This window comes from Salmo trutta, chromosome 32, assembly GCF_901001165.1.
Source record: "Salmo trutta chromosome 32, fSalTru1.1, whole genome shotgun sequence".
Taxonomy (NCBI): Eukaryota; Metazoa; Chordata; class Actinopteri; order Salmoniformes; family Salmonidae; genus Salmo; species Salmo trutta.
This window is the reverse complement of record NC_042988.1, coordinates 11,763,625-11,907,803: the sequence shown is the minus strand read 5'-3', so window position 1 is coordinate 11,907,803 and position 144,179 is coordinate 11,763,625. Positions and strand designations below refer to the sequence as shown.

At 44.0% G+C, this 144,179-nt stretch overlaps 5 protein-coding genes across 6 annotated transcripts; 4 read left to right on the top strand and 1 right to left on the bottom strand.

The window, feature by feature from the left end:
• Positions 1-19,431: 19,431 nt before the first annotated feature.
• LOC115170608 (reprimo-like protein) lies at positions 19,432-20,965 on the bottom strand. Its single transcript, XM_029726864.1, has 2 exons — positions 20,930-20,965; positions 19,432-20,727 (listed from the first exon to the last, which is right to left on the bottom strand). The coding sequence occupies exon 2, from the start codon at positions 20,613-20,615 to the stop codon at positions 20,286-20,288; it is 330 nt and encodes a 109-aa protein (XP_029582724.1). The 5' UTR covers positions 20,616-20,727; positions 20,930-20,965; the 3' UTR covers positions 19,432-20,285.
• A 6,178-nt stretch (positions 20,966-27,143) lies between these two features.
• Positions 27,144-43,590, top strand: LOC115171083 (integrin beta-3). The gene is made up of 15 exons (XM_029727582.1): positions 27,144-27,390; positions 28,510-28,595; positions 28,928-29,132; positions 29,280-29,532; positions 29,747-29,909; positions 30,086-30,247; positions 30,340-30,435; positions 30,532-30,621; positions 31,362-31,496; positions 31,633-32,062; positions 39,054-39,276; positions 39,455-39,555; positions 41,754-41,870; positions 42,231-42,397; positions 42,539-43,590. The coding sequence occupies exons 1-15, from the start codon at positions 27,324-27,326 to the stop codon at positions 42,605-42,607; spliced, it is 2,364 nt and encodes a 787-aa protein (XP_029583442.1). The 5' UTR covers positions 27,144-27,323; the 3' UTR covers positions 42,608-43,590.
• Positions 43,591-46,086: 2,496 nt separating this feature from the next.
• Positions 46,087-50,315, top strand: mettl2a (methyltransferase 2A, methylcytidine). The gene is made up of 9 exons (XM_029727581.1): positions 46,087-46,278; positions 46,804-46,892; positions 47,818-48,092; positions 48,315-48,364; positions 48,564-48,624; positions 48,707-48,846; positions 48,989-49,095; positions 49,266-49,331; positions 49,679-50,315. Exons 1-9 carry the CDS (start codon positions 46,124-46,126, stop codon positions 49,840-49,842), a joined length of 1,107 nt encoding a protein of 368 aa, XP_029583441.1. The 5' UTR covers positions 46,087-46,123; the 3' UTR covers positions 49,843-50,315.
• A 118-nt stretch (positions 50,316-50,433) lies between these two features.
• Positions 50,434-65,140, top strand: LOC115171081 (serine/threonine-protein kinase tousled-like 2). Its single transcript, XM_029727580.1, has 21 exons — positions 50,434-51,085; positions 52,151-52,233; positions 54,156-54,227; positions 54,340-54,409; positions 54,537-54,580; positions 54,666-54,767; positions 54,948-55,049; positions 55,189-55,281; positions 55,489-55,599; positions 55,723-55,859; positions 56,018-56,170; positions 57,473-57,539; positions 57,648-57,745; positions 57,828-57,909; positions 61,062-61,153; positions 61,263-61,352; positions 61,725-61,894; positions 64,165-64,303; positions 64,404-64,515; positions 64,652-64,759; positions 64,967-65,140. Exons 2-21 carry the CDS (start codon positions 52,153-52,155, stop codon positions 65,138-65,140), a joined length of 2,097 nt encoding a protein of 698 aa, XP_029583440.1. The 5' UTR covers positions 50,434-51,085; positions 52,151-52,152.
• Positions 65,141-68,753: 3,613 nt separating this feature from the next.
• On the top strand, positions 68,754-104,343 carry LOC115171080 (C-type mannose receptor 2). 2 transcript variants are annotated; one of them, XM_029727579.1, is made up of 29 exons: positions 68,754-69,056; positions 75,258-75,692; positions 78,387-78,560; positions 78,716-78,880; positions 79,182-79,295; positions 81,082-81,225; positions 81,746-81,937; positions 82,822-82,976; positions 83,144-83,248; positions 85,028-85,143; positions 85,274-85,422; positions 85,757-85,977; positions 87,357-87,502; positions 88,031-88,127; positions 90,021-90,150; positions 94,469-94,501; positions 94,612-94,778; positions 95,153-95,321; positions 95,422-95,564; positions 95,813-95,927; positions 96,214-96,380; positions 96,602-96,710; positions 96,930-97,168; positions 97,403-97,568; positions 97,765-97,914; positions 102,067-102,186; positions 102,481-102,660; positions 102,829-102,852; positions 103,015-104,343. In XM_029727579.1, exons 1-29 carry the CDS (start codon positions 68,939-68,941, stop codon positions 103,233-103,235), a joined length of 4,464 nt encoding a protein of 1,487 aa, XP_029583439.1. In that variant the 5' UTR covers positions 68,754-68,938; the 3' UTR covers positions 103,236-104,343. The 2 variants fall into 2 exon arrangements, with proteins under 2 accessions (XP_029583439.1, XP_029583438.1); XM_029727578.1 differs by having other exon boundaries at positions 97,762-97,914.
• Positions 104,344-144,179: the final 39,836 nt, after the last annotated feature.

Genomic DNA, 144,179 nt, shown 5'->3' with positions numbered 1-144,179 from the left:
ATAACAAAAATGTATGTTTACAGTTAGGATAGATATGTCCTATTTTGGAACATACACTCAATCAATCTCTTCTTCTCAGTCTTCATCTCTATCTCTCGCTCTCTCTCTCTCCCTCTTTATCGCACTTGCTTGGTTTCACACACGCACAAACACACGCACGCACGCACGCACACACACACACACCCACACACACACTAACACATCTCTTCATAATTCTTTAAAACACTAAATCACCCAACTAGGGATGAAGAGAGAGAGAGCCTCAGAGAGAGAGAGAGAGAGAGAGAGAGAGACTAAGTAAATGTTATTCTTTCTTTGTAGGTCCCGTATCTGACATATACCTTTTGAAAGAGAGAGAGAGGGAAGGATGGAGGGAGGGAGATAAGGCCATGAATGCATGTCTGTCCTCCCTTTTTCTTGTCAGTACCCTGAGGAGAAATGTTGAATGACAGGCACACACAGACAGACAGACACACACACACATACACATACACACACACTCTGTGTGGTAGCAGGCAGCATGTGTGTGGTCTACCCCACCACCGACTGCTTCTAATTAACACGTCTCTGTACACACACTCAGCTCGTGAATACTGCATTACCCAGTTAGTAACAGACTCCAATCTCATTTAGTCTTTGAGGGAGCTTGGGAGTTGGGGAACGTTTCCTCCCACTGTTTACCCAACATCCCTGGTGTGGTTACGCAAGCTCAATACAGGTGATTTTCAGTGGAAATCAATGGTACAATACCCAGAGTCCTCCTGGGATAGAGGGGTCAGTGAGAGACACTTTCATTGTCTCAGGCAATTCTAAGCTCTCCAGAACCCATTCTTGTTTGTTTAATGTTTTTTTACGGCAGGCACAGAAATTGAGTCCCATTAATACTGAAAAATACCTGCCTCTGTCTGCAGTGAATGTAGCAGAGCTGTCATGCCCGTCCTTATGCTACTCTCATCCAGAAGGGACACTTAAAGAAATGTTATGTAGTACATTTTTTTGTCATTACTGATCTCAGAACTGCTCATGAGTTGCTTTAGGTGCTAATGGATTGGGGGGATACCTTATGGAAAGAACCCCCCCCAAGACTGTTGTGATTCATTTTACTGAAAGAAAGATTCCAGTCCGTATGTAAACACATAAATCCCCCCTATAACCCAGGGGTGTCAAACTCATTTTGCCCCAGGGGCCGCATTCAGTCTTCAATGAGGTCCAGGGACCGCACAAAAAATGTGTTATTTCAACATTTGCAAAAAAATCATCCTCTATCCGTATTCCCTGTCTAGCTTTAATTCCGGTGATTATTAGCACGCTAGACACAGTCAAGAAACTGTATAAATGTAGGTCCATTATAATTTCTACACAGTTTTACTCTCACTATCACAGGATGCCAGGCGGTGAAACACCGCTTCCCATTCATTTCAATGGAAGGAAAGCTGTGAGAAGCAGAGAGGGCGGGGGAGCTTTGGGTGGTGTGAAGGTGGTGTGGGAGGTGGTGAAAAATATCAACTTTTCTCAACTTTATGCAAATCACCAGCGGCGACCGCTGGGTGATGACCAATCATATCGAGTGGTTCCCATGACGAATTTAATGCTCTGCGACACAATGCTGGAGACTTTCTTCAGCAAAAATGGCTGACAAAAATACAAAAATACTAAGTGATTATAACGTCATAATGAATCATGCAAAAAATGTACAGTTGACAGGAATATGTTAGTTAATGTAGAAACAAACGATTATGCATATTTATTTCTCATAAAGTTAATTTACGAAAATCGTGATTTAGCAAGCTAGCTGACTAGCTAACATTAGCCAGCTAGCTGGCTAGCTTTATGGGTGTTGTGACATGAGTATGAAATTGTAATTCTGGTTGTTTAATGTTTTAGGGACTCCTGAAACAACCAGCAAACCAGGTTGTCGTCTTGTGAAACAGTGGATGTAAAGAATCTAGCTAGCTAAAGCATTTAATGTATAATTTTGTAAGCTTGCCTTGCTGATATTTGCCATACAATGCAGATAGATGAAATAACATAGCTAGCTATGTTCTTGTCACGTCCTGACCAGTAAAGGGGTTATTTGTTATTGTAGTTTGGTCAGGACGTGGCAGGGGGTGTTTGTTTAGAGTGTTTCGGGGTTTGTTGGGCTATGTTCTTATGTAAGAGGGGTGTTTGTTTTATGTGTTTCGGGGTTTGTGGTTAATGCTCTATGTTAGTATATTTCTATGTTTGTTCTAGTCTTTCTATTTCTATGTTTAGTTAATGGGGTTGACCTTCAATTGGAAGCATCTGCTCCTCGTTGCTTCTAATTGAAGGTCCTATTTAAAAGGGGTGTTTTTCTGTGGGATTTTGTGGGTAGTTGTTTCATGTATAGCTGTATGCCTTACAGAACTGTTTGTCGTCGTTGGTTTTTGTATACCTGTGTTTTGTTTTGTTTTTTCCTTCTTTTCTGCCAATAAAAAAGAAGATGAGTATACACATTCCCGCTGCACCTTGGTCCAATCCTTACGACAACCGTGACAGTTCTTGCTTATTGTGCAGTGGAGGATAAAAATACCTCTATGCCTATGGATGTGTAGCGAGCTATCTAGCCGATCTGTGTATCAACCCAAACGTTTGGTATACATATTAGTTCAGAGCCTAGCTATGAACCTCAGCTATCATAGCCAGTTGTATCAACTCCAAAACAGTCTTAATGACATTAATGAAGCCTATGGATTGAGTAGAATATAATATAACTTTGTGCCAAGAATGCAAGTCATATATACATGTAGTTATTACCATACACGAGATCCCCCATATTGTAGCCTGTACATTTAATATATTCACTGATCATGTACTCTACCTTGGCAAATAAAGGTGCAGTTCAGTTATGAATGCCTTTGAGATTATTTTTCAGTCATATCCAATACCAGGAGTATCAAATTCCAGTCTTAGAATGATGCTGTGTCTGCATGTATGTATTACAATTATACACTTCAACAGTGTTTACCAATCCTGGTCCTGGGACATCAATGGTTACACATTGTAACTAATAGACTAGAAACAGGATTTAACTAGTTAAAGGCTGATTTGTAATTCATATATACAGAAATAGAATTTAAAAAGAGTACACTACACTTCCTATGCATCATGTAAATACTCTAAAACCAGTTCATCTCAATATCTAATGCCCTTCATCTGCATTGATCTGATAAACACAGGATAGGTGTAGTATTTCATCAAATGAGAGACTTAATTTCAACCAGTAGAGAATGTGAAATGCTTTATTGAAAGAAGTTCATTATCCAAATGTTATAAATACATGCATTATAAATATTATAATTGTAATATTAAAAATACAAGTTCAATCTGTACTTCAATGCACATCTATTGTGCATTATAAAAACAGAGGAAGAAAGAGGAGGTGGCGAGAAAGGTGTAAAAGACAGAAAGGGAAAGAGGTAAGAACTTAGGAGCAGGGAAGGCAGCATATGATTAATGAATCACAGTGCTACCCACATATTCTCTCAGTTCATCATAATTACATAATAGTGTCTTTATTCGGCCCGAAGGTTATCTTAAAAGCGGGTGGCAATGATGGGACTGGGGGTTGGCATCCTCTCTCACATCAAACATACCTGCAGACGAGAGACAGATGGAGAGAGAGAGAGAGAGAGATAGCATGTTTAAGCCTTGTGTTTTTATTTTTTATTCTAATATTGTTAGTCATCATAATAATCAGGAGGTGAAATGCAAAACTGACCTTGGATCATTAACTCTGGGACTAGTGCATTTCTATAAAGTATTTCAGTGTAAAGCACCTCTTTACTAATACATCCTGTTGACCTGACCAAGTGACCTCTCACCTCTGATCATGCTGTGCCCTCTATGTAGCCAGTTCAGATGTGGGAGGGGTTCACCGACACAGCTGATATAAGCTAAAGGATTTAGGGAGAAGAGGAGAGAGGGAGGAAGTGAAGGAGAGAGACTATTATTGAGAAAATAAGGTAGTTTAAGAGACAGTGTTCAACAGGAATCTGTGTGTGTGGCCTCACCTGGTGTCTACACCACAGTAAGTGGCTGCAAAGTACTTTATACTGAAAAACATGAACAGACACACAAGGACAAACAATATAGCGTAGGTATAGAAATAATGAAGTGTCTTACTATTCTCCATGGTTGGCCCTCTTGCCTATTCTTTGAAGATGGAAGGAGCTACAGTTATACACCTGAGCCTACTTACTGCACAACACAATCCATCAATCAGATTGATACATAAGTGTGTAGGTGTGGGTTATAGGGTGTCTAATTGTCCTACATTTTTTCAATATGGGTGATTTAGAATAGCTTGTTTTGTATTTGTACAGACATCACACCCTTACCTAAACAGTGCCCTCACCTAGGAAGTAGAAATCAAAGGGAAAGATTGACAAATCAATTGTAAATTTCGGTGTTCCTCAAGGTTCCATTCTAGGACCACTATTGTTTTCACTATATATTTTACCTCTTGGGGATGTCATTCGAAAACATAATGTTAAATTTCACTGCTATGCGGACGACACACAGCTGTACATTTCAATGAAACATGGTGAAGCCCCAAAATTGCCCTCGCTAGAAGCCTGTGTTTCAGACATAAGGAAGTGGATGGCTGCAAATTTTCTACTTTTAAACTCGGACAAAACAGAGATGCTTGTCCTAGGTCCCAAGAAACAAAGAGATCTTCTGTTGAATCTGACAATTAATCTGGATGGTTGTACAGTCGTCTCAAATAAAACTGTGAAGGACCTCGGCGTTACTCTGGACCCTGATCTCTCTTTTGAAGAACATATCAAGACTGCTTCAAGGACAGCTTTTTTCCATCTACGTAACATTGCAAAAATCAGAAACTTTCTGTCCAAAAATGACGCAGAAAAATTAATTCATGCTTTTGTTACTTCTAGGCTCGACTACTGCAATGCTCTACTTTCCGGCTACCCGGATAAAGCACTAAACAAACTTCAGTTAGTGCTAAATACGGCTGCTAGAATCCTGACTAGAACCAAAAAATTTGATCATATTACTCCAGTGCTAGCCTCCCTACACTGGCTTCCTGTTAAGGCAAGGGCTGATTTCAAGGTTTTACTGCTAACCTACAAAGCATTACATGGGCTTGCTCCTACCTATCTTTCCGATTTGGTCCTGCCGTACATACCTACACGTACGCTACGGTCACAAGACGCAGGCCTCCTAATTGTCCCTAGAATTTCTAAGCAAACGGCTGGAGGTAGGGCTTTCTCCTATAGAGCTCCATTTTTATGGAATGGTCTGCCTACCCATGTGAGAGACGCAGACTCAGTCTCAACCTTTAAGTCTTTACTGAAGACTTATCTCTTCAGTAGGTCCTATGATTAAGTATAGTCTGGCCCAGGAGTGTGAAGGTGAACGGAAAGGCTGGAGCAACGAACCGCCCTTGCTGTCTCTGCCTTGTCGGTTCCCCTCTTCCCACTGGGATTCTCTGCCTCTAACCCTTTTACAGGGGCTGAGTCACTGACTTACTGGTGTTCTTCCATGCCGTCCATGGGAGGGGTGCGTCACTTGAGTAGGTTGAGCCACTGACGTGGTCTTCCTGTCTGGGTTGGCGCCCCCCCCTTGGGTTGTGCCGTGGCGGAGATCTTTGTGGGCTATACTCGGCCTTGTCTTCGGACGGTAAATTGGTGGTTGTAGATATCCCTCTAGTGGTGTGGGGGCTGTGCTTTGGCAAAGTGGGTGGGGTTATATCCTGTCTGTTTGGCCCTGTCCGGGGGTATCATCGGATGGGGCCACAGTGTCTTCTGATCCCTCCTGTCTCAGCCTCCAGTATTTATGCTGCAGTAGTTTATGTGTCGGGGGGCTAGGGTCAGTCTGTTACATCTGGAGTATTCTCTTGTCTTATCCGGTGTCCTGTGTGAATGTAAATATGCTCTCTCTAATTCTCTCTTTCTCTCTTTCTTTCTTTCTCTCGGAGGACCTGAGCCCTAGGACCATGCCTCAGGACTACCTGGCATGATGACTCCTTGCTGTCCCCAGTCCACCTGGCCATGCTGCTGCTCCAGTTTCAACTGTTCTGCCTGCGGCTACGGAACCCTGACCTGTTCACCGGACGTGCTTGTTGCACCCTCGACAACTACTATGATTATTATTATTTGACCATGCTGGTCATTTACGAACATTTTAACATCTTGACCATGTTCTGTTATAATATCCACCCGGCACAGCCAGAAGAGGACTGGCCACCCCTCATAGCCTGGTTCCTCTCTAGGTTTCTTCCTAGGTTTTTGGCCTTTCTCAGGAGTTTTTCCTAGGGAGTTTTTCCCAGCCACCGTGCTTCTTTCACATGCATTGCTTGCTGTTTGGGGTTTTAGGCTGGGTTTCTGTACAGCACTTTGAGATTTCAGCTGATGTACGAAGGGCTATATAAATAAATTTGATTTGATTTGATTTGATTTGAAAGAAACTGGGAATTGAATAACTGCAGTTGATAGCTAAGTAAATGGAAGAATACTCTTATTGCAATCTGAATAGCTCTTAAAAGAGCCTTTGGTTGTGCACAGTGTAGTCTATGGTGTTTCCAGGGAACAGCACCCTCTTCAAAGAAGTAGGAGATGAAGATCTCTCCCGCACATGGATTGCCTTGCTGCGTTGATGGACCCCATCACTGAAACATCCTGCAGAGCAGCAGACTTTTCCTCTGGCACATGGCAGCGAGCTGCAGATCCCCTCCTGGTCCTCGTGTCCATCCTCATGAAGTTATGCATGACACAAGTAGCCTTCACACACCTGAAATCCTCCAGGAGGCAGTCCCAGATGGCCCTGGTCACCCAACCTTGCAGTAACCTACATGTTAACTGTAGGCAATCGTTTTGAAGGAATCTCCAGGTATCTGTAGGAATATGGAAGACAATGAAATTATTAGACTTTTACATCACCAGGTCATTGTGGATTATTAAAGTATAATATCCCTGATAATAAATCAGGATGTAAGATGACGCCGGAGAAGAAGGCAGATAGTTAATGTGCCCCCAACTGATTGCTTGTTTATTTACGTTGTTTGTCATTCATTTTTGTACTTATTTTGTGCATAATGTTGCCGCTACCATCTTTTATGATCGAAAATAACTTCTGGACATCAGGACTGCGATCCCTCATCACGGACTGGCAGAATCCTTTTTTTCCTTTAATGAGTCTGAAGAGGCTGACGCGAACGGTATACTGCTTTCTCGAGAACAGGCCCAGATCCCTGTGATTTGCGTGAAGAGGAGGGGGAGAAAAAGGGGCCTGAGGGCAGGCTGCCTTCTGAGAATTCGTAGGCGATCAAATAAACCCCCACTTCCTTCCATTCTGCTGGAAAATGTGCAATAAAATAGATGACCTATGCGGAAGATTAAACTACCAACGGGACATTCAAAACTGTAATATCTTATGCTTCACGGAGACGTGGCTGAACGACGATACTATCAACATACAGCTGGCTGGTTATACACTGCATCGGCACGATAGAACAGTGGCATTTGGTAAGACAAGGGGCGGCGGACTATGTATTTTTGTAAATAACAGCTGGTGCAGCTGGTGCACGAGGAAGTCTCAAGCTATTGCTCGCCTGAGGTAGAGTATCTCATGATAAACTGTAGACCACACTACCTACCTAGAGAGTATTCATCTGTATTTTTCGTAGCTGTTTACATACCACCACAGTCAGGGGCTGGCACTAAGACAGCATTGAATGAGCTGTATTCCTCCATAAGCAAACAAGAAAACACTCACCCAGAGGCGGCGCTGCTAGTAGCCGGGGACTTTAACGCAGGGAAACTTAAATCCGTTTTACCAAATTTCTATCAGCATGTTAAATGTGCAACCAGAGGAAAAAAACTCTGGACCACCTTTACGCCACACACAGAGACGCATACAAAGCTCTCCCTCACCCTCCATTTGGCAAATCTGACCATAACTCTATCCTCCTGATACCTGCTTAAGAGCTAAAATTAAAGCAGGAAGCACCAGTGACTAGATCAATAAAAAAGTGGTCAGATGAAACAAATGCTAAGCTACTGGACTGTTTTGCTAGTGCAGACTGGAATATGTTCCGGGATTCTTTCGATGGCATTTAGGAGTACACCACATCAGTCACTGGCTTCATCAATAAGTGCATCGATGACGGCGTCCCCACAGTGACATACCCCAACCAGAAGCCATGGATTACAGGCAACATCCGCACTGAGCTAAAGGCTAGAGCTGCCGCTTTCAAGGAGTGGGACTCTAACCCGGAAGCTTATAAGAAATCCCGCTATGCCCTACGGCGAACCATCAAACAGGCAAAGTGTCAATACAGGACTAAGATCGAATCATACTACACCGTCTCTGACGCTCATCAGATGTGTCAGGGCTTGCAAACCATTACAGACTACAAAGGGAAACACATTTTAGAGCTACCCAGTGACACGAGCCTACCAGATGAGCTAAACTACTTCTATGCTCGCTTCAAGGCAAGTAACACTAAAACATGCATGAGAGCACCAACTGTTCTGGAAGACTGTGTGATCACGCTCTCCACAGCCGATGTGAGTAAGACCTTTAAACAGGTCAACATTCACAAGGCCGCAGGGCCAGACGGATTACTAGCATGTGTACTGCGAGCATTCGCTGACCAACTGGCAAGTGTTTTCACTGACATTTTCAACCTCTCCCTGTCCGAGTCTGTAATACCAACATGTTTTAAGCAGACCACCATAGTGCCTGTGCCCAAGAACACTAAGGTAATCTGTCTAAACGACCCGTAGCACTCACGTCTGTACCCATGAAGTGCTTTGAAATGCTGGTCATGGCTCACATCAACACCATTATCCCAGAAACCCTAGACCCACTCCAATTTGCATACCGCCCCAACAGATCAACAGATGATGCACTCCACAACACTGCCCTTTCCCACCTGTTCAAAAGGAACACCTATGTGAGAATGCTATTTATTGACTACAGCTCAGCATTCAACACCATAGTGCCCTCAAAGCTCATCAATAAGCTAAGGACCCTGGGACTAAACACCTCCCTCTGCAACTGGATCCTGGACTTCCTACGGGCCACCGCCAGGTGGTAAGGGTAGGTAACAACACATCTGCTACGCTGATCCTCAACACAGGGGCCCCTCAGGGGTGCGTGCTCAGTCCCCTCCTGTACTCCCTGTTTACTCATGACTGCACGGCCAGGCACGACTCCAGCACCATCATTACGTTTGGCGATGACACAACAGTGGTAGGCCTGATCACCAACAATGACGAGACAGCCTATAGGGAGGAGGTCAGAGACCTGGCTGTGTGGTGCTAGGACAACAACCTCTCCCTCAACGCAATCAAGACTAAGGAGATGATTGTGGACTACAGGAAAAAGAGGACCAAGCACGCCCCCATTCTCATCAACGGGGCTGCAGTGGAGCAGGTTGAGAGCTTCAAGTTCCTTGGTGTCCACATCACCAACAAACTAACATGGTCCAAACACACCAAGACAGTTGTGAAGAGGGCACGATAAAACCTATTCCCCCTCAGGAAACTGAAAAGATTTGGCATGGGTCCTCAGATCCTCAAAAGGTTCTACAGCTGCACCATCGAGAGCATCCTGATGGGTTGCATCACTGCCTGGTTTGGCAACTGCTCCGCCTCTGACCGCAAGGCACTACAGAGGGCAGTGTGTACGGCCCAGTACATCACCGCAGCCAAGCTTCCTGCCATCAAGGACCTCTATACCAGGCGGTGTCAGAGGAACGCTCTAAAAATTGTCATAGACTCCAGCCACCCTAGTCATAGACTGTTCTCTCTGCTACCACATGGCAAGCGGTACCGGAGCGCCAAGTCTAGGTTCTAGAGGCTTCTAAACAGCTTCTACCCCCAAGCCATAAGACTCTTGAACACCTAATCAAATGGCTACCCAGACTATTTGCATTGCCCCCTCTCCCTATTTACACCGCTGCTACTCTCTGTTGTTATCATCTATGCATAGTCACTTTAATAGCTCTACCTATATGTACATATTACCTCAACTAACCGTTGCCCCCGCACATTGACTCTGTACAGGTACCCCTCTGTATATAGTCTCGCTAATGTTATTTTACTGCTGCTCTTTAATTACTTGTTACTTTAATTTCTTATTATGATTGCCTCGCCTGGTTCACCCACTACTTCTCCGATAGAGTTCAGTGTGTCAAATCGGAGGGCCTGTTGTCCGGGCCTCTGGCAGTCTCTATGGGGGTGCCACAGGGTTCAATTCTTGGGCCGACTCTTTCCTCTGTATACATCAATGATGTCGCTCTTGCTGCTGGTGAGTCTCTGATCCACCTCTACGCAGACGACAACATTCTGTATACTTCTGGCCCTTCTTTGGACACTGTGTTGTTAACTACCCTCCAGACGAGCTTCAGTGCCATACAACTCTCCTTCCGTGGCCTCCAACTGCTCTTAAATACAAGTAAAACTAAATGCATGCTCTTCAACCGATAACTGCCTGCACCTGCCCGCCCGTTCAGCATCACTACTCTGAACGGTTCTGACTTAGAATATGTGGACAACTACAAATACCTAGGTGTCTGGTTAGACTGTAAACTCTCCTTCCAGACTCACATCAAACATCTCCAATCCAAAGTTAAATCTAGAATTGGCTTCCTATTTCGCAACAAAGCATCTTTCACTCATGCTGCCAAACATACCCTCGTAAAACTGACCATCCTACCGATCCTCGACTTCGGCAATGTAACTTACAAAATAGCCTCCAATACCCTACTCAATAAATTGGATGCAGTCTATCACAGTGCCATCCGTTTTGTCACCAAAGCTCCATATACTACCCACCACTGCGACCTGTACGCTCTCGTTGGCTGGCCCTCGCTTCATACTCGTCGCCAAACCCACTGGCTCCAGGTCATCTACAAGACCCTGCTAGGTAAAGTTCCCCCTTATCTCAGCTCGCTGGTCACCATAGCAGCACGCGCTCCAGCAGGTATATCTCTCTGGTCACCCCCAAAGCCAATTCCTCCTTCGGCCGCCTCTCCTTCCAGTTCTCTGCTGCCAATGATTGGAACGAACTACAAAAATCTCTAAAACTGGAAACACTTATCTCCCTCACTAGCTTTAAGCACCAGCTGTCAGAGCAGCTCACAGATTACTGCACCTGTACATAGCCCATCTATAATTTAGCCCAAACAACTACCTCCTCCCCTACTGTATTTATTTATTTATTTTGCTCCTTTGCACCCCATTATTTCTACTTCTACTTTGCACTTTCTTCCACTGCAAATCTACCATTCCAGTGTTTTACTTGCTATATTGTATTTACTTCGCCACCATGGCCTTTTTTGCCTTTACCTCCCTTATCTCACCTCATTTGCTCACTTTGTATATAGACTTATTTTTCTACTATATTATTGACTGTATGTTTGTTTTACTCCATGTGTAACTCTGTGTTGTATGTGTCAAACTGCTTGCTTTATCTTGGCCAGGTCACAATTGTAAATGAGAACTTGTTCTCAACTTGCCTACCTGGTTAAATAAAGGTGAAATAAAAATAAATAAATACAAATTCTTATCCGTACTTTTTTTAACTGCATTGTTGGTTAGGGGCTCGTTAGTAAGCATTTCACTGTATATCTACACCTGTTGTATTCGGTGCATGTGACTAATAAAATTTGATTTGATTTGATAACATTGGATTGATAGATGCATGGGCACACATATGTGCATGTATATCATGTGACAATAACAGGATCATATCAAGGATAGCATCACAAATGAATACATAAATACCACTTGAAGCTTGATGATGAGTTGATAATTTCTATCAGCTGTGCAGTGGTAAGGCAAAAACAAAAATGTGCACCAATTTGAGTCCCCAGGACCAGGACTGAGAATCACTGCTCTTCAATGGGACCTCTTCATATGTAAACAGGCTTCATAGCTCTCTTTATCTGAGGACAGAAAACCTCACAAGAAACAGACCTCATTATAGTCAAATTACACCACACTGAATATTATGTTACTATTATCTCCGTCCTCACTTCTAGGGACAGGAACTACACAAAAGTTCCTGCCCTATCCAGAATAGCCTACTCTCTCACTTTGACAGTTGGGGCTGCTATCCTTTCACCTTCCTCCATGGCTGTTAGCTAGCTACCTACAAATGCATTTGGAGTTTGTTTTTTACAGAGATAAAGACATAAAGATAGCTACATAATATGAAGGTAGGTAACTGGTGATATTTAATTCACTTAGCTAGCTATCTGTACAGTATGTGAAGTTGGCTAGATAGCTAGCTAGCCAACTAGCTAGCTAATTTAGCAGCTCATTTGAGTTAGCCTGCACTATAGCCAATTAGCTAATAATACATCATTTTTTTTACAAAATTTCAAAATGTATTTATTTACTTGAATAGGTTCTCCCAGCCATGTGGACAATTGGAAACAGGGCAGCAAGTTTGTTTGTCACCATAGCCTTTAAGAGGATATTACTATTGAACTATCTACCCATTTAATAACCAGACCTTCATACAAACTTGCTATGCTGAATTCTTGACGCATAATCGAACGTGCTGCTATATACTGCCTATGCTGCCAGCACGCCCACAAGCAAGTCACAATGGACGGCCTAAGCGGCACGCGGCAATTTACCGCTATCTAGTGTACATGCACCGTTAGTCATTTTAAGTAACTCTAACCACCCGCGGGCCAGATTGGACCCCCTCCGGCCCGCGCACCGTATGTTTCACACCCGCGCTATAACCCTTTTAGCTTGTTAGTGTGTTTGTGCATCTGTTTATTTCTATCCTGCAGCATAGGGCTGACCTGGACATGCTCCTCAGCTAAATACAGAAACAGAGATAAAAGATGGGTCAATACAGTCTCTGATTGCCCATTCCTCTTCATGGGAATTTGATTTGGCCACACTGCCAAAGGGCTGCCTCTGCAGACAACGAGCGCCGCAGTAATATAATGCTCAGTCTCAAGCGTTCATATGGTTAAAGTATCATTAGATCTATTCATTTCAGAATCCTATATGTTTGGTGAATGAAGTCAAGAGGTCTGAATGTCAATATATGAGAGGGATTCATAGACATAGTCTGCCCATTATTCCGTTTTTTATAACGATGTTGAACTTCACTACAGGCGTCAATATCACCAATTACTTCATAAGAATCTTATTTTAGAGGACCTGTATTCCACGTCGGTTTAGGTGTAATAGTGGAGACGAATGGCAAACTGAAGGCTGAGTTAGCTGGCTGAATATCCATAATAATTCCTTTCATATCTTGTGGTTTGAAGTCTCTTCAAATCCACCTAAAGCATCTGTCTCATCAGTTGTTACCTGGTACACCTGGTGTATGCTGCTAAATGATATCAGTCTTCTACCTTTGTGATGGAGAGAAGAACAGCAGATGGAAAGCTGAGGAAGAAAGAAGCAGAACAGAGGATGGTGAGGAGGAGGAAAGAGGAGAACAGCAGGACATGCTGACAGCTAAGTAGCTTCAGGACTGTGCAGGTACATGCCCTTCACCCTGGAGCTGAAGAATCCACATCGCTCACATCTAACAGCATGCCATTATACTGCACATACAATTAACTATAATCACCAGTGACTTGCATTCAGTAGGCCAAACCTTCACCTCTCTCTGTACTATAGTAAGAATATTTATGTTCGTGAAAATATGACACAATGGAAGAGTACAGGTGTTAGTTTATTGACTGTTTTATTGGCTGAATATGTATTTGGCGTGTGGGTGTTTCTCAAGAGGAAGATGGCGAAATGGCTACCAGCCTCACAATATGGCTACCAGCCTCACAAAATGGCTAAATAGGAATGCATCTCCATCTATCTGAGAAGAATCGGAAAGGGGGATGCAGGGGGGGAGAGATAGAAGAGGGGTTTTACTATTCCATGTCGCTATTGCCTAGTGTCACTGCCTCTGCTGTTCTCTACAGCACGTCCCATTAGAAATGACTTGAATTGGGCTGAGAAAGGCCACTTCAATTCTAGTGAGCCTGGTACCGGCACAGAAAATGTGTTTATTGTGGATTGCTCTCCCCCAAGACACGAGGAGAATAGCTACTTGTTTTTGTAAAAGGTTGGCATCATCTCACCCTGGCAAATTTGTATTTTGGATATTTCTTAAATTCTCAAAACCATTCCCAGACAGAACATATTAGGCAACACTAGAAACCAATGTAATATGTGAACGTTTCATTCCAGACAAAGTTTCTATGCTGGTAAATCATTTAATGGATTATTCCACTAAGTGTTAAATACCAACCGTGGCTTAATCACCGTTATTTCTGTCATGTTTCCAGTCCTAGTGTAGTGTTCATTATATCCACTGCTGTTTCTGTTGTAAAAGGTCACCCCTGACGTTGCCTGACAAGCTAATAGAGCTCTATGGAGCGCACCGAGCAGTGTACCAGAGCAATAAAGGGCCACATTCTCCACAAAGGGGAAGGGTTAACGTCCGTCAGTCTAGCACTGAATGACTGCATGAGAAACAGCTCCTGCAACAGTACTGTGCACTTACTGTGTGTTCACACAGCAGAGCGATCCAATGGTCTTGATGCCTCTCAATCTTCCCCGTCAACCGTTTTGAAACAATCATCCCTATCTCTCCCACACCAGTCCTCGCCATATCATTTGCATTTCAATTTATCCTTGTCACATAATCAATCAATCCTTCAAAGTGGAATTTGCATAATTAAGCATGCCATTCCTTTTAATCTTTCATCTTCGTTAAGGGACTTCAGATATGACAGTTCCAATTAGGCCCCATTGTTTCCATGATCCATCAGTGAGTGTTGTAGCTAACCGTTTTCCTTCTTTCACATCTAAGAGGGTTTTCCTGTTATTGTCATCTTCCCTGCTGTAACTAGTGGTTCATGATAGATGTTGTTTTTCCTCTGACACAACAGTGTGCTGGACTCTCTCCCGCCCTCTCTCCTTCTCCTCCATCCCTTCCTCGCCCCCTCACCCCCTCCGCCTCCCTCCCTTCCTCCCTCACCCAGGCAGTCTGGGGTCTCATGTAATTTAGTTTTTCCCACGACACAACAGTGTGCTGGACTCTCTTCCTCCCCCTCTCTCTCGCTCTCTTCCATCCCTCCCTCAACCCCTCCCTCCCTCCCTACCTCCCTCACCCAGGCAGTCTGGGGTCTCATGTAATGAGTTGAGAAGTGAACCGCCTTTTCTTCTAAATATTGAGCAGCACGTTGTTCTCTCTCAATCAGCATTCACCTGCAGATCATGACTGTATCTCAGAACACAACAGTGTGTTTGTTCTCCAGATCACAGAGTAGCTTTGAAGTGGCACATGCCTTATAATGTGCCTTATAAGCAGTAGTTAGCCCAATGATCAAATAATGGTCCTATCTACATCAAAGGGCTTCAAGTTTCATGGGCTTCAAATCTAAGTACAAGGGTTTTGTGGTCTCCATGTCAACGGGCCCACATTCTCAGAACATTGTGGAGTGTTATTTTTTTCACTTCTTTTGATTAAATGGATTTCAATCTGAGGGGATGTGGATGCCTCAGTGGACGAGGAGCTAGTGTGTGTGTGTGCATGTGCGTGTGCGTGTGCGTGCATGTGCGTGTGCGTGTGCGTGTGTGTGCGTGTGCGTGTGCGTGTGTGTGTGTGTGTGTGTGTGCGTGTGTGTGGATGTACTCATCCGCCTCTTAGAGACTCAGCTCTCCTGACAAGTGATAAAATAATCATGAGAACATTTGTTGCTTCTGAGTAGGGAGTCAGAGAGGGAGAGGGAGTGACAAGAGTAGAGGGGTAGGGGAAAGCAGAGAGGAGAGCAGAGATAGGAATATATGGGTGAGGGAAAGAGAGGCAGAGAAAGAGAGGAAGATGGGGGATAGATTTTGACGTAGACTCTACTCGATATGATTTCCTTGAAATGCAAAGAAACTTCAAGGAAGACGGGGAAAGTGGTGAAAAGGATGATGGGTCAAAAATGTTGGTGATGAACAGAGTGCGGTCTGCTTTAAGAGACGTAATTCACAGGCTGTGGGTGACAGCAGGTAGAGATGGAGAGAGGAAGGGAGAAAAAGAGAAAGGGAAGGATAGATGTCTGAAGGTGCTTTTAGCTGTTTCTTGGCTGTACAATGCCCAGAGATGTCAACTATAGGGAGACTGCATTCAGCTACAAACGCTCTATCTTTCTCTATCTCTCTCTCTCTCTCGCTCTCTCGCTCTCTATCTCTGTGTGTCTTTCCTCTCTCTCTCTCCTCTCTCTCTCTCTCCTCTCTGCCCCAGAATTGTTTAGATCCTGAGGGAAAGAGATTAATGTGGATGTCTTGAGGACAGACAGTGTGCCTGGACCAAAGCCCTTAGGGTCCAGTAGATAGATGCCCCAGAGGTGTGAGGAGGTGTAGAGGGGTGAAAAGGTTCCTAATTGCGGTCAACTGGTGCGGTCAGTCAATTGCAGGATTTGACTAGAGACAAGTGGTCAGATCCTGTGAACCCAATATGCTGTGAGTTCAGTCCTATGCGTTTTAACTGAGGCTGGGCTTTCATCTCAAGGTAGACAGTGTAAATGGTTTTATTATTAGGTTTACACGCCCTTACTCAGTGTACTGGATAAAAGTGTTGAAGTTTATCTTGTAGACCTTGGACCGGGAGTATATGGTTGTGTGTGTGTGTGTGTGTGTGTGTGTGTGTCAACCAAAGAGTCTCATGGACTGGAGTCTGCATTTTTTATTTCTTTTCTTTTTATTTCACCTTTATTTAACCAGGTAGGCAAGTTGAGAACAAGTTGTCATTTACAACTGCTACCTGGCCAAGATAAAGCAAAGCAGTTCGACACATACAACAACAGACTTACACATGGAGTAAAACAAACATAGTGAATAATAGAGAAGACTTAGCGCCTTGCTGAGTGCTAAGAGTATTTGAGCAGACTTGCAGGCATACCTCAGTCTGACTCTGAAGTCTGAACCATAGCCAGAAGTGTGTTGAATTCCCAATGTGTTATCATTATGCTTTCAACCATCTAAAAGCACAACCAAATTCCAATGGGAAAACAATATCCGATGTTTGGTTTAGTTGTCATCTAAATGTGTTACTTTCAATCCGTTTTAAAAGCAGTGCCACGGACTTAGTCTGGCTTTAATTTCATTTCATGATTTCATGTCTCCATCTCAACCAAAAATCTAAGTTAAAAAAGAGGACTAAATCAAATCAAACTTTAAATGGACTTTATATAAAGTTTGATTTGATTTAGTCCTATTCTTTTACTTAGATTTTTGGTTGAGATGGAGACATGAATCCAACATATCAATTATAAATGTTTAGACAAACTGGAATTAAAGCCCAAGTGGAATTAAAGCCAGACTTAGCCCTTGTGCAAACAGCGCTTTATCACCGCACCTAACAAAAACACTTCACTTTCTCATTGGAAGAGCGGAGATAGAGTGCCGCCTGAAACGATTAGGTGCGCCTCGTCGGACTTTTGATAATAGTTCGGCAGCCTCTGCCGCTCTTTCGGCGCGGTGCGGGTGTTTCATGTGGCGCACCAGAGCAGTTCTTCCACTGTCGGGAGACATGGCAATGCGTGTTAACACATGTTAATTGCATGCAAATAAAGGTTGCTTCGCTACCACACCCACAACGGAAGCACAGTCATGGTCTCATACATGGTCTTGTATGAAACCAATCCGTACGTCAAGCACTAGCGGTTCTGAGGGGGGCCAGTGCCCCTGTGACAACAATTTTGGACCCCTTGTGGCCCCCTTAAATGTGGAGTATGAAATCATTTTTACATAACTAATTTTTGCTATCGTTCTGTTTTTACACCCGTTAGACAGTGGCAACAATGATGATTATGAACATGGTCTTTTGCCTGCTAATGCCTACAATACAGTGAAGAAAACGATATGACAACAATAACGTCTAATGTAACTGGCCCCTCTAACAGTACAACTGGCCCCAGCTTGGCCCCCCCAGTTGAAATGGTCTAGAACCGCCACTGACGTCAAGCAAAGCTCTTAACCGTGCCAGCCCGCTCATAATTTCTATTCACTTCAACTCGCCATAAATTCGGCGTCTGAATTGTGCATAACTATGCAAGCTGAAAATACCTCTCCTTCAAATGTTTATATCTGGTTGCGTTGACAACCAAACACAATTCAATATCCAGTTTGTCTACAAATGAATAATTGGTATGTTGGATTCACATCTCCATCTCAACCAAAAATCAAAGTTAAAGAATAAGACTAAATCTAATCTAATCAAACTTTTTGAATGCACTTTAAATAAAGTTTGGTTTTATTTAGTTATATGCTTTAACTTAAATGTTTGGTTGAGATGAAGATGAGAATCCACTTGAAGATTACATTGAAATCAATTCAAACTTGAAACCATAGGCCTTTACTGTATATATTGTCTATTTTTAGTTGAACCATGGGTAGTTGTTGATGACTTCGCAAATGCTATATAGGCCTAAATAGTATAATATTGATGATATGACTTATAATGTATTGTAACATTTTATTTGCTCTGTTTAAACCTACCCTTTAGAATGACTTCGATAGGAACAGGGGATATATTTAGTTATTTAGAGATCTATCGATAATCAATCATTCACGCGTTAGACCATTGGTAGTGGTCAGTGACAAATATCAAAGCCATCATAGCTAGGGTAAATCTCTGGATGGGAGACCAGTAGGAGTTGCTGCCCAGCCTATATGTATTTTTTCTGATAGTGTATATAACATTGAAGATCTGACATTGTTTCAAAGGTACAAATGCAACATATTTTATACAAAGTTTGTATATGTTTAACATTGGTTACAATTATGACATAATCCTGTGGATGAAATTCCATTCTCAAAACAAGTTAACGTTGATTACTTTTTCAAATACAATGTATTTTGCACGTAGATCCACGTCACAATAAATCGACAATTTACATTGAAACAACGTTGATTGAACCAGTTTCTGCCCAGTGGGGTATGTCTCTACTCAACCTAGACTTGATTTGACTGCATGGATTTTATAGAGAGAAGGCATCTGTGAAACATACCCTCTGTGGATTATCTCCACTTTATCGTCAGATAAGAAATTCACAAATTCATTTTTATAACAGTCAAGGCATGAGTGCACTACATGTAATAGTCTTGAGTAATCGTTCACCTGTGCATTAAAACGGACCAGTCTTACAGCCAATTCAAATCTATGCATTTGAACAATATTAGATTTTACACAGTTATTTATGTACGTAATTGTGTGCAAATGGAGGAAAAGTTTAGACTTGTGTCTAAAAACCATTTCCTTATAATATATTATTATAATTATAATAGACTAATAACATTATTATTGTTATCATTACCATCGTTGTTATTATTACTGTCATTACGTTATTATTATTATTATTGTTGCTGTTATTGTTATTCCTATTACAGTACAGTTTAATAACATGCACAAGGTCCTCGATCACATTTAAATGTAACTCATTTGTTTAATATATACTGCTTATTTATGCTGCTTTGTGCGATAGGCCTATGCCATACATGAATAAATCTAATCTACTGCAACATGTAGCCTGTAACATGTACAATAGATATCAATGAAGAGATACGACAACGTCACGTTTATTCGTAGCATGCTGCACTTTTCATTCAAGTTTCATCTTGGTACAAAAATCATGCAGCATCAGGTGCTTTCAAAAAAGTGCAAAAACAGTAGGTCCAAATACCACCTTGTACTGTAGGCTACAGACCAAGCCTCGTGCATGCTGAACTGGACATTGAAACACTCGTTGAAGCAGTAATGGGGTTAGTTATTAAACATGCAAGATCACAGCACCTTGAGTGTTTGCCAGACATGCTACTAAGAAACGGGACCAAGAAAAATATATTTTCAGAGAATTCCCACGTCCAAAATGTATAGCCTACTGTCAGAACGGAAATGGAAAAAAACATACAATATGCATGCGTAAAGTTGTTAAACAATCATGGAAATATCGACTTTTGCAAATATAATTTGAGGTAACAACGTGTAAACATTTTTATCACAAGAGTCCATTACTTTTTTCAAGTTGACAGTCAAAAACAAAACAATATCCAACAGCCTATGCGTAAACAACGATGCATTCCTGGTTCTCCTTAAACGTTTGATATGAGGAATTGGCCGCGCTTGACCGCAATTGCAGTCTATATTGGCAAACATATTTCGTAAGGAATTCAAGCGCATTGCATATCATCGTGCCGCCCCAAAGACAGCGTGTTGAGGCTATGGGTCCGTGGCGCGCGGCTACACAACATTCTCCATCCCGGCGCCATAGACTAGCTGAGTCCTATCATCACCGGCGCCTCTACGTCTTTGGAAGGTCTCCGGTCCTTCACCATAAAGTTAATCATACTCTCCGATTTGATCATGAGGTTGCAGCCGAGGAAAAAGATGCCAAACATGACGGTGAGCGACAGTACGCACAGGACCGCGATCTGTACGACGCGACTGATAAAGAGTTTCCGCTCGTCTGGAGGTAGCGCCAGCGAACCGCCGTCACTGGTTGCCACGTCCGTCCCGTTGCAGCAGTTCACCAGAGTACCGGCGAGGACTTGGCTCCTGTTGAATAGTGCGCCCTGGGCTTGGTCGAAGAAGGAGCCGTTCATGTCTCCGTGGATGTCAGTCTGACAGCGCTATGGCAGCTATGGGCGCACGCGGTTCCACAGACACACACTCACGGCTAAACCCTGTCTCGCAGTTGCACTTTGCGTCATGTGACTGTGAAAACAAACCAGAGTAAAAATCAAATGACAAATATATAATCTTCTTTTAAATTCGGTAATAGCAGCACTACCAAAAGCTGATATGTCGGTGCGTATCAGCGGAGAGAAACTATCACAACCCTAACCAGATGCCGTATTAAGCATCATACTTGCAAGTCAAAGTAATAAACTGAACACAACTTCTACGTAGCTCAAACCTCTTAAGCGGGTCCCTTTGGACATCTCGAAGGAGGTGTACGTCTGTATGTAAGACTGCCCTGCATGCGCACCTGTGCCCGCGTGTGTGTGCCCGCGTGTGTGTCTCTCGTGCATTTTAAAGGGCTGATGAGTTTCTGGTGGACCACATCGCTCTCGGTGAGGGGAGGAGGGTGGGTGGGTGAGGACAGTTGACAATTTAACGATTTATGCAGCCCTCATCGACTGTCAGTGACAGCCAGGGGCGGTTCTGGGGGGGGGGGGGGGGGGGGGGGGCATGTGGGGCCAGTGCCCCTGTGACAACAATTTTGGACCCCCTTGTGGCCCCCCTAAATGTGGAGTATGAAATAATTTTTACATAACTAATTTTTGCTATCATTATTTTTTTTTACATCGTTATTAGACAGAGGCAACGCGGAACACTAATGATTATGAACATGGTCTTTTGCCTGCTAATGCCTGCAATGCAGTGAAGAAAACGATATGACAACAATAACGTCTAATGTAACTGGCCCCTCTAACAGTACAACTGGCCCCAGCTTGGCCCCCCCAGTTGAAATTGTCTAGAACCGCCACTGGTGACAGCAGGCATATAGGGTGTTATTATTAGAATATGTAATCAATGGCATAAGGATTGGTATTGGTCTGTCACCACCAACACTGAAGAACTCCCATGAGATGATTTCTGATGGATGGAGAGTATGACAATTCTTTACAACCTTAATGATGGGAGATATGTGTATCAATCTCTACAACACTTTGCTCAAGCTGCATTTCTCCCTGAAGTGCCACCGTTCTAATATTCACTGCATAATAAAACAGGAGGCATTCAAACAAAGGAGGGATCTGAAAATAACCTGATGTACTGTACAGTTAAGTTCTGCACTCATCCTCCAAATGCCACCGTGACAGTACAACCTTAAGCACAGTCAGAGAGAGACACATTCAGAGACAGACTTCTTGAAATTGAGAGATGGAGAAATGTAATCAAGTTGATCAATCTGGGCAAACTTTTCAGCGGAGAAGTCTATTTCCATTCCTCCTCTCTCTCCATACTTTGTGTGTGTGGACGCCAGAGCTATTTTCGCTGAGATTAACAGCCTCTCTCTGTTTTATTAGCATGCCTTATTCAAATATCAGTTTCTCTCTCAAGTGCAGAGTCAAGCTAGTTCAGCTGCCGAGGAGGCAACTCCCTCGACAAACATTAAGATCTCTGCAGTATCGTCAACGAGATGCAGGTTTAGATGCTCTGACAAACGGAAAGCAACCATAATCACCATCAACTACATGCAGATTGAAGATTGGGTATGAGAGCTTATTGTCTTTGCACCCTATGAAGTCAACCTTACCAACCATGCCTTTGTATTGAAAAACTTACATGCGCCCAAGTGATAGGCTATAGGATTGGCTATACACATTCTAGTCACTGAAAGAGTCTCCAAGGCTCATATTATGCATATTGTCAATGGTTTGTAAGGACTTTTTCCCTTCCCAGTTTGGCTTTTGGTGTTGAGCTTGTGTCAAGATAGAGGACCTCACAAGGAGCCTTAAGAGGCAAATTGTATCCAACTGTTCTTATTCTTCTTCTCGTGATGATCACCTGCTACAGTAATATTATTCTCCTGCTTCCATTACCATCTGTTATCTTTAGTACCATCAAGCCCTCTTTAATGGCCAAACGGGGGACTGTATTCTCATAGGTCATTATCTCTGGCATCCACAATGACTTTGAGGGTAGAGAACATTGACTTGGAACAGCAGTGATATCATCCTGAGTAGTAAACAGTATTTCTCATCATAGACCAGACCACTGCTATTATTCCCATAGAACCTCCACGGTTCAGTATTTATTATGTTTGAACAGGAGTATTATAATAACCTTACAGTCATTTATGCTTGTCCTGTCCCTGGGAATTGTAAAGGAGGCTATTATATGAAGAAGCAATGACACCGAAGTTATGGTGAGCAGGTGTAGGCTATGATGATGCTTTCAAAATACTCCCTCAGATAATGTGAGAGAATATGTAAGCCCCCCCCCCAGACCTAATATTGAGTTTATCCTCTAAACAAAGCCTGTGAAAACCAATTTAGGATGCTCACGTTATGTCTGGCTATAAGCGGCTTTAGGCTGCGAACTGAGAAGCGTGTGGACAAACAACGATTAGCTCTTTACACAAATATATTTAATTACACTTCTAGGGGGTCAATTACAGTTGATTTATCACTGTATAATAACTGGAGATCAAACAAAGTGTTTTGTGTCCACCAAGCTGGAATAATCCTATTAGCTCTTCTCATTTGGATCAGCGACTTGTAAATGACAACAGTTGGCGGTATCATCAACTAATGCCGTGTAGATGTCATTCTGTTCATTCATTTAATAGTGTGTTGTAATTATAGAAACAGACATGGATTTAAATGTCGATTCCTTTGTAAATACAGCCTGCCTCCCCGTTAACGATAAAGCACACAGTCGTCTATTTATGAAACATTAAACTGCAGCCCACGCAAAGTCAAATACGGTTGCAGCAGAAAGTACAGCCAGGGACTTTAATTCCTGAATCAAAGTGAAGAGGAAGTTCTTGAATGAAAATTCTGTTACTTTCAAACATTTCGATATGAAACTGCTCACAAAGACTTGTTCACAACATTTCCGCAGACTTTGAAGTCAATGAATTATATTTTTCGGACATTTGCTGCATACAACCTGTTGGTAAAACTGAGGCTCATATGTGGAATGCTGAAGTTATATTTTCTGAGAAGCAGCACGTTCTGTTTGGTCAATTATCTGCATCATTAGTGACACTAGATGCAACACAGAACTCAACACAGGTCACAGGTGGCATGAGCTCATTATTATTTCATATCATGACACACAGCATGTAGGCCTGTGTATAAAGATATAAATAGATATGGGAAGTACATATAGACATGTATGTGTGTCTCAGACGTGTTCCTTAGCAACAGTAGCCCTGTGAGCGTAGTGATGGATGGTTGGTAAAGTTATTTTGGTTGAGAAAAGGAGGGAGGGAAGAAGAGAGGGAGAGAGAGATGGGGTGCCTGGAAGAAGGAGAAGGGAAAACGCTTCCACTTAGCACGGGGGAATTGGCAGCCTAGCAACACAAACTAAGTGAAGACATCCCTTAGCAACAGGGAGGGGTTTAGCCCATACCTTCCACCTCCCCACTCCACCTCCCCACTCCACCTCCACCCATGTCTTTAGAGGCCTTCACACAGGGCATGGCAGCACCTGAACACAGCAGAGTATAAGTCCCCACCCTCCATACACTCCCACATCCCCCACCCCAAACCCTTCATCTCCACATCCCTTCTCCAGAGGTGCAGCTGGGGGCAGACTTCTTAGGATGTTGATCCAGTTCAATTAGTCTAATAGATTACCTACAGCCAAGTTTTCATTAGATGAACAAAGTGTGTGTGTGTGTGTGCGACGGGCTTGTGTGTGAGTGAGTGTGAGTGGGGGTCTAGATTAAATGAGAGAGAGAGGGGATTAACCAACAGGAAACACCGATAAACAGAGAGAAGGTTAGGGAGTATTGAAGAGAGAAACAGAAAAACAGAGAGAGAGAGAGAGAGAGAAACAGAGAGAGAAACAGAGAGAGAAACAGAGAGAGAAACAGAGAGAGAAACAGAGAGAAACAGAGAGAAACAGAGAGAGAGAAAGGCCATGTCTGGGGTTGTGGGCACTGTCACCTGTGGGACAGTTAATCACATAGAGCTAAATGTAGTCATTAGTTCCCTCCTGACAGAGACTCCAGGTACACAGCAGCAGAGTGTTTCTGACCGCTCCGCTCAACAACCCCTTAACGGGCTGCATCCATTAGTGATTCAACTTGTTTCAGGGAGATAATGGCTTCATTGCCTTCATTTGTTGTAGCGTTGTCCTGTGTGTGTGTGTTTGTGTGTGTGTGTGTGTGTGTGTGTGTGTGTGTGTGTGTGTGTGTGTGTGTGTGTGTGTGTGTGTGTGTGTGTGTGTGTGTGTGTGTGTGTGCGTGCGTGCGTGCGCATCCATTTGTTTGAATGAGTGTATCTGTTTGTGTGTTTGAGGGCAGTGAATTTGAATTGCTTGGCCTTAATTGAATTAACTTGCTTTTTCTGCCTCCTATCTCCAGGGACAATGTCTCCCACACTTCCCTCATTGAAGAATCTCCTGGCCTAAACATTTTGGCAGATCTACACATCTCTCATTAAACTTTCTAACTTGATTCCTCTCCTTCTTTCGCCCCCTCTTTCTCTCGCCCCCTCTCTCCCTCCCTCTCTCTCTTTGTCTCCATCTTTCTATGTTACACAGCAGGCTATGAAACAACCCCATTGTGCCAAAGAGTGGATGTGCTTTTAAAAAGAGTCTGAGGAAGAAAAATGCTCACCCTCTCTTTATCTCTATATCCCTTTCTCCCCTCCGTTAAATGCCAGTTAAGAGACTTTCTTTCTCTATGTGTTCTCATTTGAGTTGCTCTTTTACCTAGGGACACCTGTTGAGGAGAGGAGCAGTGCTCTCCGAGCCAGAGAGGCAGGGGGCCAGCGGGTCAGGAGGTACAGCGTCACAACACAAACAACATGTCCGCCATGAGAAGAGCTAGGGCACATCGCAGAAGGTAAACCCCGCTGATATATAGACTACCTGAGTTCAAACAAATCCCAGGTGGATCCTCTCTTACGTGATGAGGTGGTCTTCATTATGTCCAGACCCAGTGAAAAGGAAAGGGGTGACGTGGTGGCGGCTGGTTATCCAAACACTGATATTGGCAGAGTGATTGCATTCTCAGACTCAGTGAAAAGCTTGACCAGTGTTCTGTGGAGCGGAGACAGAGGTCAAGACCAATCTCCTGCCCCCCCCCCCCCAACCCCCCTCCTCCCAATGGTCCGGCTCACTGTTTTAATTGGGTGCCATCTGACCCCCTCTTTAGCTCTTTACCCAGCACAATGTGAGCCATGGAGCATTATCCCCCACACATAGCCAGGAGCAATCAGCGCCTAATGCAAGCACACTGCCTGCCTTCCTAGGTATTACAGCTTATCTATTTCTCTTTTTCTATCACCCCACCTCTCCGCAATTCCAGAACACTGGCTAGTGGCAGTAGCTTAGCAACCAGCGAGACAGAGAGAATAACGGGTATAGAGGGAGAGGGACAGTGATTCAATAAATGGACAAGCTTAGAGGCAGAGAGAGAGAGAGAGAGAGAGAGAGAGAGAGAGAGAGAGACAGGCATTGTCTGGATCCCACTTCCGCCCCCCCAAGTCAATTTCTACAGGGGTGGCGGTGATGGTGACAGGTAGGCAGCAGTGGCGGCGGGGCTGGAGACAGCCAGGGCATTGATCTAATCTTGTTTTTATCCCCCTCCTGCAATTTTAGAGGTACACAATTTCTCTCATGCTCCATCACTCCATAATGGACAGGCCTGGGAGGGCCACTAGGCAGGTCAGATTCAGATAAAGGAAGAATGGATCAAACAGGACTACTGCATCCTTCTCTAAAGAAGAGATGGGAGAGAATGGATGTAAATAGTCCAGCCTACATGCTCACATAAACAACAAGCAAACTATGCTCAAAGCCCTGTAAACCCTCTTGTGAAGAACAGCACAAACCTCCTCATATCTCCTCAGATAATACGATATACAAGATCAAGTATGAATACATCAGTTTAATTAGGATTATAATCAGATAATTCTAAACTCGTACCACAGTCATCTGGTTGAAAATGAATATCAGTTTCAACCGCTAGGGGGCTTTCAAGCACATGTCACTGATTTGGAAACTTTCTCGCCTTTGTTACGTGGGTTGCTTGTAACTATCAATGAACGGACATGCCGTTTGCTGAAAACTTAACAAAGACGTAAACAACAACAAAGACTTTTCTCTGCATTGTTATAACAATGTATTGTTTTTGACAATACGTTTTTATTTCTATACATTTTCTATTTCTTGTGTCTTCTATTTGTATTCATACATTTGTTTAGTTTATATATAAATGTATTCATTTATTTATGTTTTTGGGGTGGCGGGGATATTGTCGAATAGATTTCAAAAGATTAGCAGGCAATTTGAATGTCTTGAATCACACAGATGCTTGCTACCATTACAGCGACAGACACATCTGTGCCATTGACATGTGGAGAATAGGCCAACGGCATATTCTTAAATATAATGCATATCCATACTCTAGTCTATATATTATGTCGTACAGTTACGTTTCTATAAAGTAGCTTAAACGTGTATGTCAGAGCCGCTCTGAATCATAATCAACATTGCATTTTGCAAGAATGAGGAAAAGCATTCTAATTGGTGGTCCACTGGTTTGAGAGCAGGCTACTGATACTACTACAGAGGTGGAGCAGGCAGAGAAAGTCAAGCAGTCAGTCCTAACCGGTCTCTCCAACATGGGAACTTTTTTTGACCGCCTATGGATATTTTCGGGTTTATTATTAGCTTCTTCTGAAGTTCTTGGTAAGTATTTTACGTTTCCTCCGCCATTCTATAAGACATTTTCTATTCTAGGGTGCGTATGCCGACTGAATATTAATTATACCTATGTTGTATCGTGTGTTTTTAATAAGTAATACGTCTTAAGTTCCAGAAAAACTCCCAAAACTATAGTTTTTGAGGATTTCATTTGTTAAAACAATAAACTGTATGGCACTGTATTGCGCTACTTGGAACGGAACATTGGGCATGTTGAGTCCTTAAAAGGGAGCGCTAATTCGCGAGACGTTGTGCCAGAGTGCGCTCATATTTGTACAGGCCACACCTTTGCGTTTCACATAGTATTTGTTTTGGCCTCCTGTTTTTATAGAAACAGTGCTAAATAGACAAGCAATCACTTCAACATGCACAATAGCGAATAGCCTAATAATAACAATAAAAGAAAGGATTTCTAACACATAATTAAACCTCAATACATCTAATAGACAAAGCGTATACATCTCATTGAAAAAAATGATATGTGATAGCATTTTCTATTCATATGACTGCAATCAGGTTTTAACCAACTGTTGCAAGACATAATGTGTAACATCCGCGACTTACTGACCAGCGTCAACATTACACGTTTTAGAGTCATACAGTGATGTAAATTCCTGCAGTGTGCGTCTCTTCCTCTAGCATCGAATTGCCTGCAATAACAGCTGTTTTACAGAACAATGTGCGTGACAGAACAGGCTTGGGTAACAAGCAGTATGGTGTAACAGACGAGGAGAAGAAGTAGAGCCTGGGGCAGAGAGGAAGCAGAGGAGGAGAGACCAGCAGAAAGAGAAAAGAGAGTGTGTGGTAGAGAAACGGAACCGTCTGTGGCCCAACTAAGTACTAAAGTAGTGAGAAAAGAAGAAGAAGTGTAGTTTAAATGCAGAGTCAGTGTGGAGAAACGGTCATGAGACACAATTACTTGGCAAGACTGCAAGTGGAATAACATTGTCAGAAACACTCAAAGCTAATAAAGAATCAATCTAAAAGTGTCCATACAGCAAATAGCCTATATGATTCCTTTCAAGTGTCCATATACGGCTTATTTGATTCCCACTACTGGACCTCCTACCTATTCACTCATGTTTATGTTGGTGTGTACTTCAGGCTCAAACATCTGCACATCTCGAGGGGTGAGCACCTGCAGACAGTGTTTGGCTGTCCACCCTAGCTGTGCTTGGTGCTTTAAGGAAGTGAGTATATCCTCTGGGGGACTATGTACAAAAAGTGCTGTCATTTCTAAACTGTTCACTCTTATATGGGTGAAAATACCCTCAAATTAAAGCTGACCTGCTGCACTTTAACATCATAGTCATTGCATCATTTCAAATCCATAGTTCTGGAGTACAGAGCCAAAACAACAACAAAAAACGTGTCACTGTCCAAATACTGTATTCATCTACTGAGCTCCCCTTCCATTGTACTGCATTTAGATGCTCTTTTTAAATTGATCACTGTTTCCTTTACTGGTTGTCTCATTGGAAAGTGTTACTCTTACCAGTGTGTGTTGTTTTCCTGGGTTCAGGAGTTTGGCCAAGGGGGGTCCAGTGTGTCCCGTTGTGATCTGAAGCAGAACCTGTTGGATGGGGGGTGTACGGAGGAGGGGCTAGAGTTCCCCTTCAGTACCCTCAGTGTGCAGAAAGACACGCCCCTCAGTGACAAGGCATCGGGAGCGGCTGACGACGTCACCCAGATCAGACCCCAGAAACTCCGCCTCACTCTGAGACCAGGTACTCTAACACAGCATAGGCGTACACACAAACACCCATATACTGTACACCGGGTTCACAACTCGTCTAAAGCTCATTGAACAGAGGAATTGTTACATACTCTCTCTCTCTCTCTCTCTCTCTCTCTCTCTCTCTCTCTCTCTTCAGATGATGCCAGGCGTTTCACAGTGACAGTGAAGCAGGTGGAGGACTATCCAGTTGACCTGTACTATCTGATGGACCTCTCCTACTCCATGAAGGACGACTTGGCCCGCCTGCGCTCCCTGGGCAACCAGCTGGCTGCAGCCATGGGCCGCACCACCAGCAACCTGCGTATGGGCTTTGGGGCCTTTGTGGACAAGCCCCTGTCCCCATATATGTACACCTACCCTGAGGAAGCCGTCAGTAACCCTTGCTATGGGTGAGTGGGGGGTGGAGGGGACAGAGAGGTGGAGGAGGAGGAGGAGGAGGAGAAGGAAGGAGAGGAGGAGGAGATTTTGCAGAGGGGAAGATTTGAAAAGGTTGATATTCTGTGTTGAAGCTCAAATCCTCTCAGGATTTGGCTTCGTTAATAGCTGTCAAATTGTGTCTAACAGCGATGTATTTCTCTCTCCACCTTGGGGTGTGATGTGTAGGATCCAGACGCGGTGCCTGCCTCAGTTTGGCTACAAGCACGTGCTGTCTCTGACCAAGCAGGTGGAGCGCTTCACCGAGGAGGTGGCGAAGCAGCAGGTGTCTCGTAACAGAGACTCTCCAGAGGGAGGCTTCGACGCGGTCATACAGGCGGTGGTGTGCAAGGTGATACACACACACGCATGTACGCACACACCTAGAGACATACAGGCACACACACACACGCACGCGCACACGCACACACACACAATCAGTGGTTTCGAAACAGCACACAAACTTGAATACATACCGTTTCTCTCCTCTCCTCTTCTTTCCCTCTCTCTCCCTCCGTCTGTCACTAGGACAAGATAGGCTGGCGTGCGGATGCCTCCCACCTGTTGGTGTTCACTACCGATGCTACGACACACATAGCCCTGGACGGCCGGCTTGCTGGTCTAGTGCAGCCCAATGATGGACAGTGTCACATCAACAGAGACAACAACTATGACAAGTCGTCAAGCCTGGTGAGTGGTGTGTGTCAGGGAGTTTGTGTTTGAGTTCTATTCTTCTGTTATCACAAGAGAAACGTTACGATAACGATGGTCTCCTCCTTCAGGACTACCCCTCTCTGGCTCTGATCACAGAGAAGATGTCCGAGAACAACATCAACCTCATTTTCGCTGTGACCAACAATGTGGTGCCCCTCTACCAGGTGAGTACACATGACTGTTATCAGGGTCACCGTGGTTTCTAGGTGGAGGGATATGGTACATTACCTCCTATGTCCCCTTGGACCCTCTTTCCTCAGAACTACAGCCAGCTCATTCCCGGCACCACAGTTGGAACGCTGTCGGATGACTCTGGGAATGTGATCCAACTCATCCTGGATGCTTACGAGGTAAGAGACAGCCGTATATATGAGAGTTGGGTTTTGATTTCTATCATGCCCAGTCATGCCCACTTTACCATTAACATGAGTTGGTAACACCTAGGGAGAATTGTCTTGCACTGAGAAACAGCTGCGCCGAGTGCACTCTATCCAATCATAGCAGCAGAATCAACATACAGCCCGGCCATTTACGGACAACAGAACTACCCATTAACATGCAGCGCCTCGGACATGTTTACACATGAGACAACAAAACATAGACATCGTAGCCAATGTTATGTTGAAAGAATGACACTTATGTTGAAAGAACAGGAGCTAACGTTAACATCATGAACACAACTGTCATAAAAAAAATACTGAAACTCTAGAAAGTAAGAAATGCTTTGAGCTTGTCATGCTGCGTCACGCGGTTGCTAAGTCATTCGTCTCGCACATTGGCTGTTTGAGATATTTCAAGAGGAACACACAACATTAGCGAACATACAGCTCCCACTTCAAACTCTCATTGCTTCTAGCATTTCTTAATGAGGACGTGGAAAAGCGAGGCTAAAGGAGTGAGTTCAGCTCCCCTTTCATTCTCAAACAGTCTATTTGACTTCCCACGAGCCCATGTGTGACCGATAGAACACTGTATATACACACTGTTTCCATTTCCACAGAGACTAAGAGTAGAGGTTTTCTGAATCGTTTATGTTTTCTGATTGAGTTCATTCTGACCTCTGCCCATTGACCCCTGACCTGTGGAGTAGAGGATCCGTTCCAAGGTGGAGCTGGAGTTGCTGGGTGTTCCAGAGGAGCTGGCTCTGTCCTTCAACGCCACCTGCCTCAACGGAGAGCTCATCCAGGGACTCAAGTCCTGCTCCGGACTTAAGATCGGAGACACGGTCAGTACCTGTACCACTCACCATCTGGATGATAAATCCCTGCCCTGGTATCAGATCTTAGGTATATAAATAATGCTCTGTTCTTACAGCACAGTTCAAATGTAACCTGCTGTATCACACACACCTTTCCCCCCAGGTGTCGTTCAGTGTGGAGGCCAGGTTACGCGGCTGCCCTAAGGAGAAGAACCGTACCTTCACCATTAAACCTGTGGGCTTCAAAGACGCCCTGGAGGTTACGGTCCACTTCGCCTGCGGGTGTGACTGTGAGGCCACAGCCCAGCCCGAAAGTCCTCTCTGTAACCAGGGAAATGGGACTTACGAGTGTGGTGTGTGCCAGTGTCACCCGGGGCGCCTGGGAGACCGCTGTGAATGTGCTGACGGGGACTACAGGCCCTCAGACCAGGGCAACTGCAGCCCCAAAGCTGAGGACCCCATCTGCAGTGGGAGAGGCAACTGTGTGTGTGGCCAGTGCTCCTGCCACACTAGTGGCTTTGGAAAGGTGTGGGGCAAGTACTGCGAGTGTGACGACTTCAACTGCCTTCGCTTCAAAGGAGAGATCTGCTCAGGTGAGTGGATAGATACACTGTTGTGTCTGTCAAGGAGACAGCCATGTTGGTTTCTTTTACTACATGTTATTTTCTGCTGAGTTTTGAAGCTTTACTCATCTACACAAGTCGACAAGTTGTTTTTGTAACATTTCTTCTCTCTGTTTGTTTTAGGGTTAGGGGTTTTGGCAGGCTTATGGTTTTAGCAGGAAAAATGAGATTTCCATTTCCTTACAACATGTCCGCAATGCCTCCGTTGACCCTTATCCAGACCAGTGGCGGTTCTAGACCATTTCAACTGGGGGGGGCCAAGCTGGGGCCAGTTGTACTGTTAGAGGGGCCAGTTACATTAGACGTTATTGTTGCCATATCGTTTTCTTCACTGCATTGCAGGCATTAGCAGGCAAAAGACCATGTTCATAATCATTAGTGTTCCGCGTTGCCACTGTCTAATAACGGATGTAAAAAAAAAGAACGATAGCAAAAATTAGTTTTGTAAAAATTATTTCATACTCCACATTTAGGGGGGCCACAAGGGGGTCCAAAATTGTTGTCACAGGGGCACTGGCCCCCCCTGCCCCCCCCCCCCCCCCCCCCCCCAGAACCGCCCCTGATCCAGACCTCTCTCTCTCTTTACTGTTAAGGATGGGACCCTTTTTTCAATTGTAGCCTAAAATGACATACCCAAATCTAACTGCCTGTAGCTCAGGACCTGAAGCAAGGATATGCATATTCTTGATACCATTTGAAAGGAAACACTTTGAAGTTTGTGGAAATGTGAAAGGAATGTCAGAGAATATAAACATTAGATCTGGTAAAAGATAATACAAATAAAAAACAACATCTTTTCCATCAACTTCACAAGAAGTTATTCAGATTATTCAAATCAAAACCACGTCTTCTTCCATGATCCTTTTAGCGGAGTAAACAAGCTCACAGAGCTCACTGACTCCATCAATCTTCTAACCACTCTTGGGAATGAAGTATGAGATGTCATCACTGATCATCTCTCCCTACTGCATGCCTGCACAGCACGCACGTTGCTCAATCAAAGTAACAACATTTTAATAGGTCCTGTCATTGGATAATTCAATGTTGCTGCATAGCAGATGAGTCATGGTGCTGTTGCTACATTTATATATGTGTTGGCTATAACTCTGTGCTTTAACCACAACCGTTCCCTTAGGGATGGACTGAGCTTTATTAGACAACCAGGACTTTCCTTATGGCAACAGAGGTTAAAGTCCGATTGGCCAGTCGCTGTTGTACTCACTGAAAGAATGAGATGCACTGGATACCTGTAGAGAAGTTATATCTGTATCTTCTTGATGTTTCCAGGGAAAGAGCTACGTAGTCTATTATAGTCTCTTTACTGAAAATACACTGTTTGATTCCCTCCATAAGACATCCTTTGTTGTCAAATAGATGGTTCCCATTAGTTCCCAGTGTAGCCCTGAGTCTGTCGTCCTAGGAATGAGGATGTTCCCATGGTCAACCGCTTCAATTGTTCTGTTTGTTTTCACGTTGTCCAGACTTTTCCTCATCCCTCTCTCCCCTCACCCAGCCGTAGCATGCCTCCACATGGATTTAGACGGGAAGGCAGGGGGGTGGGGTCTGAGTCGCGTGAGACAGCATCTCTTAACCCAAACAGTCTGGTCCTTTGGAAAGGCATCATAGAAAGGGCCCCTGGGCTGAACAAGAGTGGTATCATGTGCACCGGAATTGTATTTATTGATTCAATGTATGTAAGGCAACCAGCTGCAATAGGACTGTGAGTTTGCTCAACAAAATAGCATTCAAGTTGATTCAATGTACAATTGTAAGGCAACCAATTGCAATAGGATTGGGCGTTTGCTCAATAGTTGGGCATATACCTGAACCAACATACATTCTATTCTACCTTATTTGCATATTTCCCAGTGTAAAATGAAACTCTTCATGACAGTATATTACATACAGTGCCAGTCACAAGTTTGAACACCTACTCATTCAAGGGTTTTTCTTTATTTTGACTATTTTCTACATTGTAGAATAATCGTGAAGACATCAAAACTATGAAATAACACATATGGAATTATAAAGTAACCAAAAAAGTGTTAAACAAATCAAAATATAATTTATATTTGAGATTCTTCAAAGAAGCCACCCTTTGCCTTGATGACAGCTTTGCACAATCTTGGCATTCTCTCAACCAGCTTCACCTGGAATGCTTTTCCAACAGTCTTGAAGGAGTTCCCACATATGCTGAGCACTTGTTGGCTGCTTTTCCTTCACTCTGCCATCCAAATCATCCCAAACCATCTCAATTGGGTTGAGGTCGGGTGATTGTGGAGGCCAGGTCATCTGATGCAGCACTCCATCACTCTCCTTCTTGGTCAAATAGACCTTACAAATCCTGGAGGTGTGTTGGGTCATTGTCAATAACAAATGATAGTTCCACTAAGCGCAAACCAGATGGGATGAGGTATCACTGCAGAATACTGTGGTAGCCAGGCTGGTTAAGTGTGCTTTGAACTCTAAATAAATCACAGACAGTCACCAGCAAAGCACCCCCCACACCCCCACATCCTCCTCCATGCTTCACGGTGGGAACCACACATGCGGAGATCATCCGTTCACCTACTCTGCGTCTCACAAAGACACGGCGGTTGGAATAAAAAATCTCACATTTTGACTCATCAGACCAAAGGACAGATTTCCACCGGTCTAATGTCCATTGCTCGTGTTTATTGGCCCAAGCAAGTCTCTTCTTATTATTGATGTCCTTTAGTAGTGGTTTCTTTGCAGCAATTCGACCACGAAGGCCTGAATCACGCAGTCTCCTCTGAACAGTTGATGTTGATATGTGTCTGTTACTTGAGCTCTGTGAAGCATTTATTTGGACTGCAATTTCTGAGGCTGGTAACACTAATGAACTTATTCTCTGCAGCAGATGTAACTCTGGGTCTTCCTTTCCTGTGGCTGTCCTCATGAGAGCCAGTTTCATCATAGCGCTTGATGGGTTTTGCGACTGCACTTGAAGAAACTTTCAAAGTTCTTGAAATGTTCCGTATTGACTGACCTTCATGTCCTAAAGTAATGATGGACTGTCATTTCTCTTTTCTTATTTGAGCTGTTCTTGCCATAATATGGACTTGGTCTTTTACCAAATAGGGCTATCTTCTGTATACCACCCCTACCTTGTCACAACACAACTGATTGGCTCAAACTCATGGTTGAGAGAATGCCAAGTGTGTGCAAAGCTGTCCTCATGTCAAAGGGGTGGCTACTTTGAAGAATCTCAAATATAATTTTGATTTGTTTAACACTTTTTTGGTTACTACATGATTCCATATCTGTTATTTCATAGTTTTGATGTCTTCGCTATTATTCTACAACGTAGTAAATAGTAAAATAAAGAAAAACCCTTGAATGAGTAGGTGTGTCCAAACTTTTGAGTGGTACTGTATATCATCAGGTCTTTCTTTTGGGGGCAGTGTTCTGAAACGGCTGGTTTACAGGCCACATCATGCCTGCAAGTCACATTATGATGTATAATTCCTATTGGAATCCACCCAGAGTTAGGATATCCAACAATTAGAATTTTTAATAAACTGCAACCTGCATTGACAATGACTGACAGGATAGAGAACATGAGTTATTGAGACTACCTAAATCATAAACTGCAACAGCCATTACAGTAACGGGTGCAAAAAGTCCAACTATTACCAGATTGGATTAGGTTTGAAAAATGTTTCTTTTTTATGTTTGTGTAGCATAAGATTAATCAACCAATCAATGTACATGCAAAAACACAGGTATTGAAACAAACAATGCTGAAAATCAACCTGCAATAGAGCATGCTGGGAAATATGATAATGATGGGTGTAGTTTTGAGCAAACATATTTGTGATTTTCCTCCAAAGGCCAACATGAATTTGTAATTCGTCTCAACAAGTTCATGTACATTCAGCTCAATGTGAGCAAAGTCTGTCGAATGAACAAACCGTCCCACATTAGCTAAATTTATTTTCCTTCAATTCATAGAATAATGCTGATTAAGTAATTGGTTAAGTTGGCTTTTTTACGGTGTGTGCTATGTGTGAAATGCTATGTATGGTGGTTAGGGTGAAGTCAGGACTTGGGAATGGGACATATTTGGTTAAAACAGTCATTTATGTCTTAACTCAACATTAGCTATGTTTTTGTCAGTGGAAAATATGTTGTTTGTGGGATTGTGGTCTTAGTCATTGAGATCTACTCTTTTATGAAGTGTCTAGGGTTGGAATGAATAACACAGAAATGCAACAGTCCAGAACTCCATATTTAGTGAGTAGAGCCGGTGGAGCACGCTGAAGGAGACTCAACTTTGTCAGCCTGTGTCTCTGGAGTCTTGTTGGCATGATGTCATTACTGTGTGAAGAACAGTAAAGTATCAGAGTCCCTGGGCTCCAGCTCAATCTGGGTCTCCCCCAAGGCCCATCCCATCCCGTCCTCCTAACCCCAGGCCCTCCCACATCCCCCGATGGTGTGTATTTCTCCCTCTGCTATGGAGCTAGGGCAGTGGAGCAGGAGTCAGCAAGCACATCCACAGGGCACACAAACAGGCAAGAGAGAACATGAAAGTTAGCATTCCTCTGGCACTCTACCCTCTCTCTTCCTATCCTTCTCTCCTCTCTATCTCCCTCTTTTAAAGTTCATCTCCATCACCAATACTCCCACTCATCTCCTCTCTCTTTTTTTTCTTATTCTCTCATCGCTGTGTTTACAGTTCTCTCTCTCTCTCTCTTTCACTCTATGTCTATGACTCCCTCAACCTCTTTGCTCTCATGCTCTCTGTCCTCCCTCCTGGACTCCATGTTTATGTGTCTCTGTAGTTCATGTTTACGACTTGATAAATTGGAGGATTAGAGTGCCGTCTCAGACCGAGGCAGATTATTTAGATATGCATGCCAAATGGCACCCTGTTCCCTATATAGTGCACTACCAGGGCCCATAGGGCTCATGTCAAAAGTAGTGCACTATGTAGGGAATAGGGTGCCATTTGGGATGTATGCATAGAAACTCCTTCTCATTTCTCTGACTCGACCATACAACAAGTGCAGTAGAGAGAACAAGGCACAAGCATGAACTCACTGTACGGATGAGGTAGAGTATAAGGAACATTTGCCAAACACAAGAACGTTATTAAGAGAGGAAAACCAGGACTTTCTTTACTATGTACTGATTGTGTCAACAGCATTCAGTTGAGTTCGTGCTCTGTTTGTGGGATACACACTGTAAAACATTAACCAGCTCAACTCAGACAGCTTATGTGCCTGCAAGACAGTAAAGCAACCTTTTATAACTATAGCTGCCTCTTTCATTACAAACACACACACACACACACACACACACACACACACACACACACACTTATCTCATAGTGATGACAGAGTCAGATAGGGCGTGGGAACTGGGGAATTCAGCTGAAGGAGGTGGTTTCACCTGAAAACAACCATTCCCATGTCTCTGAGGGCCTGTTTTTACAGTTTACAGACCTCTGTTCAGTTTCCATCGGTCACTCTAACCCAGTTGAGCTCTGAGACAGTGACTCACTTTGTCTCTGCTCTTCGTCATTCATTGCCCAGCCCTGTTGCATTAACCTTCATCCTGTGAGAAACAGCCAGTTGCTCTAGTATGTCTGTCTGAGGGCAATCAAACAATAATTTCACAACTTTGCTGGCTGGGCTGAGAAATATTGTGGAGGATTCAGGGAGTGGTCATTACAGCCAGGGATTGTCCCAGTGTTGGGAAGGGAAGAGTGAGATGGATGACCAGTTTGCTTCCTGTCATTGTCTGCACTGTCTGGTCATGAATTGATGACTTCATGTTTTGGAAATTATTATTCAATTATTACTCACACATATGCCTGCCTGCCCATGCTCTCAATACACTCATTAATACAGAGACAAACACATGCAGAATTGCTGATAATTATACTGAACAAAAATAGAAGCACAACATGCAACAATTTCAAAGATTTTACTGAGTTACAGTTCATATGAGGAAATCAGTCAATTGAAATGAATTTATTAGGCCCTAATCTATGGATTTCACATGACTGGGAATACAGATATGCATCTGTTGGTCACAGATAACTTTAAAAAAAATGGGCCTCACAATGGGTCTCAGGATCTCATCACGTTATTTCTGTGCATTAAAATTGGCATTGATAAAATGCAATTGTGTTCGTTGTCAGTAGTTTATGCCTGCCCATAACATAATCCCATCGCCACCATGGGGCAGTCTGTTCACAACGTTGACATCAGCAAACCGCTCATCCACACAACGTCATACACGTAGTCTGCGGCTGGACGTACTGCCAAATTCTCTAAAACGGCATTGGAGATGGCTTATGGTAGAGAAATGAACTTTAAATTCCGGCAACAGCTCTGGTGGACATTCCTGTCGTAAGCATTCCAATTGCACGCTCCCTCAAAACTTGAAATACCCGTGGCATTGTGTTGTGTGAAAAACTGCACATTTTAGAGTGGCCTTTTATTGTCCCGAGCACAAGGTGCACCTGTCTAATCATCATGCTGTTTAATCAGCTTCTTGATATGCCACACCTGTCAGGTGGATTGATTATCTTGGCAATGGAGAAATGCTCACTTACAGGGATGTTAACAAATTTGGGCACAACATTTGAGAGAAATAAGCTTTGTGTGCGTATGGAACATTTCTGGGATCTTTTATTTCAGCTCATGAAACATGAGACTAACACTTTACATGTTGTGTTTATATTGTTGTTCAGTATAGGTATGATCTGGCAAAAACACACGCACAAACCACTCACCTACACATTGCTTTGAAATTCAAAACATTCCAGGCCAGCGTTGTAATTGCACTCATGGGTTTGTCCAGTACTGATAACGTGATGTATAAGAGAAATATTAACCTAATGTACAAAAGATACATTATTAGTGTCTCTAAGTTAGACATAAAATGTCCATAAAAAATGGCCCATTCTCACTCTTTGTGTCTCTGCCAGGCCATGGGAAATGTGACTGTGGCTTCTGCAAGTGTGGCTCTGACTGGACGGGGGAGAACTGTAACTGTTCCACCCGGACAGACACCTGCATGTCCAGTATGGGCCTGCTGTGCAGCGGCCGGGGCCAGTGTGTGTGTGGGGCCTGTGAGTGCACCCAGCCAGGGGCCTACGGGGCCACTTGTGAGAGGTGTCCAACCTGCCCTGATGCCTGCAGCATCAAGAAGTGAGTAAATACTGTACAGGGGGCAGTATAACTGCCTACACACAGATACTGTATGAGTACATGTGATAGGGGTGATGATGAAATGGTGATGCAATAAGGAAGAGGAGGAAAAGGAGGATGATTATGATGAAGAGGTTGGTGGTGATGATGATGTATTAACATTGTGTTGTATCTGCAGGGAATGTGTTGAATGTAAGCACTTTAAGAGAGGCCGTCTCTTTGAGGAGAAAAGCTGTGCCCGAATCTGCAGGGATGAAATTCAGAAGGTGGAAGAACTAGGTAAGAACTATTACACAATGCTCCCTTATTGTGTGTTCAACATGCTCTCCACGCAACAGATTGCATTATTTATAGTGCTTGATGTTCTCACATATTCCATCATATGAGCGGCAGGTAGCCAAGCGGGTAAGAGCACTGGGCCAGTACCTGAAAGGTTGCTGGTTTGAATCACTGAGCTGACTATGTGAAATATTTGTCAATGTCCCCTTGAGCAGGGTACTTAACGCTAATTGCTCCTTTAAGTAGTTTAAAGCATGTTATATATGTGTTTTATTTAACTAGGCAAGTCAGTTAAAAAATGTATACCTCCACGAGTCTGGTTCATCCTTTGGAGCAATTTTCAAATGCCTGAAGGTACCACGTTCATCTGTACAAACAATAGTATGCAAGTTTAAACACCAAGGGACCTCGCAGCCGTCATACTGCTCAGGAAGGAGACGCGTTCTGTCTCCTAGAGATGAACGTACTTTGGTGCGAAAAGTGCAAATCAATCCCAGAACAACAGCAAAGGACCTTGTGAAGATGCTGGAGGAAACAGGTGCAAAAGTATCTATATCCACAGTAAAACGAGTCCTATATTGACATAACCTGAAAGGCCGCTCAGCAAGGAAGAAGCCACTGCTCCAAAACTGCCATAAAAAAGTCAGACAACGGTTTGCAACTGCACATGGGGACAAAGATCGTACTTTTGGAGAAATGTCCTCTGGTCTGATGAAACAAAAATAGAACTATTTGGCCATAATGACCATTGTTATGTTTGGAGGAAAAAGCGGGAGGCTTGCAAGCCGAAGAACACCATCCCAACCGTGAAGCACGGGGGTGGCAGCATCATGTTGTGGGGGTGATTTGCTGCAGGAGGGACTGGTGTACTTCACAAAATAGATGGCATCATGAGAAAGGATATTTTGTGGATATATTGAAGCAACATCTCAAGACATCAGTCAGGAAGTTAAAGCTTGGTCGCAAATGGATCTTCCAAATGGACAATTACCCCAAGCATACTTCCAAAGTTGTGGAAAAATGGCTTAAGGACAAAAATGTCAAGGTATTGGAGTGGCCACAAAGCCCTGACCTCAATCCTATAGAAAATATGTGGGCAGAACGGAAAAAGCGTGTGCGAGCAAGGAGGCCTACAAACCTGACTCAGTTACACCAGCTCTGTCAGGAGGAATGGGCCAAACTTCACCCAACTTATTGTGGGAAGGTTGTGAAAGACTACGTGAAACATTTTAATCGATTTAAACAATTTAAAGGCAATGCTACCAAATACTAATTGAGTGTATGTAAACTTCTGACCCACTGGGAATGAGATGAAAGAAATAAAAGCTGAAATTAATCATTCTCTCTGCTATTATTCTGACATTTCACATTCTTAAAATAAAGTGGTGATCCTAACTGACCTAAGACATGAAATGTTTACTAGGATTATATGTCAGGAATTGTGAAAAACTGAGGTTAAATGTATTTGGCTAAGGTGTATGTAAACTTCCGACTTCAACTGTAGCTCCAGACTACAGGTTTGTGATATGAAGTCAAAACTGTGTGCTAACAACCCACATTGAGGCCCCAATTTCTCTACCTTATCAGAGCTTGTTCTTCCTGAGGAAACGCTGCAGTTTCAGGGTGGATATGACGCTGATGATCATTCATTGAGTCCATTTTAACATTCAATATGATCTGCTGGTCATCTTAACCTAAAGAGTCAGAACATACTGGGTAACATTGTAAAACCAGGTAGCAGGATCATTGGTATGAACTTACAGTATCTGACCTTTCTCACCAGTAACAGACATGAATCATACGCCAGGAGCCACCCATTCTGAGAGACTCCTAGCATCCCACGTTTGATGCATTTTTGTATACTTCCCCTAGAATGCAGATACAGGCCTCCTATGTTTAGAACGAATAGCTCAAAACTCTCCTTCATCCCAGCTGCTGTTAGCTTTCTCAAAATGCGGTAGGACTGTACTGTTTCGGTACGGACTGGTTTATTCATGTCTGGTTCCTTATCCACTAATTCCTGTGAACACTACTGTTTGTATTGAATTTGTTCGTCTGTATATTTAATGTTATGTGTCCATAGATTTTACTACGTGCTGCAAAATAAATATTATTAACCTCCAGCTCCTCATCTTGTTTCTCTCTCTCCTTATCGTCCACTTGGATCTAACCCCCTATAACCATCTCTTTCATCCCAGTCTTCTATGAGAAGAATGCTGTGAACTGCACCTATAAGGATGAGAATGACTGTGTACAGCACTTCCAGTACTATGAGGATGCCAGTGGAAAGTCCATCCTATATGTCATGGAGCCTGGTGAGTGTGTCCATCGGTGTGTGAATGGGTCTGAGTTCTGTGCTCATATGTACAGCATATGATGTGTTTGACAGGGTCTGGATGAGAGTGAATTCCTTTAGTATTCTACAGAATAATTACGTGTGTAGAAATACTGTGCATTACTACTGACGCCTGGGAGCTGTAGGAGGAGTCGATTTTTCTCCCTTACTGCGAATAGTGTGTTCCTGGGTTCCACGTCAGTCTTAACTGTGTGGCTGGCAGGCACCACTAGAGTAGAGCAGGTACAGAGAGGGCAGACTGGTTCTCTAAAGCTCATAATAGCACTCCATCTCTTTTCCCCGCTCAATCCTCTCTTCTGTTTTCTCCTCTCTCTTTCAGACTGCCCTAAAGGGCCTGATATCCTGGTGGTTCTCATGGCGGTGGCGGGGGCCATCTTGTTTCTGGGTCTGGCTGGCCTGCTTATCTGGAAGCTGCTGGTCACCGTTCATGACCGCCGAGAGTTCGCCAAGTTTGAGGAGGAGAGGGCTAAGGCCAAATGGGATACGGTGAGTGCGACTATGCTTTTAAGACAAAGCTGCCATCTGATGGAGAAAATATGAATGGCGAGAATGTTTATCTGTGTCAAGATGACACGTGTCTGATTGGATGTTTGATATATTTGTCCTCTATTTGTTTCAATTTTTCAGGCTAACAACCCCTTGTACAAAGGAGCCACCACCACTTTCACCAATGTGACCTACCGTGGGAATTCTTGAGGGACTCTTGACCAATCACAATCAGCAAAACTCAGGGGTCTATGAGAGATGCAATGTAGTGACACAGAGGGGGTTAGTGAGGTGGAACCTCTCCACTGTCATGTGATAAAGTGTGCTGACTCTACTGTCAATGAAATACGTTTGTTGACATTGTAGTGTAGTGATGGTATTGTACATATCATGTAAAAACCAAAGCATTAAAACTGCATTATCCAACATTTCGATGTCAGTCCAAATTATGGCAAGGCCTCCAGGACCCCTATTTCACCCACGAAGTTTGACGTCATTCCCGTAATAAGGCCTAGTACAGTTCAGAGACCCCAAACCTACCTTTGGAGAGAAAGATTGTTATGCTCTGTTATTGTTTCCAATTTGGTGCATGAAATTGCACTGCACACACCACAGCACACTTGCCCACAGGCCTCTTTCACAAACAACCTGGCTGCAGTATGTTATTATGGATCCCAGCTGCTTGCTACTACTGCCACGGTTTACTTGTATTATGACACTGAACTCAGGTATTCACACTGTATTACAAAAAAGTCAAGTCCAATACCTGTAATAAACAGCCACATGGGATATCATGAGTGAATTATGTTTTAGTTAATGGTGCTGGTGCCCAATGTATGTTGTATGTTAATGGTCACTAATGAACAGCTATGGCAATCTGCTCTAGCATGTGTACAGTACAGTATGCGTTTGTGCTTTGGTATCAAACTTGGGAGTGATGGACATCAATTAACTGTTTGTAGCCAAGTTTGCCAGTTGTTAGAATGTGGCTACACAAACAGAAGTTTGTGGTCCCTTTTATAAATCACATTTTTTAAATAAAATAAAGCATTTCTGGGACATTGGTTGTTCTGTCATTTGCTTTATTGCATAAAATATGTAAATGTTACATTTAATGTGTTTTGGGAATGAGTGGCTTTTGGTTAGTTGATTGGTTTTACTATGTAGATTAAAAAAAAAATAGAAATCACTCATCCATTTTTCTGTCTTTCTTTTTAGCAATTTCACTCTGCTAAAAAACATTTTAGAAAACATTATCTGCTTTTGTGTTTTCCTTTTATATATATAACATTATGTTTGTAATTGAATGAGTATCAATAACACATCGTTCAAACCAGTACAAACCCGATTTGCCATGGCGAAAGATACGGAGATTTATGCGCATGTGCAGGATATATATTTTTTACCGAGATGCTGTCAACTCCGCTGCTGCTCAGTGCTCCGTTGCCGCTTCACCCACCCGTAACATGAGCATCTCGTCATTATATACAGATTTCTGGTTTCAGCCACTTGCGAATTAAAAAGTTAAATTGGCAGGTGCACGGTGCACTGCTAAAATGCTCGCTAACCCCTAAAGTACATTGGTGTTTTGCCAAAAGTATATAATTACCCCTGTCTAAATAAAATAATTCTAAAAACTTTACTTTACTTTACTTTAGAGCTTACTTAGCTATAGGGGACCATTAGCTTCTTTCTTTTTTTAAACAGTTGTGTATTGTTTCAAATCACAAGTGCATAGGCCTATGCCTATTTGGGAAGCCAGCAATTTGGGCAGTGCATGTGGCAATAGGCCTAGCTGATTATTGAGTTGTAGCTGTTAGTAAAAAGCATTTAAAATGTGTGGAGATAATGTGTCTCGACTATAATTTAAAATGTTGAGACAAGAAGATGGGGAGTGCATGCTCTCTCCAGAATGTGCTCCAATGTCACCTGCCAATTCTTGCACATTCATTGTTTCATTGTGTGAATTGCTTGCCCTTTATTTATTTTGATACATTCCCCATTACATATGTAACCAGCAGGCCTAGTAAATGTACAGGCAATCCCCATCATTTAGTTACATCTCGGGTTGTTTTGCTCGAGGATTCCCACAAGTCTCACAATACTTGTCTGAAGGTAGCCCAGACACTTTAAAACCAACTTTGTTTAGATTTTTTTCACGATCTGTTTTTCCATGTATGAATCTGTTATTCAATGTTTCAACGGGCCAATAGCAATAGCAGGTCAATTCCAATGTTTCATCAAATCATTTTTTGATACCTAAAGGGGTCCTAAAATTCTAAATCAAAAAGCTGAATTATCCTTGGTATGACCATCTTAATAAAACAATTCCATATGTTAGCTTAGTAGAGTGACATCCCAAGGATTTCCAGAGGGGCAGGTGCAAAGTCTTATTTTTCTTCTAAAGGATTTGGTTGGCGGATCGCATCCAACTTTTAGGTGCATACACCACCACCTACTGTACTGGTGTGTGAGGCCATTCACAGCCTACCTACGTTTGATAAAGTAATACAACATTTTGAAAAAGGAAAATTACCCTGCCAACTATTAGCCCTCTATAAAAAAACACTATTTAACCCTGTCTAATCCTACTCCTGATCAACGGTCTGAGAAAACAGAACACTACCACTCAACACCACCTCTAACACCACATTCCTTCGTCTCATGCCCTCCTACACACTTCTCACATCTAGGAATCTCCCCTCCTACACACTGCTGCAACATCTCCATAAACTTGACAACTAAAACACTGTAGTATTTTCGGGAACATATTCTCTAACAGGATACCTTACACTTCCTAACTTGACCTTGTCGGGCAAAGACTCTCAGCAGGACAGACAATGTCTTCTCCATTTTCCCACGCTCTCCACCGGGTCTCCGTCGCACCAAACGGCGGGTGTCACAGACACCGTGAATCTTCTATTTCAACTGATCCTTCTGATCCTCCTCAACACAATGCCATCCCTGGTATCACTCCTTTCAACTCCATCCTGCTCCAGAGAGCAAAGCAAGTCACATTTCTTGTCCCTAACTCCCTCTGGACTGAAGAAACACAATGCATCATCACTATTCCACTCAGAGTTACTTTCAACAGTACCCAACCTCTTCTCCATCCAACCTGACACCACATATGGATTAGCCAAAATGCAAGGATCGATTCCCTTCACAAATCTCTGTCCCACTGGGTCAGAATCATCCTATTTATCTTCGGGACGCTAGGTGGTCCTCACCGCAGGTACTACATCCATAAACTCGTCAGGTTCCATCTCTGAGCTACTAGGGGACGTATCCCTCTTTTTGCACTTGGCACCAACCTCCCTCACCACACCACACCACTGCCCTCTACACTCAGCTTCTTCTCGGTGGTTATCACTGCACTTGCCACCACAATGAATTCACCCTCAATCTCTTCACGTTCACTTTCCTTCTCTAGCTCTTCCAAAAGTTCTGTGCAATCCTCAAATCCATATTCTCTCAAAACATAATCCCCTTTTTTTTCCCTTGCGCGCCATCTTCTTTCATCCTACCGCCATTCATCCCCACGCGGAGATCTCATCAGCAGCCACGTTCTCGATCATAATGCCAAATGTAGGGCTATGGCGCGCTCAACTGGTGTAACCGAGTACTCACAGGCAACGCTGATTTACTGACTGGTGGGACATCTCGTTGACAATGTAGTCTTTGTTTCAACTTCTCTGGACATTCCTTCCGGTGCGTCAATTCATCATGGCGGCGCCAGTTACTCTGGGAGGGATAGTGGAGAAAAACATCACTGAAACGGGACAAATATTACCAGAATCCACATCTGGAGAACTGAAAAGATCTCAGTTTGGAACCCGTTTCCTGACAGACCCACGTCAAGTTTTTCAACATAACGCATGGTTCGTATTTTAGCATGCACACTACTGGTGGTAGTACACACACATCGATAGCCCTTGATCGTGATTCTCAGTTCCATTACATTACACAAGAGTCATTGGATGAAGGTGTCTTCTGTACATGGGTGTTTTGTTAAGAGCCCCAAGGCTTGGTCTGAACATTAACATGCATCGCTTGCTGTACGGCTTTGGAGGCATAAAAACATTATATTTAATCTCAGCGAGAAATCATAAAACATGGTAAATTGATACACACCTTTTGTATATAGGGTTATGGCTCCCACACGGCCATATTTCCATGTTACAGCGCTTGTTTACGGGAAACAGATTATTAGCTATCTGCGTCTTCAATCACCTGTGTGTAAATTTGCTTTTCAACAGAGCATGTAAGGTCCTTGGACTGTAAGGAGTAACTTTAGGCTCCGTCTATTATTGGGCTAACATATGGACAGAACATAACAGAACTAGGCATGGGTAGCATGTCTTCCTCTTGGTTTCTAGTGGTGTTGGTGTCCCATTCACTTTCAGGGACAATGTGGAGTGGACAGAGGAGCAAGAGGCTGCTGCCAAGAAGAAGGTCCAAGAAAACAGTCAGCCCCTCCCTCAAGAGAAGCAAGGTTGGTTCTGAACCAGAATCTGGGCTTACAGGAGACGTCGTCCTTTAAGCCCAGAAGCATCAATTTAACTTGCCATTCACCAGATTTTCAAGCTTAATAATGTCAAAATACATTTAGTACTTCCAAAAAAGGTCTAAATAAAAAGTTACATGCAACTGAAAAAATCTACCTCATTACTGCCATCAGAGATCTGTATATAATGTCTCGACTGACTGATCCACAAATCATCTTACGTCATAAGTAACGCCTCATTATTATTTGAAGATTAGTCAGTCAGTCACAATTTACCCATGACACATGGCAGTTTTAATCCTCCTGCCCGAAAGCATAGTGCCAACTGTAAAGTTTGGTGGAGGAGGAATATTGGTCTGGGCTGTTTCTCATGGTTCAGGCTAGGCCCCTTAATTCTATTGAAGGGAAATCTTAACGCTACAGCATACAATTACATTCTAGATGATTCTGTGCTTCAAACTTTGTGGCAACAGTTTGGGGAAGGCCTTTCCTGTTTCAGCATGATAATGCCCCTGTGCACAAAGTGAGGTCCATACAGAAATGGTTTGTCAGAATCGGTGTGGAAGAACTTGACTAGCCTGCACAGACCTCAACCCTATCGAACACCTGTGGAATGAATTGGAACGCTGACTGCGAGCCAGGCCAAATCGCCCGACCTCACTAATGCTCTTGTGGCTGAATTGAAGCAAGTCCCCACAGCAATGTTCCAACATCTTGTGGAAAGCCTTCCCAGAAGAGTGGAGGCTGTTATAGCAGCAAAGGGGGGGAACAATTCCATATTAATGCCCATGATTTTGGAATAAGATGTTCGACGAGCAGGTGTCCACATACTTTTGGTCATGTAGTGTAAGTACCAGAACAAGATATAGTATATGTAGTAGTCAATTTGCATCTTTTCCACTCATTTGAACAGAGGACTTTGACTGCAGGGCGAACGAGTACTGGAATGAATTCTACACCATCCATGAGAATCGCTTCTTCAAAGACCGCCACTGGCTCTTCACAGAGTTCCCTGAGCTGGCCCCACAGTGTCGCCTCAACCAGGACTCCTGTATTGGGGACCATAGAGCTGAGGACAGTGAATCACATGGTCTCGAACAGAGTCAGGGCCAAAGCAGTGAAGTCACCCCTCTGGCCCCTGTAGATGGTGACTTCCCTGGATCCAGTGCCATGTTTCGCATACTGGAGGTGAGGAATATTGTATCATAGTATGACTGCAGTATATGTTAGCTTGAGTGCCAGTCTGTTTGTGTTATGCCAACTCGTTGACACTCATTGTAATGTCAAACATGTTTGTCGTAAGAATGAGCAATAGAGTTGGCAAGAGCACAAACAGATATGGGACCAGCTAAGTATATGTGGCCCTCAGGCATAAAGTAGGCTAACCTATGCCCTTGTTTGATTCAATAGGTTGGCTGTGGTGTTGGCAACACCGTCTTTCCCATTCTGAAGACCAACAAGTGAGTGGTGGTTGGGACCACGTGTATTGAGCAGTCCCATTATGCAGTATGCAGCCTGATCAGTTTGACTTTGTATAGTAGCTACTACCCTCTTCGTATGCACATGCTGTATATCTGCTATTCAGATCTCAATATGTATTAGATGCAACCCTGTTCGCACCTCCATGTTCCGTGACCCTGTCTTCTTTGTGTGTGACAGTGACCCTGGGCTCTTTGTCTACTGCTGTGATTTCTCCAGCACCGCTGTGGAGCTGGTCAAGGTGAGAAGGAGAAATGCTTGATAGATGATGCCATTAGTTGGCTGATAAATAGATTTATTCATCTTGTCCCTTTCACTACCAGGCTAATTCAGAGTATGACCCCGGGCGCTGCTATGCCTTTGTTCATGACCTGGGTGATGAGGGAGCTATTTACCCTGTCCCAGACGCCAGCATGGGTGTTATAGTGCTCATCTTCGTGCTCTCAGCCCTGCATCCTGACAAGTAAGCCGCCCCTGTGTGACGTATGTGTGTTTGAGTGTAGCAACAATCAAGTGTGGCTGCGTGTGTGTGTGTGTGGCTGCGTGTGTGTGATAGGGAAAATGAAGTGCAATCAAATTCCCATGTCCTTCTTTTTCTCTGTCAGGATGCAGGCCTCCATCAGCAGACTGGCTCGGCTGCTGAAGCCTGGAGGAGTGCTGCTGCTCAGGGACTATGGGCGCTATGACATGGCACAGCTACGCTTCAAGAAAGGTTAGTTACCACAGGCACTCATGCGTGGGACTGTGTGGGATCAAATTGTATTGGTCACATACACATATTTAGCAGATGTTATTGCGGGTGTAGCAAAATGCTTATAAATTGTGATTAGCAATATGTTTTGGGGAAAATCTATTGAATTATTGAATGTGTTCTTTTTTCAGGAAGGTGTTTGTCAGATAACTTTTATGTCCGGGGTGATGGAACACGAGTCTATTTCTTCACACAAGGTAATAAATCAAATCAAAAGGCTAGTATGTACTGATTTTTAACAGTGGTAATTTGCAAGTCCGTTTTTTTATTCATTTTTTATTTAACCTTTATTTATCTAAGCACCTGGGGAAAACCAGAGCTGTGTAGACAAATGGCTGAGGGAACCCAATAGCAAACATGTCTAATGCTTTGCACACACATCACCCCTCAATCCATCTCCATGGTGTCCATCATCACAATGGTCTCATGGAGGTATCCCAATTCTATCCCTCCCTCCTAGGGGTTGCAGTCCCACATCTACCTCAGACACTAGACACTTTCTGTTTTTTTGTGTGTATAATATCTCCATGACATCTCTCTCCAGATGAGCTACATGACTACTTCAGTGAAGCGGGTCTGGAGAAGGTCCAGAACATGGTGGACCGACGGCTGCAGGTGAACAGAGGCAAGCAGCTGACCATGTACCGTGTCTGGATCCAATGCAAGTACCGCAAGCCTCATACCCAACCGCCAGAGACACAGGAGTGAGTCAGGAACAGCAGAGAGAACACTGTGGCTTATCATTGAACTAGTGTCTGAGGTAGATGTGGGACTGCAACCCCTGGGAGGGAGGGATAGAATTGGGATACCTCCATGAGACCATTGTGATGATGGACACCATGGAGATGGATTGAGGGGTGATGTGTGTGCAAAGCATTAGACATGTTTTTCTATTGGGTTCCCTCAGCCATTTGTCTTCACAGCTCTGGTTCCCCCCAGGTGCTTTCTCAGTCAGAGATAATGAATCTCTGACTGAGAGGTGGACATGACTCAGAAACAGAATATAGAGAAGGCTGATGCGCTAATGAAACCTGAACAAAGGTCTGGAAACCCAATATTCTAATGTTTACATTCAAGACTGTTTGCCATAATCCATTATTTTAGATCAATTGCACTGTATGAGTAAACTTTGTTTTTACATTCACACCTTCAAAATGATTAAAAAGCAGTGTGTAAACCCATCATTGTGACATGATTCTTTTCAGATAATTGCCTTCACTTCACATATCAAAAGATGATTGCATTTCTGTCTCCCTGAAACCTTATGGGCAGTTTTAGATTGCATGTAGCTAGTTTGTAAATCGACTTCAATTGGTCTACAGTCGGTTTTGTGGGCTGGCGTGGTTAGGGTGAAAGTGGAAAGACAAATTTGAACAATCTCACGAGAATAAAGGGAGATTTACCGATTATTGTTTACATTCCCCCAAAAAATGAGAAACCAAACCGATCCAGATTCAACTGAAATGATCGGAACAACACAACTTCCGTAACAGATTGTTGCTAGGGCGAGGAAGGTGAAGCCGAACACCAACTTTGTTCTGATTGAGTATAGAATTAGACCGAACATATCAGATCGGAGGACAAAATTATAACACAAAATAGCCACATTGTTGGATCATATTCGCGATGAAAAGGGCAAGTGATGGTCATTGTTCGGGATAAAATACCCCGAAAGAGGCATGGTACGGCCCTTGATGAAAGGAATGTAAACCTGGGGATACCCGTGTAGGGAGTGCGGAAAGGCGGGTTCAGGATACCCCAGGACTTCTAGGCCGAGAAGGGAACTATCCGTCGTTATTGGGTGGCCAAGCAGACGCTCGTCTCCTAACGGGTAACAAATCAACACCGAAGAACGGGGATTTGGATGAGGCCTCGTTTGGCAGTGTCGAGGTAGGGAGACAAGAATCTTGGACCAAAAAAGATTGGACAGTGGAAAATATAATTACAACAGGTAACCTTGGTCGAGTTGTATTAATGTTTTATTTCTAACATAAAACTTCGGGTTGGGTCATAATATTCCTGAAAAACAGCAGTTTTCATGTAGCTAACGTTAGCTAACTAGCTAACGTTACATGTTAATCGGACATTTGACATGTCGCTATCCATCACCCTTAACCTAGTAACGTTCGTTAGCTAACTAGTTATCTATCCCCCTCCTTAAATGTACCATTTTGCAAGTAGGTATATTTTGGAAACATTTTGTTTTTTAGTTACCTATCAGACATATTTGCCAACGAAGTGACCAACTTGCTAGTTACTAGTTAGCTGCACAAGGTGGCTAACGTCGGACGTTAGTTAGTTACTGTAGTTAACAAGCATTTAGCGTGGGGGGGGCTGAAATATTGACACATGTCAACTAATGTAATGAACACATGATCATGAGTCATGACAATGTCTGTCATGTTACTCTCGTTGTTAGTAGTTTGTCCCCTGCAAGTGGATGATGGCAAGCTGCCTGTATTCTCTGATCAGCTAGTTAGTTATCTAGCTAGTTGATTTGATATACTATTAACAAGTTGGTTGGTCGCTGGCCTGACCCTTCTTGCCAAAACGGTCTGCTTCGTCGCCTAGCTAGTTAGCTATGTGGCAAAATGACTCAATCAGATTCACGAATCTTATCACAATACTGTAATCACAGTTTTCAAACCATATTTGCTGAAATGTCCCATGTCAGCACTAGACTATGCACAGCTCTTGCCTGTTTAGTCTTTGCATGATTTGTTGTTGTTTATCAAGTTCTGTGTTGGAATCAGTAGTGGTGACTTTAGATTTTTTTTAAACAAAAAACAGGTGTGTCTAAGGTTATCCATGAGTCAGTTTCTGCGAATTTATAGTTGCATGCGTCAACACATTAATCTATAGGCAACCCTAAACTGGTTGTGTCACTAAATCCTCAAGCTGTTGTCAGAGGATTTCCAACCCCTTGTATTCTTACTCTGTATGATGTTTGTCTGTGCTATGGAAAGTCAACAGATCTGATATCAAATTGTGTGTTTCTTGCTCATTGTCCCTGCAGCCATGATGGAAGAACTGCACAGCCTGGACCCGCGACGCCAAGAGCTGCTGGAGGCTCGCTTCACTGGGGTCGGCGTGGCTAAGGTCTGTGTTACTGCACTATATCATTGGAGATGAGATAGGCCTATATAGGGTCCTGCTCCTTTGACACTCCACCCTTTCTACTAATGTAGGACTGACAACTAGATCTCAGTGTTGCACATTTACTTTGGGACCATATCTATCTTTCTTTGTCTCTCTCTCACCCCTTCTCTTTGTTTCTCCCTTGCTTTGTTTGATTCTCTATTTCTGGTTGAGCTTGGCCAGGGACCGGCTAGCCCCCTCCGCCTCTCTCGCTCTCTTGAGAATGTAGAGCTGTCTGTCTGTGTTTGTTGGCTGGTGTGATATGGTATCCTCTCCTACTGGCTCATGATGTGGCGGCTGCATATGCAAGTGCGGAGGGCTGCCAAGAAGGGAACGGGCAGGAGGGGGAAGTGGGGCAGGGAAGGGCAGGAATGCCAGTCACCCTCATACGCGTAGAAACCCTGACCAGATGTTATGGCAGTAGCGCTCTGGCTTTTGATTAGAGGTCCTGCCTGGTGGTGCTGAGGTAGACTCCATCTTAGAGAGCTGTCTTTGTGGAAAGTGATCCGGAGCCCAGAGAGTGAATCAGAGCCAGGACTGGGCTCTATGCCAGCCATAGGCAGAACTGAACCCAGAGCACGGTGCTGTCGCAGAGAAAATGGCGGCTCCCGCTAAAGCATCGCACCACGGCCGCCCCGTCTGACCAGGGTCCGTCTGACAGTTGCAGTGTGTTGAAAGACTGGGATAGAGAGAAAGGAAGTATTAGCCTAGAGAGAGATAAGAGATATATCCTGCCCTGGTGTTATAGGTCTGAAAGCCCCAAGATATAATAAGGGCAGCTCAGCCTGTCTCTCTCGACCTTGAACAGCCCTGTAGCTCTGCTCCCTATCAGTCATCCTGAGCAGCTTTATAAGCGTTGTGTGCGCTGCTTAAATCGGTCCAGAATTGGCGGCAGAGAGAAACGTGCTGTTTTTCAGCAAATTACCTGCAATTCTATGAATTTTGCATTGGAGCTGAGAGAATTTTGCTTTGTGAAAACACATTTCCTGCTATTCTAAGCGTTTCTGTGTTCTTATGCTTAAACATTATAACATAACCAATGGGGACCCCAATCGGGGCCCCTGGGCATGTACCCTGCATGCCCCGTCAGTAATCCAGCCATCTTTTTTGGAATTTTTTATTCTCCCTGACTGTCTAGCTAGTTTTTATTTTGGGGATTTCTTGTTCTCAAAGATTATATAACAAAATATATAGGTCAATTATATTTTCTACATACATTTTAAGGATGGACAGAAAGTATTTCGTTTAGCTGTGCCACTACCCAGTGAATACGGGGGAAACACTGAAAGCCCTCCAATACCCTGCCTCAGTAGTAGGATTTTGAAATTGTTTGAACAAGGCTGGAGAGAATGAGAATGAAATAATGAAAGTCGAGAGTGTGAGGGAGAAAAAGATTGAGAGAGAGACCTACTCCCACCTGCATTAGTTATGTCTGATGTTCAGCAATTTCAGGTTCAATTTAGTTAGAGGGAGCAGCATTATGTGCCCAGAATGACTAAGTATATTTCTCTGATATGGCAGAGCCTGGTGAATTCAAAAGTGAGTCATTTGAGTGACAGGCATCACCTAGGGAACAGACATTTAGAAATGATAGGGTAGTGTGGAGACGAATGGTGATGATATTAGCTCAACCCTATTCCTCTCTGACTCTCTTCTGCTCTCTCTTTCTCTCACAAACAATCACTCACCTTATCCGTTCACCAGAGAGTAGCCATGGGGAGAAACAGTCAGTCAAATGAAAGCAGAATGCATAATCCCCATCCCTCCCTTCCACACCCCTGGTTTAATTGTGAATTAAGTTTAGTCCCTCCCAGCCCTTGGCATATCCTTCCACTCTTTGTCTGACGTGTAATTGTGTGGGTTTGTTTGTTGTTTTTGAACAGGGTTCAGGCCACAATGAGTCATCCAATCAGAGCTTGTGCAGCGTGGGCTCTCTCAGTGACAAAGAGCTGGAGGTTAGTGTCCCACAGCAGTGACGCCATACATTTATTTCACTCTTGTTATATGATATTTTATACATCTTCCGCTGTCATAAAGTACAATGTGTTTCTCCTACTCTTTATCCAGACCCCAGAGAAAAAGCCCAACGACCAGAGAACGAGGAAGAGGAAAGCAGAGCCGTACGATGGCAGCCAAGGTGAGAGCTCGGTCTCCCTTCCTCCGTGATCTCTCTTTCACCTCAGTCGTGCCTTGCCGGCAGCCATTTTGTTGTCAGAATAGATCAACGCCCACAGATTCTCTGCCTTTTTTTTTCTCTTCTCCAGGGAAAGGAGGAGCAAGAGGACAGAAAATTAGTGATTATTTTGAGGTGAGTGTGCTCACTTTCTGGCAAAACGCACCCATAGCTTTGAATTCCTTTGCTCTTCTTCTGACTTTTCCATGAAATCTGTTAGTTTGCGGGTGGTAGCGGTCCTGGTACCAGTCCTGCCAGGAGTCTCCCTCCGGTTGTCCGCTCCTCCCCACAACATCACTCCCTCTCCAACCCCCCAGGCACGGTGAGCATGCTTCCTCACTTCCCTGTTCTTTTTCCTCCTCCCTTTTCACCCTATCTTTCTTTCTCCCCCGGTTCCTAACGAACCCATCGTGTCCTTCAAACTGACCTGAATGCAAAGCAGAATGTTACTGCGGTCCATGACATGATGTTAGTGGTATGTGTGGATGTCTTTGTATCCCAGATGCAGCAGGGCAGCCCGTCCTCTATGGGTTCAGCCAACACAGAGCACTCATCCTGTTCCCTAAAGCCTGTCTCCCTCTACATGAACCACAAAGCCACACAGGTAGCTGTTACCTTACACCATCTGTACAGATACACACAGCACTGGTGATTGTCTGTAATAACTCCAGTATAATATGACACATCTCTAATGATTGTTTGACTTCATCTCTCTTTCTCGTCCTCTGGTTCTCCTCCTGCAGTCTGACCTGACAGTAGAGAAGCTAACTGCTATGGAGAACAACAAGAACTCGGACCTGGAGAAGAAGGAGGGGAGGATAGATGACTTACTGCGGGTGGGAACACCTCTGCCATCAACTCGTCCTTGTTTTCCCATTCTGTCTTCTAATGGAAGAACTTGTTGTTGTGCCTCGTCATGAGACAGCATTATGCTCCAGACATGGAAACGGATCTCCTCAGAAAATAACATCTGACATTTTAAAACAGCTTTGTTTCATTAAAACGACTATTCGTTAATGGGATTTTGACCCGTTCTCTTTCAGGCGAACTGTGACCTTCGAAGGCAGTTGGATGAGCAGCAGAGGATGCTTGAGCGGTACAAAGAACGCTTGAACAAATGTGTGACCATGAGCAAGAAGCTGCTGATTGAGAAAGTGAGTTCTCCCTCTCTCCCTACAACAGGCTTGGGAGTCTAGAATAACTTAACCATGTCGATTTTCTTGACCAAGGACTAGCTTTCCCCAAGTATAACGTGCGTGTGTGTTCTCTCCCCCCAGTCGAAGCAGGAGAAGATGGCGTGTCGCGACAAGAGCATGCAGGACCGTCTTCGCCTGGGTCACTTCACCACCGTCCGACATGGTGCCTCATTTACAGAACAGTGGACCGACGGATATGCCTTTCAGAACCTTATCAAGTAAGGGTCACTCAAAAGCCTCTCTCACTCTGCATCTCATCCTCTCCTCCTTCATACTCCTCCTCTCTACCCTCCTCTGTGGTTTTTAATCTCTTTCTCTCTCTCATCCGCACTGACCCTCCCCATCACCTGTCTATCTGTCTGTGTCTCATCTCTAGGCAACAGGAGAGGATCAACTCCCAGCGAGAGGACATAGAGAGACAGAGGAAGGCCCTGGCCAAGAGGAAACCGCCCTCAATGGCCCAGACCCCGCCCCTTAGCCTGGAGCAGAACAAACGCAAGAGCAAGGCCAACGGAGCCGAGAGCGAAGCGTACGTTACCCCGCCTCTTCCATGTCCTCCCTTCAGCAGCCTCCACTGACAGAGATGTACTACATAAACCCACCACAGAAATATACACTATATAAGCCCACCACAGAGATATACTACATAAGTCCACCACAGAGATATACTACATAAGCCCACCACAGAGATATACTACATAAACCCACCACAGAGATATACTACATAAACCCACCACAGAGATATACTACATAAGCCCACTACATATATATACTACATAAGCCCACTACAGATATATACTACATAAGCCCACTACAGATATATACTACATAAGCCCACTACAGATATATACTACATAAGCCCACTACAGATATATACTACATAAACCCATCACAGATATGTACTACATAAACCCATCACAGAGATGTACTACATAAACCCATCACAGAGATGTACTACATAAACCCATCACAGAGATGTACTACATAAACCCATCACAGAGATGTACTACATAAACCCATCACAGAGATGTACTACATAAACCCATCACAGAGATGTACTACATAAACCCATCACAGAGATGTACTACATAAACCCATCACAGAGATGTACTACATAAACCCATCACAGAGATGTACTACATAAACCCACCACAGAGATGTACTACATAAACCCACCACAGAGATGTACTACATAAACCCACCACAGAGATGTACTACATAAACCCACCACAGAGATGTACTACATAAACCCACCACAGAGATGTACTACATAAACCCACCACAGAGATGTACTACATAAACCCACCACAGAGATGTACTACATAAACCCACCACAGAGATGTACTACATAAACCCACCACAGAGATGTACTACATAAACCCACCACAGAGATGTACTACATAAACCCACCACAGAGATGTACTACATAAACCCACCACAGAGATGTACTACATAAACCCACCACAGAGATGTACTACATAAACCCACCACAGAGATGTACTACATAAACCTACCACAGAGATGTACTACATAAACCCACCACAGATATTCTACATAAGTCCATCCTCAGAGATGTGTACATAAACCCACCACAGACCACTCAAGGCATTGCAATGGTGAGTTAAACAGTCAATGGGGTCAATAGTGTGGCCATGTAGAGAAAGAGGGGACCAGTACGGGGAAAAAAATGTATGAAATGTATGCATTCACTACTGTAAGTCGCTCTGGATAAGGGCGTCTGCTAAATGACTAAAATGTAAATTTTAGTTGTTTGAATGCATACATTTTCCCAGGTTTGGTTCTGTTTATGATGGTGAGTTTCTTCTTCCAGGTTATCACAGGCCGAGTATCACGAGCAAGAGGAGATTTTCAAACTAAGACTGGGCCATCTCAAGAAGGTAGTGTGCTGTTTTACATGCAATGTTTCTATATTTTGTGTATGTAGTTTGTGGACTGTATCTGTTGGTTCCTGTAAAAGTTGCTAATAAGCTTGCTGTGTATTGCAGGAGGAGGCAGAGATCCAGGCTGAGCTGGAGAGGTTGGAGCGAGTACGGAACCTGCACATCCGCGAGCTCAAGAGGATCCACAACGAGGACAACTCCACGTACGTGCTCTCTACCAGTGTTCTCTTATTTGTGTTCTCTCTGTTTGACTTTTAATCGAAATATGTCTGATTTCCGCAACAGGTTCAAAGACCACCCCACGCTAAACGACCGGTACCTACTGCTCTACTTACTAGGCCGAGGTGGCTTCAGTGAAGTTTACAAGGTGAGAGCACTCGGCCCGTTCATGAACTTCTATGGGCTACGTGGGACGCTAGCGTCCCACCTGCGGGACACAGCCAGTGAAATATCAGGGCGGCAAATTCCAAAACAACAAAATGTCATAATTCAACTTTCTCAAACATACAACTATTTTACACCATTTTAAAGATACACCTCTCCTTGATGTAACCACATTGTCCGATTTCAAAAAGGCTTTACAGTGAAAGCAAAACATTAGATTATGTTAGGAGAGTACATAGCCAAAAATAATCACACAGCCATTTTCCAAGCAAGGACATGTGTCAATAAAACCCAAAACACAGCTAAATGAATCACTAACCTTTGACAATCTTCATCAGATGACACTCCTAGTACATTATGTTACACAATACATGTATGTTTTGTTCGATAAAGTTCATATTTATATCCAAAAACAGCATTTTACATTGGCGCGTGATGTTCAGAAAATGTTTTCCCAACCAAAACTTCCGGTGAATGTGCACATCAATTTACAAAAATACTCATCATAAACGTTGACAAAATATATAACAATTATTTAAAGAATTATAGATAGACTACTCCTGGATGCAACCGCTTTGTCAGATTTTAAAATAGCTTTACGGAGAAAGCACATTTTTCAATATTCTGAGTATATAGCTCAGCCATCACAGAGAGCTATACAGACACCTGCCAAGTTTGGGGCAACCTAAACTCAGAATTAGTATTAGAAATATTATCTTACCTTTGCTGATCTTCGTCAGAATTCACTCCCAGGACTGCTACTTCCACAATAAATTTTGTTTTTGTTTGAAATAATCCATATTTATGTACAAATACCTCCGTTTTGTTCGTGCGTACAGATTACTTATCCAAAGGCATAACGCGCGAGTGCGGAACCAGAGACGAAAAGTCAAAATGTTCCATTACCGTACTTGGAAGCATGTCAAACGCTGTTTAAAATCAATCTTTATGGTATTTTTAACGTAAAATTGCGATAATATTCCAACCGGACAATAGCATATTCATTCAAGAAGAAAAAGAAGGAACGGCGCGCTCGCGTGACTGCGCATATCCAATCCCTTTGTTGCCAGGCAGACCACTCAGTAACTGAGCTCATATTATCTGCCCAGTAACAGGAGAATGCTCAAACCACTTTCTGAAGGCTTTTGACAGCCAATGGAAGACTTAGGAAGTGCAATGTAACCCCACAGATACTGTAGTTTCGAAAGGGACTAGAAAGAACTACAATTCTGAGATCCTCCACTTCCCGGTTGACTTTTTCTCAGGTTTTTGCCTGCCATATGAGTTCTGTTATACTCACAGACACCATTCAAACAGTTTTAGAAAGTTTAGAGTGTTTTTTTATCCAAATCTACTAATAATATATGCATATTCTAGTTTCTGGGCCAGAGTAGTAACCTGTTTAAATTGGGTACGTTTTTCATCCGGCCATGAAAATACTGCCCCCTAGCCCAGACAGGTTAACCTCTCTTGGGCAGGGGGCAGTATTTTCACGTCAGGATAAAAAACGTACCCAATTTAATCCGGTTATTACTCCTGCCCAGAAACTAGAATATGCATATAATTGTTTGATTTTGATAGAAAACACCCTAAAGATTCTAAAACTGTTTGAATGGTGTCTGTGAGTATAACAGAACTCATATGGCAGGCCAAAACCTGAGAAGATTCTATACAGGAAGTGCCCTCTCTGACCATTTCTTGGCCTTCTATAGCCTCTTTATCGAAAACAGAGGATCTCTGCTGTAACGTGACATTTTCTAAGGCTCCCATAGGCTCTCAGAAGGCGCCAGAACCAGGAATGATGACTCTGCAGTCCCTGGCTGAAAAACAGTAGGGGTTTTGGATAGTGGTCGAGCTGAGAACAATGACACGGGTGCGCGCGTGCATGTGAAGACACCATTTTCTTCTTTCAGTCTTTGAACGAAAACAACGTCTCCCGGTCGGAATATTATCGCTATTTTCCGAGAAAAATCGCATAAAAATTGATTTTAAACAGCATTTGACATGCTTCGAAGTACAGTAATGGAATATTTTGAAATTTTTTGTCACGACATGCGTCCGCGCTTCACCGTTCGGATAGGGACCTGAACGCACGGACAAAACAGAGGATATTTGAACATAACTATGGATTATTTTGAACCAAAACAACATTTGTGGTTGAAGTAGAAGTCCTGGGAGTGAATTCTGACGAAGAACAGCAAAGGTAATCCAATTTTTCTTATAGTAATTCTGAGTTTAGTGAACGCCAAACTTGGTGGGTGTCAAATTAGCTAGCCCGTGATGGCGAGCTATCTACTCAGAATATTGCAAAATGTGCTTTTGCCGAAAAGCTATTTTAAAATCTGACACCGCGATTGCATAAAGGAGTTCTGTATCTATAATTCTTAAAATAATTTATGTTTTTTTGTGAACGTTTATTGTGAGTAATTTAGTAAATTCACCGGAAGTTTTCGGTATGTTTGCTAGTTCTCAACGTCACATGCTAATGTAAAAAGCTGGTTTTTGATATAAATATGAACTTGATTGAACAAAACATGCATGTATTGTATAACATAACGTCCTAGGAGTGTCATCTGATGAAGATCATCAAAGGTTAGTGCTGCATTTAGCTGTGGTTTTGGTTTTTGTGACATTATATGCTAGCTTGAAAAATGGGTGTGTGATTATTTCTGGCTGGGTACTCTCCTCACATAATCTAATGTTTTGCTTTCGTTATAAAGCCTTTTTGAAATCGGACAATGTGGTTAGATTAACGAGAGTCTTGTCTTTTAAAATGGTGTAAAATAGTCATATGTTTGAGAAATTGAAGTTATAGCATTTTTAAGGTTTTTGAATTTCGCGCCACTCGATTCCACTGGCTGTTGACTAGGTGGGACGATTTCGTCCCACATACCCGAGAGAGGTTAACGTCACTGACCTTTTGTCATCATGGTTAAATGCATAGTTGTATACCCATTGAACTAAGTACAGCGACTACATAGTCCCCAAGGTTTTGTCATAATGATGAACTTTTGATGTTCACCTGAATCCATACGGTTTCATGTTGGTGCCAGGTTTCTCTCAGATATGATAACGATTAATGGATGTGATAGAATCATTTATTTGTAATTGATGTCATGTCTCTCACTTTTGAAGGCCTTTGACCTAACGGAGCAGAGATACGTCGCAGTCAAAATCCACCAGTTGAACAAGAACTGGAGGGACGAGAAGAAGGAAAACTACCACAAGTGAGTTCCCTTTTTCTTATCATAGACAGATCTTTTTTTCCTCAGAGTGATATGGGTAACAAAAGCACTTTGGTTTTAACATTGGACTTTAACGTGGTCTCTGTTTCAGACACGCATGTCGAGAGTATAGAATCCATAAGGAGCTGGACCACCCACGGATAGTCAAACTCTACGACTACTTTTCACTCGACACAGACTCGTAAGTCCCCCCTCCACCCAAAGAGCAGCAGAACATATCCAACACATCTTAGGAATAGAACGTGAGATTTTTGGGTGGTTTCTAGTTCCCGTGTTATTTCTTTCTTTCGACTCTATCCTACTGTTTTGAAACAGTACCTCACAGTTGGTTCCTTTGTCTCTCGTTGTGGAACAGGCTCTGTACGGTTCTAAACTAAAACAGTACCACACAGCCGATTCCACTCTCGTTGTTCTAGGTTCTGTGCGGTTCTGGAGTTAAACCGTACCACATCCTCTCTCGCTCTCTCTCTTTCTCGTTATGTCCCAGGATCTGTACGGTTCGAGATTTAATACACTAGCTCACCGTGGGTTCCTCTGTCTCGTTGTGTTCCAGGTTCTGTACGGTTCTAGAGTACTGTGAAGGGAACGACCTGGACTTCTACCTGAAGCAGCACAAGCTGATGTCGGAGAAGGAGGGCCGCTCCATCATCATGCAGATGGTCAACGCCCTCAAGTACCTCAACGAGATCCGCCCACCCATCATCCACTACGACCTCAAACCTGGTGGGTATACACAGCAGATCGCACGGACACTAGTATGGCAGCAGTTACACAGCAATATTAGTACCAGGTCTACACTTACACTGATGTGATCACTTACAGTACCAGTCAAACGTTTGGACACCTACTCATTCCAGGGTTTTTCTTTATTTTTACCATTTTCTACATTGTAGAATAATAATGACGACATAAAAACAATGAGATAACACATATGGAATCATGTAGTAACCAAAAAAGTGTTAAACAAATCAAAATATATTTGAGATTCTTCAAAGTAGCCACCCTTTGCCTTGATGACAGCTTTGCACACTCTTAGCATTCTCTCAACCAGCTTCAGCTGGAATGCTTTTCCAACAGTCTTGAAGGAGTTCCCACATATGCTGAGCACTTGTTGGCTGCTTTTCCTTCACTCTGCGGTCCAACTCATCCCAAGCCATCTCAATTGGGTTGGTCAGGTGATTGTGGAGGCCAGGTTATCTGATGCAACACTCCATCACTCTCCTTGGTCAAATAGCCATTACACAGTCTGGAAGTGTTTTGGATCATTGTCCTGTTGAAAAACAAATGATAGTCCCACTAAGCGTAAACCTGATGGGATGGCGTATCGCTGCAGAATGCTGTGGTAGCCATGCTGGTTAAGTGTGCCTTGAATTCTAAATAAATCACAGACAGTCACCAGCAAAGAACCATCACACCACCACCTCCATGCTTCACGGTGGGAACCACACATGCGGAGATCATCCATTCACCTACTCTGCGCGTCTCACAAAGACAGTGGTTGGAACCAAAAATCTCATTTGGACTCATCAGACCAAAAGGACCGATTTTTCACCGGTCTAATGTCCATTACTCGTGTTTATTGGCCCAAGCAAGTCTCTTCTTCTTATTGGTGTCCTTTAGTAGTGGTTTCTTTGCAGTAATTTGACCATGAAGGCCTGATTCACAGTCTCTTCTGAACAGTTGATGTTACTTTATTTGGACTGCAATTTCTGAGGTTGGTCATTTTCATCATAGCACTTGATGGTGTTTACAACTGCGCTTGAAGAAACTTTCAAAGTTCTTGAAATGTTCCGTATTGACTGACCTTCATGTCTTAAAGTAATGATGGACTGTTGTTTCTCTTTGCTTATTTGAGCTGTTCTTGCCATAATATGGACTTGGTCTTTTACCAAATAGGGCTATTTTCTGTATACCACCCTTACCTTGTCACAACACAACTGATTGGCTCAAACGCATTAAGAAGCAAAGAAATTCCACAAATTAACTTTTAACAAGGCACACCTGTTAATTGAAATGCATTCCAGGTGACTACCTCATGAAGCTGGTTGAGAGAATGCCAAGAGTGTGCAAAGCTGTCATCAAGGCGAAGGGTGACTACTTTCAAGAATGTCAAATATAAAATATATTTGGATTTGTTTAACACTTTTTTTAGGTTACTACATGATTCCATATGTGTTATTTCATAGTTTTGATGTCTTCACTATTATTCTACAATGTAGAAAATGGTAAAATAAAGAAAAACCCTGCAATCAGTAGGTGTGTCAACTTTTGACTGGTACTCTACGTGTAAAGCAAGTTGAAACGATGACAGCAGATTAAAACGAGACAAGATAGCTGAGTGAAAGGTATCTTTTGTCTCTTAAGGCTGGTTTACAGTTGGTCTATCGACATCGACAGTCTGTAGACTGTTGTCGCAGTGACATCATGAATGTTCTATCTTCGTCCGACATCAAACTTGTTGTTGTTATGATATGCATGACAGCAGCCTGGTGGTCCAAATAGCATAACTGGTGTATTTTAACACCAATAAATCCATCCGTTTGGGTTACTGGCCCAACGCTCTAACCACTAGGCTACCCTTTTAGTACATTTTTATTCATTATTACAGGAAAATAAACTCCCAACAATCTTTCAAGGTAATGGCAAGCTTATTACAGAAAATAGCTTACAGTTGTGTGTGACGTAATAAATGCAGGGCATTCTACAGGATAATTATTTTACTTGTCTCGTTGCTGTCGCAATCAGGTAACCATGAGAACACACTTATCTGTCTGCGACAAGTAAACCAAAAAGTCTCAGTGACTGTCTATAGACATTCTACTGGAGTGTAAATTAAATGTTGTTTTGACCAGCGAAACTTGTCGCATATGAATTGTCTACAGACATGTCGTTAGACCAAGTATATAAACCAGCCTTGACAGTATATTACTGACAAATGTCCTTCATGTTCATTGTGACCTTTTGTCTTAACCTCTGACTTGTCGTTTCCTCAGGCAACATCCTCCTGGTGAACGGCACAGCCTGTGGGGAGATCAAGATCACCGACTTCGGCCTGTCCAAGATCATGGACGACGACAGCTACAACTCAGTGGACGGGATGGAGCTGACCTCGCAGGGTGCAGGGACCTACTGGTGAGGCGCTGCACAAACTAGAACAATAGAATGACTATCTTGTTTGGATGATTATTATTGTGGAAAGAGTGTTGCTCTAAGCAATGATCTTCCCTTGCAGGTACCTTCCCCCAGAATGCTTTGTGGTGGGTAAAGAGCCTCCTAAAATCTCCAACAAGGTGGACGTGTGGTCAGTGGGAGTCATCTTCTACCAGGCTCTGTATGGACGCAAGGTAATGCAAGCACACACACACTACTAACTCCTCTCAGAATTGTATTCATACTCTTCATATTCCATTTAATAAGAGATGATGATGTTTTGTGTTGCTAACTTTAGCCTTTTTTCTCTTTCTTTGTCTTCCCCTCCAGCCCTTTGGCCATAACCAGTCTCAACAGGACATCCTGCAGGAGAACACCATACTGAAGGCAACAGAGGTGCAGTTTCCCCCCAAACCAGTGGTCACCCCAGAAGCTAAGGTACTACTTGTTTTCTTTCTCTGTCTGTCCTTCCCTCACCTTTTTGTCATTTGTTAGTCCATTCCTTAAATTCTTCCTCACCTGATGTTGTTTCTCCATCCCTCTTTCATTGGCCTGTTGCTTCACACATCCATCCCTTTCTGCTCTGTGCACAAATTATTTACCTGTCACAACGTCTCTAAATGTCCCCTCCTTATCTCTCTCCAGGCCTTTATAAGGCGCTGTCTGGTCTACCGGAAGGAGGACCGTATCGATGTGCACCAGCTAGCCAGTGACCCCTTCCTCATGCCTCACATCCGCAAGTCTGTGGCCACGTCCGGGGCCTCTGGCACGGCTATCCCCTCCACCTCCAGCTCCTCCAACAGCAGCGCCTCAAACTGAGCCCTCACTATCTATCTCACTATGAACTGACTGACTGACCTAAGTGGAAGGTGGAGGTGGGGGTGGCTGCCTGATTCAGCCCCCTCATCACTTCCCATCCTGCTATGTCCTGCAACGGGCTCAGCACCCCAGAGAAACCTCTGGGGTGCAGACAGGGGGAGCGTGAGGAATCATGGATGAGGTGGAGAGGTGGGGTAATCAGTGTTCCAACTGCAACCTGGAGCCCTCCACGTCCACCCACCCAGCTTCCCTGTCTCTCCCTCCCCTGAGGAGTGGTGTTGTTCTGGGGGTCAAAGCCCTAGGGTCCCCCCACAGTGAGGGGACATGGCACTGAGCTGAGGAGAAATGGGGAAAATTCAACAATTTTAAGATGAAAAGAATGGAACAGGGCTGCATTAGCTTTGAGAAATGGAAGGGACTGTTGGAAGACTGTTTTCCATCTCATACACCCACGCACCCACCATGCCTCGGAGTCGTCCCAGATGCTCTGGGTTCTCCTTTTGATAAATGCTTTGGTTGTCATCCAACCCCCTCCCCTGACTGACAGTACCAGTCTAGCCTGCCTTTAGACTGGACCTGAACAAGACCTATGGCGTTCATTCATTTAAGCCACTCTCCTGGGTCCAGGTAGTTTTTGAAGGGAGGCATACCCCCCCTGTCTGTTTTAAATCCTGTGACCAAAGCTTAAGACTTCCAGATGGTGGCACTGTTCCGCTACAGTTTTTATATTGGTTCTAGTTGTGTTACATGATATATGAAGTGGAAAACTAATGAATGGTCCCTTTTTTAAGAATTGTTACTTTTACATTTTCCCAATTTTAAGGAAAAAAAGCAATTGGTGGTTTTTAAATTTCTTTAGTTTTTTTGCCCTATTCTCGTTTTAGTAATTCCCCCTTCATAAAAACACATATTTATTTAGGTCTGTTTTAATGAATTTTTTGCCAATAAAATGCAAGGGACTGGTTTACTCATTGTACTGTTGGGAGGAGATTGGGCCTTAGCAGAGAATTGCATAACCCATTAAATACTATTGGTTAAACTGTGCGATCTGAGTGTTTGTGGGGGTGTTAGTTCTGGTTGGGTTGTTTACTCTCAGAAGGCTCGGCAAGCTCATTTCTCTACATCAACAACACAAAGCACACTTATGTAATATTTATTATCTGTAACCTGGAGGGTCCAGGGGAAAAGGGAAACCGGGAAGACACAGGAACAGCTGGAGGTCTATCGAGGAAGAACTAAAATAATCAAGAACATCTTTGAAAGGGGCATCAGGTAGCCCAGCGGTTAAGAGCTTTGGGCCAGTAACCAAAAGGTTGCTGGTTCAAATCCCAGAGCTGACCAGGTGAGAAATCTGTCAACGTGTCCTTAAGCAAGGCACTTAACCCTAATTTCTCCTGTAAGTCGTTCTGGATAAGAGCGTCTGCTAAATGACTAAAATATCAAATTAATATAACGAAGTGGGGGAAACCAAACCTGATGGAGAAGTTTGAATAACCTAAAGATGGGTTGGCTGACAACACCATGAGAATGTGGACGCATCAATGAGGCAAAGGCCATGTGGTGGTATGATTCCAATAGCTAACAACCATGTGGGGGTTCGTAGATGGCTAGTTTCAGCTCGTTGTACCATTGTTGATACTGTGTTGAGGTGTTTTGACTAATGTCTATGCTGATATGGCTCAAATTCGCTAGCTAACCAACAACTGTAATGATGTATTTGAGAGACAAGTGCTCCTTGTGGAAATGTATTTATGTTTTCAATAAACATTTTGAGACAAAATATAGTTTACATGTCAACAATCTAAGCCAACCCTGTCTGTTTTGCCCCATTTTTGCTTGTGTTAAGTTTTGTTGCTAAACATCCAACCCGTCTATACTCCCCAGGGGTTCTCAAAGTGGGGTCCACAGACCCTGAGGTACTGAAGAGGATCCGCGGTCAGATCTCAATCTCCCTATACACTATATCATTTTTACATTCCATTTTTTTTAATGAATATTACAAACAGATTGAATTAATTTTGGCCAAGAGATCTGTAGAATAGGTTAAGAGGGTGTAATACAATGTAACATGATTCATCTACAAATGATGTTCTTAATTAACCCTGGGAAACATGGGCCTGGATATTGGTATTCACAGTACTCCACCAATTATCAACTCCATCCTAATTTTATTTGATGTAAATGCACTGTAATTTAAGCTTTAAAACGGCAACGTTTTCTCTCTGCCTCAAGACAGAAAACCGCAACAACAACAAAATCTTCTCTCCGATGCCAGGCGATGGACCTTTAAAATGGTTTGCCCGGCCATGCACTGCCAAAGTCATAGTAGAACTCCTTGTATGCTATTTTAAAAACAAAAATCTTACTCCAGTTGTGTTCTGATTATGAGGGGGTCCCCGATGAATTTGTTGTCACAAAAGGAGTCCCCATCCAAAAAAAGTTTGAGAGCCCCTGAAGTAATTATATTTCAACTGTCACATTATTGAATGAATGATTGGGCTCACGTAGTGCTGAATTGATGCCATGAGCGAAGATCACTCTACCATTGAACCACACTGGTATAAAATGCATGGGTAGGCCATAGAGATAGAATCTCGATCTAGTTCTGTGGGTAGGCTACTACCTTGCACGGTGCATTCACACGTTGTTTAAAATGTGTGTTAAACTGAGTGTGGTTGTGTGCAGTGCACTGCCAAAGCCACAGATCAATAATGATCAGTGGAGAGGGAGACAGACAGGGCCCTGAGCCATGCATACTGCTAATGGTCCAACAATGACTGTGTTCACAAGAGAGAGGATGAAGCTAACACATCAGTCACACCAGCTTTGTACTGTTAGGCTACTTGTGCAGATTGTGCACTACACACATACATTATCCACCAATGTAAGATTGTTCTGATTGATGCATCATTCTTGCATTTCCCAACAGATTGACATTGGATTGTTTCCACTCTCCCCAACATCCACCACTACCAATCCCCAACACAGAATCCTTCCAGGGGTGAATATGTGGACCATGGCAGTTTAATTGATTCACGAGGAAGGGACAGCAATACTGTGATAATTTAATAATCCAGAATTGTGGAGGCCAAGAAGCCATCACTTTAGTAATTTTTACACATATTTATGAGTTGGCTTTGGGTCTCTGGTTTTGGAATGGGAAGTAAAACTGTTTCTTGTTGCAATCTCACTTGGATGATCTGTGTGCATAACTGTCACCCCACAGCTGCTTTCTTTGGGAAATGATTATATGAGCCAGAATCAAGTAAAATAAAAATGTCTGTTTTCAATCTGTCGTTTTAAAATAAGCCAAATCAAGTGTCTATAGGTGTAATATATATATATATATATATATATATATATATATATATCTGTAAAACCAATACCTTATTTTGAAGGAAACGGATAGGCCTAGGCTAGCTAGGCTACATATTTGCAGCATATAACGTATCACAAGCAGGGATGTTGTTACAATGTAACAGCGGGGCGGAGCTCAATAAAATGCAAGATAATAATGTTGCATGTCTGAGATTCTGACACAATGTTGCATATCTGCAGTACAGTGTATCTAGTTTGTGCACAACTGTGTGTGAATGTGAGGCGGGCTAGAGTATGGTGACGCTGACGCAACGCGTCTGCTAACTTCAGTTTTAATGACGCGCTAAAAAGACACAGAGCCCACTCTACTCCTCCTCTCATCTGCACCCCATCATACTCACCACCACTCTACCCATCCGTCCCGAAAGGAAAGCTCTCCAGAAATTGCTCCGATTTACAGTTTGCTGAGCAATAGTGGGCATGCCACGCTGCGACCGAAACAAGGATTCGAGGAGAACATGGAAAAATTGCCTTCACTTTTACAAATGCACTTTATATTTATTCATCTTCAGTCTGGAACTAAACAGCAGCGTTTCAGGTAAGATCAATATGTTGCTGTCGAATGCTTCTCGGCTTTTCATTCAAGGAAAACTCTGGAGACCGAGAGTCGCAGACTCTCTTTGTTATGGCATGTCTGAATATCCACCTAAAACTTATTTCGGTTTTTTTTTTTTGGGGGGGGGGGGGGGGTTAGGAGACCTGGTGGAATTTTAGGGGTACTTTTTATCCGAACTTCACTGATGCATTGGAATGCCACGAAAGTCCGAATTCTGAGTGTAACCAGATGTGTGTGTGTGTGTGTGTGTGTGTGTGTGTGTGTGTGTGTGTGCGGGAGGGGGACGGGGGGGAGGCGTTGTATGTGTTTTCTCGTTTGGAAACTTAAAGTGACGTTCTAATATACCTATAGATACTTTCTTTGGCATCTTCTTTGGAAATGTAAAATTGTAGATATGTCCCACACATCCGTGTCCTTCCTTTGTAAGCTGGTATGGGACTGACGCGTTGCATATATTTGGCACCTCGGGGGCAGATGTGACCTTTACATCCTGTTATACAATTACGTCCATCTCTTCTCCTTCCCCGTGTGCCGTGTAGGCCTATGGACACGACAGTGACCTCTCGCTTTTGAACGCTGACCTGCCTTACTCCTAGGCATGCTATGGGTCGATTTAACATTACATCTAGGTTTATATGAATGAAGACAGATAACACTAGGCTATAAAAGTTATTTCAAGAAATACCACACTGTCTCATTGAAATGAAGACAAAGTAGTCCCAGTAACCAACTTGACAGGGTAGACAGCTTTGGAGGTGGGCCAAACTAAAAACAAGGTTTTTTTCCCAATTAAATTCTCAGTTCCTCCCATGTGGAAACATAACTTAAACTTACTTGGCCGATCCTATATCACAAATCCAGAGGGAATTGAACTTTCAACAAGATGTATTCAGTTCTTTGATACGGAGGTCTACACCAGAACATACATTGTGTGTAATGCGGTCAGAATTAGTTCAGTTAGTACAAGGGAGGGAAAACAGTATCAACAAAGCTGAGTATGATGATTCAAGGTGATGAAGTCAAGAAGATGATCATATACTGTAATTCACCAGGTTCTGTTATTACTGTATTATTACAGTCATTGCTTTTGTTTTCTGTGTGATTTCATTGAAAGCACAGTTGTGTCAGCTCTCAACACGTCATGTAGGGCCAGATATATTGTGGTGTCTAACTGTAACACCTGCAGTGTGGATGGTACTGGGTTTGTTTGCCAACTGCAAAGGCAAGGCAGATCTCTCATTCACATGCTTTCATTCTTATTTTCCTCCATATCTATTTATTCTGTCTTTTAGACACTTATTCACACCCTGAGGTCTACCTGAGTGTACAGGTCTCAGAACAATCCCTATCTCCTGGGGCTCGGTCTTACCTTTAGGATCATGGAGGAATTTCAGGTACCACCCCTGTGTCTTTGGACTCAAGCTGTACAGAAAGCAGGAAGCCAACAGCCTGATCAGCCCCTAAAAAATCCCACCCAACCATCCACTAAAGGGCTGATCAGCCCCTAATAAATCCACCCACTCACTGCTGCTTCTCCTCCCCTCCCACAGAGATGTTTCCTGGGAGGGGGCCTACCACCTCTCTAGCAGTTTCAGAGGCTGGCCTGGACCGTCATAAAATAAATAGAAACAAACACACTAACAGGCTGGAATGTCCTGTCTATTTGTTGGTTGCTGTTTTTACTGGACAAGGAGATGTTCTGTTTTTACAAAGCTTACCCGGAAAACAAGCGTCCCCTTTCATCGCAAACATCTGTCAAAATAAGAAAAAGGTTCAAGGACAATCCTTTGGTCCCACCACCACACCTTCATCTAGACCTGGGGGGCTTTAACCTGATACCAGAATCTATTATCATTGTTGTTCTTATCCAATAACATTCACCCACACTTTTACTCAATTTTGCTTCAACATCTATGGGAGTAAAATATTTGTTATCTCAAATTTCTATCCCAATATGGTTCCCAGTCCCAGTGCCTCCATCTCTACAGTACGTCTCACCTCAGTGTGGATCAAGTCAGTCACCTTTGTTTCATGTACCTCAGCCTCCACTGGCCCCCCTGGACCTCTGTGCTCCAGCTCCAGTGCCCTGCTCACACCCCCACGCCCATCAACACACCGACCGGAGTTGGAGGAGAAGAAGGTGGTTCTGGGAACATCAACCTCTCTGCTCTTGGCTCCTCATGTTCCGTTGTTCTTGGCTGCAGGTTTAAGCCGCTCTCTTTTGCAGCAGGAAACTGGCATTGGTCTGAGCAGGGTGACGGGGCAGGGAGTGGGAGAGAGGGAGAGGAGGGATCAGGCTAGATGGGTGTTGTTCTGGTTGTACTTTCCCAAGGTTTAACTTTCGTCAAGATTCGGTGAAGCTGTTGATCTGTGCTTTACTGTATTCACATCAAACACTTTCAAATCCGCTGCTGGAATTACATTTGATGTTTGTCTTTTACTTAGCAGAGCCGTCTGAGGTTGAACCAACACTTCAAACACAGCTGCAAGGGCCCAGGTGTGAACACTTTGAGAAGTTAGAGCTGCTACTTCACATCAGTAACATCAGTGCCCAGCTTGTTGGGTACTAGTCATGTCCTGTGGGAAATTAGTCATCAAGGTCTAATAGGTAGTCTCAGTTTTACTGCCTTGGTAGCAACAGAAAACCAACAATCCTTTTGTTGTGGCTCTGATTCTCATCATGACAAAAGACTAAATGACATCAGGCTGCTTTTAATAACATGTACGTCTCCTAAAAACTCCTCTTGCCACACTGTCGTTGAGTGTTGCTAAGCCAAGCGTTAGCATGGCCAAAAGCATCGTTATGTAAGCCTTGTCAAGGAAATCACCCACCACTGGAAGCAGCACTGCTTACTTCAGAGCATCCGGCTTAAAGTCAGTGCTGTAGATGTCCAAAATGAATTCATTGTTCTGTACAGTGTTTTGACACATTTGGGAAAGGCAAAGTTGATCCTGTAATTTGCCCGCAGCTGGGGTGGATTGCCTGTCACGACAGAGAAGAGCCCGTTAAAAGAACGTATAGAAGGGTTGGATTTTCAGACCGGGGTAGCTGGGAGCACTGCTAAATGTTTTGGCATGGACCACAAGGTAAGAAAGATCCTTGAATTGAGAGGCATCAAAGACTGAGCAACTTTGCTGAACTGTCTGATCTACAGGGTCCATACGGTATGACATTAACAGGACTCAGTTTGTCTTTGCTGTTGGAGAACTGTAGAGAGTGCTTGACTGACTGTAGCAAGGTTATTGAAGACATGCCATTTAATGGAAATGACAGACAATGAGTTCCCTGGAGAGAAATGAGTCTATGGAAAGGTTTTTCATTTCAGACTGTTATGGATTGTGTTACGTTAATAATCGGAGTCTGAAATTATAAACTCATGGAACCTGCCCCTCATTCTTTTACTTCAATGACAAAGGTGCTATCTAGAACCAAAAAGGGTTATTTGGCTGTCCCAATAGAAGAACCCAAGAATCCCTTTTGGTTCCAAGTAGAACCCTTTGGGGTTCCATGTAGAACCCTTTCCACAGAGGGTTTTACATGGAACCCAAAATGGTTATACCTGGAACCAAAAAGGGTTCTTCTATGGCGACAACTGCAGAACTGGGCTCCCGAGTGGCACATCGGTCAAAGGCACTGCATCTTGCGGCAGGTAGCCTAGTGGTTGCTGGATTGAATCCCTGAGCTGACAATCTGTCGTTCTGCCCCTGAACACGGCAGTTAACCCACTGTTCCTAGGCAGTCATTGTAAATAAGAATTTGTTCTTAACTGACTTGCCTGGTTGAATAAAGGTTAAATAATAAAAATGAAAAGAATTCTAAGAGTGCATAGTAAAGATTTTTCCAGAGGTGCACCATTACCATGTGAGAAAAGATATTTTGACTCCTGAATCTTTATTGCGTCACAATTAGTGGACAGTAAACAGGACTAACAACATGGTGCTACAATGAGATGTCTGCAGCAGTCAGGATAGCTGGTAATTATATCTGATTACACTGTACAAAGCACTGCCAGTGGAGGCTCACAGCTCTGTGGAACCACTCAGCCATTGTGTTTAGTAACTGCACCATTTGCAGCATCTGGAAGCTGTCCAAGGCCACAAGCTGACTATTATTTCTCAACAATTTTGCAACAGTTTGAGTGAGTCTGAGAAAAGCTAGTGCTACACTGATTGAAGGTCTGTATTAATAACGACTTTGTAGGGACTCTTTTTATGGAGATTCTCCATCGTTTTAGTGTTGGTAGTGCTGCAAGGGCGGTGTTGCTAGTTCTGTGAGATAGCTACAGTGGACTGATTAGATGACTTGAGGAGGCGGTTTAGTACTACAGGCCAGGACCCCTATTCTGTGTGTGGACTGAAGTACCCCCATACCAGAGCCAGCTGATTCAGAGGGGTTGGGTTAAATGCGGAAGACACATTTCAGTTGAATGCATTCAGTTGTGCGACTGACTAAGTATCCCCCTTTCCCTATGTTCAGTCCAACACCCAGTGATCTGTCCCACCTTCCCCACATCCTGGCCCCTCGGAGGGCCCCGTGAAGGAGGAATGCAGACGGTCTCTCTCTCTCTGTTTCTCTTCTCTGGACCCAGATTCACTGAGGAGGGCTTGTTTTGGGGTCGTTCCTTTTTTCGCCTTGCTCTTTTTGTTCACTTAACATCACAGCTGCACTCCCTCTCCTCTCTTTCTTCCTCTCTTTCTCTCCCTTTCCGTCTCTCGCTCTCTCTTCCACCAGTGCACACACTTTTGAATCACCTGGCCTTAACCTCCCAATCCCCCCCAGAAGAAACAGAAAAGCTTGGAGAAGAAGTGGGTCGGAGAGAAAACCACAGTGGGTTTTTGGGAAGGTTGTTGGGTTCTCTTCCCGACATTCCAGCCATAGTGGCTGGAGTCCAGCCAGTATCTAGCTAGCTTAGAGTTAAATACAGTATCTCACTTTCTCTCTACCTCCTCCTCTTATCAGTTCATGCAGGGTTGGAGTGTATACAGTATACTTACTCTTGTATTACACAGAGCCTACAGTAGAGACCCAATGCCCATAGCACATTGACATATACATTACTGCATAAGGATGAACTAAGTCAAGGTACAGTTCATGACATTTCATTGTAACTTTTTTTGAGAATTAACTGTAGGGTCACTCTGTCTGGGTAAATTACTGACATAATTAAGTAAAGTAATGACATGTATATTATCCGATATTGACAACAGAAACAGATTTTTTCTCCTGATAAAGTTCCAAACCAGTCCCCCAAAACCCCCAGACCGCCCAGTCCTCATTTAGTTCTTCAGCCAACCTTCCCTCACATGACATTCAGAGCACAGTGAGGAGAAAGGCCATTCCAGGTCACATGTCTGAAATGGGGCAAATACCCCAGAATCTGACAGGAAATAACAAATAAATAGACATTACCAACATTAAAAGATGCGTGAAAAAACATGTGCAGCCACATTTTAAAAGCAGCAGCCCCCTCCAATTAACACTTGTCTAGACACATAACCTGGGTCAATGTCTGGTTAAGTTGATACAGGTTTGGGAGTCTCCTATGGTCTTTCAAATATGTAAATTCAATGATTTCTTTCTCCAACTTGTTTGTCTGTTTTGTCATAGATGTGAGAGGAGATATAACTGGGTGGGCTAGGTATTATTGTGAGAAAGCTAGCCTTTCAACAGCACCACAACCAGCTGAAAGATGTTTGCTCTAGGAAAGCAGGTCATCCATTAACAGTGATATTGATCGTGTTCTCCACATTAGCAGCTAAAGATGGAATAGTTCCTGAACAGTGTTATTGACTGTCCTCTCTCGCTCTCTCTCTCTCTCGCTCTCTCTCTCTCTCTCTCCCTCTCTCGCTCTCTCTCTCTCTCTCTCTCTCTCTCTCTCTCCCTCTCTCTCTCTCGCTCTCTCTCTCTCTCGCTCTCTCTCGCTCTCTCTCTCTCTCTCTCTCTCCCTCTCTCTCTCTCTCTCCCTCTCTCTCTCTCGCTCTCTCTCGCTCTCTCTCTCTCTCTCTCTCTCTCTCTCTCTCTCTCTTGTGTCTCTCTCTCTCTATGTGTCTCTCTCTCTCTCTCTCTCTGTGTTTCTCTCTCTCTGTGTGTCTCTCTCTCTCTCTCTGTGTGTTTCTCTATCTCTCTGTGTCTCTCTCTATGTGTCTCTCTCTCTCTGTGTTTCTCTATCTCTCTCTCCACAGAGCCTGTGAATGGTGATGTGTTTGTGTTCTTCCACGAGGGGGCTCAGGGCTGTCTAGGGGTGCAGGGTCACTCCCTGTCCCTGTCCGAGTCCTGCGAGGATGACGCCCAGAAGTGGAAGTGGGTGACCCGGGGCCGGCTCTTCAACCTAGGCTCTTCTCTGTGCCTGGGCATGACAACAGGCAACTACAGCTCCAGGGAGGACACCTCACAACTGGGCGTCTACCCCTGTGACAGAGAGCCTCCCGGAGTCCGCTGGACCTGGTACTGTTCCCAGGTGTTGGACAACCTCAACCTGTACCTGCCGTCACCCTCGCACCCTGTTAACCCCTCCACTAACTACTCAGTGGTGGCCTCGGATGTCAAGCCCCCACGGGAGGGGCTCAAGTGGAGGCTCTTTGGGGACGATCAGGACCTTTGTTCTAGGAGCTATCGTGGTAAGTAGAATATCTTCTGCTTCTGGTTTGCAAAGTCATTCTAGTGGATGACTACTACTAGACAAAGAGTACCAAAATAGGGTCATCAACTCTTTGTCTGATAAAGGGAAGTGTAAGTTGAGCAAGTCATTCTGGTCAGGAAGTGACTGATATGTAATGTAAAATAACAGTCTTGATTTTGTTTTGGTATGGAGCAACAAGACGTCAGTTCGACTCGGGTAGGACAAGGGAGTCAGCCATTTTGCAAAAGAAAATTCAACATATGGTTTGTCACTATTTCTCCCAACAGGGCTTGTGAATGAAAAGCTGAGGCAGGGTTAGTCAGCTGAGTTGTACTGTTGAGGAGGGTACAGCTGTATCTGTTCAGACGCACGCTGCAATTCTTTTGCCCTGGGCCTCTCTGTCGACTGTATGACTGACTGGCTGCCCGCCAGCAAGATAGCTAAGGAAAGCCCTCTCGCTCTGTGTTTGTAAACTCAAGACGTAAACAGTGGAATGCCCTTGCCCTCACATAGCCTACAGTAGAGCTGGGTCATTAAACCGGAAATGATTGACACCGACCATGCCGATCATTTATCGCGGGCATTTCGCTGATATCGCTCATTATGATACGTAGCCTGTACTAGAGAAATGTGAAGTTTGGAATGAAGTAAGTGTGTTAATATGGGTGATTGTTAATGGGACAGTTGATGGCTACAACCATCAGACTAGTAGTAAGTTAGTAGGAAACGTTTCAAGAACTTGTTGCACATTAATGTTATAAACTATCCTTCTATTTATCATTTTTGCATCAATTCAGGCAATTCAGGCAAATCCACAAAAATGTGGATTTTTGTCCATATCACCCAGTTCTAGCCTACGGTATGTTAGTGTTTATGTAGGACCTAGGAGTTGAAGCCCCCGCTTAAGGGTTAACAGTGTGGTTTTGAAGCAAAGCCTTGTTTCCACTATTATTAGTAGTAGTATTATTATTCATACAGATATCAAATGTTATAATTTAAGTTGCACTGACAACCTTTCTGCTGGGCTTAGTCTTTGAAATACTGTATCTAGCCTGTCTGACTGGAATTAAAACCAGATCTCCTACAACCTAAGTCCAGAAAATTACTTCTTTCCTCCTCTATCTTTCCTCTCCTTCTTTACTTTCCTCCTCTATCTTTCCTCTCCTTCTTTACTTTCCTCCTCTATCTTTCCTCTCCTTCTTTACTTTCCTCCTCTATCTTTCCTCTCCTTCTTTTCTTTCCTCCTCTATCTTTCCTCTCCTTCTTTACTTTCCTCCTCTATCTTTCCTCTCCTTCTTTACTTTCCTCCTCTATCTTTCCTCTCCTTCTTTACTTTCCTCCTCTATCTTTCCTCTCCTTCTTTACTTTCCTCCTCTATCTTTCCTCTCCTTCTTTACTTTCCTCCTCTATCTTTCCTCTCCTTCTTTACTTTCCTCCTCTATCTTTCCTCTCCTTCTTTACTTTCCTCCTCTATCTTTCCTCTCCTTCTTTACTTTCCTCCTCTATCTTTCCTCTCCTTCTTTACTTTCCTCCTCTATCTTTCCTCTCCTTCTTTACTTTCCTCCTCTATCTTTCCTCTCCTTCTTTTCTTTCCTTTTTCTGTGGGGAGACAAAAGGCATTTGTAACTTTTAACTGCCATTCCTCACAACTTGCTTTTGTGAAGTCAACAGGCTGCTGAATAAAGAATGCCACGGACATTAGTCACCCCGCTGTGTAGCTAGCAGGCTAGCAGCTTGACATGAACCAGCCACTGGTGGAGAAGAGAGGGAAATGAAGGAGGGAAAAGGGAACTTTCTAGGCCTTTCCCCCTTTTTAACACATATGCCCTACTTTCTATGGGCCTGGCTAGTTCTCTGTGTGTTTTGGTAACATCGCAGACACCCTTCTAGTCCCTCTCTTTTACAGCTCTCTCTCTCTCTACCGCTCTCTTTCTCCTTTTCTCCCTCGCCAATTCTCTCTATCTTTCCTCGCTCGCTCTCTTCCCTCTCTCTCTCGTTCTCCATCGTGTCTTGGAGAGTTGATTTGAGTTGTCCCTGCTGTCCTTTCCTTCATACCCCGCTGTCCAGTGGAATGCAGAGGCTACCGTGGCAACCCCTGGGCATTTTGTCAAACTGTGGAGATCAGGTTTCATTCAAAATAAAGTTCATTCACCTCTCAAAGAATAATGGAGTTTAGTTTATACATGGCAGTCTCACAATAGACTGGGAAAATAAGTAAAACAGCTGCTTATAAACTAAACTCATTATTTTATTATTTTAGAGAAAGCTTTTTGGAAAGAGTATCCTTTCTACCCTTGTCAATTGCTAGTGAAAATGAAAATGACTTTTTCTGGCATACTTTTTGAACTGTTTCAGACAGTATATAGTTTTTTATAAAGCTTTGTCCTGATGTAGTTATTTTTCAGATGTAAATTGTTTGATTGTTTTTCCATTATCTGGTCTATTTTGGTTTATTGTTTACCTTTGATGGTCTTTCCCATACCTTTTGGTCCAAAAGCACACTTTGGCGTCTGCCTTAATTTCCTTGTAATATATCTTCTATTTATTGATCACGTTTAATTGCACGTCTTTCAGTACACAGATTTGTTTGCTCAGTAAAAACCATCCACACAAATCAATTTGGGACAGAAAGTGGCGCTTCAGGGCCAGTGCATCCTGGGATTTGAAGTCTTTCCATCGTGCGCCTTTGCAGAGATCTATACTATCCAGGGGAACTCTTACGGTCGGCCCTGCTACCTGCCCTTCATGTACGATGGCCAGTGGTTCCACAACTGCACCAGTATTGGCAGAGAGGACGGTCACCTGTGGTGTGCCACCACCTTCGACTATGGCAAGGACGAACGCTGGGGCTTCTGTCCTGTTAAGAGTGAGTCACTGTCCACCCCCCCCCCCCACCCCCACACACACACACGCACCACAGACTCTTTCTATGTCTCTCTATGACTTTTTCCCCTTGCAATGATCTCTGTTTCTTCCACCCTCCCCTCTTTCTCTCACTCACTCCCTCCTTCCCCCTCCCAGGCAATGACTGTGAGACGTTCTGGGACACAGATCCCCTGACAGACAGCTGCTACCAGTTCAACTTCCAGGCCACCCTGTCATGGAGCGAGGCTCGCATCAGCTGCCAACAGCAGGGGGCAGACCTGCTCAGTATCACCAAGCTACATGAACAGACCTACATCAACGGTAAGAGACCAGAGGAGAGTCTAAAATGCAGTGCTCTATGCTACAACACGGTAGAGGTTTTCTTCCTTATTCTCGGTTTGATAGAAATGTGTTTATAGGTCTGTTATGAACTGGTATTAAACATTACTGGTAAACAACTATGTATTAAGCGTGTATAAGCCATTTAAAAGCATACCTTAAAATCACCATCTTTTCTCAACTTACCTCTTCTCTAATAGTTTTAAAGAGGGAGAGTGTGATCTTGCCTCTGTTTATATGAGAATATCTTAGGTTTTTAAGAGAAGTCTCCCTGCTGCTGTAGGTTTGCTGACTGGTTACAGTGCTGCTCTGTGGATCGGTCTGAATGACCTGGACATCACCGGAGGCTGGCAGTGGGGTGACTCCTCCCCGCTCAAATACCTCAACTGGGAGAACGGTGAGAGAACACTGCCTTTAACCCAACCCAACCTCAACCATCTTTTTAACCCAACCTCAACCATCCTCAAACACCATTCTAACCCAACCTCAACAATCCTCAACCATCTTTTTAACCCAACCTCAACCATCCTCAAACATCTTTCCAACTCAACCCAACCTCAACCATCTTTTTAACCCAACCTCAACCATCCTCAAACATCTTTCCAACCCAACCCAACCTCAACCATCCTCAACCATCTTTTTAACCCAACCTCAATCATCCTCAAACATCTTTCCAACTCAACCCAACCTCAACCATCCTTAACCATCTTTTTAACCAACCTCAACCATCCTCAAACATCTTTCCAACCCAACCTCAACCATCCTCAACCATCTTTTTAACCCAACCTCAACCATCCTCAAACATCTTTCCAACCCAACCTCAACCATCCTCAACCATCTTTTTAACCCAACCTCAACCATCCTCAAACATCTTTCTAACCCAACCCAACCTCATCCATCCTCAACCCTGATTTTAAAAGCAGATTGACGTTTATTGTCCTGAATCTTGCCCTGGAAGCAGAACTCTCGCTAGATGGGCCAGCTGTAAAGTCAAAATTGACTATATAGTAAAAATGTATGAAAACATAATTCATTTTTTTGTCTTAATGTAAGGTTAGGGTTAGCAGGGTTAGGGTTATGGTTGGGTTTAAAATCAGTTTTTATGACTTTGTGGCTGTGTAACGGCTGTCTGTGGAAGTAGACCAAGGTGCAGCGGAGTTAGTGTTCATCTTGAGTTTTAATTAACAAACACGATACAACAAAACAAGAAAACCGACAGCCAAACAGTACTGTCAGGTGCAAGACACTAAACAGAAACAATCCCCCACAAAACCCAAAGGAAAAACAGGCTCCTTATGTGTGACTCCCAATCAGCAACAATGAACTACAGCTGTGCCTGATTGGGAGCCACACACACGGCCCAAAACAAAGAAATACACAAACATAGAAAAATGAACATAGAACGCCCACCCAATGTAACACCCTGTCCTAACCAAAATAAAGAACAAAAACCCCTCTCTATGGCCAGGGCGTTACAGGCTGTGCCAGCAAGTGACCACTGCAGAGCTGCTTTCAGGGCAATATTCATGACAATAAATGCCAACCTGCTCCTTTTAACCCAACCCAATCTCATACATCCTCAACCAACCTTTTAACCTTATCCATCCTCAACCATCCTATTAACCTTATCCATCCTCAACCATCCTTTTAACCTTATCCATCCTCAACCATCCTATTAACCTTATCCATCCTCAACCATCCTTTTAACCTTATCCATCCTCAACTATCCTTTTAACTTCATCCATCCTCAACTATCCTTTTAACTTCATCCATCCTCAACTATCCTTTTAACTTCATCCATCCTCAACTATCCTTTTAACTTCATCCATCCTCAACTATCCTTTTAACTTCATCCATCCTCAACTATCCTTTTAAACTTATCCGTCCTCAACCATCCTTTTAACCTTATCCATCCTTATCCATCCTTTTAACCTTATCCGTCCTCAACCATCCTTTTAACCTTATCCGTCCTCAACCATCCTTTTAACCTTATCCGTCCTCAACCATCCTTTTAACCTTATCCATCCTCAGCCATCCTTTTAACCTTATCCATCCTCAGCCATCCTTTTAACCCAACCCAACCTCTACCATCTGTTTACAACACTAACACCACAGACTACACAGAGAACTTCTAAGCTGTCTCTTCTTTCTACCTCCCAATATTCTATCTATTTCAATCCCAGACCAGCCGGGCCATGTGGAGGAGGAGAACTGTGCGGTGATCAGGACAGAGTCGTCTGGCCGCTGGCAGAACAGAGACTGCTCTGTAGCCCTTCCCTACGTCTGTAAGAAGAGACCCAATGCCACCCTGGACCCCTTCACCACCGGTACGTCTGCCTAGTCACCGGTCGAGACTCTAGACCTCCTTATCAAATCCTCCCTGCTAAAGCTTTTACAGATATTGGAGCTTGATTTGATCACTCTTCTGTTGCTGAGAATTTTCCTGCAAAGCAGGAAAGGCACATTTGTAGTGTTTTTGAGTTTTAAAAAGGCTTCTAATGTTTGTAATTTCCACTTTCAAATTTCAGACTTGATTTTCCCTTACAAAAAATGTATCAACCCCTGCAAAATGTACATTTGTTACAATCCACATAATAATTCACATTTCCTGTTGCTGCAGGATTATTTTCCCTCTGTAGCGAACAGGTTCAAATTAAGATCCTACATATGTAGCTTGTTGTTTCATGGACAGTTACATACACTGTATGTGAGTAGTTACAGTTCTAAAAACAAAATCCTAGATTTATGTTACCATCGGGTTATATGCTCTCTACTGTATTAGCAAATAGTTAATATAGGATATATTTCCCTTCTGTTTGCTCTCTGTCTCTGCTCTGTGGGCTGCAGACTCGTGGGCGGATGATGAGAAGTACGAGTGTGATGTGGGCTGGCAGGCGTTCCAGGCAGGCTGCTACAGACTGACGTCAGAGAAGGTGGACTGGGACGCTGCTCAGAAAACCTGTCAGAAAATGGAGGCCAACCTGGTCAGCCTCCACACCCTGCCTGAACTAGAGTTCATCATCAACAACATCAAGCGAGGTACACAGATAATGCAGTATGTCATGGAAAGGTACCTCAACCTGAATCTGCTACACAGATACTACAATACTGTACATGTCACAAAAAGAATCTTCAACTTCAGTGTCCAACAGTTTCTCTCATAGGAGATATTTGATCTTGTTTCTTGTTAGTTTTTATATATAGCACATGTGTACAATTTGTTTAGGTTGTTTACCTGAAACAACAAAAATGAAATGAAATAAAAAGGTACAGTACCAGTCAAAAGTGAGGAAAGGTTTTGGTTACTAGATGATTCCATATGTGTTATTTCATAGCTTTGATGTCTTCACTGTTATTCTACAAAGTGGAAATAAAGAAAAACCCTTGAATGAGTAGGTGTGTCCAAGCGTTTGACTGGCACTGTATATAATAAGTTATTTACAACGTTTTGCACCACCACACTATAAGGACAGGGGTTGGCGTACTGTAGTTACACCCTACCTACACTCTTAGAAAAAAAGGTGCTATCTAGAACCTAAACGGGTTCTTCGGCTGTCCTCATTGGAAAACCCTTTGAAGAACCCTTTTTGGTTCCAGGTAGAAAGAACCCTTTTAGTTCCAAGTCGAATCCTTTTGTGTTCAAGGTAGAACCCTTTCCACCGAGGGCTCTACATGGAACCCTTAAGGGTTGTACCTAGAAACAAAAAGGGTTCTCCTATGGGGACAACCGAAGAACCCTTTAGGAACACTTTAGTTGAAGCGTGTCCTAATACTCCAATCCACTCACTGCTTCTCCCATCTTGTTTCTGTCCTAATACTCCAATCCACTCACTGCTTGTCCCATCTTGTTTCTGTCCTAGTGTGATTGCTGTAGTGTCTCCTCCCTGCTCTGTGATAGTTATCGTCATATCTCTGTGTGTCAGATGTGGAGGAGCTGTGGATTGGTCTCCATGACACGGCTATGCAGATGGACTTCCAGTGGACAGACCACACGCCCGTCATCTTCACTTACTGGCACCCCTTTGAGCCCAACAACTTCCAAAACACCCCCGAGGACTGTGTCACCATCTGGGGACCCGTGAGTGACCCTTGGCCTTTGACCCCTCTAGTCTGGACCCTTCGTCATCTCACAGCTGTGTGTTCTCACCGCCAGCAAGCCTCCTTACGGAACACTATTGTTTATACTCTGCAGCTGTGTCCTCTCTCTTTGTGTGTGTGTGCGTCTGTGCGTGTGTGTGTGTACAGGAAGGCCGCTGGAATGACAGTCCCTGTAACCAGACCCTGCCGTCCATCTGTAAGAAAGCAGCCCAGAAGACTGACGGACAGGCACAGGACCACGGGTGCAAACCAGTAAGATTTACTATAGTCTCTTTCTTTATTTCGCGCTTTCTACATTCTCTTTTTCCCTCTCTCTTTGTCTCTCCTCTCTTCCCTCTCTCTTGCTCTCTCTCTTTTTCTCTCCCTCCCCCCTCTCTCTCTACTTTCTTTCTCTCACTCCTTCTCTCAATCTCTCTCTCTCTCTCTCTCTCGGTCACTACTTTCTCTCGCCCTCTCTCTTTTTCTCACTCCTTCCTCTCAATCTGTGTTTCTCCGTCTCTGTCCCCCTCTCTGTCTGTCTAGAAAGGTTCTATTCACAGTTCTAGCAGCGTCATGCTGTTCTAACTCCAGATGCAGAATGTCAGCACTGGCACTCTGAATGCAGATTGTGAATATTTGAGTGCACCCCCTCACACTCTGCCCCCCTCCCTGTACATCCCTCACCCCTCCACCTTCCGCCCCTCTGCCCTCTGCCCACCCCTCTGCCCCAGTCTGTATTTGCTCTGAATCACCCCCTCAGGGCCAGGGAGGTCAGCCAGACCCTACCCCCAGACAGCCCCACAAATGTGTTCACATTCACAAAAATACCCACACACAAATGAACCATATCCACACGTCTCACATCTGGTAAACCCCTCTCTTTCTTTCTTTCTTTCTTTCTTTCTTTCTTTCGCTCTCTCTCTCTCTCTCTCTCTCTCTCTCTCTCTGTCTCTGTCTCTGTCTGTCTCTCTCTTTCTGCAATTTCACAGACTGTAATTCTCTTCTTATCTTTGACTAGTTTCCCCCATGGTTGTGTGCTCTCCTCTCCTGCTCTATTTCAATCCTCTCCTGCTTAAAGGGTAAAAACATTTACTCAGGCAGAGGTATTACTGTTTGATCCTGATGCTTCAGTAATTTAGTGTTTATGCGCTCCCTCACTCGCTCACTAGACATGATGGATAGCCCAGCTAATGCCTCATGGCAAATGAGTTACTGCTGTTAGCTTGGCTCCTGCTTGGCCAACTTCTTTCTCTGTGGAGTTGACTGCGTTGTGCGAGTTGTATGAGTTAATGCTCGCTTTTTGAGTTAACTCAACATCTGAAGAGAAAGTGTGAGACAACCAAGTTACCGACTTAGTGGTTCAGCGGTTCTGCGGTTCTGTCGGAACAATAGGGTCTATATGATCCACAGCTCATTGGCTCGGGGAACTGTAACACTAGAGATCCCCAGAGAGTGTTGCATTGTGGGTCATGTGACAGGAGAGAGAGGAATAGATAACATACGCATCTGCCTCTCTAGTATGAGGCTCATAAAGAGGAACGTGGCTCGCCAGCTGGAAGTCTGAGGTTTCTCCCTTCCTGCCAAGTGCAGTTGTGCAAAAGCCTGAAGTTGGACTAAATCACACAAAGTGACTTTCCCTCTCTCGTCCTCTCTCACATACGCACTCACTTCAACACACACACGTGTACACGACTACACACTCAAACCCTTGTGACATTTTGTGTGTTGGCTGTGCTCTCGTTCTGTACACGTCTGCAGATAAGCACTGAGAGGAGAGAGAGAGGGGTGGAGCAAGAGAGCGGTTTGAGAGAGAGTATAGCTCTGAGCCTGGACTTGTTCTGTCCTGCCCCAGTTTTATAAGTAGGGAAAAAGAATTGCCCTTTCCTTATTATCCATGTGTTGTTTATAGTACTTTATGCTTATACGTTCCCATCTCATCCGGTTGTGTTTTCATGCATGTCTATGGATGTAGATAGATCTCTTTGGACAGTTATTATTTCTATGCCTACTCAACCTTTCTCCTCTCTCTCCCCCACCTCTCTCTCTCGTCAGGGCTGGAGATGGCACAGTCCGGCCTGCTACTGGGTGGGAGAGGAGCAGGTGACCTTCGAGGAGGGCAGTAAGGCCTGCGCTGGCAGCGGAGCTACCCTCATCACCATCACCAATAGGTACCCACACACATGCATACCTGTCCATACACTCGTGCAAGCACACGCCAGCACACACAGACACAAACACACACACACACACCTAGTGTAACCTCTGACCCTTGAGCCTTGTCCATGTGCGATGTTGTAGGTTTGAGCAGGCATTTGTCAACAGTCTGGTGTTTGGCCGTTCTGGGGATTCATTCTGGATAGCACTGCTTGACCAGAACAGCCCCGGAAAATTCCACTGGCTCAGCGGGGATGAAGTGGCCTATACCAACTGGAACAGAGACCAGCCAGGTGGGACATGGACCTCTGTCTCTCTATCTGTCCACAGAGCTATCATGACGGACATGTTGGTCTTGTACTAGTCTTCAGGACACCTGTCTGTGCTGTATGCCATATGCCCAGAGCCCTGTCAAAACCAGATATGGTATAAACACTTATCTCTTGAGTATTCATTGTGGCCAAATTGCCAATGTCTTAATCAGGTGATTGGTTTACCATTTTCAAGACCATCTTTTGCCATGATCTCTGCCATCCCCACTGGTGTGTCAGTCAGTCAGTTACTCCCAGACCCAGACTCATACAACTACGTAACAGGGACCACTCTCTCCCCCCTCTCCTCTGTCAGGAGGAAACATCAAAGGGGGCTGTGTAACCATGGAGACGGGCTACGCCACAGGCCTCTGGGAGGTGAAGGACTGTGCGTCGGCCCGGGCTAAGTTCATCTGTAGACTGAACCAGGACACGTCCCTCAGCCCTGAGCCCCCAGCCCCGCACCCCACCCCCAGCCTCACTGGATCCTGCCCCAACGGGTGGAAGACAAACGGCAAGCTGCACCACTGTTACAAGGTATCCTACGCCTTTACCGCTACTTGATAAACTCAGCAAAAAAAGAAACGGCCCTTTTTCAGGACCCTGTCTTTCAAAGGTAATTCGTAAAAATCCAAATAACTTCACAGATCTTCATTGTAAGGGTTTAAACACTGTTTTCCATGCTTGTTCAATGAACCATAAACAATTAATGAACATGCACCTGTGGAACGGTTGTTAAGACACTAACAGCTTACAGACGGTAGGCAATTAAAGTCACAGTTATGAAAACTTAGGACACTAAAGAGGCCTTTCTACTGACTCTGGAAAACACCAAAAGAAAGATGCCCAGGGTCCCTGCTCATCTGCGTGAATGTGCCTTTGGCATGCTGCAAGGAGGCATGAGGACTGCAGATGTGGCCAGGGCAATAAATTGCAATGTCCGTACTGTTAGACGCCTAAGACAGCGCTACAGGGAGACAGGACGGACAGCTGATCGTCCTCGCAGTGGCAGGCCACGTGTAACAACACCTGCGCAGGATCGGTACAGCCGAACATCACACCTGCGGGACAGGTACATGATGGCAACAACAGCCCGAATTACACCAGGAACGCACAATCCCTCCATCAGTGCTCAGACTGTCCGCAATAGGCTGAGAGAGGCTGGACAGGGCTTGTAGGCCTGTTGTAAGGCAGGTCCTCACCAGATATCACCTGCAACAACGTCGCCTATGGGCACAAGCCCACCGTCGCTGGACCAGACAGGACTGGCAAAAAGTGCTCTTCACTGATGAGTCGCAGTTTTGTCTCACCAGGGGTGATGGTCGGATTCGCGTTTTTATCGTCGAAGGAATGAGCATTACCCCGAGGCCTGTACTCTGGAGCGGGATGGATTTGGAGGTGGAGAGTCCGTCATGGTCTGGGGAGGTGTGTCACAGCATCATTGGACTGAGCTTGTTGTCATTACAGGCAATCGCAACGCTGTGACCCCCCCTTTGTTCAGGGACACATTATTCCATTTCTGTTAATCACATGTCTGTGGAACTTGTTCAGTTTTTGTCTCAGTTGTTGAATCTTGTTATGTTCATACAAATATTTACACATGTTAAGTTTGCTGAAAATAAACACAGTTGACAGTGAGAGGACGTTTCTTTTTTTGCTGAGTTTATTACTACACATATATTTTTTAGCATATGTATTAGTTTAGTCAATATAGATACCATTTATTTGCCTCTAACGCCTCTGTGTGTGTGTGTGTGTGTGTGTGTGTGTGTGTGTGTGTGTGTGTGTGTGTGTGTGTGTGTGCCTGCCTGTCTGCACTGCGTGCCTGCATATGTGTGTGTGTATGTGTGTGTGTATGCGTCTGCCTGCCTGTCTGCCTGCGTGCCTGCATTTGTGTGTGTGTGTGTGTGTCCCAGGTGTTTGACTTGGCCCAGATGGACCAGAAGCTGAGCTGGCTGCAGGCCCACCTAGCCTGTCAGAGACACCATGGAGCCAACCTGCTGAGTGTCAGTGGCCCAGAGGAGGAGCACTTCATACTGCAGATACTACACGAAGCCTTTGGGTGGGTGGGTGGACACTCCACCTTGATCATGCATGGGTTGTATGAATGGGTCTCTGTTACAGGGCCTAGACTGGATGGAGGGAGAACGTGGTTCTTATTGGAAAAGGGGATGCGTTTGTAATTTAAAGAGGGAATGTGGTGGTAATGATGAGGATGATAATAATAAATGTATATAATAATACTTTTTGGGGGTGCTTATATTTGTCCTGTTACACACAGTGTGTAATGGAAATGAATTTTTTGCATGTCCCAACTCCCCCTGAGATACCCGCAGGGAGTGGGGTCACGGCCAGGGTCGCCATTGTACATAATCTCTGGAGCAATTAGGGTTCAGTGCCTGGCTCAAGGGCACAGTGACGGATTATATATATGTTTTATGCTGATGACTATGATGCTGATGATGGTGATGATGATAGTAATGATGATGATGCTGCTGTTGATGATGATAATGACAATAACGATAATGATGCTGACATCCCTGCTGCTGATGCCGACGACGCTGATGCTGCTGCTGATGATGGTCCACAGGGAGTTAGAGGACCATGAGCAGCACTGGTTCTGGATCGGGCTGAACCGCAGGAACCCCATGGACAACGGCAGCTGGAAGTGGAGCGATGGACTGGCTGTGAGTCACAGCATCACCATCCAGTCATCCAGCCACAGCATTACATCACAGCATGTCTATGGACCTAATTCGAGCAGCCAAACCACAGCACTATCTATTATTGACCCAGCTTAACACAGCGACCTTGATTTACTGATAGCTACTGCCCAGCTGCAACAACATACAGCCTCTTGCACCATATATGTGTACCTCAAAGCTTATATATATACAGTGCTGTGAAAAAGTATTTGCCCCCTTCCTGATTTCTTATTCTTTTGCACATTTGTCACACTTAAATGTTTCAGATCAAACAAATTTTAATATTACACAAAGATAACCCAAGTAAACACAAAATGCAGTTTTTAAGTGATGATTTTATTTATTAAGAGAACAAAGCTATCTGAACCTTCATGGCCCTATGTGACAAAGTAATTGCTCCCCCCCCTTGTTAAATCATGAATTTACTGTGGTTAATCACATTTTTTGGAAAGCTGAGTTCAATTTCACTAGCCACACCCAGGCCTGATTACTGCCAGACCTGTTGAATCAAGAAATCACTTAAATAGAACCTGTCTGACAAAGTGAAGTAGGCCAAAAGATCTCAAAAAACAAGACATCATGCCGCGATCCAAAGAACTTCAGGAACAGATGAGAAACAAAGTAATTGACATCTATCAGTCTGGAAAGGATTACAAAGCCATTTCTAAAGCTTTGGGACTCCAGTGAACCATGGTGAGAGCCATTATCCACAAATGGAGAAAGTTTGGACCAGTGGTGAACCTTCCCAGAAGTGGCCAGCCTACCAAAATTACCCCAAGAGCGCAGCGACGACTCATCCAAGAGGTCACAAAAGAACCCACAACAACATCTAAAGAACTGCAGGCCTCACTTGCCTCAGTTAAGGTCAGTGTTCATGACTCAACCATAAGAAAGAGACTGGGCAAAAAGGGCATCCGTGGCAGAGTTCCAAGGCCGAAAACCACTGCTGACCAAAAACAACATAAAGGCTCATCTCACTTTTGGCAAAAAACATCTTGCTGATCCCCAAGACTTTTGGGAAAATATTCTGTGGACTGATGTGACAAAAGTTGAACTTTTTAGAAGGTGTGTGTCCCGTTACATCTGGTGTAAAAGTAACACAGCATTTCAGAAAAAGAACATCATACCAACAGTCAAATATGGTGGTTGTAGTGTGATGGTCTGGGGCTGCTTTGCTGCTTCAGGACCTGGATGACTTGCTGTGATTGATGGAACCAATAATTCTGCTCTCTACCAAAACATCCAGAAGGAGAATGTCCGGCCATCAGTTCATGACCTCAAGCTGAAGCGCACTTGGGTTCTGCAACAGGACATTGATCCAAAACAAACCAGCAAGTCCACATCTGAATGGCTTAAAAAAAACAAAATGAAGGTTTTGGAGTGGCCTAGTCAAAGTCCGGACTTGAATCCGATTGAGATGCTGTGGCGTGACCTTAAAAAGGTGGTTCATGCTCGAAAACCCTTCAATGCTGCTGAATTAAAACAATTCTGCAAAGAAGAGTGGGCCAAAATTCCTCCACAGCGATGTGAAAGACTCATTGCCAGTTATCGCAAACGCTCGATTGCAGTTGTTGCTGCGGAGGGTGGCACAACCAGTTATTAGGTTTAGGGGGAAATTACTTTGTCACATAGGGCCATGAAGGTTCAGATAGCTTTTTCCCTTAATAAATAAAATCACTTAAACTGCATTTTGTGTTTACTTGGGTTATCTTTGGTAATATTACAATTTGTTTGATCTGAAACATTTACGTGTGACAAATGTGCAAAAAAATAAGAAATCAGGAAGGGGGCAAATACTTTTTCACAGCACTGGAGCTACCTACTTGTTAAGCTATTTTTGTAAAGTCCTCTAACCCATCTTCCTCTGCATGTCAGTATACGTACCAGAACTTTGGGCGTTACTACTACAATACCCATCAGTGTGCAGCAGTAGACCTGGGCACCATGACCTGGCTGGCCATGCACTGTGACTCTAAACTGGACTGGATCTGCAAGATCCCCAAAGGTAACAGCAAGACAACGGAACCACACATAGACACAGATACAGTCACAAAGCAGTGCTACTGCTGTATACAGACATAATAGAGACACGTGGCCACAAGGGGCCCTTGTTATTGCCTGAAAGCTTTCATTTTGAATACTCAAGTCTGTAGTGCTGAGCGATTAACCAACATGTTTTTTTTTCTCTCGGTTATTAAATAACTAATTTCCGATGTCGTTTCAGTTACTTGATTTCCATTTTTTTTGGGGGGGGGGGGGGCTAATGTGCTGTTTCTCTAGAGAGAAATCCAATAATTCAGGAGAGAAATCCAGTCAATAACTATGTGGGATGTTGAAGGGAGTTGTAGTTTTCATTAAGCAAATATGTGACCGCCCGGCTCGATTCGGTCTTATGTAGCAAAATTTGAAATTTGTTTTTTACATTGCATAAAAGTAGAGACTCGGAGCTAGAACATTTTATATCATACACTACAGTCAGTGCTTAATTTGTAACTCGGGAGGTGCTGGAACAAAAAAGGGAGCGCGAGAGGGGGTTGGAGGAGTTCTGAGGTACCGGAACGCATGAGAAAAAAAATCACCTTTACAATAAAGCATTTCATGCATATCATCGCATTTGCGTAGTGACATAGAGCAGTAGAGTAGAGGCACTTACAGAAGTTGCACACATTGGGGACATTTTTTGTAGCCTAGGGTCCGGGAAGAATGTGGCCTTTTATAAACGCATTTCATGCAATTCTAAGTAATTTGACATGACTGAAGACTTTGGCAGAATATTTTTAATACAGCACAAATGAGAATCTGAGATCAATAAAAACGACCTAGGCGTGTGGAGACGCACGTTGTAGGCTACAATATGAGGAAGAAATTATAGTCCTAAATATACTTTCCAGTTTCACTGACTAATCCAATGACATGCAGCTCACTTGCTGGTAATGGCTGATGCGCTCGTGCCAAAAGCCTATCTCTCGCTTGTTTTTCTTTGTAAAACAATATTTGGAAGTTGAACAAGTAAATTCAGCAAAAAAGAAACGTCCTCTCACTGTCAACTGTGTTTATTTTCAACAAACTTAACATGTGTAAATATTTGTATGAACACAAGACTCAACAACTGAGACATAAACTGAACAAGTTCCACAGACATGTGACTAACAGAAATTGAATAATGTGTCCCTGAACAAAGGGGGGGGTCAAAATCAAAAGTAACAGTCAGTATCTGGTGTTCTACCAGCTGCATTAAGTACTGCAGTGCATCTCCTCATGGACTGCGCCAGATTTGCCAGTTCTTGCTGTGAGATGTTACCCCACTCTTCCACCAAGGCACCTGCAAGTTCCCGGACATTTCTGGGGGGAAATGGCCCTAGCCCTCACACTCCGATCCAACAGGTCCCAGACGTGCTCAATGGGATTGAAATCCGGGCTCTTCACTGGCCATGGCAGAACACTGACATTCCTGTCTTGCAGGAAATCACGCACAGAACGAGCAGTATGGCTGGTGGCATTGTCATGCTGGAGGGTCATGTCAGGATGAGTCTGCAGGAAGGGTACCACATGAGGGAGGAGGATGTCTTCCCTGTAACGCACAGCGTTGAGATTGCCTGCAATGACAACAAGCTCAGTCCGATGATGCTGTGACACACCGCCCCAGACAATGACGGACTCTCAACCTCCAAATCGATCCCGCTCTAGAGTACAGGCCTCGGTGTAACGCTCATTCCTTCAATGATAAACGCGAATCCGACCATCACCCCTGGTGAGACAAAACCGCTACTCGTCATTGAAGAGCACTTTTTGCCAGTCCTGTCTGGTCCAGCAACGGTGGGTTTGTGCCCATAGGCGACGTTGTTGCAGGTGATATCTGGTGAGGACCTGCCTTACAACAGGCCTACAAGCCCTCAGTCCAGCCTCTCTCAGCCTATTGCGGACAGTCTGAGCAATGATGGAGGGATTGTGTGTTCCTGGTGTAACTCGGGCAGTTGTTGTTGCCATCCTGTACTTGTCCCGCAGGTGTGATGTTCGGCTGTACCGATCCTGTGCAGGTGTTGTTATACGTGGCCTGCCACTGCGAGGACGATCAGCTGTCCGTCCTGTCTCCTTGTAGCGCTGTCTTTGACATCTCACAGTACGGACATTGCAATTTATTGCCCTGGTCACATCTGCAGTCCTCATGCCTCCTTGCAGCATGCCAAAGGCACATTCACGCTGTAACGGTTGTTGTCGGGAATGGAGGACCAAAACGCAGCAGGAATGTGGATGCTCATCTTGTATTTATTTTCAACCAAGAGAACACCAAAATAGCAAACAAAGAACTCACGAACAACAAAACAGTCTTGTCATGCTCACACACGCAAAACAAGAAACAATCTCCCACAACACTAAACCAAACAATTACCCATATATAGGACTCTCAATCAAGGCAACGAGAAAGCACCTGCCTCCAATTGAGAGTCCAACCCCCCATTAACCTAAACATAGAAATACAACAAACCAGAAAGAACATAGAAATACAAAACATAGACCAAAACCCGGAAATAATAAATCAAACACCCTACTACATACACCACCACCCCGAACCACATAAACAAAATACCCTCTGCCACGTCCTGACCAAACTACAATAACAAATAACCCTTATTACTGGTCAGGACGTGACACACACAGATGAGCAGGGACCCTGGGCATCTTTCTTTTGGTATTTTTCAGAGTCAGTAGAAAGGCCTCTTTAGTGTCCTACGTTTTCATAACTGTGACCTTAATTGCCTACCGTCTGTGAGCTGTTAGTGTCTTAAAGACCGTTCCACAGGTGCATATTCATTAATTGTTTATGGTTCACTGAACAAGCATGGGAAACAGTGTTTAAACCCTTGACAATGAAGATCTGTGAAGTTATTTGGATTTTTACGAATTATCTTTGAAAGACTGAGTTAGTAGCTTACAGCATAGAGTCTTCTCCTTACAGTAGGAGCCATTTGCTTTCCAACCTCTGTTTTCCCTCAATTGTAAATGAAATATAGCTAAAGGACTGTATTGACGCGTCACAAACGCATAGTTTCCAGAAACACATTGTTGTGGAAATTCTTACACAGGGACTCGAACTCAATCTTAAATGATTCAATGTTTATTGTCAGCGCGCTGGAGAGGTTCCAACAAACTTAATGCACCATAGTGAACGTCTGTCAGGAGCTCTGCTGGGGCAGTCCCAGCAGTTGTCTTATATACAGCTGTACAGAGTTATATTTGCATGATTTAGCATAATTAATTAATCATGACCATTTTGTTTCATTCATGTGACCGACCAATACTGGTTCATAACATGTGACAGACCAAGGCTTCTTCTCTCTAAGCTGAGACCTTGAAACTGAGATATCTTTCGTTCTCAAAACAAAGGCCTGGATTCGTTCAGTCAGTCACTTGCATGAACACAGAAATTGGTTTATAGAGAACCACAAACATAAAACATAGAATTGGTAGATAGAAAATAAGATGTATAACATTTCCATTAAAGTCACATATTTAATTTTTTTATCGTTATTTAACTAGGCAAGTCAGTTAAGAACAAATTCTAATTTTCAATGACAGCCCAGGAACAGTGGGTTAACTGCCTTTTTCAGGGACAGAACGACAGATTTTTACCTTGTCAGCTCGGGGATTCGATCTTGCAACCTTCCGGTTACTAGTCTGACGCTCTAATCACTAGGATACCTGCCACCCCGAGGTACAGGGCTCGGTGTAACGCTCATTACTACGACGAGAAACACGAATCCGACCATCACCCCTGGTTTTGTCTCGTCAGTGAAGAGCACTTTTTGCCAGTCCTGTCTGGTCCATCGACGGTGGGTTTGTGCCCATAAGCGACGTAGGCGACATATTCAACCAAGTTCAGCGTAAAACACGTGGTAATTAACTACAATGACCATAATCCATTGCGGCAGTATTTTCCCGGCTCGGACAGAGATGGGGTCAGAGAGGAAGAGGCAAAGCGAGAGGTTTCACTCTCCCCCAAATCGGTCCAAAATAAGCCCAATGTGTTTCTATGGGCTTATTTTAAACCTAAACTTGTTGCCTGCCATCCCGCCTTTGGGACAACAACTCCCATTATTAGGGCGGAGACATGAGCATCACGTCATAATATTCATATCTCTGGTACACTTTTACGCCTGCTACGTTAGGTAAGATATACACAGACTGTATAGACCTCATGAGAGAGGAGGGTACACAACACAACAATGAGGACAGAGACTCAAAAAGCACTAATCACTCAGCGGTAGTGTTATGCATTTGTTCTGAATGATGAATTCAGACCACTTTTTGTTTTGTGTTTTCAGGAAAAATTGATAAGGATCCAAACCCCACTGAAGGTCAGTTTATAAACCACCCTCCTCTCTTTGTCGCTGTTATTTTTATAGTCTTCCATCATAACCCACTAGCACCAACTTTACTTTCCCATCTTTCTCCTCATCCCCCCCAGCCCCAACTTCAAGTGAGTGGGTGGGCTTCCAGGAGGCAGAGTATAAGTTCTTTGACCACCGGTCTACGTGGGACCAAGCCCAGAGGATCTGCTCCTGGTTCGATGCTTCTCTGGCTTCCATCCACTCTTCTGCGGAGGAGGTTTTCCTTGCCAACACACTGCACAAGGTACCACACACAAGCTTTAATGAAAACAAACATTACAACAACTTTATCACCCTTCATAAAGTAACACATCCACTGCTGAGAAGGAGGCCTTCCTGGCTGACATAGTGCACAAGGTGCGCTACATAACCTTTATAACCCTTCATAGAAAAGTCATAACCCTTTTATAACTACTTCATGTTCATGAAGAACGTGACAGAATTAAACATCCACATGGGCACTTTCATATCTCTACAAATGGTACCAACCACCACATGGATGGACATGGGCTGTTTTATCCAAGCCAATAGTCTATGCTGTACTGTACATCGCTGCATGTCACTGGAGGTCAAGTGTGTACGACTAGAGGTCATGTGTGTTTTCTCTCTTGCCTGCAGATGACCAAGGTAGAGGGGGACCACTGGTGGGTGGGGCTTCATACGTATGGGAACGATGGCCGTTTCCACTGGTCAGACCACTCTGTGCTCAACTATGTGTCCTGGGCTTTCGGCAGGCCACACCCACACAGCCGCGACCGCAAGTGTGTCCACATGTCAGTCAGCAAAGGTGAGGATTCTGGGATACTGTGCAGTTTGTCCTGTAAATAGCATATTTTGTGTTTTTTTTTTTAACAATATTTCATCTTTCATTCTAAAACGTTCTACAGCGGAGTGGGCAGATCAGAAATGCCACTCAGACCTGCCCTACATCTGTAAGAGAGTGAATGTCACAGGCACCATCCCACCCACACCCTCCACCCCCCTGCCCCCCGCAGGTTGCCCTGATGGCTGGGGCCCCTTCCTGCACAAGGTAGGGCTCCTGGGTTATGTCGTTTCTACTGTGCTGATAAAGATATGCCAGTTATATGAATGTGACATTTCTGTGTTAATTTTTAATTTGATCTTCCATTTTAGCCTCTCAGTTGTTATCTGATCTCACATTAGATCTCAAACAGACCTCTGACCTGAGGTACTGGTTTCTCCTGGGTTATGTTACGTGTGAGAGCATGATGGTTCTTCCTGACCTGACCTCTGACCTTCCTGTTTGTGTGTGTGTAGTGTTATAAGGTGTTTGGTCATGAGGAGAGCCGGAGGGCCACATGGTCAGGAGCCAGGCTCATGTGTGAGTCACAGGGAGGAGCCTTGGCTGTGGTGCCCAATCACGTGGAGCAAGGTAGTTTTATACTCACTCACACACGCACACACAAACAAACAAACACACGCACGGTTTCGCATACACACAAGGGCAAACACACACATACACCATCAATAACATCAGTTGTTCCCTAACTGTCGGACGGTCTGCGGGGGGGGAAGAGAGGTAGGAGAGGTGTCATGTCAGTTATTGCAGACCTTAGAGAGCTTTTTATAACTTGTCCAGTTCCCCAGTGATGAAAGGGGGGCATGATTGAACAAGTTTGGGAAGCACTGAAGGACATCATGCATGCTGTCTCCCACAGCCTTTGTCACCACTCTGCTGTCCATCGTGAGTTTTGACCTGTGGGTGGGGTTGACATCTGACTCTAAAGGCCATTTCCAGTGGGCTCGTCCTGGACTCCTCAGCTACACCAACTGGGCCTCTGGAGAACCCCTGGACAACAGTGGACCACTCCACAACAAGACTCCGGTACATACCACCCTGGTCTAATCTTTTTCTGTATTAATCCAGTCTTTGGTGGCATCCCAAATGGCACCCTATTCCCTACATAGTGCACTACTTCAGAACTAGACTACTAGTCAAAAGTAGTTCACTATATATGGAATATGGTGCCATTTGGGACGCATATTTGGTCCGTGGGTCCAGCCTTTATCATGTCCATTGTTGATGACATCATTGTCACCTAACAGGGGAACTGTGTGGTGATGATCCATGGGAACCCAACAAAAAATACGGGCATGTGGGCATCCCGGGCCTGTGAGATGGAGAAACATGGCTACATCTGCCAGAAGAAACAAGGTACAGGACATGTAACAACTCCAAACAGCACAGCCACTCGCAATTCAACAGTGCATAACATAACTAACCAATGAATTATGTAACAGACAAGCATTCCTGTGTGAATCTATTACATAGTACTGTACCTACTGAAACACATACCTGATATATTAAACAGTTGTGTTTATATCAGTCAGCAGAAACAGTTTCCTTTATATACTGATATCACTGTCTCCTTAGACCCAGCTCTGCCCCCTGGCGCTGCCCTCCTCCCCTCCTCCCTGTCGGGAGCCCTGGACCTGGGTGGGGTGTCGTACCGCATAGTGAAGAAGCGCCTGGACTGGATGGGGGCGCTGCATGTGTGCGAGTCTCTGAACGGGACGTTGGTTTCAGTGAAAGACCCCTACCAACAGGCTTACCTCACCCTGCTGATGAACAGCCTACACCTCCCAGCATGGATAGGCCTTTGCAACTATGAGGTGAGGCCCTGGACATGACAAGCTGGGAGGAGTTATGCACTTCTACGAGATCTTTTATTGGTTTGTTTTGATACAACAACATGGTAACATGTAGGGTGAGATCACTGTATCACCACAAATCAATATTACATTGATATAATCAGATCTTCAAAGATTGATTTAACTAGATTGACCAATGAGGTAAGACTTGAGGTCAGAATATTCTGATGAATTCCTCCTCTGTTCCACACTCAGGGGCGGAGCTTCAGCTGGTTGGGCGAGGAGGACCTGATTTACACTGCCTGGCGGGATGGGGAGCCTAATACACTGTCTGGATGTGGTCACATGACCACGGGGGGGCAGTGGACTGTGACCCCCTGTGACGCTAAACTGGACGCTGCCACCTGTCAGATTCATACAGGTGTGTGTGTGTGTGTCTGTGTGCATCCGTGTGTGTGTGCATGTTTGTGTGTGTGCCTTATCAATAGGGTAATACAGTATATGAACATGTGTGTAAGTTATATAGTGTGTGTGTAAGCCCTGTCCTGTCCTCTCTCTTTCTCTCTCTCTCTTTCTCTTTCTCTTTCTCTCTCTCTTTCTCTTTCTCTCTCCAGCAGAGGAGGCTGTGGTGCACAAGTGGAGTTTCCCAGGACAGTGCCCTCACTCTCTGGGCGAATGGGCCTGGGTGCCTTTCAGGAACCACTGCTACTCCTTCAACCTGCAGAACCTCCGGCTGCAGACCGACGCCCACTCCTACTGTAGGAAGGGTAAGGAGGACACTCTGTCAACTGCAAATGTTCTGAGTCAGCCAGACACTCGTTAGTCTTTTTACATGCACATCGGCTGTTTCCCAAATGGTACCCTATTCCCTATGTAGTACACTACTTTTGACCAGAGCCCTATAGAGTATAGGATGCCATTTTGGACGCACACCATTGGATTCCACAACGCGGTTAGATTTTAGTAGCTAGGACCGCTATTTCTTGTCCTGGAATCCCGCTTAACTGACAGGTTAAAGTCTGCTTGAAAGAGCCGCTAACCTAGCTAAGTTGCTAGCCATCAAGCTAACAAAGTTAGTCCCAGTTTAGTTTTCCAATGGATCCCTCCTTGTCTGGAGAAGTAAATTAATGGTTCCAGCCTTGTAGGAGCTCTATCTACTACTCTTTGTTTTGGGACAAACCGGATCACTCAGAGTTCCAATGCAGAAATTGTTTGCTTGCCGTGGATTAAAGGCTTGAGGTGGCTTCCTTGATCACGCAGGTCGCCAGCCTACTTAAAAAACTAGGGAAAACACAGAGTGGAATGTTTACGCCGATGGCTGGACGGCGTTCGCGCTTGTTGGCTGCATCTCAGCCTTGTCGTTTGTCGTTATCCGACTGGCCGGTGTTGCCAGGAGTTCGTTCACCAGGGGAGCCATCTCCTGCCTCACTTTCCCCATCTGATAGCGGAGTCGAAGGAGCACAGCAAGAGGAGCATGGCAATCAACGATGGTCGCATGTCTTGAGCCGTGGAAGCCCGCAAAGCAGTCCTCCCACAAAACTCTCCCAACGAGAGGCCCGGAGCGAATGAAAAATAACAAATAGTTTCGCCTCCTGATCTCCTGCACCTTTGTTGCTGGGGGTACCTGTGTCTGCGGCCTCTGTGCCTACTCCTACTCCTCCCCCTACGATTTAGAAGTTGACGTCGGCAACCTTCTGTCGGCAACCTACCAGGGTAGAATGAAATCATCAACATGTATTGATCACATCTTTACTAATGCTGCAGAAATGTGCTTGAAAGCAGTATTCAGATCCATCGGATGTAGTGATCACAATATAGTAGCCATATCTAGGAAAAACAAAGTTCCAAAGGCTGGGCCTAATATAGTGTAGGAGAGGTCATACAATAAGTTTTGTAGTGATTCTTATGTTGTTGATGTAAAGAATATTTGTTGTTCCATGGTGTGTAATGAGGAGCAAACAGACACAGCACTTGACACATTTCTGAAATTGCTTATCCCAGTTTCCAATAAGCATGTACCCATTAAGAAGATGAATGTAAAAACTGTTAAATCCCCGTGGATTGATAAGGATTTGAAAAATGGTATGGCTGAGAGGGATGAGGCAAAAGAAATGGCAAATAAATCTGGCTGTACAACCTATTGGCAAATGTACTGCGAATTGAGAAATCATGTGACTAAACTGAATAAAAAGAAGAAGAAACTACACTATGGAACAAAGATAAATGACAAAGAATTATGTTAAATTGCTTTGGAGCACCTTCAAGGAAATTTGGGGGAAAAAGACAAACTCAGCTCCATCATTTATTGAATCAGATGGCTCATTCATCACAAAACCAACTGATATTGTCAACTACTTTAATGATTTTTTTAATTGGCAAGATTAGCATGACATGCCAGCAACAAACGCTGACACTACACATCCAAGTATATCTGACCAAATTATGAAGTATGGAAGAGGTGAAAAAATATTGTTGTCTATCAATAATGACAAGCCACCAGGGTCTGACAACTTGGATGGAAAATTACTGAGGATGATAATGCTCGATATTGCCACTCCTATTTGCCATATCTTTAATTTAAGCCTACTAGAAAGTGTGTGCCCTCAGGCTTGGAGGGAAGCAAAAGTCATTCCGCTACCTAAGAATAGTAAAGCCCCCTTTACTGGCTCAAATAGCCAACCAATCAGCCTTAGTAACGTTTTGGAAGAAAATGTGTTTGACCAGATACAATGCTATTTCACAGTAAACAAACTGACAACAGACTTTCAGCATGCTTATAGGGAAGGACATTCAACATGCACAGCACTTACACAAATGACTGATGATTGGCTGAGAGAAATTGATGATAAAAAGATTGTAGGGGCTGTTTTGCTGGACTTCAGTGCGGCTTTTGACATTATTGATCATAGTCTGCTGCTGAAAAAACATATGTGTTATGGCTTTACATCCCCTGCTATATTGTAGATAAAGAGTTACCTGTCTAACAGAACTTAGAGGGTGTTCTATAATGGAAGCCTCTCCAACATAATCCAGGTAGAATCAGGAATTCTCCAGGGTGGCTGTCTAGGCCACCTACTTTTTTCAATCTTTACTAACAACATGCCACTGGCTTTGAGTAAAGCCAGTGTGTGTATGTATACAGATGACTCAACACTATACACGTCAGCTACTACAGCGACTGAAATGACTGCAACACTTAACAAAGAGCTGCAGTTAGTTTCAGAATGGGTGGCAAGGAATAAGTTAGTCCTAAATGTAAAAAAACTAAAAGCATTGTATTTGGGACAAATCATTCACTAAACCCTAAACCTCAACTAAATATTGTAATAAAAAATGTGGAAATTGAGCAAGTTGAGGTCACGTAAGGCCAAGTAAGTTAAGAACAAATTCTTATTTACAATGACAGCCTACCCTGGCCAAACCCTAACCTGGACGACGCTGGGCCAATTGTGCGCGGCCCTATGGGACTCCCAATCACGGCCGGTTGTGATACAGCCTGGAATCGAACCAGGGTCTGTAGTGACGCCTCTAGCACTGAGATGCAGTGCCTCAGACCGCTGCGCCACTCGGGAGCCCCAAGACACCCATGCACACCCATGCATAACCCACAAGACATAGAAGTCTCTTCGCAGTCCCCAAGTCCAGAACAGTCAATGGGAGGTGCACAGTACTACATAGAGCCATGACTACATGGAACTCTATTCCACATCAGGTAACTGATGCAAGCAGTAGAATCAGATTTTAAAAAACAGATAAAAAACACCTTATGGAACAGCGTGACTGTGAAGCAACACAAACATACACACAGACACATGCACATACACATACACACAGACATGCACATAATTATCTATGCATAGTCACTTCACCCCTACCTACATGTACAAATTACCTTAACTAACCTGTACCCTCTCACACTGACTCAGTACCGGTATCCCCTTTATATAGCCTCGCTATGGTTATTTCATTGTGTTACTTTTTTAAAAATGTTGCTTTAGTTTATTTGGGAAATATTTTCTTAACTCTTCTTGAACTGCACTGTTGGTTACGGGCTTGTAAGTAAGCCTACACTTGTTGTATTCGGCGCATGTGACAAATAAAGTTTGGTTTGATTTGATGCGTACACACACACATGATAACAAATGCACTATACACACACACGTACCCTAGGATTTTCTGTTGTAGATATGTGGTAGTGGAGTAGGGGCCTGAGGGCACACACTTAGTGTGTTCTGAAATCTATTATGACTGTATTATAATGTTTTTAAAATTGTATAACTGTCTTAATTTTGCCAGACCCCAGGAAGAGCAGCTAATGGGGATCCATAATAAATACAAATACAAACAGTCTCTATATCTAGCTAATGGAGATCCATAATAAATACAAATACAAACAGTCTCTATATCTAGCTAATGGAGATCCATAATAAATACAAATACAAACAGTCTCTATATGTAGCTAATGGAGATCCATAATAAATACAAATACAAACAGTCTCTATATCTAGCTAATGGGGATCCATAATGAATACAAATAGAAAACAGTCTCTATATCTAGCTAATGGGGATCCATAATGAATACAAATACAAACAGTCTCTGTATGTGACACTTTACATGCACATTGTGACACTAAAAGAACACAGAGTGCATTACGGTTCTCTCCATTCAATCGCTGTTATCATGGAGAGAGCTTTCAGCGCTCAGCACTGACGTCAATGACCAAATACGTCAATAAGTCTAAATTAGTTGTGATTCATTGAGCTATTATTGAAGTGCACTCGCTTTATTATCTCCTGATTTCCCGCTTTAATTTTCCCTTATTATCATCCCTCTTTTCATCCCCCCTCCCCCTCTCTCTCTCTCTCTCTCTCTCTCTCTCTCCCCATCTCTCTCTATACCCCCCTCTCTCACCCCCCAGTGGGCGGCCAGCTGCTGTCGGTCCTGGATGAAACAGAGAATGGGTTTGTGTGGGAGCACATCCAGGGCTACCAGGAGCAGGCTCACGGAGCCTGGCTGGGTATGACCTTTAACTCCAAAGGTAAGGAAATCCTCAGGGTGTACACAGCGAAAAGTATACACAGACTGTTAAAAACATGTAAATATCATATACTGTAAGGTCATATAATCTAATGGGTACTGTAAGAAGAGTAATTTATCAGAGTAACATATACTATCCATATACTCATTCATATATTACATACATGATTTCTACACACTTTTTGCAATAGGGTATTCCAGGGCTATTTCAAGATATTCTTCAGACAGGCATGGCCATACTGTGTGAACATATGTGTGTGTGTGTGTGTGTGTTGTTCCTGGTGTTGTCCTGCAGGGGGCAGTCTGATATGGTCTGAGAGTGCAGAGGTGAAGTTCACTAACTGGGAGGTGCAGGGCACCAACCTGAGCATGCTGTTTCCCAACACCTGCTTCTGGATCCAGAGCAACACAGGCCTTTGGAAACCAGGCTCCTGCAAGAACCGCACACACGGAGTCATCTGCAAACGGCCACGCAGTAAGGAAGGCCTCACCCTGTAGCGCAGACAAATAACACTATGGACAATGTCATACGTGTACACAGTGATAGCAAAGATGTATAACCACTTACAGTGCTTCATTTCTAACTGCAAACAGCAATCTCTGAGCTGACAACACAACTCAAATGTTATATTTTCCGTTGCAGGTGCTGAGGCTTTGGCGGTAGTCTGTAAGTATGGATAGGATATCCTATGTTGTTTCTTCAAGTCATGAAATGTTAGATTTGTTTAAATCTGTAATGCTAATCTGTAAAAAAAAAATAGTCAGGAGAGATCCCGCTCTCACTCTTTCTCCCCTTCTCTCTCCCCCCCTCCCTCCCTGTTTGTCTCAGCTGAAGAGGACCACCTGCCCACTCTGATTGTGATCATGGTGACAGGCCTGGTGTTGGTGGTCCTCATCGTGGGCGTGATCTACCTGTACCGCCGGCACCAGGCAGGCTCCCGGGGATCTTACGAGGGGGCGCGCTACAGCCGCACCAACTCCAACCACTCCGAACAGGCCGAGAAGAACATCCTGGTGTCTGACATGGAGCTCAACGAGCAGCCGGAGTAGCACAGCCTGGAAGTACCTAATACTGACTGACCCACTGTCTGACTGATACACGTTCTGCTTCTACATTTTATGTCCCCGTTCTGTTTGAAAAGATGTTGAAGACGCTGAAGCTCTGTGGTGTGTAGAGTGCAGCAGATGCCAATCAAATTCCATTTAAACAGTCATTCTCCAAAATGGTTAATAATATGCAAATTACAATATGAACTGCTTTTCTTAGTAGTATAGCAATAATGTTTCTAATGTCAGTTTCACATTTCATTTCAAACACTTCCTGTTTTTGGTCGCTATGTCTTAAAGGCAGATGACAAAAGCCAAAGACTAAGGCTTTGCACCAGTTCTTCCCTTGTCAGGAGACTCAGTATCATCCAAATATCAACACAAGCTCCATCGAGACCATGACAGTATTTACCTGAGGTTAACTTCAGGTTTGTTTTGTATATTTCCTTTTGGTTTGTTTGTGTGTTTTCTGTCCAGTGCAGCTGTAGTGAATCTGTAGTGAATCCTCCTTCTAATTCTGGTTGTTGTGGTGAAGCTTTTGTTGTTGCCCGTCCCCTTCCCTCCCTCCCTTCTGTTCTGACTGACACGTCAGCAAAGACTGGTTGGAAAGCAATACTTACTTCAGTGTGGGAGAGAAGAGGGCAGTGATTTTAGAGTGACGATTTTAGAGTGATTTTAAAGAGTCCCTGGCCTGTTCACCACAACTGCACATACAGTAGGAGAGAAAAAGAGGGGGGGAGCCAGAGATTTGACGTTGATACAGACTGATACCGTCTTTTGTTGTCTTGGTACGGTGTGATGGGGTAGATAAGGGTATTATATCTCAGTATGTAACATTCTAGAGGGTTTTAGAGGGTTTGTTTTAGCACTTTCTACCACAATCGTGAGAAGAGCCAACATGTATTACTGAAAGTAACTGTCCAGTGTTCCCAGATTTCTATGAAATAGGACCTATAATTAATTACACTATGAGTGAAATAGTTTCCATTCAATTCATTTGTAATTAGGTATGTTTAAAAGCAGCTTTTCTGTGTTGGAATGGTGTGGGTGTACCCCAACAACAGAATGGTGCGGGAGTATACCGGTCAATAAAAATATTCATGCAAGTAGACCGCTGATTGGCCAGCTCATCCTCCACAGGAGAATAAAATCATCCTCTATGAGGAAATAGCAAGTGTTTTTTAGACAGTCTGTTTGAGATACAGGTTCGAGGCTGTTTTTTTTCTCCAATTCATGCTTTGACCACAAATACGAATATAGGATAAGTCAACAACATTACTTCGTTATGAGTTAACAGAATATGATTTTCACTAGACAGTTACTTTTTTTGTTGTGGTCTCATCGCTGCAACTCCCCAAAGGGCTCAGGGGGGGCGAAGGTCGAGTCACGCGTCCTCCGATACATGACCCGCCAAACCACACCTTTCAACACCCACCCGCTAGCTGCACTGTTCAACTGATGACTGAAGTCAGCCTGCAGGCGCCCGGCCTGCCACAAGGAGTCACTAGAGCTCAATGAGCCAAGTAAAGCCCCCCGGCCAAACCCTCCCCTAACCCGGACAACGCTGGGCCAATTGTGCGCTGCCCCATGGAACTCCCGGTCACAGTCAGTTGTGACACAGCCTGGTATTGCACCCAGGTCTGTAGTGGCACCTCAAGCACTGCACTGCAGTGCCTTAGACCGCTGCGCCACTCGGGAGGCTCCTAGACAGTTACTTTAAGCAAAGGACAGTGCATTCACTCCTTTGTTTATGCATTATTACTAAGGTACTTTTCAATTGTTTTTGTTTTATTTCCTTCCTTTGGCTTTTGGATGGGTAACATGGTGTAAAGTAGGTGAACGTCAGTGTTAGTCTCATGACTGGTACGGATGGTTAGATTTCCCATGTTAATGTCTGTGTTTGTTGGTGGTACAATTACACACTGACCTGCAGCCATGGAAAACATAACCTATATATACAAAAGTATGTGGACACCCATTCAAATTAGTGGTTTCGACTATTTCAGCCACACCCATTGCTGACAGGTGTATAAAATCAAGCACACAGCCATGCAATCTCCATAGACAAACATTAGCAGTAGAATGGCCGCACAAGCTCACAGAACGGGACCGCCGAGTGCTGAAATAAATCGTTTGTCCTTGGTTGTAACACTCACTCCTGAGTTCCAAACTGCCTCTCTGGAAGCAACGTCAGCACAAGAACTGTTCATCGGGAGCTTCATGAAATGGGTTTCCATGGCCGAGCAGCAGCACACAAGCCTAAGATCACCATGCTCAATGCCAAGCGTAGGCTGGAGTGGTGTAAAGCTCGCCACCATTGGACTCTGGAGCAGTGGAAACGCATTCTCTGGAGTGATGAATCACACTTTACCATCTGGCAGTCCGACGGATGAATCTGGGCTTTGGCGGATGCCAGCAAAATGCTACCTACCCGAATGCACAGTGCCAACTGTAAAGTTTGGTGGAGAAGGACTAATGGTCAGGGGCTGTTTTTCATGGTTCGGGCTAGGCCCCTTAGTTCCAGTGAAGGGAAATCTTAACGCTACAGTATACAATGATATTCTAGACAATTCTGTGCTTCCAACTTTGTGGCAACAGCTTGGGGGAGGCCCTTTCCTGTTTCAGCATGACAATGCCTCTGTCCACAAAGCGAGGTCCTGACCTCAACCTCATCAAACACTTTTGCGATGAATTGGAACGCCGACTGCGAGCCACGCCTAATTGCCCAACATCCATGCCCAACCTCACTAATGCTCTTATGGCTGAATGGAAGCAAGTCCCCGCAGCAATGCTCCAACATCTAGTGGAAAGCCTTCACAGAAGAGTGGAGGCTGTTATAGCAACAAAGGGGGGACCAACTCCATATTAATGCCCATTATTTTGGAACGAGATGTTCGATGAACAGATGTCCACATACTTTTGGTCATGTTGTGTAACTTAGGTCACCTGTAGGTCATTCACTTGAAAAGTGACACATCTGACATGAGTCAACATGTACAGTACCAGTCAAAAGTTTGAACACACCTACTCATTCCAGGGTTTTTCTTTGTTTTTACTATTTTCTACATTGTAGAATAATAGTGAAGACATCAAAACTATGAAATAACATACATGGAATCATGTAGAAACCAAAAAAAGTGTTAAACAAATCAAAAAAATGTTTGCACACTCTTGGCATTCTCTCAACCAGCTTCTTCCTGGAATGCATTTCCAACAGTCTTGAAGGAGTTCCCACATGTGCTGAGCACTTGTGGGCTGCTTTTCCTTCACTCTGCTGTCCAACTCATCCCAAACCATCTTAATTGGGTTGAGGTCAGGTGATTGTGGAGGCCAGGTCATCCGATGCAACACTCCATCAATCTCCTTGGTCAAATAGACCTTACACAGCATGGAGGTGTGTTGACCAACAGGACAATTTTTGATTACTACATGATTGATGTCTTCACTATTACTATACAATGTAGAAAATAGTAAAATAAAGAAAAACCCTTGAATGAGTAGGTGTGTCCTAACTTTTGATTGGTACTGTATCTACAGTATTACAGTTCTGGATGTTGCAACACAATTTTGTATGTGGTATGTACCCTCTATATCAATGCAAAATACAGCTAGGAAAACCAAATAACTAGTTTGAAAAGGGAAATGATCCACCACATAATTCAAATATTTAGAAATAGAAAGATCAACTCATCCATCTTATTTCCCCTTGTCATGTCTTAACCTTATGTAGTACATTATTGGGAGGAGGAAAGTAAGGTTTCTAACAGGTCACAACTAGATTTAATGCAGGGAATCAACCAAAACCCGAACCTCTGGGTTCCCGTTTGAATAGGAGGCAAAGACAGATGTTTTCTTCCCCTTCATAACATTCTACAGTTCGCTCCTTCTCATGACCGGATTCCTGTCCTGCTCCGTAGAATGCTTTGGAGAAGTTTTAGATAGAAACTCTTGGTGGGACAGTGAGCCACGCTTCAAACCCAGCTCTTTTCTGCTCTGTAAATCGGATGAATGGGGCTGAGGAGAGAGGGGGGGAGGGAGGATGGAAGGAGACGGAGGGGTGAGGGATCGTGTGTGTGTTATCGTCTCCAACTGTGGAATGTTGAGTCGGCAAGAAGAGCTCAGTGACAGGTCTGGAACCGATCAGAGCAGAAGAGCTCAGGGCCGAAAGAGAAGGGTGAGAAAATTGGAGAAAAGGGGAAAAAATAATGGAGGGAGAGAGAGACTGACAGGCAGGCAGGTATGGGGAAGAATGGCGCAGGGAGGGAGGAATGGAGATGAGAGAAGAGAAGGGAAATGTCCTAGGTTCACCCTGCCTCCTAGTGGAGGGTTGCTGTAGCACCCTGCTTCCAAATGACTGCCCAACTGGTTGTAATGGATTTGAGCTGCCTACAAGTTGGAGTTGCCTACAAAGTGATGATGTGAGTCTGGCCCTGATGTCCTACCCTATCTGGGACTGACTATGTGACTGTGGTGGGCTTTTTACATTTGAGTCCCTGTGAAGAAAGGTTCAAATAAGCACCTGTTTTGATTTTTAAAATATTTGTTGTTTTTATATGAAATGAATAAAATATATGTTGGCTAAATGACTGTCAATAGAATTATTTCATAAATTGTTGTTACTTTAGTTACACCATTATATGCACGTCATTGTGGGGGGACGAGATGTTTACTGTTGCCTTGTTAAATCAAGACTGAACTAATAAGATAAATAGTTGTGATGTTGAAGAACCCCCACCAGAGGGCAGGTCTTGCTCACAGTAACACCTTGACTGTTAAAATTAGTACCTCACTTTCCTGGTCTGATGCATCATATTCTCTCTCTCTCTCTCTCTCTCTATCTCTGTCTGTCTCTCTGTCTCTCCACCCCATACATATCTACTATAAGTGCATGTTTATGTGTCCTTGAATGTCTGCAGCTGTGTCTCCATCCAGTCTGTTCAGACTCTTAGTTCAGGCTGTGATCCTGATCTGCCACACCTCATTGGAGGAGAATGAAACGAGGGCCTCTACCTTTGCTCTGGCAGGGACTCCTTCTGTCTGGCTTGGCAGGCACCAATAGCTTGTCTATGTGCGGCCTGCCTGTTGCGGCTGATCTGGCAGCGAGGCATTGTGACTGGCTGCCCCTAGCTGTAGCTGGAGCACTAATGTGCTGTGAGCCATTGTAATGAGTTCAACTGGAGCCCTTTAAGACTGAGACAATCAGTGTGTCAGACTGGGTGTGCCAGCCAAGCGGACATGAGGTCCGACGGCTCTATCCACTGGCCAGGGGTACACTGTTTGGCAAATTATTTGACCTAGGTGTCTGTCCAGGGGTTTGTTCCATGGACCAATGGACCAGGGGTGTAGTGATTAGGCAGAACACTTAGATTAATATTGGTATTTAGGCAGAATGTTTTGTGCCCTAATCAAGCGAGAGCCCTCTCTGTCTGTGTAAGGAGGGAATCACTCATCCCAAATCAAACAGAGGAAATTGTTTCTCTTGCAGGGAGAGAAAACTAAATGTCTGTGTCATTATCTCACTTAGGCTGCCTGTCGAAACTCCTGCCTAAATATTTTACGCTGTTTAGTGGTACTGATGTAAGAGCCATAATGCAGAAAATAGCATTTGTGTATTTTAAGTTATTACAGTATTATTATTTATGTGAATATTTGTACTTTGTTCATATTTAGAATATTGATATCTATTTGGATCATTCCATTATGGATATTTGTATATAATCCCCCTTTGTATAGGCTAGCACAGCCTGGAATATGTTCCGGGATTCTTCCGATGGCATTGAGGAGTACACCATATCAGTCACTGCCTTTATCAAAAAGTGCATCGAGGATGTCGTCCCCACAGTGACTGTACGTACATACCCCAACCAGAAGCCATGGATTACAGGCAACATTCACACTGAGCTAAAGGGTAGAGCTGCCGCTTGTTAGGAGTGGGACTCTAATGCGGAAGCTTATAAGAAATCCAGCTATGCCCTCCGACGAACCATCAAACAGGCAACGTGTCTATACAGGTCTGAGATCGAATTGTACTACACCGGCTCCGACGCTTGTCGGATGTGGCAGGGCTTGCATACTATTACAGACTACAAAGGGAAGCACAGCCGAGAGCTGCCCAGTGACATGAGCCTACTAAACGAGCTAAATAACTTTTATGCTCGCTTCGAGGCAAGTAATACTGAAACATGAATGAGAGCATCAGCTGTTGCAGACGACTGTGTGATTACGCTCTCCGCAGCCAATGTAAGACCTTTAAACAGGTCAACATTCACAAGGCAGCAGGGCCAGACGGATTACCATGACGTGTACTCCGAGCATGCGCTGATCAACTGGCAAGTGTCTTCACTGACATTTTCAACCTCTCCCTGTCTGAGTCTGTAATACCAACATGTTTCAAGCAGACCACCATAGTCCCTGTGCCCAAGAACTCTAAGGTAACCTGCCTAAATGACTACTGACCCGAAGCACTCACATCTGTAGCCATGAAATGCTTTGAAAGGCTGATCATGGCTCACATCAACACCGTTATCCCAGAAACCCTAGACCCACTCCAATTTGCATACCGCACCAACAGATCCACAGATGATGCAATCTCTATTGCACTCCACACTGCCCTTTCACACCTGGACAAAAGGAACACCTATATGAGAATGCTATTCATTGACTACAGCTCAGCGTTGAACACCATAGTGCCCACAAAGCTCATCACTATGATAAGGACCCTGCGACTAAACACCTCCCTCTGCTACTGGATCCTGGACTTCCTGATGGGCGGTCCCCAGGTGGTAAGGGTAGTTAACACATCTGCCACGCTCATCCTCTACACGGGGGCCCCTCAGGTGTGTGTGCTCAGTCCCCTCCTGTACTCCCTGTTCACTCATGATTGCATGGCCAGGCACAACGCCAACACCATCATTAAGTTGGCTGATGACACAACAGTGGTAGGCATGATTACCGACAATGATGAGACAGCCTATAGGGAAGAGGTCAGAGATCTGACAGTGTGGTGCAAGGACAACAACCTCTCCCTCAACGTGATCAAGACAAAGGAGATGATTGTGGACTACTTGAAAAAGAGGACCGAGCATGCCCCCATTCTCATCAACGGGGCTGTAGTTGAGAGCTTCAAGTTCCTTGGCGTCCACATCACCAACAAACTATCATGGTCCAAGCACACCAAGACAGTCGTGAAGAGGGCACAACAAAACCTATTCCCCCTCAGGAGACTGAAAAGATTTGGCATGGGCTATCAGATCCTCAAAAGGTTCTACAGCTGCACCATCGAGAGCATCCTGATGGGTTGCATCACTGCCTGGTTTGGCAACTGCTCGGCCTCCGACCGCAAGGCACTACAGAGGGCAGTGTGTACGGCCCAATACATCACCACAGCCAAGCTTCCTGCCATCCAGGACCTCTATACCAGGCGGTGTCAGAGGAAGGCTCTAAAAATTATCAAAGACTCCAGCCACCTTAGTCAGAGACTGTTCTCTTTGCTACAGCACGGCAAGCGGTACCGGAGCACCAAGTCTAGGTCCAAGAGGCTTCTAAACAGCTTCTACTCCCAAGCCATAAGACTCCTGAAGAGCTAATCAAATGGCTACCCAGACTATTTGCATTACCATCCCCTTCTACGCTGCTGCTACTCTCTTTTATTATCTAAGCATAGTGACTTCAATAACTCCACCTACATATAGGTATAATGTACATAAAACCTTATTTACCTCAACACCGTTGCCCTCGCACATTTACTCAGTACCGGTATCCGCTCTACAGTTGAAGTCGGAAGTTTACATACACTTACATTGGAGTCATTAAAACTCGTTTTTCAACCACTCCACAAATGTCTTGTTAACAAACTATAGTTTTGGCAAGTCGGTTAGGAAACCTACTGTGTGCATGACACAAGTATTTTTTCCAACAATTGTTTACAGACAGATTATTTCACTTATAATTCACTGTATCACAATTCCAGGGAGTCAGAAGTTAACATACACTAAGTTGACTGTGCCTTTAAACAGCTTGGAAAATTCCAGAAAATTATGTTATGGCTTTAGAAACTTCTGACAGGCTAATTGACATCATTTGAGTCAATTGGAGGTGTACCTATGGATGTATTTCAAGACCTACCTTCAAACTCAGTGCCTCTTTGCTTGACATCATGGGAAAATCAAAAGAAATCAGCCAAGACCTCAGAAAAGAAATTGTAGGCCTCCACAAGTCTGGTTCATTCTTGGGAGCAATTTCCAAACGCCTGAACATACCACGTTCATCTGTACAAACAATAGTACGCAAGTATAAACACCATGGGACCACGCAGCCATCATACCGCTCAGGAAGGAGATGAACGTACTTTGGTGCGAAAAGTGCAAATCAATCCCAGAACAACAGCAAACGACCTTGTGAAGATGCTGGAGGAAACAGGTGCAAAAGTATCTATATCCACAGTAAAACGAGTCCTATATCGACACAACCTGAAAGGCTGCTCAGCAAGGAAGAAGCCACTGCTCCAAAGCCGCCATAAAAAATCCAGAATAAGGTTTGCAACTGCACATGGGGACAAAGATCGTACTTTTGGAGAAATGTCCTCTGGTCTGATGAAAAAAAATAGAACTGTTTGGACATATTGACCATCGCTATGTTTGGAAGAAAAAGGGGGAGGCTTGCAAGCCAAAGAACACCATCCCAACCGTGAAGTACAGGGGTGGCAGCATCATGTTGTGGGCGTGTTTTGCTGCAGGAGGGACTGGTGCACTTCACAATATAGATGACATCATGAGGGAGGAAAATTATGTGGATATATTGAAGCAACATCTCAAGACATCAGTCAGGAAGTTAAAGCTTGGTCGCAAATGGGTCTTCCAAATGGACAATGACCCCAAGCATTCTTCCAAAGTTGTGGCAAAATTACTTAAGAACAACAAAGTCAAGGTATTGGAGTGGCCATCACAAAGCTCGGACCTCAATCCTATAGAAAAGTTGTGGGCAAAACTGAAAAAGCGTGTGCGAGCCCTGGAGGCCTACCTACCTGACTCAGTTACACCAGCTCTGTCAGGAGGAATGGGCCAAAATTCACCCAACTTATTGTGGGAAGCTTGTGGAAGGCTACCCGGAACGTTTGGCCCAAGTTAAACAATTTAAAGGCAATGCTACCTATTACTTATTGAGTGTATGTAAACTTCTGACCCACTGGGAATGTGATGAAAGAAATAAAAGCTGAAATAAATCATTCTCTCTACTATTGTTCTGACATTTCACATTCCTAAAATAAAGTGGTGATCCTAACAGACCTAAGATGGGGAATTTTTACTAGGATTAAATGTCAGGAATTGTTTAAAACTGAGTTTAAATGTATTTGGCTAAGGTGTATGTAAACTTCCAACTTCAGCTGTATATATTTTGTACACATACAGTACTTAACCCTCTTTTGTGGAGGGGGGGGCACAAAACTACTTCCATTCATTTTTTAAATTGGTACCTGGTTACCTTCAGACAAGTCCTGTGACACTTGTAGGGGTCGTAGAACAAAATGGAGAAGTTCATGAGAGAAGTTAATGGAGAAGTTCATGAGTTCATGAGCCTACTGCTTCAATCAGTAGGTGAGAAGAATACCGTTTTTTCATTTTCATTGTAAACTTTTCATTACTATATAAAAGGTCAAACGGAGAAACTTCTGAAAGTTTTTATTGCGTCAGACTCACTGCTTTTTGCATAGACTGTGGTTGAATTTTTTGAGAAGCCTGCACCACTACAATTGGTATTGTTTCTGCAGTTTGTGGAGAGAGTGGTCCTGATGCCTCACGAGGCCTTCTATGTGTGCACGCGCTGGCGTGTTCACAATTATTTTTCATGGGTCTTATAGTAGACCATGGCAGCTCGTGAGTTTCAAGTTTGGCTAAGCTTATAATTTAGCCTACCATTTCTACCGATCTGACTGACAGTTATGAGTATTGTGATATGTGCATTTTTGTGGAACAGTTTAATTTTAGTAAAAACTTTTTGTTTCTCAAAACCCTTGTCACGTGGTTAATCATACAAATCTGAAGGAAAATTATAAAAATCTATAAGTTAAAATTAAACTAAAGTGAGAGCACCAGCCTCTGCCATATGGACACATTGATACACTGTGGTCCATTGGCAGCTAAAGAAATAAGCGCATAGAACTCAGAGATGCATAGCCTATAGGCCAATGCAGCATTAGGCCTTTTTATTTTTTTATTTCACCTTTATTTAACCAGGTAGGCTAGTTGAGAACAAGTTCTCATTTACAATTGCGACCTGGCCAAGATAAAGCAAAGCAGTGCAGCACAAACAACAACACAGAGTTACACATCAAATCAAATCAAATCAAATGTATTTATATAGCCCTTCTTACATCAGCTGATATCTCAAAGTGCTGTACAGAAGCCCAGCCTAAAACCCCAAACAGCAAGCAATGCAGGTGTAGAAGCACGGTGGCTAGGAAAAACTCCCTAGAAAGGCCAAAACCTAGGAAGAAACCTAGAGAGGAACCAGGCTATGAGGGAATAAACAAACATACAGTCAATAATACAGTATAAAATGTCTATATACAGTGTGTGCAAATGAGGTAGGATACCGGAGGTAAGGCAATAAATAGGCCATAGTGGCGAAATAATTACAATATAACAATTAAACACTGGAGTGATAGATGTGCAGAAGATGAGTGTACAAGTAGAGACACTGGGGTGCAAACAGCAAAAATAAATAAAATAGATAACAGTATGGGGATGAGGTAGTTGGATGGGCTATTTACAGATGGGCTATGTACAGGTGCAGTGATCTGTGAGCAGCTGTGACAGCTGGTGCTTAAAGCTAGAGAGGGAGATATGAGTCTCCAGCTTCAGTGATCTTTGCAGTTCGTTCCAGTCATTGGCAGCAGAGAACTGGAAGGAAAGGCGGCTGAAGGAGGAATTGGCTTTGGGGGTGACCAGTGAAATATACCTGCTGGAGCGTGTGCTACGGGTGGGTGCTGCTATGGTGACCAGTGAGCTCAGACAAGGCAGGGCTTTACCTAGCAAAGACTTATAGATGACCTGGAGCCAGTGGGTTTGGCAACCAATATGAAGCGAGGGCCAGCCAACGAGAGCATATAAGTTGCAGTGGTGGGTAGTATATGGAGCTTTGGTGACAAAACAAATGGCACTGTGTTAGACTGCATCCAGTTTGCTGAGTAGAGTGTTGGAGGCTATTTTGTAAATGACAAGGATCGGTAGGATAGTCAGTTTTACGAGGGTATGTTTGGCAGCAGGAGTGAAGGATGCTTTGTTGCGAAATAGGAAGCTGATTCTAGATTTAATTTTGGATTGGAGATGCTAAATGTGAGTCTGGAAGGAGAGTTTACAGTCTAACCAGACACCTAGGTATTTGTAGTTATCCACATATTCTAAGTCAGAACCGTCCAGAGTAGTGATGCTGGGTGGGCGGGCAGGTGTGGGCAGCAATCGGTTGAAGAGCATGCATTTCGTTTTTCTTGCATTTAAGAGCAGTTGGAGGCCACGGAAGGAGAGTTGTATGGCATTAAAGCTCGTCTGGAGGTTAGTTAACACAGTGTCCAAAGAAGGGCCAGAAGTATACAGAATGGTGTCGTCTGCGTAGAGGTGGATCAGAGAATCACCAGCAGCAAGAGCGACATCATTGATGTATACAGAGAAAAGAGTCAGCCCGAGGATTGAACCCTGTGGCACCCCCATAGAGACTGCCAGAGGTCCGGACAACAAGCCCTCCGATTTGACACACTGAACTCTGTCTAAGAAGTAGTTGGTGAACCAGGCGAGGCAGTCATTTGAGAAACCAAGGCTGTTGAGTCTGCCGATAAGAATGTGGTGATTGACAGAGTCGAAAGCCTTGGCCAGGTCGATAAATACAGCTGCACAGTGTTGTCTCTTATCGATGGCGGTAATGATATCGTTTAGGACCTTGAGCGTGGCTGATGACCAGCTCGGAAACCAGATTGCATAGCGGAGAAGGTACGGTGGGATTCGAAATGGTCGGTGATCTGTTTGTTATCTTGGCTTTCGAAGACCTTAGAAAGGCAGGGTAGGATAGATACAGGTCTGTAGCAGTTTGGGTCTAGAGTCTATAACGTCCATCTTTAACTAAGTAAAATACATAGGTCTAAATCCAACATGCAAAAACAGTAAAAAATATCCTGATGAAAATTCTGTTTTTTTCAATCACATTCATCTCGCTACTGTGGTGAGTTAAGACAATCAGACATTGCCAAAGGGGCACTGTCCTACATGTGCACACAGCAGTGCAGGTTCATGACTGTAATTAATACATGCCTTAACAGAAATGTATGTAACCAAATGACGGGGGATTAATGGTACATTTACTAGGCTGTCACGCCCTGACCATAGAGAGCCTTTTTATTCTCTATTTTGGTTAGGTCGGGGTGTGACTAGGGGGGTTGTTTCTATCTAGTGTGTGTATTTCTTTGTTGGCCTGGTATGGTTCCCAATCAGAGGCAGCTGTTTAGTGTTGTCTCTGATTGGGGATCATATTTAGGCAGCCATTTCCCCACTGTGTTTTGTGGGATCTTATTTTGAGTTAGTGCATGCTGCACCTCTCATCTTACGGTTCATTGTTTGTTTCCGTTTTGTAAGTTTCACAAAAATAAAGATGTGGAACTCAGAGCACATTGCGCCTTGGTCCGTCTCTCCACACAATTGTAACATAGGCATACTGGTGACATATGTAATGGGGAATTTATAAAACAACAAAAAAACAATCAAAGGGCAAACAATTCACAGAATGAAACAATGAATGAACCAGAATTTTCAGGAGACAGCTGAGTGCATTCTGGAGAGCTGAGAGCATGCCTTCTGGAGCGAGACAAGCCATATCTTTGCCCACCCCCCTTCTTCTTGTTGCAACATTTTAATTATACTCAAGACACATTATCTTCATAAATATTTTAGATGCTTTTCACTGACAGACGTAACTCAATCAGCTAAACATATTGCAACATGGGCTGCCTAAATTGGCGGCTTCCCAAAAGGCCATAGACCTACACACTTGTGATTTGAAACAATCCAGAGCTATTTTTTTAAAAAGAAGCTAATGATCGATCATCTGTGGCTAAGTCACGCTCTTTGGTGAAGTATTTTGAATGTTTTCATTTAGACAGGGGTAATTATATAATTTGCGCAAAACATCCTTTTACTTTAGGTGAAGCCAGCATCCTAACAGTGCACTGTGCATCGCCAACTTTCCTTTCCGATTCGCAAGAGACTGAAACCACACATGTGTATATGATAACGAGAGGGTCATGTCTCCGCCCTAAGAGTGTGAGTCGTTGTCCTAACGCTTCGAACACATCGACAGCGTTATTGCATTTTGGTACACCACAAATACATTCATTTCCAATGAAAAGCTGCGTTTGCCTTGCAGCATTGCGTTCCAGAGGCAGTTGCAGTGCGTTAGGTGTGGTGCATACCTTGGATTTATCTAACGTGGAACAAGCTCCCTCATGACGCCAGGACAGTGGAGTCAATCACCACCTTCCGGAGACACCTGAAACCCCACCTCTTTAAGGAATACCTGGGATAGGATTAAGTAATCCTTCTAACCCTCCCCCCCACCCTCCCCCCCAAAAAGATATAGATGTACGATTGGAAAGTGGTTGTTCCACTGGATATCATAAGGTGAATGCACCAATTTGTAAGTCGCTCTGGATAAGAGCGTCTTCTAAATGACGTAAATGTATGCGTCAAACTGTATGTATAGACGGTTTGACAGAAATGGTAGCAGAAGGTGAACGTTGAACTTTTGTTGCACACATATCCAGATGATGCTGCGTACTATTTAGCGTCTGACACTGTTGGTGTAGTGGAAGTGTAAAGACGGGAACGCAGGCGACAAGTTTAGAACGCATAGAAACGCACAGAAACGCATTAGGCTTATTCTGGACAAATGTTGGGGAGAGTGAGCCCTCTCGCTTCGCCTCTTCCTCTCCACTGAAACAAAACAGCGCCCCTCTGTCTTACTATATGTATCCCATGTATCTGATGCTGTCTGGCCAGAAATAGTATGACATGCCATACTCTTTTGGTCCAGACAGCATCTGATACATGCTACACACATGCGGAGACAGCGGGACGCTGTTTTACTCGCTCGGATGCTTTATCTGAGATTGATGAGTCTTTCTGTCGACAAATATATGATCAATATTTAAATATTTTATTTGGACGGGCAAGGAGGTATGGTAAGGTGGGTCAGGTATGGTAATCTGGGCTGTTGTTGTAATATTGAGGAACACATTCTGCTGAAGCAGCGCTTTCTACACAGCAGCCCTGACAATTACCCATCTCACCTCTCATGTGTTAACCAGGCCTGGCTGTGGAGGCGGTGGTGGTGGTAGGGTGGTGTCAACAGGAAGGACCTACGCCCAGAAACAATCTCTCACTCTCTCAGGCTTATGACAGTAAGCAGATGGCTTATCTTAATTCCATTTATTTCCGGGGCCCTGTTACCGTGGTACTGGTTCCCCAGCACGCCGGTCGTCTTCTCAGGCAGGGACAGTTTTGGAATATTCACAGAGAATTACTGTTATTATAATATTTTTTAAATCTTTATTTAACTAGGCAAGTCAGCTAAGAACAAATTCTTATTTGCAATGACGGCCTACCAAAAGGCAAAAGGCCTCCTGCGGGAAGAGGGGCTGGGATTCAAATAAAAATAATAATAATAAAAAAAATGTCATGCTCATAGTTTTGTTTCTGTTTCTCTAGAACTCAATTCTTGTTTAACTGGGTTTTGTTTTAAATACATCTCTGTAAATGTCATTTCTCTCCTGCACACCTCTCTTGAATATTTTATGAGTTTGTCTGTGTGCTGTTCTGAGTCAGAAGCTGCTGGACAAACTGCAACAACAAAAAATGTTTGAACACAAACCTGTATCATCATCGCCAAACATCCATGTTGCATCCATGATCCGTGCTTTTAGGCACTAACAGATGTGTCTGGCATGCATTGATATTTTTTTATTTGGCTTCACTTGACTTTTTTATTTAGAAGATTAGTTCGTCACAGAGAAGAGAGACGAAGGCCAAAGCAATGACTCAGTGCTTAGCGTCTACTTTTCTTTAATCATCTACATGAGAAACCAGGTGTGTGTTTGGTTCTTCAAAGCTCTGCCTTCTGAAGGCACCCCGTTAGCAGAGTGTTCATGTGTTAGGTAGGGCTCATTTAATTGAACTGTTTCCGTGGCAACTAGAAAATTACATTCATATTGTTTGATCATTGAGTTGAGAAAATTGTGTGCGTGCCTGTGCGTATTTTATCATGTATTTCATAGGTAGCACATCCGGTGAACAGGTCAGGGTTCCATAGCCGCAGAAAGAGCAGCAGAAACTGGATCAGAAGCACGACAAGGTGGACTGGGGACAGGGACAGCCAAGAGTCATCAGGCCATGTAGTCCTGAGGCATGGTCCTAGGGCTCAGGTCCTCCGGGAGAGAATAGAGAGAGAGAGAGAGAGAGAGAGAGAGAGAGAGAGAGAGAATTCGAGGGAGCATACCTAAGATCACACAGGACACCAGATAAAACAGGAGAATTACACCAAGATAGGACAGACTGACCCTAGCACCCCGGCAGATAGACTATTGCAGAATAGCTACTGGGGACTGAGACGGGGGTCGTGGGACACTGTGGCTCCGTCCAAAGTTAGCCCCGGACAGGGCCAACCAAGGCTGAGTATAGCACATGAAGATCTCCCCCAGCGCACAAGCTCGAGGGGGCGCAAAATCGGACAGGAAGATCACATCAGTGACACAACCCACTCAAGTTAAGTATAGCAAAAAACGCCTGGCATGGCATGATGCACCCTCCTAGGGACGGCATGGGAGAGCGCGAGCAAGCCAATGACTCAGCCCCTGTAATAAGGTCAGAGGCAGAGAATCCCAGTGGAGAGAGGGGAGCCGGCCAGGCAGAGACAGCAAGAGTGGTTGTTCACTACAGTGCCTTGCTGTGCACCTTCGCACCCCTGGGCCAGACTACACTCAATCATAGGACCTACTGAAGACAGTAAAGACATAATCCTTAACTTCTCTGGGCAAGGTGGGACACACTATTCAACAGCCAGTGAAATAGCATGGCGCGAAATACAAAACAGCAAAAATATCATAATTTCAATTTCCCAAACATACGACTATTTTACATCATTTAAAGATACACTTCTCCTTAATGTAGCCACATGGTCCGATTTCAAAAAGGCTTTACAACGAAAACAAAACATTAGATTATGTTAGGAGAGTACATAGACAAAAATAACCACACAGCCATTTTCCAAGCAAGGATATATGTCACAAAAACCCAAACCACAGCTAAATGAAGCACTAACCTTTGACGATCTTCATCAGATGACACTCCTAGGACATCATGTTACACAATACATGTATGTTTTGTTCGATAAAGTTCATATTTATATCCAAAAACAGCATTTTACATTGGCGCGGGATGTTCAGAAAATGTATTCCCACCAAAACTTCAGGTGAATGTGCACATCAATTTACAAAAATACTCATCATAAACGTTGACAAAATATATAACAATTATTTTAAGAATTATAGATACAGTACTCCTTTATGAAACCGCTCTGTCAGATTTTAAAATAGATTTTCGGCAAAAGCACATTTTTCAATATTCTGAGTACATAGCTCGCCATCAAAGCAAGCTATACAGACACCCGCCAAGTTCTGGGGTCACCTAAACTCAGAATTAGTATTATAAATATTCTCTTACCTTTGCTGATCTTCGTTAGAATGCACTCCCAGGACTGCTACTTCCACAAGAAATGTTGTTTTTGTTCGAAATAATCCATATTTATGTCCAAATACCTCCGTTTTGTTCGTGCGTTCAGATCACTATCCAAATGCATAACGTGCGAGCACAGTACCCGAGACAAAAAGTCAAAATGTTCCATTACCGTTCTTAGAAGCATGTCAAAAGTTGTTTAAAATCAATCGTTGTGGTATTTTTAACGTAAAAATGCGATAATATTCCAACCGGACAATAGCGTATTCATTCAAGAAGAAAAAGAAGGAACGGCGCGCTCGCGGGATCACTCATCATCAATCCCTTTGTCCATAGGCAGTCCACTCATTGACTGAGCTACTATTCTCTGCCCGGTTACAGGACAACGATGAAAAAACTTTCTGAAGGCTTTTGACAGCCAATGGAAGCCTTAGGAAGTGCAACGTGACCCCACAGACACTGTAGTTTCGGTAGGGATTAGAAAGAAGAACTACAATTCTCAGATCTCCCACTTCCTGGTTGAATTTTTCTCAGGTTTTTGCCTGCCATTTGAGTTATGTTATACTCACAGACACCATTCAAACAGTTTTAGAAACTTCAGAGTGTTTTCTATCCAAATCTACTAATAATATGCATATTCTAGTTTCTGGGCCAGAGTAGTAACCAGTTTAATTTGGGTACGTTTTTCATCCGGCCGTGAAAATACTGCCCCCTATACTTTAAGAAGTTAAGAGTCTATTGACGCGTACGTTCGTCAATCTACAGTAATTAACATAATAACAAAATCCCCATCAAAATTCTTCAGTTTAATTAAGTTAGAGATATCTGTTTTCTTGCATGGGCTGCATCTCAATCAGCCTATGTCAGCCTTCCGTATCTGCGGTGGAAGGTGAAACATCCCGAAAATCTGTCTTCTCACAAAAACGTCTGTAGAACAGTACAATATGGCCAGTCTATGGAAAGATAAGACTGGTACGAACATGAAGGTGTTCTCTGTTTTGCTCTACGACTCCCACAAGCCCAACGGGACTCATCGTAAGTCGGTAACGCTGATGTGCCAACTTCCGACTATAGCGTCTGAACCGTTTGGGCTACAAACTAATATGACCAATCTATGGAAAGATGAGACTCTCATCTTATGGTGTTCTCCACAAGTGTCACGGGACTCATTTGAATGTAACCCATACAAATGGATGGAAGTATGAAGGTAGTTTTGTGCCAACAAAGTTATAGGGTTATTAAATATGTATGTCCAAAAGAACAAAAATATTTCCTGAGCTTTCTTATAACTCCTAGATATAGGACAGACACTTCAAAACCTTATTCCTCATGATAAATTGTTTTATTGTCTTTTTTGCCATTTATGAATGTGTTTTTCAATGCGTTTCTATGGGCTATAGTAATAAAGGCCAATTCAATATTTTATCAAATAATTTGTGTATATCTTTTTTTTGTTACCTAAGGGGTCCTAAAATTCCAAATCAAATGGCTAAATGATCCATGGTATGACCATCTTAAAACAATTCCATATGTCAGCTTAGTAGAACCCCCCTCATCCCCATCCCTCTCCCCCACCACCATTCCATACAAACTTAGCTCTATAGGAGAAAGTCCTGCCTCCAGCTGTTTGCTTAGAAATTCTAGGAACAATAAGGAGGCCTGCGTCTTGTGACCATAGCGTACGCATAGGTATGTACGAAAGGACCAAATCGGAGAGATAAGTAGGAGCAAGTCCATGTAATGCTTTGTAGGTTAACAGTAAAAAATAACATTGAAATCACATCTAGTCTTAAAGGTGTTACACTTAAAATTTCTCAGAATTTCTCCCCTATGTGGAAGCTAAGTGAATTGCAACAGCACTAGGCTGCATTCAAAACTCCCCGTGTCCCATTTCCCCATAACATGTTAGAGACTCACGCTGGAGCCTTCTACTTTCGGTTTTGGTCCACCAGCTTCAAACAGCTGTAAAAAAAAAAATGTGTTATTAAAAGACATTCGATAGTGATTTCGATGGTACAATGATTCTTTACACCAGTGGTTTTCAAACATTTTATTATCCCATACCCCTTCAAACACTCAACCTCCAGCTGCATACCCCCTCTAGCACCAGGGTCAGCGCACAATTTCGATGAGGCTCTCTTGTTCAGATATCAGTAAGTGGACTGGAGGCAGGGCATGAAAGGGATAACGAATCCAGTTGTTTGTGTCGTCCGTTTTGGGAAAGTACCTGCGTAAGTGCGCACCCAGCTCACTCAGGATTCGCTATGTACATTTGACATTGTCCGTAAGCTTGAGTTCATTTGCACACAAAAAATCATACAATGATGGGAAGACCTGTGTGTTGTCCTTGTTAATGCAGACAGAAAAGAGCTACAACTTCTTAATCATAGCCTCAATTTTGTCCGGCAATTTGAATATAGTTGTGGAGAGTCCCTGTTATCCTAGATTCAGATCATTCAAGCAAAAAAAAACATGACCCAGATAGGCCAGTCGTGTGAGAAACTCGTCATCATGCAAGAGGTCAGACAAGTGAAAATGATGGTCAGTAAAGAAAACTTTAAGCTCGTCTCTCAATTTAAAAAAACGTGTAAATACTTTGCCTCTTGATAACCAGCGCACTTCTGTATGTTGTAAAAGCGTTACATGGTCGCTGCCCATATTATTGCATAATGCAGAATATACACAAGAGTTCAGGGGCCTTGCTTTAACAAAGTTAACAATTTTCACTGTAGTGTCCAAAACATCTTTCAAGCTGTCAGGCATTCCCTTGGCAGCAAGAGCCTCTCGGTGGATGCTGCATTGACCTATCCGCACAAATAGCCACTCTCGTCACCGAGCTCAAAACAAAGATCGACTCCGTTAAAGAAGACTTGGCAAAACCGGACACCCGTCTCAATAGCCTGTAGGGCGGCGCAAATATTTACTCCAACAAAGTGGTGACACTGGAAGAGCAAGTCACCCGGCTGTCATCAGATGTCGTCAAACTTACTTCCAAGGTGAGGACCTCGACAACAGACAGCGCTGGGGGAACGGTTGTATTTTTGGCGTGAGAGGGGTACTCGAGACCGTAGACGGATTGCGGCCTACCCTGTTCATAGCTAAACTGTTACAGGAATCCTTATCTTCGATTACGCCCCCACCGTTATCCGTGCGCACAGAAGTTTACAATCCGCACCGAAGAATGGGGAGCTGCTCAGACCCATCGTAGTCTAATTCCACTACTTTCAGAAGAAAGAGGATGTCCTCCGTAACGCATTATGAGTGGCTCCCATTGCTGACGATGGCCAGAAGATTCACATTTACCCGGACTACAAGGATGCAGTCATGAAGAAGAGGTTGGCCTTCAACAAGGTGAGGGGGCTCCTACATCGCTGTCTGGACACCAAGTTTGGCATTCTCTACCCAGCAGTGCTGAAGATCACTACTCCCTCCGGCAAGCAGAAAACAATCGTGAATCCAACCAGGGCCAAAGAATACATTGTCGAGCACCTACATCCACAGGAGGAAGGACAGGCGGCATACGACTAACTAGCCATTGTAGGCCCGTACTCTGCCCCTGACCTTACACTACTAGCCATGCTACCCGTGACTAAGGACCAACTAGGTAACTCATCTCTTGATTAGAAATGTGCTTCCACCCTGCTGCGAAAAAGGAAAATTATTCTTCCAGTAACTTAACGTTATGAACAATAATGGTATGTATATGGTGACATGTTCTCACAAGGACAATATAGTTTGAATAGCATTTTATTTACAGTACATGGCAGAATTAGCTTTTACCAACTAGCTGCAACTGGACAGCCTTGGTGCTAGGTGGCGCAATACTAATTAGCGTAGTCGCTACATAAGGCTAGCCACTGAGCACTCTATTTCCATGCCTTAATAGGATACCCTACTAGTATACTGTGAGCATGTTTAATACCTAACGTTACAAGTTTGTACTCCCAAAGGACCAGGTGTATTATTCTTTACCATTTGACTGGTTGGCCCACTTTGGTGCTTAGTGGCTACTAGCAGGGGTCTGCAGGTTTTACAGCTGAGCGAACACTGCAGGACGTGTATTAATTACAAATTGTTTGCAAGTCATTTTTCTGTGTTCTGGCATGTTAGGATGTTCAATCGAGGATTCAATTTATACAAATGTTGAATTGTACTGAGTTTGTTTTCCTATTTGTTTGGACATACCTACTCATTCAAGGGTGCAAAAAAGTGTTAAACAAATTAAAATATATTTTAGATTTTAGATTCTTCAAAGTAGCCACCCTTTGCCTTGATGACAGCTTTCCCACCGTACTTTGAAGAATCTAAAATCTAAAATATATTTAGATTTGTTTAACACTTTTTTGGTTACTACATGTTTGCATATGTGTTATTTCATCGTTTTGATGACTTCACTATTAATCTACAATGTAGAAAATAGTCAAAATAAAGAAAAACCCTTGAATGAGTAGGTGTGTCCAAAATTTTGACTGGTACTGTATATCTATTTTTTATTATCCTTCAAATATGCATATTGCATAAGATACATTAGAGAACTGAGGTGGTTCCCTCCAGAATCCCTTCCCTAAGTGTAAACTTGATTATGTTCACCCTGGATCGAGCTCTACTGAAGTTTCGTTTAACATGGTAGTATCTTGCTCTAGTCTAGAAGAGGTAGAGGCAGCCTTCCAACAGGGGGAAGGCCAGCATAGGGGTCCAAGGTTTTCTTCAGGGTATTTCGTTTTTTTTAGCTGTTTTTTCTTTTTTATATTGTATTATTCTGACCTTTCAGCACACTGCCCATGTGAATGTATTAAAATTAATTTGTAATTACTATGACTATGCCTAATTCACATACTCTAGGCTTCACATGCTTTCTCAGATGGAACTTAAAAGGAATTAACTATGTGGTCAAGTGTAGCCGAGCATATGCTCATCTTAAGTCTTAAAGTCTGGACATACTTTATCTCCAAGAGGCCCATCTCCGGTGAGACCAAAGAGATCAAAGATAACCCTGAACGAGCTGCAAACCTCCACAGCGGAGATTGGCGTATCTGTCCATGGGTCCACTTTAAGCCGTACACTCCACAGAGCTGGGCTATACAGAAGAGTGGCCAGAAAAAAAGCCATTGCTTAAAGAAAAATATAAGCAAACACGTTTGGTGTTCACCAAAAGGCATGTGGGAGACTCTCCAAACATATTGAAGAAGGTACTCTGGTCAGATGAGACTAAAATTGAGCTTTTTGGCCATCAAGGAAAACGCTATGCAAACCCAACACCTCTCATCACCCCGAGAACATCATCTCCACAGTGAAGCATGCATCATGCTGTGGGGATGTTTTTCATCGGCAGGGACTGGGAAACTGGTCAGAATTGAAGGAATGATGGATAGAGCTAAATACAGGGAAATTCTTGAGGAAAACATGTTTCAGTCTTCCAGAGATTTGAGACTGGGATGGAGATTCACCTTCCAGCAGGACAATGACCCTAAGCATACTGCTAAAGCAACACTCAAGTGGTTTAAGGGGAAACATTTAAATGTCTTGGAATGGCCTAATCAAAGCCCAGACCTCAATCCAATTGAGAATCTGTGGTATGACTTAAAGATTGCTGTACACCAGCGTAACCCCTCCAACTTGAAGGAGCTGGAGCAGTTTTGTCTTGAGGAATGGGCAAAAATCCCAGTGGCTAGATGTGGCAAGCTTATAGAGACATACCCCAAGAGACTTGCAGCTGTAATTGCTGCAAAAGGTGGCTCTACAAATTATTGACTTTGGGGGGGTGAATAGTTATGCACGCTCAAGTTTTCTGTTTTTTTTTGTCTTATTTTTTGTTTGTTTCACAATAAAATATATTTTGCATCTTCAAAGTGGTAGGTATGTTGTTTAAATCAAATGATACAACCCCCCCAAAATCCATTTTAATTCCAGGTTGTAAGGCAACAAAATAGGAAAAATGTCAAGGGGGTGAATACTTTCGCAAGCCAATGTAATACAGAATATTAATCCGCCTTCCTTGGCAAATACAAAATATGCATGGGAGCAAGACATGGGTGGCAAGCTACCCAATGACACATGGCCAGATAGTATTGGGCGTATCCACACCTCATAATTTTGCATTAGACATGGGCTCATTCAGTTCAAAGTTTTGCACCGTCTCCATTACTCAAATGACTAATTGGCAAAAATATATCCAAATGTTGACCTCAAGTGTTTGAGATGCCACCAGAGTCCAGCGACTGTGGGACATATGGTTTGGTCATGCCAATCTTTGAGTGGCTTCTGGGACTCCATTTTTTAGGCATTCTGTTGAAAGAAACACAATGTCAACTTTCAACAGAAAAACAGTGCAAACCCAGCCCCTCATTCCCCTATCCATCCTTCCCTCCAATCCCTCCAATCCCTCCATCCCCTCCATCCATCCCTCCCTCCCTCCACCCCACCCACCCACCAAGGTATCATACAAGAGACGGACACTGAATGATGCAGTGTCTCAATGTAAAGGTGGAACAACATGGACAGGATGTCATGATGATGATGATGATTGTTATGTTTAATGGGTTGCATAGCCACGTCTTTATAACAATTCAATAATGATGAGACGGGAGACAGGAATCAGTTCAACCATTTATCTAGAAAGTGCTCGGTCTACAACATACTCCGTTGATGCTCTGCGGCACAACCTCAATATACCACATCCCGCCACCTACTTAAATTGTCCCGATTATGAACAACAATCCTGAAAAGGTGACTGTGAGCTGCTAGGTGGCGACTACTGGGTCAGGGTGTCACCCAGTAACAGTTCTGGACCACTCACGACTGGTGGTTCTGTCGGTGTGGCTTTACTCAACAGTAACCGATCTGTGTGCCTTTTCCAGATTATGTCCTCTGCAGTCTGGAAATGTAGGACACAGGACCAGTCTGAGCAATGACTGTAACAGGAACCCATGTTGGTCCTTTGAGGTAGTTCCTGGCTAAGGCAGCTTCTCCAGGGATTGAAAGCTCTGTCCTTTGTTTTCAGTTCACAACGTTTGACTCTTATGTCTCCTTTGCGTTCATAGGTTTGAGTAGGTCAACGTTTGTGCATAGCTCTCTCTTCATGAGTAGCGATGCAGGCAAAACCTTGGTGGTTGTGTGAGGTGTGTTCCTATAGGATAGCAGGAAGCTGTTCAAGCATTGGTGCAGTATCCCTTGACCGTGAGATGCTTTCAAGGCATGTTTCATGATCTGTACGAACCTCTCTGCCAGCCCATTGGTTGATGGGTGATACAGCGCGGACTTGATATGGTGTACACCATTCACCTGTAGTAACGTGGACCTTTCTTGGGACACTAGCTGCAGTCCATTGTCGCTAACGTGTTGGCAAGTGGCGATCCAAACCGACTAAACACTTCTCCAAGCTTCCCAATTGTCTTCTCTGCAGTAGTAGACCTCATGGTGGCAACCTCTGGCCACTCTCCATGAGCATCCAAGACCATGAGAAATTCTGTCTTTCGAATGGACCTTTCTCCTCGATGCTTCTTGCAATTTCCTTCATGCAAACCATTCCACAATGAGTGTAGCTTTTGCAACACTGGTTTCCTCAGCGAAGGCTGAATGCTTGCTCTCCTTCCACACAAAAGACAACCGGACTGTACTGACAGCACAGTTCTCCTGGAAAGGTAAGGTTTCAGTTCTGGAGCATCTCCCATGGCTTTACCTTTGATGATAATGTCCATCACTTAAGATAACACAGAGTCTGGTGTTTCTCCGCACTTGTGTTGAAGTGGGAGAAAGTCCACTTGGCACAACTCTGGCTTGACCAGATGTAATGGCAACCTGGAAGGTCCATCTGCGTTGCAGTGTGGTTCTGACTTGCAGTACTTGATGTTGTAGGTGTGTGCTGACAACAACAAAGCCTAAGTCTTTCCACTTAGAAGTGGGAGATGTCCACTTGGCACAACTCTGGCTTGACCATTTGTAATGGCAACCTGGAAGGTCCATCTGCGTTGCAGTGTGGTTCTGACTTGCGGTACTTCATGTCGTAGGTGTGTGCTGACAACAACAAAGCCTACCTCTGCATTCTCTTTGCAGACAGTGATGGAATCCCAGTATATGGTCCAAAGATGCTCGTCAGAGGAAAATGATCTGTAAGAAGGGTGAACTTCCTCCTGTACAGATACTGGTGAAACGTGCTTACTCCAAAAAACATGCTTAGGGATTTTCATTCTATCTGTGCATAGTTACTTATGGCTTTGTTTAATGTCCTTAATGCGAAAGCGATCAGCTTCTCTTCACCGGAAGGCATGATATGGGACACGACTGCTCCCACACCATAGGGACTAGCATCACAAAATAGTTGGATGGGCAATGACTGGTCGAAATGCGTCAGTGCCTCAAATTTTAGGAGTGTTTCCTTGGTTTTCACTAATGCTTCCTGGCATTGTTCTGTCCATTTCCATGTCTTGTCCTGAGCTCATGATAAAGTGTCCGTAGTAATTTCAGAAAAAGAAAAGAAAGAAGGGAGAGAGAGAGAGAGAGAGAGAGAAAGGCAGGCAGACGGGTAAGAATAGGGGCAGGGAGGAGGAGAGGAGATTAGAAAAGAGAAGATTGAAATCCTCGGTTCACCCTGCCTCCTAGTGGAGGGTTGCTGTAGCACCCTGCCTCTAAACGATTTTGCCTATCTGGCTGTAATGAATTTGAGCTGCCTACCAGTTGGAGTTGCCAACAAAGTGATGATGTTTGAGTCTGGCCCTGATGTCCTACCCTATCTGTCATTGTTTGACTGTGTGGAGTGGGCTTTTTAAATTTGAGTCCCTGTGAAAAAAGGTTAAAATAAGCACCTGTTTTGATTTTATATATGAAATTAATCAAATATATGTTGACTAAATGACTGTCAATAGAATTATTTAATAAATTGTTGGTGCTTTAGTTACTCCATTATATGCACATTATTATATCATGATTGAACTAGTAACTTAACTATTGTAGTTGTGATGTTGAAGAACCCCCACCAGAGGGCAGGTCTTGCTCACCGTAACACCTTGACTGTGTTTCAAATGAGTTCCTCACTTTCCCGGTCTGATGCGTCATATTCTCATACTCTCTCTGTCTCTCTGTCTCTCTCTCTCTCTCTCTCTCTCTCTCTCTCTCTATCTCTGTCTGTCTCTCTCTGTCTCTCTCTCTCTCTCTCTCTCTCTCTGTCTCTCTCTATCTCTGTCTGTCTCTGTCTGTCTCTGTCTGTCTCTCTGTCTCTACATATCTACTATATGTGCATGTTTATGTGTCCTTGAATGTCTGCAGCTGTGTCTCCATCCAGTCTGTTCAGACTCTTAGTTCAGGCTGTGATCCTGATCTGCCACACCTCATTGGAGGAGAATGAAACGAGGGCCTCTACCTTTGCTCTGGCAGGGACTCCTTCTGTCTGGCTTGGCAGGCACCAATAGCTTGTCTATGTGCGGCCTGCCTGTTGCGGCTGATCTGGCAGCGAGGCATTGTGACTGGCTGCCCCTAGCTGTAGCTGGAGCACTAATGTGCTGTGAGCCATTGTAATGAGTTCAACTGGAGCCCTTTAAGACTGAGACAATCAGTGTGTCAGACTGGGTGTGCCAGCCAAGCGGACATGAGGTCCGACGGCTCTATCCACTGACCAGGGGTGCACTGTTTGGCAAATTATTTGACCTAGGTGTCTGTCCAGGGGTTTGTTCCATGGACCAATGGACCAGGGGTGTAGTGATTAGGCAGAACACTTGGATTAATATTGGTATTTAGGCAGATTGTTTTGTGCCCTAATCAAGAGAGAGACCTCTCCGTCTGTGTAGGGAGGGAATCACTCATCCCAAATAAAACAGAGGAAATTGTTTCTCTTGCAGGGAGAGAAAACTAAATGTCTGTGTCATTTATCTCACTTAGGCTGCCTGTCAAAACTCATCTGCTTGAATATTTGACACCATTAGTGGTATTGGTATTGTTTCTGCAGTTTGCCTCATTGTCCATTCAGGATAGATGAGGCTTGGTTAGAGGCTGAGGCATCAACTCAGTTTACCCCCTCCTCACCTCAACCTACCCACACCCCATCTTGAAGCAGACCCAGGCAGAGGTAGTGGTAATTTGGGCTGTTGTACTATTGAAGAACACATTCTGCTGAAGCAGCGCTTTCTACACAGCAACCCTGACAATTACCCATCTCACCTCTCATGTGTTAACCAGGCCTGGCTGTGGAGGCGGTGGTGGTGGTAGGGTGGTGTCAACAGGAAGGACGTACGCCCATAAACAATCTCTCTCTCTCTCAGGCTTATGACAGTAAGCAGATGGCTTATCTTAATTCCATTTGTTTCCAGGGAGCTGTTACCGTGGTACTGGTAAGCAAATAGACCGGTCATCTTCTCAAGTAGGGCCAGTTTGGGTCAACTCAGAGGGAATGAAAAGGGCATTTTCATGCTCATAGTTTGCTTTCTGTTTCTTCATGAACTCAACTCTCATCCTTAAGAGTCTATTGATGCATGTGTAATTAACATAGTAAATAAATCCCCATCAAAATCTGTCTGTTTAAAGCTAGATATTTCTGTTTTTTTGGATGGGCAGAATGTGCTCGTGGTATTGACTGGAGCAGAATCAGTGGAATGGTATTAAATGAATCAAACACATGGTTTCCAGGTGTTTGATGCCATTCCATTTGCTCGGTTCCGGCCATTATCATGAGCCATCCTCCCTTCAGCAGCCTCCACTGATCTCAATACATCGCATCCGCCTATGTAGGCGTTCCACATCCGCATTGGAAAGTGGCAGAGCTATATCTCTTGTTTGTCAGACATTGCAAACATTGTTCTTCTCACGTAAAACGTCTGTGGCGTCCAAATGGTTTGGCCTACAAGAATATAACCACTCTATTAATAGATGAGACTCACAAATACAATGGTGTTCTCCGTTTTGCTACACGACCCCCACAAGACCCACGGGACTCGTCTGAAGTTGGTAACGTTGCTGTGTCAGCTTCTGTCTGTAGTGTTCTAACTGTTTGTGAATAATGATGATAGAGAAAGTTACAGATGCACAAATATCATACCCCAAGACATGCTAACCTCTCACCATTACAATAACAGAGGAGGTTAGCATTTTTGGGGGGGAATGATATTTATGCCTCTGTAACTTTCTCACTCATCGTTATTCACGATTCATTCAGCATTATCCGTAATCACGGCAGCATCCACATTGTGTTTAGACACATGTTCTTACTTACAATAATAGTGACTCCATAACACAATATATTATTTACCATTAATTTCTATTGGGCACAAAATGATCCGAAACACAACCAAAACAAACAACAAATGCATCTAGCAAATTTGTTAGCTTGATTTAGTCATTGACTGCTTTGAATATAGGACCAAATACTTCACTTTTTACTACCTTAATACACATATAAATGAGTTTGTCCCTAAACTTTTGGTCCCCTAAAATGGGGGGACTATGTACAAAAAGTGCTGTAATTTCTAAATTGTTCATCCGATATAGATGACAAGATTAGATTAAAGCTGACAGTCTGCACTTTAAAATCGGACAGTCTACTGACAGTCATTGTCACGTCCTGACCAGCAGAGGGCATATTGCTTAGTCTAGGTCAGGATGTGGCAGGTGGTTTGTTTGTTTAATGTTGATGATTGGGACTTCCAATTGAAGGCAGGTGTGTATAGTTGCCTTTGATTGGAAGTCCTATATAGGTGTGTGTGTGTTTGTCTTTGGGGTTGTGGGGAATTGTTGTGAGCACTGCTGTGTTTGGTATAGCCTGCCACACCGTCACATTGTGAGTACTGTTCATTGTTTTGTTTATTGGTTTTCAGTGGATGCTCTACTCCTTTTGTTTTCAACATTAAAAACATGAGTATCCACACTTCCGCTGCACCTTGGTCCTCTTTAACTGAAGACAATTGTGACAGAATTCCCCACCAACACAGGACCAAGCAGCGGAAGAAGGCTGGTGAGGACTGGGAGACACGACGGGTAAGGGAGACCGAGAGGCACCCCCAAGATTTTTTTAGGGGGGGGCACAAGGGCTGTTTGACGGCGTCAGAGCTGCCCGCCAGTCAACCGTCGTCAGAGCTGCCCGCCAGTCAACCGTCGTCAGAGCTGCCCGCCAGTCAACCGTCGTCAGAGCTGCCCGCCAGTCAACCGTCGTCAGAGCTGCCCGCCAGTCAACCGTCGTCAGAGCTGCCCGCCAGTCAACCGTCGTCAGAGCTGCCCGCCAGTCAACCGTCGTCAGAGCTGCCCGCCAGTCAACCGTCGTCAGAGCTGCCCGCCAGTCAACCGTCGTCAGAGCTGCCCGCCAGTCAACCGTCGTCAGAGCTGCCCGCCAGTCAACCGTCGTCAGAGCTGCCCGCCAGTCAACAGTCGCCAGAGCTGCCCGCCAGTCAACAGTCGCCAGAGCTGCCCGCCAGTCAACAGTCGCCAGAGCTGCCCGCCAGTCAACAGTCGCCAGAGCTGCCCGCCAGTCAACAGTCGCCAGAGAGGTCCGACTGCGCTGAACTGCCGGAGTGGCCAGACTGCGCTGAACTGCCGGAGTGGCCAGACTGCGCTGAACTGCCGGCGTGGCCAGACTGCGCTGAACTGCCGGCGTGGCCAGACTGCGCTGAACTGCCGGCGTGGCCAGACTGCGCTGAACTGCCGGCGTGGCCAGACTGCGCTGAACTGCCGGCGTGGCCAGACTGCGCTGAACTGCCGGCGTGGCCAGACTGCGCTGAACTGCCGGCTTTGCCAGAGTGCCCTGAACTGCCGGCGTGGCCAGACTGCCCCGAGCTGCCAGACCGTCCCGAGCTGCCAGACTGCCCCGAGCTGCCGGACTGCCCCGACTGCCCCGAGCTGCCGGACTGCCCCGACTGCCGGACTGCCCCGACTGTCCCGAGCCGCCGGACTGCCCCGACTGCCTGGAACGGCCAGCACCTGAGCCACCTCCAGGATAGGTGGGTTGGGGAGGGAGGGTGTAGCACAGTGCCGTCGGTGACGGCAGCCACCCTCCCTTCCCTCCCTTTTTGTTTAGGGGGTATTGTTTGTTGGTTTTGTTGGGGTATTGGGGATTTTCTTGTGTTTTCTTTTTTTAGGTGCATCCCGGAGTCTGCACCTTGAGAGGGGGGTACTGTCACGTCCTGACCAGCAGAGGGCATATTGCTTAGTCTAGGTCAGGATGTGGCAGGTGGTTTGTTTGTTTAATGTTGATGATTGGGACTTCCAATTGAAGGCAGGTGTGTATAGTTGCCTTTGATTGGAAGTCCTATATAGGTGTGTGTGTGTTTGTCTTTGGGGTTGTGGGGAATTGTTGTGAGCACTGCTGTGTTTGGTATAGCCTGCCACACCGTCACATTGTGAGTACTGTTCATTGTTTTGTTTATTGGTTTTCAGTGGATGCTCTACTCCTTTTGTTTTCAACATTAAAAACATGAGTATCCACACTTCCGCTGCACCTTGGTCCTCTTTAACTGAAGACAATTGTGACAGTCATTGTATCATTTCAAATCCAAAGTGCTGAGGTACGGAGCCCAAAATCATGTCACTGTTCCAATACTTTTGGTGCTCACTGTATATTTCCTGAGCTTTGTTATACTGTATCTCCTAGATATAGTATAGACACTTCAAAACCTTATTCCTTATGATTTATTTTTTGACTGTCTGTTTAGCCACTTATGAATGTGTTATTCAGTGTTTCTATGGGCTATAGCAGTAGGCCAAATTCAACATTTGAACACATCATTTTAGTGTATATATTTTTTATACCTGAAGGGGTCTTAAAATTCACAATCAATTGGCTAAATAATCCACAGTATGACCCTCTTAAAACAATTCCAATGCTGTTCGGGGTCAGAGGCTTTCTGAACAAACTGCTATAATTTTTTTTACAAACACAAACCTGTATCATCATCGCCAAACATCCATGTTACATCCATGATCCGTGCTTTTAGGCACTAACAGATGTGTCTGGCATGCATTGATATTTGTTTATTTGGCTTCACTTGACTTTTTTATTTAGAAGATTAGTTCGTCACAGAGAAGAGAGACGAAGGCCAAAGCAATGACTCAGTGCTTAGCGTCTACTTTTCTTTAATCATCTACATGAGAAACCAGGTGTGTTTGGTTCTTCAGAGCTCTGCCTTCTGAAGGGACAACATTAGCAGAGTCTAGTGGTGTGTTAGGGAGGACTCATTTGATTGAACTGTTTCCGTAGCAACTAGCCAATTACATGTATGGTGTTTGATCATAGGGTTTAGAAAGTAAAGAAAAAATGGTGTGTGTGTCACGCCCTGACCATCGAGAGCCCTTTGATTCTCTAAAGTGGTTTAGGTCAGGGTGTGACTAGGGGGGTGTTCTAGAATGTGTATTTCTATGTTGGTGGTTTTGTATGGTTCCCAATTAGAGGCAGCTGGTAATCGTTGCCTCTAATTGGGGATCATATTTAGGAAGCCCTATCTCCCACCTGCTTTGTGGGATATTGTTTTGTGTTTGTGCACCACGTAGTCACGGTTCGTTGTTTGTTTATTGATATATTTTATTTTGCTAAGTTTCACTTTGGAATAAAGATGTGGAACTCTACACATGCTGCCCCTTGGTCCGATCATTTTCAAGAACGTGACAGTTCGGGTGTGTGTCAGAGTAATACACTTTACTGTTACACCAACGAGGGAAGTTTGAGTTGAATCCCTGCTTGATAGTCATTTACATCTTGATGACCTGTCTATGAGCCCAAAGGCCCTTAATAGTACCAGTGTATAATAGCTAAACCACCCGCAGTGCATGTGGTTCACAACAGCTTAATGATACAAACACACTTTACCCCCCATGGCAACCGTCCCGGCATTGATCATTATTTGTATTTCCTATGAATTACCTGCGTTGATGCATTAGTAATGGGTGTTACAGCAGTGAGGGGGCAGGCGGCAGAGCGCTGACACTGCATGACACAGTACGTCAATGTCAAGATGTCATGATGATGATGATGATGATAATGAGGTGTTGGTTCCTTGTGTACAGCATGTCAGCTACCGTCTTAGCTAGGGGCCTGAATAGCAGCCATTAACTCTTGTAAGCAGCTCAGCTTAATCAATATCCTCTTCAACTTCCTGTTTTTATGTCTAGATCCTCCCTCGTTTTACATCCTACTTGTCTTTACCTCTTCTCTTCCTACCCTCCTGTTCCTGGTTTACTCTCCGCTCGGTAAGAGAAGGCAGGGGAGAGCGAGGGAGGGAAGGGAGTAGGAGGGAGAGAGAGGGCCGTTAACAAGTGAAATTAAAAACCTATTCACTCTCTCCCCTCAGTCATCCATTTGGAGGCAAGCCAGAGGGGAAGCAGCTGTTAGTCTGGCAGAGAGAGACAGAGAGAGAGACAGAGAGAGAGAGAGAGAGAGAGAGAGAGAGAGAGAGAGAGAGAGAGAGAGAGAGAGAGAGAGAGAGAGAGAGAGAGAGAGAGAGAGAGAAAGAAAGAAAGAAAGAAAGAAAGAAAGAAAGAAAGAAAGAAAGAAAGAAAGAGGGGGACAGAGACGGTTGTGTTTGGATCTTCCCTCTTCCTCTCTGAAGTAACTCTCCTAATCGAAACTTGTTGTAGATCAAGATCTGCTTGGTTAGCTTTGATAATCAATGCTTTTCATTACTCTTGTCTGAATCCAGTTATTCTGGAATATCTGTGGCAACCTATATTGCTAAACACTATGATTTTTTATTATCATGTCCACTACATTATTGACTGTAGTGACATGAGTCGGTAAAGGTCACGTGATGCGTAAGCCCCGCCTGCGAACTTCCAAACCAGTGTCTGCCCTAGGTCCAAAAGGGAATTTCTTCTTGTTGGTTGCTCCCGTAGGAGACCCGGGTTTAAACCCTGCATGTAACAGTATCACAATATGGAATGATTTAAGTCACACGGTCCATTGTAGGTACTCTGAATAGGGGTCATCGCATGATTGCCACACTTGTTATCTCCAAAGAATTTCCCCAGCTGTTTGTTTTCAGGCACGTAGTGCGTCCGTACTGCATGGACTTTGCATTGAGGTCCAGCTGTGGTATCCGCAATCAGCGCCATTGTGTTGATGAAGAGTGAGGGGTCAGAATGTACAGAACACTCCATTTTACTCCCGTTGGTGGACTTTGGTGCGATAGTTCTCCACTTGGGGCGACTGAGAAGTAACCTGGGCTCGTGTCCACAAAGACTCTCTGAGTAGAAGTGCTGATCTAGGATCAGTTTAGTCTTTTAGAGCTTGATGAATAAGACCATGAGGACCTGATCCCAGATCAGCACTCCTACTCTAAGACACTTTGTTGATACAGCCCCAGGTGAGTCACATTGCCCAGTTGGAAACCAACTCCAACTCTGATTCACACTCTGGCAACACCTGATCTGCCCAGAGACTCAACACCACATCCAACGCCAGAAGTCCTGGTCTGGAATCAGCAATTGATTGATTTCCAGTCAAAATGATTTTAAAACCCATGAAAGAAACCTATTGTTCTCCAGCTCTGTGTACCGGGATAAAAGAAAATAACGACTCTGGCCAAATCAAAGCCTCCACACTTCGAAGTAGCCAGATCAGCAGCAGCATATACACACAGCAACTCCAGAGCACAAGCAGAAATACTCTTCTCTCACTTTGCTGTCCAAACACATTTTAGCTCCCATCTCTCCTCTCCCCCCTTCCCTCCCTCCCTCTCTCCTCTACACACACACACACACACACACACACACACACACACACACACACACACACACACACACACACACACACACACACACACACACACACACACACACACACACACACACACACACACACACACACACAGAGATGAGGCTGAGGGGATGTCAGAGTTATGTTTTTCATTTTTGTTTTGTTTATATCTAGACATGGACTGGGAGTTCTCTCTGCTCTCTTCACTGACATGACTTGGAATGTGGAGCTGCAATAGCAGCACCTGGAGGGGGGAGAGGACCTGCAGCTGTACCTCATCAGGTGTGCGTGTCTTCCTAAATGCATAATGAGTTGTCAGATTACACCTTCTACCACCACTAGGATCAGCTGTAGTTACAGAGAGGCTGAGGCCATGGACAGAGGTAGGGGACATGATGAAAGAGAGGGGGGGGGGGTCTGAACAGAGGGTGACATAGAGGGCTGGAGGGGAGGGGGGTTAGTTATCTTGTCTGTGCAGATGAGAATTTGTATCTGTGCCTGCGGAATGCTGCTCTTTCTCATGCCAAGGACAGAAGCGTGTGGTGAAAGGGATTATGGGTATTCTGGTCCCTGTCCCTGCCTCAGGGAGAAGGGGGGTCTGTGGCGGTCGCTGACCATGCTGGCAATCTTTCAGCCGCGTAATTAGCATTCTTAATGTGTCTAATTAAGCCAACACACATTGTGCTATTTCAAGAGCCTTGTAATCCAGCGGATGGATTGATACCAGAACACAGGAAGGACTCAGAGGGAGGGAGATGTTTCATCGGTACACATCATTGATGTCATCTATCATAAAATCAGCAGCACTGCTACTTCTGCCCCTGAACCTCTCGGACTGACTCTGCCTCAGTTCACCCACATCACATTATAGAGTGTTCTAAAAGGAATGGAATTAGTATGCGAGCATTTAGACTTTCTCTTAGCTAGACTCAGGGAGGATGAGGGTAGGGAATGTATTGATTGTGGCTCATTTGCCTGGTAGTCATTAATAATACCTTAATTAAGAGGTTCAAACCAGAAACAAAGACTTACTTTTAAATACAACTTTCAAAGTTATTGATTTAATTTCCTTTTTTCTTGTTCTTTAATAATATACGTTTGTCCTCAAGCACTTCAATATTCAATCAAGCTCTCCTTCCCCAGTCAATCACCCAAAACACTTACTGACAAGGGAGGTAATTCAGAATTTGACCTTTACACACGCACGCGCACGCACACACACGCACGCGCACGCACACACACACTAGCACCATTTTGCAGAGCCATTTTGCTAAAGTCTGCTTATTTCCTATGTTCCTAAAGGATTTCTCCTTCTCTTGTAAGGCGTCAGCTGTGCTTGAGTGAGCAGGACTGTTGTTTTGGATACGGTGGCCTTGGCCCCTGGTGTCACTGAGTCCCCCCCCCCCCCCCCCGATGTGCCTGAGAACAATAATACAGTCATATAAACAACAACAACACACCTCACTATCGCCCCTAACCAGGGATGGGATTATACATTGATTAATTTGCATGGATTTCTACCTCCAAAATAAATAGAATGAATGATAAATAAGGAACAAATAAAGACAAAAGGTGATGTTAATTTATGGAAATCTGTTTGGCTGCTTTGATGCAGTCTTATGCCTAATCCTATATTAACCTCCCCCCTACACACACACACACGCACACACCAACGCACACACACACACACACACACACATCTGCTAAGTGCACTAGCCATGGTGCGGTAGTGTTGGTGTCAGCTCTTCTGGGAAATAAAGAGAAAAGGAGGATCTGAGGGAGAGAGATGAGGTCAAACTAAAGACCGAGCACAGAGCAACAGCCCAATCGAAGGTCTGTTTACTCTGTCTGGTTTCCAGGGCGATGGCAGAAGAAGGGAGAAGGCAGCTAACAGGGTTGGCTTTCTGTGATATGAATCCACTGCTCTTAAAGAAGACCATTTTTCCCATGAAGTAAAAATATTCGGTCAGTAATGGTCAGTAATGGTCATAACACAGTAACAGCATGGACCTTGTATTCCCATTAATGGTCCTGGCAGGTATACACTCTGTTTGGGCAATACATCTTGCAGTTCAGCTAGAGAGATACAGCCACTGAGGCGCTGCAGTGTTTTCTCTGTGGGGAGGGCTGGGGACCAAGATGAGCTCCTTTGTTGGCATAAATTGCATGGGCCAGCCTGGCCACCTCTCCACTCGGCATCTCTCTCCTGTTGATCGATCTAATCCTTTACCATAATGAGTTTCTCTCCTTGATGGTCTGAGTGGTGTGGGCCAGACAAAGGAAGACGTTAGAGAGAGAGAGAGAGAGAGAGAGAGAGAGAGAGAGAGAGAGAGAGAGAGAGAGAGAAAGGGGGGGAGAGAGAGAGAGGGCAGAGAGAGGGGAGAGGGAGAGAGAGAGAGAAAGCGAGAGAGAGAGCGAGAGAGAGAAAGCGAGAGAGAGAGAGAGAGAGAGAGAGAGAGAGAGAGAGAGAGAGAGAGAGAGCGAGAGAGAGCTGAAAGAGTGAGATGATATACAGTACAGAGGAGAGTGATGGAGATGGACAGGGCCTGGAGTTATAGCAAGAGCAGAGGCTCTTTGGCTTTAGTTGTGACAGACAGAATCAGATGTCCATCATCTCCCTATAGAGATAGTGAACATAGAGTACATGAAGGCCTGAGACATGAAGGCAGTATGAGATGTTGCTGTACATGCAGCAGGCTCTACTGATGAATGGTTACCTCCCAAATGGCACCCTAGTCCCTATATAGTGCACAAAGTAGGGGATTATAAAGGGAATAGGGTGCCATTTGGGACGGAGCCAATGACTCATGCTGTGCATACTGTGATCTTACCTCTCACTGAGGCCTGGCTCTGCTTCATGCTTCTGACAGCTCATGTGTCCATCTGGGATGTTTCCAAGACTCTCTTCCCTTTCCATGTTTCCCTCCATCTTGTATCCATCTCAGTCAGTTCATTCAAGGTGGAATTCTGTTCGGCTTGATGTTTTCATACATCATTCTAGGCTCCCTGTGTCACTGAGAGGGCTGCCATTTTTGCACAAACCAAAATCAATTTACTTGTGTATGTGTTGCTGTACTATAGTGTATCGGATGTGTATTTATAGTGTATTTTGTATCTCACAACTCCTCACAACTCCTCACCAACTCTTCATCCATCCAATCCCCTCTTTTTCATTTCCTAATCTAATTCTGTTCAACTGTTGGTCAACAACAGTGACCAAGCTAAGACGTCTCTGAATATATCCATTGATTGAATAGGGGGACTGAAGCTATTGTAAGGCTGGGGTAAATGATGATTATCCATGGACATTGCGGCTTCCGATATGGACTCATTGTTAATTTGAGCAAGCTACACAACTGTAGGGACAAATTAAATATAAAGAGAAATGATATGAGCAGAGAGCTGGCACCTACTGTAGCTTGGCACCAAACCCTAAACTGAAGAAATATCCCAGCAACCCCTGCTATTTATACCCAGAGCAATATCATCCAGTATCAACTTAATGGTCATCCAATTAAAGCCCCACACAATGTTAAGCCTGACAGCCATTTTCCTGACTAGCACTGGGAATAGCCTGGTGAGACCTGAATCAGAGGAGTCACTGTTGAGACAGGCTATTTCATTCAACCTTGTCATCATCTGTATTCAGATGGATCAAGGCCTCCTCATCCACCACTTCAAACTGTGTCTTCCTGGCTTGCATTGCTACAATGGTGAATGACAATGGCAACCGGATGCCTCTGGAATTCATAAGCACCCTGGTGAATTTACATAGAAATTATCCCTGATATGTAAATAAATACAATCAAGCCCTAAGGATGGGTTTTCTGTCTGTGTCTCTCTCTCTCTCTCTCTCTCTCTCTCTCTCTGTCTGTGTGCTGTTATCTGCATTTGAGCGTCTCTCTCTCTCTCTCTCTCTCTGTCTGTGTGCTGTTATCTGCATCTGTCTCTCTCTCTCTCTCTCTCTCTCTCTCTCTCTCTCTCTTTGTCTGTGTGCTGTTATCTGCATCTGAGCGTCTGTCTCTCTCTCTCTCTCTCTCTCTCTCTCTCTCTCTCTGTCTGTGTGCTGTTATCTGCATCTGAGCATCTCTCTCTCTCTCTCTCTCTCTGTCTGTGTGCTGTTATCTGTCTCTGAGCGTCTCTCTCTCTGTCTGTCTGTGTGCTGTTATCTGCATCTGAGTGTCTCTCTCTCTGTCTGTCTGTGTGCTGTTATCTGCATCTGAGCGTCTCTCTCTCTCTCTCTCTGTCTGTGTGCTGTTATCTGCATCTGAGCGTCTCTCTCTCTCTCTCTCTCTCTCTCTCTCTGTCTGTGTGCTGTTATCTGCATCTGAGCGTCTCTCTCTCTCTCTCTCTCTCTCTCTGTCTCTCTCTCTCTCTCTCTGTCTGTGTGCTGTTATCTGCTCTGAGTGTTCTCTCTCGCTCTCTCTGTCTGTGTGCTGTTATCTGCATCTGAGCGTCTCTCTCTCTCTCTCTCTCTGTCTCTCTCTCTCTCTCTGTCTGTGTGCTGTTATCTGCATCTGAGCGTCTCTCTCTCTCTCTCTGTCTGTGTGCTGTTATCTACATCTGAGCGTCTCTCTCTCTCTCTCTGTCTGTGTGCTGTTATCTGCATCTGAGCGTCTCTCTCTCTCTCTCTCTGTCTGTGTGCTGTTATCTGCATCTGAGCGTCTCTCTCTCTCTCTCTCTCTCTCTCTCTCTCTCTGTCTGTGCTGTTTATCTGCATCTGAGCGTCTCTCTCTCTCTCTCTCTCTCTCTCTCTCTGTCTGTGTGCTGTTATCTGCATCTGAGCGTCTCTCTCTCTCTCTCTCTCTCTCTGTGTGTGTGAGAGAGCAAGAGAATTAGAGACAGAGAGAAATGCTACATCTCTACACTCAAGAGTTAGTGTGTGTTATATGACTGTTGGATTTGTCTGTGTTGATGTTGATTATCGTGCGTCTTCTTAATTGTCCCCCACGATGAAATTGGAAAGGGGCCTATGGTCTCCGTCCGTTAGTACGTTTGTACGTTAGTCACACGCTATATCTCAGACAGCGCTATCTTGATTTAGACGAAACTTGGGTGAATGAGGAGCCATAGAGATCCAGTATTGACAAAATGCACTGATTGGCCCAAGGCTGGAGCTAAACTAGTTACTTGAAATGATATCTCAATTGGACCAAGAGGGGGCGCTGCATCATTCATGGGGGATTACATGTTTACTGTTGCCTTGTTTCTCTGTTGTTTTCAATAACTTAATCTCATTCTAGTTTGCATTAAGCTTTCTCTGAGCACTTACCAGCAAGTGTTTTACAAAATCATAAACCTCAGCTCATTAACTCAGCAAAGAGCTTTCTGCACATTATGATATTTAGATTTATACATCCCAAACTGAAAAACACATTATTTCAGCAGAGTTTCGATTTGTCACAGTTTGTTAATAAATCTATGATCTGGTCCATGGTGAATCAGCCCCTAATCCCCCAAGCCCTGCCAGATGTTACATCTAAATCCCTATCTTCATCATCATGTCTCTGAATATAAACTGATTAGTCATATAGCATGGTGGTATCACTGACATAACGCTATGGGCCTAATTAGTGTGGCTGTCACAGCAGACCGAATCAATAGGGGCCCTTGTCGACTTGATAAAACTAATTTCTCTCCACCGTGCCATTGCATAGTGTCGTCGTTCTGTCTTTCTTAGCAGAACCAAAGTCTACTCGGTGATGCTGCTGGATAATCTATGTCAGCCTGGTTCAGTTCATCTTTTACAAACTGTTGTTCTGTTGAGATCTAACAAGATTCATGGCGCAATTCAAAAGTACTGTACAACAGTTGTGGGAGCTCTTGAGAGGCAGAATTCTATTACCGGACCATGTTCCACAAGGGGCAACAATGGAATTGAAAATTCAGATTGATTCATGTCATGAGGCCGTCATTTAGTCCCCCCTGATTTTGACGACATTTGTCGAAAGGTTGGTGGCTTGGCGAGTCCACTCGGATGTTTTCATTTGCCCAGGCCAGATGAAATGTTCTGGCATGTAGACTAGAACCTCAGTCCCTCAGTATCGCACCATGCCCTCTGACTGAGACCCTCCCCTGTCACTTTCCTAGCCCCTCAGAAGAGGGTGCAGGTGTTGTCCCAATGGGGACATTAATCCAGAGGCAGTTCATCTTCTCAGCCACTTCTACGTGATTGGTGGGAGACAAGCCTTCAGGAACAAAAAGAGTTTCCTGTCAAAGAGGAGGGACTTTCATATCACCTGGCTGTCAAATCTCTAGCTGAAAGAGATAACTCTTAAAAGCTTTTGATCTGATTCCTCTTGTAATCTTTTAAATGCATATTGCCTTGCCTGGCATTATGTAGTGGGCAGTAATATTTGATTTGTGTATATACAGTATGTTATGTATAGATCACATGCAACTCATAATAAGACTAAGCAATTAGCCTATTAAAATGTTTACCTGACTCCAGAAAGATCGTTAAATATACAAGCAAGCATTGGGCAATGAGTTGATGTAGACTAACAACAACTGGCCTGAGAATTGTCTATAGCAAAGACAGATATTTCATTGACATTGTACAATGAATGGATTCACCCAGAAGGCATAAATCTTAAGTTACAAGTATTAACAAGCATTACGAAGCATACTTCTAGGCATATATATCCTAAGGTTAATTTAGAAGACAAAGCATGAACAAGAGAGACGCCTAGAAGAGACGCCTAGAAGCCTAGGAAATGAGAATTGATCATACAACCTTCCTCTGTGGACTGGATACAGGATAAGAGAGAGAACAAAGGCATTTCATTCCATTTATAACATCTGAAGGTATAACCTTTCAACCCAAAACCAACTGGCATCGCAACAAAGCCTCCTTCACTCATGCTGCCAAACATACCCTCGTAAAACTGACCATACTACCGATCCTCGACTTCGGCGATGTCATTTACAAAATAGCCTCCAATACCCTACTCAATAAACTGGATGCAGTCTATCACAGTGCCATCCATTTTGTCACCAAAGCCCCATATACTACCCACCACTGCGACCTGTATGCTCTCGTTGGCTGGCCCTCGCTTCATACTCGTCGCCAAACCCACTGGCTCCAGGTCATCTACAAGACCCTGCTAGGTAAAGTTCCCCCTTATCTCCGCTCACTGGTCACCATAGCAGCACCCACCTGTAGCACGCGCTCCAGCAGGTATATCTCTCTGGTCACCCCCAAAGCCAATTCCTCCTTTGGCCGTCTCTCCTTCCAGTTCTCTGCTGCCAATGACTGGAACGAACTACAAAAATCTCTTCAACTGGAAACACTTATCTCCCTCACTAGCTTTAAGCACCAGCTGTCAGAGCAGCTCACAGATCACTGCACCTGTACATAGCCCATCTATAATTTAGCCCAAACAACTACCTCTTCCCCTACTGTATTTATTTATTTATTTATTTTGCTCCTTTGCACCCCATTATTTCTATTTCTACTTTGCACTTTCTTCCACTACAAATCTACCATTCCAGTGTTTTACTTGCTATATTGTATTT

Bases quoted from the DNA above. Each gene is read 5' to 3' on its own strand.
- LOC115170608 (XM_029726864.1), bottom strand. From the start codon at position 20,615: ATGAACGGCTCCTTCTTCGACCAAGCCCAGGGCGCACTATTCAACAGG.
- LOC115171081 (XM_029727580.1), top strand. From the start codon at position 52,153: ATGATGGAAGAACTGCACAGCCTGGACCCGCGACGCCAAGAGCTGCTG. The intron at 56,171-57,472 runs GTACGTTACCCC...TTCTTCTTCCAG, and splicing joins AACGGAGCCGAGAGCGAAGC to GTTATCACAGGCCGAGTATC. The intron at 61,154-61,262 runs GTGAGTTCCCTT...TCTCTGTTTCAG, and splicing joins AAGAAGGAAAACTACCACAA to ACACGCATGTCGAGAGTATA.
- LOC115171083 (XM_029727582.1), top strand. From the start codon at position 27,324: ATGGGAACTTTTTTTGACCGCCTATGGATATTTTCGGGTTTATTATTA. The intron at 29,533-29,746 runs GTGAGTGGGGGG...TGTGATGTGTAG, and splicing joins GTCAGTAACCCTTGCTATGG to GATCCAGACGCGGTGCCTGC. The intron at 30,622-31,361 runs GTAAGAGACAGC...CCTGTGGAGTAG, and splicing joins TCATCCTGGATGCTTACGAG to AGGATCCGTTCCAAGGTGGA.
- mettl2a (XM_029727581.1), top strand. From the start codon at position 46,124: ATGGCGGCGCCAGTTACTCTGGGAGGGATAGTGGAGAAAAACATCACT. The intron at 48,093-48,314 runs GTGAGGAATATT...TTGATTCAATAG, and splicing joins CCATGTTTCGCATACTGGAG to GTTGGCTGTGGTGTTGGCAA. The intron at 48,365-48,563 runs GTGAGTGGTGGT...TGTGTGTGACAG, and splicing joins CCCATTCTGAAGACCAACAA to TGACCCTGGGCTCTTTGTCT.
- LOC115171080 (XM_029727578.1), top strand. From the start codon at position 68,939: ATGCCACGCTGCGACCGAAACAAGGATTCGAGGAGAACATGGAAAAAT. The intron at 95,928-96,213 runs GTAGTTTTATAC...TGTCTCCCACAG, and splicing joins GCCCAATCACGTGGAGCAAG to CCTTTGTCACCACTCTGCTG. The intron at 102,661-102,828 runs GTAAGGAAGGCC...TTTCCGTTGCAG, and splicing joins CATCTGCAAACGGCCACGCA to GTGCTGAGGCTTTGGCGGTA.